The sequence below is a fragment of the Podarcis erhardii genome, assembly GCF_964252035.2.
Source record: "Podarcis erhardii genome assembly, chromosome: 3".
Taxonomy (NCBI): Eukaryota; Metazoa; Chordata; class Lepidosauria; order Squamata; family Lacertidae; genus Podarcis; species Podarcis erhardii.
The window spans coordinates 926,829-1,062,730 of NC_138507.1; the positions used below are offsets into that span (position 1 = coordinate 926,829).

General features: G+C 45.5%; 2 protein-coding genes and 1 long non-coding RNA gene across 5 annotated transcripts; all 3 read left to right on the plus strand.

Moving 5' to 3' along the window:
• The first annotated feature begins 7,819 nt into the window (after nt 1-7,819).
• On the plus strand, nt 7,820-32,571 carry EVA1A (eva-1 homolog A, regulator of programmed cell death). The gene is made up of 3 exons (XM_081855772.1): nt 7,820-7,912; nt 26,413-26,577; nt 31,253-32,571. The coding sequence occupies exons 2-3, from the start codon at nt 26,511-26,513 to the stop codon at nt 31,615-31,617; spliced, it is 432 nt and encodes a 143-aa protein (XP_081711898.1). The 5' UTR covers nt 7,820-7,912; nt 26,413-26,510; the 3' UTR covers nt 31,618-32,571.
• Nucleotides 32,572-58,646: 26,075 nt separating this feature from the next.
• SPATS1 (spermatogenesis associated serine rich 1) lies at nt 58,647-74,649 on the plus strand. 3 transcript variants are annotated; one of them, XM_081855725.1, is made up of 7 exons: nt 58,647-58,803; nt 61,201-61,333; nt 61,426-61,550; nt 65,021-65,182; nt 67,004-67,130; nt 68,724-68,786; nt 73,970-74,154. In XM_081855725.1, exons 1-7 carry the CDS (start codon nt 58,788-58,790, stop codon nt 74,097-74,099), a joined length of 756 nt encoding a protein of 251 aa, XP_081711851.1. In that variant the 5' UTR covers nt 58,647-58,787; the 3' UTR covers nt 74,100-74,154. The 3 variants fall into 3 exon arrangements, with proteins under 3 accessions (XP_081711851.1, XP_081711850.1, XP_081711849.1); XM_081855724.1 differs by having other exon boundaries at nt 58,675-58,708; nt 73,970-74,649; XM_081855723.1 differs by having other exon boundaries at nt 58,685-58,708; nt 61,149-61,333; nt 73,970-74,649.
• Nucleotides 74,650-118,584: 43,935 nt separating this feature from the next.
• Nucleotides 118,585-125,917, plus strand: LOC309338667. Its single transcript, XR_014155002.1, has 2 exons — nt 118,585-118,866; nt 125,720-125,917. It is a non-coding gene; the product is annotated as an uncharacterized lncRNA (long non-coding RNA).
• Nucleotides 125,918-135,902: the final 9,985 nt, after the last annotated feature.

Here is a 135,902-nt window from a genome sequence, read left to right on the forward strand (position 1 = left end):
GGGTCCACCCGACTGGGGACAAGGTACGGGCCATTTGTGATGCCCCAGCGCCCCAGAGCAAGACTGAACTTCAGGCCTTCTTGGGACTATTGAACTTTTACCATTCCTTCCTTCCCCACAAGGCGGCAGTAGCGGAGCCCCTACACAGACTCCTGGACAAGCGGGCCCCTTGGGTGTGGGGCCAGCGCCAGGAGGCTGCATTCCAGGCAGTCAAGGACTTGCTTGTCTCAAACTCGGTCTTGGCACACTTCGACGAGAGGCTGCCGGTGGTGCTAGCATGCGACACCTCCCCCTATGGCATTGGCGCTGTCCTGGGACACTAACTCCCGGATGGAAGAGAGGTACCGGTGGCATACTTTTCCCAGACACTCAACGCAACTGAGCGGAACTACTCGCAAATAGACAAGGAGGGGCTGGCAATCGTGAAGGGAGTAAAAAAATTCCATGATTTCTTGTATGGGCGTCCCTTCACCGTGGCGACTGACCACAAGCCGTTGCTTGGCTTGTTTGCCCCTGAAAAGCAGACACCCCAAGTGCTGTCTCCTCGCGTCCTCAGGTGGTCAATTTTCCTTGCCAGCTACCAGTATGCACTGATTCACCGCCCTGGGAAGGCGATGGGCCATGCGGACACCCTCAGCAGGCTACCACTACCGGAAACAGGCCCCGACCCAGCACCTGCACAAGAGGTTATGAGCCTGGAGCTGCTTCCCGACCGCCCCATTCAGGCACAAGAAGTTGCACACCATTCCAAGAAAGAAAGGGTCATCTCCCGGGTCCTGGACTGGGTGTGGAGGGGATGGCCCAGCAGCAGCCCTGGGCCAGAATTCGCCGGCTACACAACCCGCAAACATGAACTGTCGGCCCACAAGGAGTGCCTGTTATGGGGAAGCAGGGTCGTTGTTCCCCAGCCCCTCCGCAAAAGGGTCCTCACAGCCCTACACGAGACATACTCAGGGGTAGTAAGAATGAAGGCCCTGGCCAGGAGTTATGTGTGGTGCCCGGGGATCGACGGAGAGATAGAGGCCTGGGTCAAACACTGCCAGGCCTGCCAAGAATCCCGCCCAGATCCCCCAAGGGCCCCAGTCCAGTCCTGGGAGTCCGCCCGAGCACCATGGTCACGCCTGCATGTGGACTTGGCTGGCCCCTTTCAGGGGAAAACATTCTTCATAGTGGTGGACTCCTACAGCAAATGGCTGGAAGTCGCACTGGTACTGTCCACTTCTACATCCGCAGCCATCCGGGTACTACGCAGGCTGTTTGCAACCCACGGGCTCCCTGACACTCTCGTCTCAGACAAAGGGACTGCATTTACGTCAGGAGAATTCCAAACCTTCACAGCGCAGAACGCCATCCGCCACATCCGTTCGGCGCCATTCCACCCTGCCACCAATGGCCAAGCAGAACGCATGGTGCAGACCACCAAGGACACCCTTCGCCGCATGACGCAAGGGGATTGGGAGTACCGCCTTGCCACATTCCTCCTAGCACAGCACCCCCAGCTCAACGACTGGCCGGAGCCCCACTGAACTACTAATGGGTCTGCGCCTTGCAATAAGATTGGACCGCCTTCACCCCGATAGGGCTCAGGATGAGGTAGTGGTGGGGGAAGGCAGGAACCTCCAGACCTTCGAGGCCCAGGACCCAGTGTACGCAAAGAATTTTGGGCAGGCCCAGCATGGGTACCCGCCACAGTCACCAGGGTTACTGGCCCCATGTCGTACGAGGTGCTAACGGATGGGGGGCAATGCTGGCGCCGCCACTGCAACCAGATACGGTGACGATTCCCGGGAGAAAACCAGGAGGAGGAAAGGTCAGAGGAGTCCCAAGGGAACAGAGGGGCAGTGAGGCCCATAGAGCAGGAGGGGCCAGCAGGAGAGGCAGAATCAGTAAATACAGAGAGGACCCGCGAGGCCGAAAGGACACCAGAACCACGACTGAGGGAGCCGGTTGCGCCAGACCAAACAGCCCCATCACAGCCAGCATCCTTGGAACACAAGCCAGAACCTGAACCCCGGACCAGGGAACACCCCAGGCTGCAACGCACACGTAGGCCGCCGGCGTACCTCGAGGACTATGAATGCGACCTCACAGGCAGGACTGGAACTTAGAGGGGAGGGGTGTTATGTACTGAGTTGAATAGGATCCAAACTGCAGCAGTCTGATTGGTCCTAGAACAATAGGATCCAAATTGCAGCAGTCTGATTGGTCCTAGAACAATAGGATTCAGAATGCAGCAGTCTGATTGGTCCTAGAACAATGCAGCAGTATGATTGGTTGGCAGGAACCACCCAATCATGTTCCAGATATAAGTGAATCCACAACCTGATTGGCTTACAGTAGAAGTCCAGAATTAGCCAATCATGTGCAGCCCATTGTGTAAATAATGTATATAAAGCAGATACTTTGAGGGGACTTTCATTCATTCTTCCTCACCATTATGAGCTGAATAAAGAGCATGAAATCACTTTGCGACTCTGAGTATATTTCACTGGTGCTGGTCTCATTGCACTCCGAGGAGCTCAGAGCATCTCCCCAGGCTAGATGGTTTGCAGAGGAGGCGGCAGCAGCAGGGAAATGCTGGGTGGGCGATGATGGCGAGTCCTCTTCTGTGGCCTCCCGAGGCTGCTCTGTGGCTCTGCTGGCCTCACCTTCCGGAGACGTATAGAGCTACGGTGTAAGTCTCTCTGCTTTCCATATCTCACCCACAACTCTGCCCCATTTCGCCTGCTTTGCAGAGGGCGCTTTGTTGGCGTAGAAGATGCAGGGCCAGAGTGCTCTGACAGCACAGCCAAAGGTTGCTTTTGCATATTTTCCATGGCAGTGGCAGATTATTATCATTATCATTATCATTATCATTATCATTATCATTATCATTATCATTATCATTATCATTATCATTATTACGCATGCACGCGCACAAACTTAGAATTCTGCCCTAAATTTGTTTGAACTGGAAAGTTTTAAGGGATAGCAAGGGTCATCTAGTCCAACCCCCAGCCATGCAGGGATCTTTTGCCCAGTGTGGGGCTCAAGGGACTAAAATTTGCATCAAAACGCAGCAGTGTTTAGATAGGGCACGCAGTACGTATTTAGGGTTGGAAGGAGTGTGAGCATATTCAATTTTCTGTAGCAGCTTTGAAATGGTGCCACCATTAGCTTAGACGAGGCTGGCGAAGTTTTCCATGTCATTTCCTGTTGCTGCCCAAACCAAAATCGAAGGAGATCTTGAGAGAAATTAAATTTTATCAAGCACAGTATGCGAAATTGATAAATCAAGAAGTTGAGTGGAAAATTAAACAAATGAAACAAAGATCATTCGAATCAGCTAATAAGTGTGGGAAACTTTTAGCATGGCAACTGAAAAAGAGACAAAAATTGAACACAGTCACCAATCTAGAGATTGAAGGGAGAAATATCCAGAAACCAGAAGAAATTAGGAAGTGCTTCCAGAGATACTTTAAAAAGCTTTACACTCAAGGGCCACAAGAGGAGAAGGAGATAGACCAATTTTTGAAAACAAATGGTCTACCAAAACTTGCTCAGGAAAAGAGAACAATCCTGAATCACAAAATAACACAACAAGAAATAGAGAGTGCCATTCAGAATATGCAACTAGGCAAATCTCCAGGTCCGGATGGGCTTACCTCCAAGTATTATAAGACATTGAAAGACTATTGATGGGCTTACCTCCAAGTATTATAAGACATTGAAAGACTATTTGATACAACCACTAATGGAGGTATGCAACCAGATTTTGGAGGGGAAGAAGGCACCGGAATCGTGGAAAGAAGCTTTCATCACATTGATTCCTAAAGTGGAAACTGAAAAGACTCAACTAAAGAACTACCGTCCCATCTCACTCCTAAATGTGGATTACAAAATCTTTGCAGATATTTTGGCGAGTAGACTTAAAAAAGTATTAAATGAAGTAATTCATAAAGACCAGGCAGGCTTTCTCCCAGGAAGACATTTGTCTGATAATACTAGGAATATTGTTGACATTTTGGAACTTTTGCAAACCAATATTAATACAAAATCAGTGTTAATTTTTGTCGATGCAGAGAAGGCCTTTGACAACATTTCTTGGAGATTTATGAAGAAAAATTTGGAAGGGATGGGAGTGGGACGGGGGTTTGAAAATGGAATAGAAGCAATTTATTCAGAGCAGAAAGCGAAACTGATTGTAAACAATGTGGTGACAGAAGAATTTAAAATTGAAAAAGGAACACGACAAGGGTGCCCCCTATCCCCTCTGTTATTTATTTCTGTTCTGGAGGTGCTCTTGAACATGATTAGGGAAGACCGGCTGGTACAAGGAATACAGGTCGGAGTGAAACAATTTAAACTGAAAGCTTTTGCAGATGATTTGGTTTTAACATTACAGGAGCTAGAATCTAGTACGAAGAGAGTGTTAGAATTAATTCATGAATTTGGTCGGGTAGCAGGGTTTAAATTGAACAAGCAAAAAACTAAGGTTTTGGAGAAAAACTTGACACCTTTGGAAATAGATGGGTTTCAGAAAGAGACAGAATTAAATGTTGTTAAAAAGGTAAAATACCTAGGGGTAAATTTGTCTGCCAAAAATTTGAATTTGTTTAAAGATAATTATGAAAAATGTTGGTCAGAAATTAAGAAAGATTTAGAGATTTGGTCAAGATTGAAACTTTCCTTGATGGGCCGAATTGCAGCTATAAAGATGAATGTATTGCCAAAGATGTTATTTTTGTTTCAGACCCTACAGATCGTGGACAGAGTGGAGTGTTTTGGGAAGTGGCAGAAAGATATTTCTAGGTTTGTCTGGCAGGGCAAAAAGCCCCGAATAAAATTTAAAATACTAACTGATGCCAAAGAGAGAGGGGGGTTTGCCCTGCCAGACTTAAGGTTATATTATGAAGCTGCGGCTTTCTGCTGGATGAAAGATTGGTTACTTCTTGAAGGCCTTCTGGGAAATGATATATAATGAGCTGAAAAAGGTATTTAAGTATACCTTCACTAAGAAACCAGAGGCCTTCCTTCTGGGTATTGTCGGCCAGAAGGTGTTAAAGAAGGACCGAACATTCTTTATGTATGCAACAACGGCAGCAAGGATACTCATCGCAAAAAACTGGAAAACTCAAGATCTACCCACACTGGAAGAGTGGCAGATGCAGCTGATGGACTATATGCAACTGGCCGAGATGACTGGCAGAATCCGAGACCTGGGAGAAGAGAAAATGGAGGAAGACTGGAAGAAATTTAAGATGTATCTACAAAAACATTGTAATTTGGTTGAATGTTAAGAAGGATGCTAGATTATAAAAAATTGGCCACCACTAAATTAGATTTAAATTTGATGATAAGTGAGACTAAAGAAAATATAAATTTTTTTTGGAAGAATTGCTAGATTATATTTGAATGAGTGGATATGAGATTGTAAACAAGTTGATAATTTGTTTGGAAAAAAAACTTTTAATGATGTAAATGGGAGCGGGAGACGTGAGGGAGTCCAAAGAAGTGATGAAACTATGTTTGTGACAGAAGTAAGATTGTTTATTATTTGTGCATTTATATTTAAAAACTTTAATAAATATTTATATATATATATATATATATATAAAAGATTGGTTACTTCTTGAGAACACTGATGTTCTAGATCTGGAAGGGTACTACAATGCTTTTGGATGGCATGCATATTTGTGGTATGACAAGGTAAAGGTTCATAAAATGTTCAAAAACCATATTGTCAGGAAAGCTATATTCATGGTCTGGACAAAATACAAAGATTTATTAGAGGGTTATCACCAGTGGAGGCCAAGGCCAGAAAAAGACTCAATATGGAGGTCGGATGGCCAAAATATTGGGAAATGATAGAAAAAACAGGAGACAATTGGAGACTGCTGAGCTTTGAAAAATTAAAGAATAGGGTGCAAGATTGGTTTCACTATGCTCAAATTCAAGAAGTTTTTAAGTCGGACAAAAAAATAGGATTCCAGGTGGAAAAATCGAAACTAGAGACAGAACTGTTAGAACCTAAGACCAAGGTACTTTCGAGAATGTATAACTTGCTGCTTAAATGGAATACTCAGGATGAGATAGTCAAATCAGCCATGATAAAATGGGCTCAGGATATTGGGTACAACATTATGTTTGAAGACTGGGAAAGGTTATGGACCACTGGAATGAGATTTACGGCATGCAATGCCTTGAAAGAGAATATTATGAAAATGATATATAGGTGGTACATGACCCCAGTCAAACTTGCAAAAATTTACCATCGATCTGATAATAAATGTTGGAAATGTAAGGAGGCTGAAGGGACATTTTTTCACCTTTGGTGGACTTGTCCAAAAGTGAAGGCCTTCTGGGAAATGATCTATAATGAATTAAAAAAGGTGTTTAGGTACACCTTTCCCAAGAAACCAGAGGCCTTCCTCCTGGGCATTGTGGACCAAAGGGTGATAAAGAAGGATAAGACATTTTTTATGTATGCATCTACAGCAGCAAGAATACTTATAGCAAAATATTGGAAGACACAAGATCTTCCCACGCTGGAAGAGTGGCAGACGCAGTTGATGGACTATATGGAATTGGCCGAAATGACTGGCAGAATCCGGGATTTGGATGAAGAGACAACGGAAGAAGATTGGAAAAAAATTAAGGACTATTTGCAAAAACAATACAAGCTATATGAATGTTAAGAATCTGCATGTTTTGGAATTTAGCTCCTGCAACTAGATCGAGAAAATAGGAAGATAAGTTACACTTAAGAAAAAGTTGAAATTTAAGGTTATTATATTTTTTATTTTAAGGCATAAATATTAGATAGAAGGCACCTTAAAATTAGAAGTAAAATATTTTGAAAGATATAAATAAGATACGAAACAAGGTAATAATTTGCTGATATGTTTTATTGTAAAGAATGCAGGGTGAGGGAGGTGTGGGGAAGTCCAGCTAACAATTTAAAAATGTATTTTGAAAGTTGGAGTATTATTTATTTTTCTTCTTTTTTCTTCTGTAAACTGAAAATGCAATAAAAACGTTTAAAAAAAAAAGTTTTAAGGGATAGCAAGGGTCATCTAGTCCAACCCCCAGCCATGCAGGGATCTTTTGCCCAGTGTGGGGCTCAAGGGACTAAAATATGCATCAAAACGCAGCAGTGTTTAGATAGGGCACGCAGTACGTATTTAGGGTTGGAAGGAGTGTGAGCACATTCAATTTTCTGTAGCAGCTTTGAAATGGTGCCACCATTATCTCTGATCCGTTCATGGCGCGCCAGAGAGAGTTTCTCAGTTTCCTGCAAACTTTCACATGTCAATTCTTTGTCACAAGTAGAATTTTAAAAACACAGCTTGCTATTTTTTGTTTGTTTTAGATTACAAAAGCGTCGGAGATGAAAGTCCGGTGTCTGGGGCACCCAAGCCCAAGGCAGCGCGCCTGGCAAGCGAGGGAGCGAGGGCGCGTGTCTCCGGGGAAGCGCTCCGGGGATGTCACGGGGTGGGCTGGGGGTGCGAGTGGGGTGAGTGGCGGGGCGGCGATGGCAAACTTTTCTTTTGCTGAGCGGGAAAGGGGGGTGTCCCTTGGCGCTGGGCTGGGCCGGGGTCGCGCGGAGTCTCCTCTTTTCTCCCTCGGCTCATTCATTCCTCTCTCAACGCGGCTGGCTGGGCTCCTTTCAGATCTTTTTTTTTTGACCTGGTTAACATGTCGGGCCAAGTTTAGCTTAGACGAGGCTGGCGAAGTTTTCCATGTCATTTCCTGTTGCTGCCCTCCCGAGCCGAGCACCCACCCACCTCGCAGCCCCTCCTCGGCCGCGCTCCCGCTTTCTCTCTCTCTCTGCGATGCGCGCCGAGGACCCACTTGGCGCTCGCCGTCCGGCCGGGGGCTCCGGCGAGGCTTCCTGGGCTGCGCGCAGCTCCGCCGAGAGGAATCGTGAAAGGTAAAAAGGGAAAAAGGGAGCCCCGTCTTCTCTCCGGGGAGAACAAAGCCGGTTGGGGGGCTGATTTTCCGCGGAGCCACCGGGACCTTTGACAGCTCCAGGTGCGCCCTCTTAGAGGAGGAGAACAAGGGCCGGTTCCTCCGCGAGAGCCGTCCAAGGAAAGGCCGGGGAGCCGAGCCCCGGGGGGCCCGAGGTCCCTTTGGAGAGGTGCTGCCGAGCACCCGGAGTTTGCTTCCAGAACCAGGGAATTTCCGTCTGGTCAGAAGCAGGTTCCGGACTATCTTTCCATTCCTATTAGGAGGAGGAAAAGCTGGCGGGCGGCAGCAGTTCAGAATGAAAGACCCCAAGGGGAGGTTTGTTTGGCAAGCAGTGGCTCATTCGCCGTGGAATAATTCGAGAAAAGAGTAATTCAGGAGAAAAGCAACTCAGAGCTGGAAAGGAGCTGTGAATATGAGCAAGCATGGCGCTCGAAATGTGTGCTCTTTAGTTTCTGTGTAGGGTTGTTTCCAGCAGAATACTGTATATGGACCTACTTTAGTTTTCGCAGAAGTAACAAAGAAGTTGTACGTTCATAGACGTGAAGTTCTCTCTCTTAAAAACCGATACTGTTTTTAATTTTAATAATTACACTGTTTCATTACATACTGCTAAAACTAGAAATACACTCATATCCTGCTGCCTACAACATACCGGTAAACGTAAAGCGCAGCACTAACACAGGGACATTGCTAGGCAGCTAAAACACTCAGGGCTCATGCCCAGGACAGAAATTTGCATAAGATAGGCATATGCTAATTTAGATATAAAGATGCAGATTTGGGGTGCTTTTATAGGGGAAAACAAACAAACAAACGGTGGCTTTTGCTGTCAGCTGTATTCCGGGCAGTGTGCCCGGCTCCCCTGCTAAACAAAGTAAGGCCGGGGTCAGGAGGTCCGGGGACAGCACAAAAAGCTTGTGGCCTCTGGTCCCCGTCCTCCGTCTGAAACATCGCTGCACTAGAGCTGTTTTTCACAAGTGTATGTCAATTTCTGTAATGATTCCTTCTCTTCCTTCCCAGCATTTTGTCAAGCATCAGTTTCACCATAAGACATTCCTCTTAATTTAAAGGAAACAGAGTCTCTTGACTCCATCTCTCTTACTTGAAAATGTATCTACAGTTACCTCCCCTATTTTCCTGATCTTGACTGCTGCGCTCCCTTTCTGAAACACTTTGGGGGGTTACTTTAAGTGCTAAACCAGTTTATCTGCTAATATTAATGTTATTTCTAGAGGTGCCGGACAGCCAGCAGTTTCTATTACTTGGGTTAGACTTTTGAGTTTTTAATTAAGTTAAAATGCCTTGTAGAAATATAAACTGTAAAAAAGAGGAAAATGCAGAATTTCTCTTTCTTATTCCTGTTGTTTTGTAGACAAACAGAACATTAAAAGAGAGCAATGGTAGAAACATACAGAAGCGGCTCACAATGTTGAGATGCCTTCTGAGCAGGGCCGACCCACCCAGGAGACAAGGGGAGGCAACTGCCTGAGGGGGCAGGATCCACAGGAGCAGCAGATATCTGGCCACCAAGTGAAGCATCAGCTGCTCCTGCTGCTGCTGCTGCTGCAGTGGCAGCAATGACTGCAGCCCCTCCTCCTCCTCCTCCTCAGCTGCCCCCCCCCATACCACCTATACCATGGCCTCTTGGTGAATCAGGGGCGCTGAGCTCCTTCCGCCACCAGGCAGGAGAAGGCAGGGGCTGCCCTCTGGGGTCTCCTGGGCTCTGCACCTGCCCAGCATGATTCAGAGAGGGCCCCTTTGGATTCTCAGTTCAATCGTCAAGTCAGGTTGATTTGATTCCTACCCTGTTCTCAACGTAGATTTTTCTTCCTCCCTTGTTCCTGATGTAGATCTTCACTCACCCCTTATTCCCTGGCTGGGGGGATGGGGTGGGCACCATTTGGTGGTTCACCTCAGGTGCCAAAATTTCTTGGGCCAGCTGTGTTTCAGAAGCAACTGGTAATTAATTCAAGCATGCCAGAAAGAAGTTTGTGACTTGCTATCCTGGTTTTCTATATGAACACAAACCATAGGAAGGAGGAAGTGCTATAAGTTGAGCAGGCCCTGTTTGTAACCCAGGAGTAGGGTCCTTCTTAGCCTGCATCTACTCATGAGTAGTCAAACAGAGGCATTCATGAAAATCTCTAGTACTTGCTACAGGATGGGCATAGTCAGCATTTATTTTGGGGGGGGCAGGCTTTTTGTTAGGGGGAGGCAGAACTGAGTTATCTGCAATGCAAATGGTCAATTAATTAAGTATTTCTATTTATTTACTTTATTGGGGAGGCAGCTGCCTCCCCTGCTCCCCCCCCCACCGTGCCCATGTGCTACACCCCTACAGTCCCACTTCTGCAGCTCCCACTTCCCCCAGAGACTGGCAACTGATGGACCAGAGCTCTCCCACCCTATTAGGGAAGCAAATGTGGGTCAGGGGCTGCCAGCTGTGGACTCTTACTCAGTTGGCATGTTGTCTTTTTAGGCATTGGGTTAAATAGATGTTGTGGCCAGGTATTCAGGCCAGTGCAGCCTTTTGGCATGGCTTCAGAGCCTGTGCTGAATGGCTTTTGGCATGGCTTCAGAGCCTGTGCTGAATGCATACCCTCTAGCATTCCTCAGATGAAAATAGGGACATTTCTCACTCCCTGCCAGCTGACCCTCCTTGACGCACCATTTTTTTGTTCATCCCCCTGCTGCAGAGCATTTCCACCACCCCCACCCCGATGGGACAGAGCACACAGCTTCCACTGTCCTGAGAAAGTCCCTGAATCCTGATTTCATTTTATTCTTTGGTAGATTTACAAAAAGCACTGGCAGGGGATATAGGGACATTCTGGGATCAAATAATTGCATTTTCACTTTTAATTTGTATACTACCTTTCTATATTAGTATTCTCAAGGTGGTTTACAAGCTGAAGAAACAAGAAAATAGAGAGCAAAGATCACACACATAATAACATTCTGATCCAACACAAAAAGTCACAGTAACTTTAAAATAAACAGCTTAAATCAAATAAAGCAATATTGCCAGCTCAAGGAGTCTGAAACTGGTATCACGATCTGAACTTCATACTAGTTTCAGACAAACAATTGGAATATTGCTCAGCTTTAGACTGAAGAACCCTTTGTGATCGAGGTAAGAAATGAAGAGGCATTCCCAGAGCAACTTGAAAATACCCAAACATAGGGGAAAGAAGCCGGAGGCATTCATGCTCCCTATTAAGGGGATCAGAGGCTCCTAAACCCCTTCTGCAAATTCAGCCACGCCCGTCTGAGTCTCCTGCACTGGTCTGACGGCTTTGCTGAGCCCTGACTTAGGAGCATGGAGGCTTTCCTGAGGCACCAGCTGATGTGCTGCCTGGATCTCAGTCTGTGGGTGCCTGTTATTTGCCCAAGAAAGGGACCTTTCTCCTGCAAATGTGGACTGACCTTTGCAGCTGTTTAAGTTTTTGTTTTTTTTGTTGTTGATTAGCCAGTCACAGTATTAATTATTAACTGTACAGTATTTTTATTCTTAATGGTGTTTAATATTTTGATGCTGTGCACTACCCTGATAACTTCATAATATGGCAGTAATAGAAATACTTTGATAAATAAACAAATGTGTTAAAAAATGCTTTTGTTCTGTTCTGCCTCTTAAGTAGTTTTTGCTAGTTCATCTATTACAGCTAAGAGATGGTTACTGTTCTCCGGATTGTTAGAACATAAATTCATTCGTTCGTTCGTTCGTTCATTCATTCATTCATTATATCACCCTCCATCTGAAGATCTCAGGGTGGTTCATTCATTATATCACCCTCCATCTGAAGATCTCAGGGTGGTTCACAAGATAAAAGTACAGGATGAAAGCACAAAATAAATCGTTAAAACAAAAACAACACCCACCTCGTGCCACAAAAACATTTAAATGGCTGTCGAATATTTATCAGCCTGGCTGCAGAGAAACTTTTTTGCCTGGCACCTAAAGATGTATCATGAAGGCACCAGCTGAACATCCCAAGGCCGAGCAGTTCCTAGGATTTACGTTACTACCAAGCCTGAAGTTCATGCTCTGCTCTTTGGCCTTGTAATTGTGTAGTGTTTGGGTGCATCTTACTTACAGGGTCTGTATCTGAGACTCTGCTTCAGTTGCCTGTTTTTTTTTTTAAAAATAATATTTATTAAAATTTTTAAGTGTTATAAAAAGCATATTAAACAAAAACAAAACAACACATCACAATAAGAAAAAAAAGAAGAAAAGAAAAAACAAAACAAAAACACACACACAACTAATCTTCCCATAACTTATCTTTCATTTGCTTGTTTCCTTGACCTCCTCACACCTCCCTTTTTTGTATTCTAATTCGGTTAACTATTTCAGCAAATCCTTTCCATCTTTTCCAATTTTTGTTCTGTAATTTATCTCAATATGATGTAACTTTACTTTTCCTCCTTTCACCAATTAACAGTCTATTTTTTCCTAGACCCTTATAACATTTCTGCTAAAACCACATAACTTCATTCCAACATCCTTCTAACATTCATTAATTTTACAATGTTTCTGTAAATAGTCTTTAAATTTCTTCCAATCTTCCTCCACCGACTCTTCTCCCTGGTCTCGGATTCTGCCAGTCATTTCCGCCAATTCCATGTAGTCCATCACCTCCATCTGCCATTCTTCCCGTGTAGGTAGATCTTGTGTCTTCCAGTACTTTGCAATAAGTATTCTTGCTGCTGTTGTAGCATACATAAAGAAAGTTCTATCCTTCTTTGACACCAATTGGTTCAGTTGCCTGTTGTTGCACCTAAAGAGCAAGTTTTGATTTCAGGTCTCCCTGTAAGCCAGGGCAAGCATATGACCGAGGGCCTAGGTAGACCCTCCAAGTGCCCCAGGGACACCACTGATTTACAGAAGCCCTCCTGTTTTTCCTTAGGTCGTCCCTATTTTCATTGGAGAAACGTTGGAGGGTATGGATTTATCCAACCCCCGGTCCCTCTGAAGGCAATCCTGTAAAGGGATTTTTTAAAAATGTTTAATGTTTTATTATGTTTTTATGTATGTTGGAAGCTGCCCAGAGTAGCTGGGGTAACCCAGTAAGATGTGTGGGGTATAAATAGTAAAATCATCATTATGGAATTGGATGTTTCTATTTTCATCAGAGAAATGTTGGAGGCTCTGCCTATGTGAAATAAATGTTGTCACACTGAATGGGGTGCATGTCACTGATTATATGGTGTTGTCACAGGCAGGGGTGAATCTAGGATTCATTTCACCTGAGTCAAAGACGCAGTTTAGCAACCCCTATGTGCATGTGTGTACACACACAGGCTGGGAGCCTCAGTGGAGCCCCTTCTAGAGGCGTTAGGTAAAGGTAAAGGGACCCCTGACCATTAGGTCCAGTCGCGGACGACTCTAGGCTTGTGGCGCTTTACAGGCTGAGGGAGCTGGCCTTTGTCCGCAGACAGTTTTTCTGGGTCATGTGGCCAGCATAACTAAGCCGCTTCTGGCAAACCAGAGCAGCGCACGGAAACGCCATTTACCTTCCTGCCAGAGCGGTACCTATTTATCTACTTGCACTTTGACGTGCTTTCGAACTGCTAGGTTGGCAGGAGCTGGGATCGAGCAACGGGAGCTAACCCTATCGTGGGGATTCAAATGATCAACCTTCTGATCGGCAAGCTCTAGGCGGGCTCCCATGGCTTGCGGAGATCTGCGCGAAGCCTGGAGAGCCAGAGGGGTCGGTGCGCACCGACCCCTCTCGCTCTCCAGACTTTAGCGAAAGCCTGCATTTGCCCCATAGGACGCACACACATTTCCCCTTCATTTTTGGAGGGGAAAAAGTGCGTCCTATGGTGCGAAAAATACGGTAACTAAAACTGCAGACTAAAAATTTTAAGTGAGTGATTCATCTTTATTCAGCCATTTTAGAAATTGGATTAAGAGTCTGTCAGCATGAACAGAACGTATCTAGCTGAGAAACATTAAGGATGTCTTGAAGACAGACCCACAGGCAAGGGAGACTTCCCGCCAGGATTTCAGCTACTTTTACTTTACCATCAAGCATCACCATCAGATATGTGGGCTTCCCCATCCTTACAGACTCTTAATCCAGTTTCTAAAATGGCTGCATAAAGATGAATCATAATTACTATTAATTTTATGTCTTTCTGCCTGGCTGACTCTCTCTCCACAGCTCTCCCTGGAGGAGAGAAGCACAAGCAAACATTGGCTAGGCAACTTACAATTTTGAGAATAGATCTTAAGCTGTAAACTCTGCTTTGCTTTCTGGGTCATGATTAGAGTGCCAGGGGTTGGGGAAAGCACTAAGATATAAAACTGACCAGGTATCTATGATATGTAAAGTGGCAGAAAGGAGATTTCTAAAATTAACAGTAGTAGCAACAGCAGCAGCAGCAGCAGCAGCAGCCCCTTAGTTTAAAAGACACATAAACACACCCATCTAGTGCGGCAGAACCAGCTGAGCTACCCTAAAGCCTCCTCAGCATGAGACCCCAAAGAAGAGGCCAAGTTGTGGTTCTCCCCCTGCCTTCCGCCCTTGCAAACATATTGTGGATACTTAAGCACTTTAGTTTTACAAATAGCAGCTAACTAAACTGAAAACTAAACTGGAGAATCTTTTCTGATTCTTTCTCTATCCTCGCCATTTGCAAAGAAACAGAAGACACTTATTAATACTTAGCAGCTAATTGAGATTTGCTTGCTTGTTTGTTTATTGCATTCATATTTCAATTTTTCTCCAAGAAATTTAATCAAAATAGAGGCTCAGGAGGGTCCCCTGCCCTTCCTAAGCCACTCCTAATGAAATATGCTAGAATGTTGTTTTCAACCCTGGAAACAGGGATGGGACATAGACATGGTTGTGGTTGCGTTTGCTGTCCAGAGACGAGTGGCCAGCCCAGGAGACAGTCAGAAACAAGTCCAGAGCATCTCTTAATGTAAGATATTGGATATGCATGTAAGGAACAGAGAAAGAAATGGGCTCTAGCTTAGGTGGATTGGGGGGTTTAGGGTGGGCAGTGCCCTACCTGCCCTAATGGACCAGTCTCTATGGACTTGGCATCATAATGACATCTGGTGTTTGGGTGCTTTGAAGTCCCAAAGTTGGGACTTCACAGCATCATGTAGGACTTGCAAACAGCCCTTTAAAGCATTTGAGGTACTGCCCATCAGCTGGTAAGTGGTAAAGCCAAAGCCTGCTTTCCATCTGCATCAGTTGCCCAAGTTAGCTCTTCACGGATGACTCCAGCTGTGTAGCTCCTGCTGCACCTTGCCAATGCACAACCGAGAGCACGCTTGAACGCTCTCAATTCTTGTCTCTACCCCCACCACATCTGATGGGCAGGTAGGCATGGCTTGGGGGAAATGGCCTTGCAGGTCAAATGTGCAAGGCCCTGGCATGTGTCCTGTGGTGCAGTGGCTTCCCACCCCTGCCTTACCAGGTGGGGACAACACTGACCCAAGAGTCAGTAGTATATCACACTTTAATACATGTTGCAGCTTATATCTTCACACATTAAGAGCTCAGGCTAAGGGAGGCTTGTAGTGCTTTCCAGGCCTCTTGGGGGAGTTTCAGGGAGAGAAAAGAAGAAAATGGCAGCTCCCCCTCCCTCCCTGGGCTCCCTTACGTGGCAGCAGAGCCTTCTGGCTGCAGGTGCCATTCCCTCTGTGCAAAGCTGTCGGGGATGCATTCCAGGAGTGGGTTGAGCCACACACCCTTAACACCGACACACACTCCCTGAGCACACATGGCTCTCACATACAACCCCCTGCTTGTTCCCCCCTCCTCTGATCCACTCAGATAAGCTGAGGAAGGGAGAGTCCCTTCCCCTGAACTCCTCCTCTTACTCTCCTTGAGTGTTCAGGGATTGGGGGCAGAGGGTACAAGTGTATTTGTGTGTATGGGGTGTGTGTGTGTCTAGCCAGTTCTGAAGGCATAGCGATCCTGGCTGCTTCGTTCAGGCTGTGGACAGGTTCCCCCAAGAAACACAGGAAGCATCTCCTGCTGCCTCTGAAAAGAGACTTGTGTGCCCTCAGCTGCCATTGCTGCAGAACCTCTGGGCTTTCTAGCAGCTGAAGAACTGACCTTTACAGGAGTTTTAAAAGGGGGATAATAATGGGGGGAGGCTTGTGCATCACCTCACATTATTGTAAGCAAAGTTGTACCCCCCCACTCAAAAGCCCACCCCCATCTGGGGGAACCTAGCTCCCTTTGCTATTTTGGAATGGATTTTGCTTCCCACCGAAAAATGACAAACATTCCACTGTGAGGACTTTCAGATCAGCCCTGCCTACTTTCTCTCGCAGATGTGCGTCACCCCAATGTCCTTCTGTCCCTCTCTGCGTCCTCCAGCAAGCAGGGATTGTGTGAGCTTTGGAGTTCCCTTGAGCTGTAGAGGGAGCAGTTGGGGCTGAAAGGTTGAAGGCTAAGTTCCAAGGAGGTGGACTTTAGACTAAGGGACAGGCCAATAGAATCTGACTGTTCTCATTCTGGAAGGGGATGGCAAAAAGAAATTGCCTTGAAAAGTGGGGAAGAAATTCAGTGACATTTGTTGTGAGGTAGGAAGTGTGAAGGGTCTTTCTGCTGAGCGGTCCAGGGTGGTGAAAGTTTTACACTGGTCTCCGGAACAAGACCAAACTCCACATTGTTAAATGCACAGCACACAGTTGCACCTTCAATTCTTATAAAATTCCTTGCCGATGAGGGGCTCCCTTTTGATCTAAGTTTGTGGAGAGGGGAGATTTCTCTCTTTCCCCCTCTAAGAAAAAACCCTCTCTTTCTCCTCTCCCATCCTCATTGGGTATTAGAGGCATCCAGGCAAGGGGTGGGTGTGTTTTCATCCCAACTTCATCAATGGGCAAGAAGAAATAAACCTCCCCTCCTTGCATGCTTTGAGCAAGACCAATTGGGAACCCCATATCTATAGTAAATTTTTGAAAGGCACCTAAAAGAGGACAGCACAATTTATTCCATCTCCTCCTCCTCTATAGCACAAGGAGTAACAATCTTCTTGACTTTAGACAGCCTCATTTTTTGGACCAGATCGTGATGAATGTTGTGTCTTTCTCCTCAGTCAGCCGAAATCTGGTTAGAATCATAGAATCATAGAATCATAGAGTTGGAAGAGACCACAAGGGCCATCGAGTCCAACCCCCTGCCAAGCAGGAAACGCCATCAGAGTACTCCTGACATATGGTTGTCAAGCCTCTGCTTAAAGACCTCCAAAGAAGGAGACTCCACCACACTCCTTGGCAGCAAATTCCACTGTCGAACAGCTCTTACTGTCAGGAAGTTCCTTCTAATGTTTAGGTGGAATCTTTTTTCTTGTAGTTTGGAACCATTGCTCCGTGTCCGCTTCTCTGGAGCAGCAGAAAACAACCTTTCTCCCTCCTCTATGTGACATCCTTTTATATATTTGAACATGGCTATCATATCACCCCTTAACCTCCTCTTCTCCAGGCTAAACATGCCCAGCTCCTTTAGCCATTCCTCATAAGGCATCGTTTCCAGGCCTTTGACCATTTTGGTTGCCCTCCTCTGGACCCGTTCCAGTTTGTCAGTGTCCTTCTTGAACTGTGGTGCCCAGAACTGGACACAGTACTCCAGGTGAGGTCTGACCAGAGCAGAATACAGTGGCACTATTACTTCCCTTGATCTAGATGCTATACTCCTATTGATGCAGCCCAGAATTGCATTGGCTTTTTTAGCTGCCGCGTCACACTGTTGGCTCATGTCAAGTTTGTGGTCAACCAAGACTCCTAGATCCTTTTCACATGTACTGCTCTCAAGCCAGGTGTCACCCATCTTGTATTTGTGCCTCTCATTTTTTTTGCCCAAGTGCAATACTTTACATTTCTCCCTATTAAAATTCATCTTGTTTGTTTTGGCCCAGTTCTCTAATCTGTCAAGGTAGTTTTGAAGTGTGATCCTGTCCTCTGGGGTGTTAGCCACCCCTCCCAGTTTGGTGTCATCTGCAAATTTGATCAGGATGCCCTTGAGTCCATCATCCAAGTCGTTGATAAAGATGTTGAATAAGACCGGGCCCAAGACAGAACCCTGTGGCACCCCACTAGTCACTCTTCTCCAGGATGAAGAGGAACCATTGATGAGCACCCTTTGGGTTCGGTCAGTCAGCCAGTTACAAATCCACTGAGTGGTAGCATAGTCAAGACTGCATTTTACCAGCTTCTTTACAAGAATATCATGGGGCACCTTGTCAAATGCCTTGCTGAAATCAAGGTAGGCTACATCCACTGCGTTCCCTTCATCTACCAGGCTTGTAATTCTGTCAAAAAACGAGATCAGGTTAATCTGACATGACTTATTTTTCAGAAATCCATGCTGACTATTGGTGATCACAATATTCCTTTCTAGGTGCTCACAGACTGTTTGCTTAATGATCTGCTCCAGAATCTTCCCTGGTATTGATGTCAGACTGACTGGGCGGTAATTATTTGGGTCCTCTCTTTTCCCCTTTTTGAAAATAGTCTGCTGGGACTTCGCCTGTTCTCCAGGAATTCTCAAAGATGACTGCCAGTGGTTCTGAGATCACATCTGCCAGTTCTTTTAATACTCTTGGATGCAGTTCATCTGGCCCTGGAGACTTGAATACATCTAAACTAGCCAAGTATTCTTGTACTATCTCCTTAGTTATTCTGGGCTGTGTTTCCTCTGCTGAATCATTTGCTCCAAATTCTTCAGGTCCGGCATTGTTTTCTTTATCGGAGAAGACTGAGGCAAAGAAGGCATTGAGGAGTTCAGCCCTTTCTGTGTCCCCTGTTTGCATTTCACCATCTTCTCCTCTGAGCAACCCCACTGTTTCTTTGTTCTTCCTTTTGCTACGAACATACCCATAAAAGCCTTTTTTGTTGCTTTTAACCTCTCTAGCAAGCCTGAGTTCATTCTGTGCTTTAGCTTTTCTGACTTTGTGTCTACACGTGCTGGCTATTTGTTTGAATTCCTCTTTGGTGGTTTCCCCCCTTTTGCATTTTTGGTACACATCCTTTTTAAATCTTAACTCAGTTAAAAGTTCTTTAGATAGCCACCCTGGCTTCTTTAGGCACCTTCCATGTTTCCGTCTCATTGGTATTGCCTGAAGTTGTGCTTTTACTATGTCCCTCTTAACAAACTCCCAGCCATCATGAACTCCCTTTCCTTTTAGTATTACTGTCCATGGGATCTCACCCAGCACTTCCCTAAGTTTTATGAAGTCGGCTTTCTTAAAGTCAAGAAATTGAGTCCTAGTATGCTTGGCTGCTCCTTTCCGCTGTATAGTAAACTTCAGAAGAGCATGATCACTCGCGCCTAATGATCCTTCCACTTCTACCCCACTAACCAGGTCATCAACATTAGTTAGGACCAGATCTAAAATGGCTGTTCCTCTTGTTGCTTCTCCCACTTTCTGGACAATGAAGTTGTCTGCAAGGCCAGTGAGGAATCTGTTTGACCTTATGCTCTTGGCTGAGTTTGACATCCAGCAAATATCCGGATAATTGAAATCCCCCATTACTACTATCTCCCTTCCTTTTGCATGCTTGGCCATCTGTTCCAGGAAGGCATCATCTATGTCCTCCGTTTGGCTTGGGGATCTATAGTAAACTCCCACAATGTGGTCCCTATTATTCTTCTCTCCCTTAATTTTGACCCAAATGCTCTCACTTTGGCTTTGAGGTTCTAAATCTTGGATCTCTTCACAGATATACACATCCCTGACATATAACGCCACTCCTCCTCCTTTCTTGTCTGGTCTGTTTCTCTGAAATAGATTGTATCCCTCCATTATTACATTCCAGTCGTGGGACTTATCCCACCAGGTTTCAGTGATGCCTATTATGTCATATTTAGTTTGCTGTACCAAGAGCTCAAGCTCATCTTGTTTATTACCCATGCTTTGCGCATTAGTGTACAGACACTGAAGTCCATTAATCATTCCCCCGTGTCTCTTATTTAAGGATTTTTTCCTCCCATCACTAGGTCTGCGTGCTGTTTGCTCCATTCGGTCTATGACATTTGGACTCCTACCTTCAGGAGCACTGTCTCCCTCCCCCACATTAGTCAGTTTAAAGCCCTCCTGATGAGGTTTCTGAGATTTTTGGCCAAAACATTCCTCCCAACCGTTGTGAGGTGCAGCCCATCACTTGCCAGAAGTCCATCTTCAAGAAACTGCAGTCCGTGATCTAAGAATCCAAACCGTTCCTGTTTACACCATTTGCGAAGCCAGCTGTTCACTTCCACTATTTTTCTCTCTCTCCCTGGGCCACGTCGTTCAACTGGGAGGACAGATGAGATGACAATTTGTGCATTTAATTGCTTCAATTTCCTGCCCAGAGCCTCATAGTCTCTTTTGATCTTCTGGAGACTATTGCTTGCAGTGTCATTGGTTCCCACATGAACCAAGAGGAAGGGGCATTTGTCAGTGGGTTTTATGATTCCTTGCAGTCGTTCAGTTACATCTTGGATCTTAGCCCCGGGGAGACAGCACACTTCCCGAGACATCTTGTCAGGCCCACAGATCACTGCTTCTGTTCCCCTCATTAGGGAATCCCCTATCACCACTACACGCCTTCTCTTAGGTGTGGTCGGGGTTCTTCCGTGAGCTGTCCGTTCCAAGGTCGCCTGCACATTCCCTGAGGACTGACTTTGCTGCTCATCTTCATATACCTGATCGACTGTAATGAGGGAGAGATCCTCAAATGGAGTCTGCTCTTCGTCTTCCATGCTAGGGGACAGGACCTCAAAGCGATTGTGTATTTCTAAACAATCAGAGCGAACCCTGGGCCTCCTACTTCTTTGAGTCACGTTTCTCCATATATCTGGCTCCTGTGTCGGTGAACTAGCCTCCTTCTCAGGGGAGTCCCCTGTCTCCTCCTTGGTGGAGACGGTGTGCTCTGTTGCTTCCAAGAAGAGCTCCAGCTCTCTAATTCTTTGGAGCGTAGCTACATGTTCCTCCAGTTGCTGGACTTTGTCTTTTAAGAGGGCAATCAACATGCAATTGCTGCAGGTAAAGCTGCCTGCAACCTTTGGCAAGATGGCAAACATTGTGCAGGAACCGCAGGCGACTGCAGCTGTTCCCTCACTCTCCATCTTGAGAATGTGTCGTTGGGGGTGGCTACAGCCGTCCTCCATCATAAGAAGCGTGCAGACAGGACAAATAACTCCCTCCCCAAAAAAACCCTAGGTCTCCCCCGACAAACGTTTGAGACTAGCTCCCCTAAATCTAAAAGATGGATCAAACTGCGCGCCCTGCAATGATGTCCCTCTTATTGCTTCATCAGCCCTGCAATGATGTCCCTCTTATTGCTTCATCAGCCCAATGCAATCTGAGAAGGGCTCAGTGAAGAAAACCTGCTTCGATGGTCTAATATGACTATACCCTGCTTATTCTGTAACAGCCCACACCCTGCTTACCTAAGAGTAAGTGCCATCAAATTCAATAGGGCTTACTTCAGAGTAGACATAGGGCTGCTCTGCTGGATGCTCTCCCCAGGGAGGCTCGCCTGGCGCCTTCCTTACAAATATTTAGGTGCCAGGCAAAATCATTCCTCTTCTCCCTGGCCTTTGACTATGGCTTTTGAAACGGGGTGGGGGGGTTGGTAATTAGTATAGAAATGCATGTTCGACTGTCTCTCTGCTCCTGTTGACAGAAGATAACTACATGGTGACTGATAATCATCTGACTGCTAATCACTTTATCTCCAAAGGGTGATCTGGAAGTTATCCTCAAATGCTTTGAGCAAGGCTGTTTTTCTGCTGTCTGCACCTGGAGGCTTGGAAAGGAGTTAGAAGGAGCTGGCAAGCTGAAGAGTTGTCATGATGCCCAAGAGAAAGTCAGCCTGTATGGGTGGAGAGGTAGAGGCTCTAGCTGCCAGCCACCATCCTGCCCACCAGGGATCAGGTCCTCACTAGGCCATGCTTATCTAGTAAAAATATTTATTGGCATTTATTAGCATAAACCCAGAAACAGGAAGTAAACTGAAAGGGCACCTATAGGGAAGACTAAAAAAATGGGTCAGTGTGGCAACAGGCACATCCACTGTGGTTCATTTTGGGGGGAAAGGCATTATAGAAAAGTATGTGATCATTGTGTACATGCCTCCCATGTGGGGTGGGAATGGAAAATAAGCAAAGGTGCGAGCTAGGAGTTTTAGCTCAAAGTGTGATACAATCTGGCATTGTTGGCAGACGGAAGGCAGGATTCAACATGTTAAGAGACTGCAGTGAATGAGGAGTGTTTAGGGCATGCTGGGTTCTGAAAGGAAAGAACAGTGAACAAGTTTCTTAAACTTACAGTTTGTTCTGAGAACTTGTCAGTTAAGCGTTTTGTTTTGGCAAGTAACAACCTTGCTGGTAGGATGTAGGAGCTGTTGAATATGTCTGTTTTTAAATTACTAGGCTTAACAGGTTTATGGGGCTATTGTTTCACCTATTCTCTTCGGTCTCAGCCAGGCTTCCTGCCGAGTAGGCATAGCCTGGGTGCCAGAGGGATCAGTAGCTGTCTAGCTGCTTGTGTCTTTGGGTCTCTGGGCCTTGTGGAGGGCTTTTCTGAAAAAGCCCATGCCTCTGTGGGCAAAGTCAGAGTTTCTCAAACTTCTGAACTCCTTCTGAACTCACCTCCCTTCTGTACCTCAATTTATAGAGACACCAGTCTGTTGGGCAAACAAGTACACAGCAGTCCACTTCAGCCAGCCAATCTGACCCCCCAACGGATTGCTCATCACTCCCCCCACTCCCTCCACCAGCACTGGCAAAATCTCACCAGAAGCCACAGCTGGCATAGATGAGAAATGCCTGCAAGCTGGGCAGCATCACCAAAGCATGCCAGCGGGAAAAGAGAGGGTGCTGGCCTTGCCTTTCCTCTCTCGATGCTGGCTGCTCAGAAGGAGGAGACCTTTTGTCTGGCCAGCAGAACTGGGACCCCTTGCATGGCCAGACAAGTGTTCATTCCCCTCCAGGCGTTTTGATGTCTAAGGCAGCCCTAATTCTTTTCCAGCTCCAGCAGCCTCTGGCTCAGCCATCCTTAATTATTTTCAGTTGAATGACCCCAACCTACAAAGAGGCTAAATAAGGGAAAACACATCATGATTTATTGCTGAATGCAAAGTACACTTGCAGCAAAGTCTACAATCCCAAAGCAACCCTCTGTGGGCTTACTTCTGAGTAGACATGTATAGGATTGGACTGCTGCTCTACTGTATTGGAACATATATTTTAACTGTTCAAGAAACTACAGTGTTCCAGTTAGATCTGTCACAAAGTGTTTCTGTCCTTGTCGTCGTGCTCAGGAATTGTTTGCCAATGCCAGCAGCAGTTACGCACGCATGAATGCACCACTGGAAGAATCCTACCAAGCGCACAGAAACAATCCGCTTGTCTCTAACTGCACAGATTTGCTTCTCTGCCCAGCAGGATTTATATGCAGGTGCCTTTCCTTTGAGAAGAGGAAGAGTTGTTTTCCTCACATGGTTCTGTGTGGTTGTGGTTGTTGTCTTAAAATTCAATTGCTAACATTTCCTTTTCTTAGGATAACCCGCTACTTAATGATTTAAAAATACCTCCATCAATGCTAGTTGTCCAGAGGATTTTACTGTGAAAGTTGCCCAGCCCTTGCCAGGACTGGCTCCCAGGCTGGCAGCTGTAAGGGCTTTCCTTAGAGAGGATTCCATAACTTAGACACTGAAAGAAAAATCTCTGGACCCGTCTGTTTTGAGCACCCAGTATCCTTTCTAGGATGTGTGCTAGCGAGGTTGTGGCACAGTTCGAAGAGGTTTTGGGTGGAATGGATGATCAATATTGCTTCCAGTCTAGCCTTCAGCCTCACTGTGGCACGGAAACCACCTTGGCCGCCCTACTGGGAGATCTGGGCCAAGAGAGTGTGAAGCAAGGAGGGCTCAGAAGCGCACCTTGGCAAATGGCACTGAAAGGGAAAGGAAGCAGGCAGGGAAACCACCGCAGTTCAGATTATGCGCTCGTGGTCAGAACTGGATTTACCCTCTGGAAATGCAAGTGGCATTTGTTGACACTAGAGCTAGGTGATACATTGTCAAAAACCGGCTTAAATTTTACTTCATGATAACTGTTTCATAATATCTGACCTGGCAATATATCATGAATCACAATGTGTGTGAGGATTGGGTGATATCTGGTTTTCAACACTGCAATATATCACCAGCAAAACATTGCAATATATCATGATGTCTGAAATAAGGATGGAATTATGCAGAGGCAAACAGGGTAACATCCTGGCAACTGCTACTACTTAAGGGTAAATAACGATAAATGACAATATATCAATCACCGCACAGGCCCCTTCATCAGCATGCAGGCCAAAATGTATCCACATAGGGCTTTGGGTCGAGAGGAATGAGTCTTTCCCTCCAAATGTGTGCAAGTGGCTGAGACCAACCTTGAAGGACTGTTGTCAAAACATAAGACTGCAGCGCTGGGAGGGGGGGATAAATAACCATAGCAGAGGAGAGGAGGGAAAAGCAAGGCAAGGGGGAGAGAATTCTTTGCCTCTCTGACCCAGACTAGCCTTGCAGGGCTGTAAGCAGCTCTCCTTCCAGAAACAGAGAGCGGGGAGAGAATCCCAAAACAGAGAGGCTTCCTTTACTCTGTGTCCAAGAGCTACAGCCCAGGGACGAGGAGAATGGAGAATGCATGTAGTTCTGAGAAATGTGGCACAGAATTACTGAAAGCTCCTCCATGAGGTTCAGCTTTGGCTCCAAGCACCGTCTACAGCGCTGTTAGCAGGCCTTGGACATATTGTGCCATGGAGGTGCAGCTTCAGTCAGAGACCTTCAAACTCTTTCTGAAAGAAAATGCCAGACAGGGAGAAGGGCAGGAGGGCAATGTGATCTTGTGGCTGACAGCCCTGGCTTCCAATCAGGGAAGGACTTTGCCAAGGCTTTCTCTGACAACATGTTTGGGGGAGGGCTCTCCCAGAGCTGTGCCTTGGCTTTCCTCTGTGATGACAAAATAAATTTGTCAGTCACAATGGATCTTTCCCCACCCTGGTGTTTTCTTTCTATGGTAAGGTTACAGACATTGGTGTCGCTTTCAGCAGATACTTGCCTGTAAGTTTTTATTTTTAATGTCCAAATCTCTGAGGCATCATGAAGTGCTTTGGGGTTCCCATTCTGGTTTGGGGTGCTTCATATGGATCGTGCTTTGCCTGAGACTAGCCCAGAATCCCTTTAAGTCAGGGGTTGGCAAGGCTTACTGGGCATGGGCCAGAGATCCTGCGTGGGCTGGGCCGGTGCAGTGTGATGCCGGAAATTGCTTCTGTGCATGCCCAGATGCCGAAAATCATGTCTGTGCAGAAGCAATTTCCAGTGTCTGGGCATGTGCAGAAGCGATTTCCGGAGCCACGGAAGAGAGTCCTGGTGCTGTGCTGTGCCAGTTTAGCGCAGCGCGTGGCGACTCGCCGAGTGGGCGGCTCTGTTTGGGGGTGGCTCATGGGCCGGTTAAGCAACTCTCGTGGGCCGCTTCTGGCCCATGGGCCTTAGGTTGCCGACCTCTGCTTTAAATCAACCAGTTTGGGATTCACAATCTTCTGCATCCCCTGCACACCTCTAGCGTCAGTTGTTTGCAATCAATTATTTGTCATCTTTCTGTGAGAAATTGGACCAAAGGACAACACATGGTTGGTTCCTTGAGTGCACGTATGTAGCTATTGAAACAAGGGCCTTTTGACAAATCACCTTATGAGGCTCTCTGTCCTACATATTTTGACCTTGTCCGCCCCTCTTTTGGGGGATAGGTGACCAGCCTGGTTGTCTAATGTGTGTTATGATGATTGCAGTTTCCCCAGGTGGCTGGGCTGTCAGCAAACCAATCAAGATGCAGTAGGTTATCAGCAGTGATCTGAGTAGATCAGAAAGGTTGGCTTTCAGGATCAAAGGTGGCTAAACCTTCAAACAAAACAAAACAAAATGTATGTCCACTGCTCTCTTCTTCTGTGCTCAAGGGGAGGCATTAAGAATACCGGCTCCCCCAGGAAGCCATGCTGGGTGTTACAGATTCTCCCTCGGATTAATATGGGCTGGAGGGAAAGGGAACTGCCAGGTGTATCTCAAACTATAGAATTGCCATTGCAATTTCAAGAAGAGTGCCACTTGCCCTCTCTGATATTTCTAAAGCAGCACTGAATTATTACCCATTTGAGGGAACTCAGCTCTCATGACCATATTTTTTGATCTGAAAAGAGGAAGGAAAGAAAAAAAGGGCCTCTGTTTATTTTCGTGCTGTAAATCATTCAGGTGTGTTTCATGAGGGATTGAAATTGAACGAAGCAGCTACAAACACAACCACTGAGCAGAGGATTAAAGGTAAACAGCAGACTTCACCCCAAAGCATTTCACAGCACGGATTTAGTTCCTAAATGTGGGTGTCTAAAGGCAGAAGGAAGACTTTGCTTTGCCTAGGAGCAGGCGTGATTCACCCCCATTTGCTTTGTATTCCAAAACAGAAAAGAAGAAAGGGAGGCATGCTGCCTTTTGCCCACTAAACACCCAGACCGTCCTCCTTCCTGTCAATGAAGCACCCAGGAAAGTATTCAGCCGGACAATGGAGCCTACGGGGTCCAAGATGGCCTTGCTCAGCAACGTCCTGGCCGCCTATTCCTTTGTCACAGGTAGGCCCCCCTCTGGCCACCACTTCTGTTTGCTCAGGGGGTCAGCTATCTTTTTCATCAGGGGGCTGGTCCACTGTCCCGCAGACCTTGTGGGGGGCCGGTCTATATTTTGAAAAATATACGGTAAATACCCTGCAAGCCAGTCCCGCAGCTGCCTCCGGACCTGGAGGAGGAACGCACTCTGCACGTGCTCAGGAGCGCGTCTCGGCACTGCCCGCTCACCGGGGTTGTTGATGAGCCGCAGCCGCTCCATCAGCCCATCCCCGTGGAGCTCCCAGGCGGTGTGCACCAAGCTCCAGCAGCAGCGCCGAGCCGGGCGCCAGGCGCAGGGCCAGCAGGCACACCAAGCTCCGGCTGAAGCCCCACTACACACCCGTCACGATGCCCGGGGCATGACCCAGACCCGCCGGCCTCTCCGTCCGTGCCCATGCCGGGTTTACCACAGCGCGCGGGCGGCAAGGCTTCGGACTGGCTGCAGGAACTCCAAAGCTGGGCCAGCGTTGCCCCCTGCCCAGAGCCGTCCGTGGCTTCGGATTGGCTGCAGGAGCTGCGCCAGCGTTGCCGCCCGCCCAGAAGCCATGCCAGCATCGCGGAAGTCAGTCCCCGCATGGCAAGGCGTCCTCAGCATGTGGGGACTGACCCAGCAGGCAGCAGGGTCCGCGGGCCGGATTTAGGAGCCTGGGGGGGCCACATCCGGTCCCCAGACTTTAGTTTGCTGACCCCTGTGTTTACTGGATGTTTCGTGAGGTGGTACCAGGGTATCTGAAGATAACATTTCAAGGCTGCATGAATTATTATTATTATTATTATTATTATTATTATTATTATTATTAACTTTTTGATTTGTTTTTGTCAACCGGAGAACCAAAGGAGTCCAGAAAAGGGAGCGTTGTGTGTATTTTCTGTGGTTTCTGATGCCCTGCTAGCTCATTGTGTTTTGTACACACTTATGCTTCACCAAAAGAGAGGACAGAAGAGGACTCACACTTGCATAGAACTTGCATGGTGCTAATTGATATGTATATATGCAAATTTTAAAGTAATCATGATTTAAATTTCACATAAAACAAGTCAGCCAGTTTCCCACCACATCACCCCAATCTTGTCTATTAAATCGGACCCCACCTTATATCATCCCCAGCAGTTCTTCCATTAGTTTATCACCCAGAGTCCAAAATAAATTCCCCTTCAATTAATTATCCCCATTCATCATCAGCCACATATCATTAACATCGTCTCACATGAAAGGAATGAGAAGTAAAAAGGGTGGTGGAGATTCTCCCTATTAGACAAAGGAGTCAGTAGGTAATCTGTTATACCTTTACTGATTTTTTTCAAAAATATTTAAGCAGAAACTGCAAGCCAGTAGTTGAGCTTCAACCTCAGATGTACCAGGGCGGCGGGGTGTGTGTGTGTGTGTGTGGCAACACCACGACATCTCTGTGCCATAGCAATATTTCTGAATTAGGATTGGCTGAGTGTTGGCCAGAGAAGGATTTTTAACAGCTTGGGCTGGTTCACCAGTTGGAAGAAGAGAGCCCAGCTGCTGTGATGCCTCCTCTCTTCAGTTCCTGCGACTGACTTGAAGCGGGTTTACCCTGGAAGCTGCTGCAGGATATGGTCACAAAGATGCTCCCTGGCCCACCTGGGGGGAACCATGTTGCTGCTCCTTGGTTCCTGGGTCCCGTTAAGGGTGTTGATGCTGATATAGGAAACTTTAGATGGCTTGGGGCCCATGTTTCCAATAGAGGGCCTCTTCCAGTATCAGCCAACTGGGCTCTGAGAGGGGCAGAGGGACCCCCTTTGCTGTCCTGCTGGAAGATGGCCCTTTCTTACGACCAGGGAGCTACCTTACTGGGCTTACGATGCCAGGCCAAACCCAGGCCCTGGGTGGCAGTGACAGAGAAAGTGCCTGGAGGCTGGGGGTGACCACGCTACTCTATTTTGCCGTGTTATTTCAGTAGTAGCAGCGATTTATTAATGTGCTCTTATTTGAAGTTCGTCCCTTTATGAACTTCACAGTGGCAAATACCTCTTTTTTATTCTTAAGATTAAAGACCTCCTCACTGAGGAGCCAACTCTCTGTCCTGTAATTTAGAGAATTAATGATACAGGTATATTTACTCAGCTCAAGAAAACTTGGCTTCTCTTCAACTGAAGTGTGAAAATGAAATAATTGATGGAATGTCAACATTTTGAATAAAAGTTTCCTCGGGTTACAACATTTATCTTTCATCTACCCTTGTGTTGTACTCCTTGCATGATATCTTTCAGTTCCTTTCCCCATATAATTATTCCTTTGCAACATGGGTTTCATACCTATGTTTAAATTTGCTAGGACTGGAATTTGCTAGGGATGAGTAGATTGCCCCATTTTATTCCATTATTCTGTTGCTTTTCTGTTCTTTCTTGGGTTCTACCCCACTGCCAAGGAGAAAACAAAGTCTTGTTTCTATGAAAGGAGGAAATGCCTATTCCTTCGGCTTTTAAAAAACAGAGTCTCTCTGCTGAATTGCACCAGTGCCACAGCAAGGAGCCTTTTAACTTCTAGGCTTCAAGTTAGTACAGTATATTCTTATTCTTTTAGTATATAAAGAGGTTGCACAGTGTGTGAGGATTCTATCTTTTAAAACTAAGGCTGGCCCTATCGTTTCACTCTTTTTTAAACAAAAACAATAACTTTTTTTCAAGGTGTGGGTAAAAATAGAAAGCAGCCTGCCACCCCCGTCGCCATGAGTGGTACAAGATTCCAGGGGTTCCAGGCGCTTTTCCAGAGTTCATGTTTCCTTTGGGAATGAGGCACAGCAGAAACTGTGGTGTCTTTAGGATATATGTACACAACATTAGCCTTTTTTGGAGGGGTTTCCAGCATTAGCACCCCAAAAGGGTCTTGTTTCTCCCATAGCCCCAACTTTGGATTCATACAGACCTCAAGCATTGCTCTCCAACATTGCTCTGACTCTCCTGCTTACTACTGTGTTTGCCCATCATATTATTACTCCTCTTCCTTACACCAAGCTTCTAGATCACATTTCTTCTCACTTTCTACTCTGGCTTTATCTTTGGAGGAAGGAGCCTCACCCTTTTGCCATCTCAAACAGAGTCCTTTTGATCCATTGTTCTCTTAATGGCCATCATCCCTGACCACTGGTCCTGTTAGCTAGGGATGATGGGAGTTGTAGTCCCGAAACATCAGGAGGGCTGAGTTTGCCTATGCCTGAGGTAGAATAGAGATACCTTGCCTAGTAACCTTTGACAGCCTTGCCCTTGATGAATCTTGTCTAATCTTCTTTTAAGCCAAACGAGTTGCAGGCATCACTGCCCCAGAGCCAGTTCCATCGTGGAACCATGCGCTTTCCTGAATCTGCCAACATTCCACTTTATTGGATGCCCACAAATTCCAGGAGGAAAACTTCTCTACCCACCTTCTCCACAATAGACATTATTTTATGAACTTCTTTCAAGTCACTTCATACTCACTTTCCCCCTAAATTAAAAGACCCAGCCTGGGGTTGGTGGAAGAACTGTGCCTGGATTGACAGGTGACAGTTTTGAGGCAGCTCAGGATCTAGTGGATCCTAGGTTAGCTTGGTCCCTCCCCCATGTGGGTGCTTCTGCAGTGCTTAGCTCATGGGGCTCCCTTAGTCAACCTTCCTGCAGCTGCGATGGGGACCTGTGCTCTTGGATGCTGGCCCTGCATGGTGGGCAGGGGGCAGCTTTTGGCTGCATGATTGGGGGGGTGTGTGTCTCAGGTCGCAGCCTCACTTTGTCCCTCAAGTAATCTGGTGCAGAGGGAAGCCGATAGTATGGGTTTGGTACCTCTGTCCTGTGTCCTGCCCACAGCAGTAGGTCTGCCATAGCGGCCGGGGTTGTTTGAAGCTCAGCACACATTCAGTATAACCTCTGTGGATGGTGCCATTTTATGACCTCGCCTCCATTATCATTCATATTTAAATCATTATTTTAATTATTGCTAAAATGCTTTTCTGATATGTTCACCGCTCTTTCTTTCAATGGAAGAATTATAGCATTATAACACCACGGCGTACTGCTATAATTCATTATATGAGCATTGCTATGACACTCTAGTCCAGTCACAATATAACAATGACTGAATGACAGCATCACGTGGAGTCCCATAAAAAGGGGGTGAATGCAGTGTAGCAAATCCAAAATTGTATTCCTAGGGTTGGAGGCCCCCAAATGAGATGCATTCGTGTACAACTTTGGCCTGGAAGCACTCCTTAAGGAATTACTTTCCCCAAACACATTAGATATTTTAGTTGCATGTCTCGCTTTAATTTCTCACCTCAGTGTGTCACCATCTAACTAGATTACTGCCTTCTCTAATGACTTACTCCTTGGACTTTCTCCTCGTTCTCTTTATCCTGCATCTCGAAGGTCCAGGCGTGTGTTCAGTCCCCCACCGCATCTCCCACAACAGATTGTGTCTCAACTAGATCTCCTCATCTACATTTTCTTAATATGAGCCTCTCATCCCTTTCCTCCCCCCACCCCACTCCACCCTACTCTGAGGCTCAAATTTATCTCTGTCCCCTTGTTTGGTGGAAAGCCAAAGGATTACAAAGCTGTTTAGAATTCACGTTTTCTTTGTTGGGCATTTCATTTTATCCCTCTGCACCCTTTAAAAAACATTTCCTCTTCTACATTTCAGAAAATCCTGAGCGAGCTGCTTTGTATTTTGTGTCTGGCATTTGTGCAGGCCTTCTCCTGACCTTGCTGGTTTTAGTACTCCGAATCTCCTGTCAAACTGATTGCAAACCATTGCAAACCAAAAAGCCATCGCGGGACAGTGACACCGATGGCAGTGACGGTGACGATGACTCAGACACTGCGTCCGACCTGTCTGCTCGACGGCACCGCAGGTTTGAAAGAACGCTGAATATGAACGTTTTCACCTCGGCTGAGGAGCTAGAGCGAGCTCAAAGGCTGGAAGAAAGGGAACGCATCATACGAGAGATTTGGATGAATGGGCAGCCAGATATCCCAGGGACCAGGAGCCTAAACCGTTACTACTAACAGCTGGCCACTGCTACCACCTGGTCCAGCAGTCACAGCATCCTCTAAACCTGTTGCTACTCAGGGAAGAGGGGAAACTCAAGAGTTCCCAAGGCAAGCTAACCCTAAGCTTTGCCTCCATTTTCCCCAGGCAAATTGCCATCAGGGTTTTGCTCACAGACATCTATTGCTGTTGCTGGTTTTTTGGGAGCAGAGGGGACATACCAGACAAAAAACTCACTTTATATTGATTTGAAAGCATCTATATCATGGATTTTTTTTACCACATACCTGGCAAGGATGAGATTTGCTTGTATATTGTTTTAACAATAAGGATCCTACTAGAGGCAGGGCTGGAGCTAGGGGGTGGTGAGGTGGGCCTCCGCCAGAGGCACAGGCAATTGGGGGGCACAAAATCGTCTGAAAAATATGTCCATAAATATAAATATCAATTATTGCCTCATAAGAAATGGTTTTAAATAGAGGGTGAATTGAATGGGGGGGGGTCGGGTTGGAAGAAAGGAGGGAAGAAGAGCTCATTTGTCCATGGCTGGGGATACAATTTGGATGGTTCTTCCAGGGGCGCAAGACCACCTTGCTATGACTCTGCCTAGAGGTGATTAAAATACAGTGTTGGTGAAGATGGAACCGAAGCAATAAGTCATGATAAGGTTTGCAGCATTGGGAAATTGTGGAATTAACCCATGTACAAAAAAACCCAAACCTTCAGAACTGAGTATTCTCACACTATGAAACTATCTTGGTGCTTGGATGCTCAATATTCAGTCTTGTTATTTAAGGCTGTTTCAAATCTTGCTTTAGTGGCAGCATTTTTTTAAAAAAACTGTTATCTCAGGGATAAAATCCTTCCCCCAATACAAGTTCCCCCATCCTTTCCCCCCATCCAATATTTTTCCCATGGGGGCTTGTTATTGCAGAAGTTGTCAGTGGTGAGTAAACTGTTAAAACCTCAAAGGTTGAAAGAATTTGTGAGTGTTTGTGAGAGTGCGCGCGCGCACACACACACACACACACACACTGCTGTGCAGTGCCTTACTGATACTAAACTGTAGTTTTCTTATTAGCAGTTATGCATAAATATTTCATATACAGTATTATATTCCCCCTTTCCCACCGAAAATAGTTTTTTTCACAGTTGCATTGCAGGAATACAATGGGAGCAAGAGTGGCTTAAAAAAACCACACAAGGATGAATTTACTTGCTTCATTTTTTTAAAAAAATATATCAATCTTCTGTTTCAGGTAAATGCAGTAGAACATAAATGATTTTTGTACAGATTCCCCAAAACTGCAGACCTTCCAACATTCCTTAGATGAAAATAGGGACATTTCTCTCTCCCTCCCATTTTTGCTCCCCTACAGAGCATTTCCTGTCCGAAGTAAGGCGAGTGCTGTCACCCCTAAGCCAACAGGGCACAGCGCACCTCCAGCGCCTTGAGAAAACCCCTTAATCTTGATTTTGTTTTGTTTTATTCTTTGCTAGATTTACAACAAGAAAAGCACACACAAAACCTAAATTTTACAAGGGAGCAAGGCTAGACATGGATGAACTAAACATTTTTTAAAAATAATAATCAAGATGCTTTGCCACCCAGGGTGGCCCTGCCCTCTGCCTGCCCCTCAGAGCCAGGGCATTGTGTGGGGCTGGGCCCCTCTGCTGGTAGCAGCATCCTCTCCTCCTCTTCCTCACCTGCTCTCCAGCAGCCGCTACAAACTGCCCAAGGGTGGAGAGGCCATGGGGTGCTCCCTTGCAGCCCCCCCCCGTCACTCAGGACAAGCGCCGGCTCCTCCTCCTCCCCCAGCTCAGCAGCAGCAGCAGCACTGGAGGGGGGGAAAATAGGGACATTCTGGGATCAAATCAGGAGCCGGGTTTTGTAATTCCAGGATGGTCCCTGGAAAATCGAGGCCCTTGGAGGGTATGAAGTTGCTGCAACTGAGAAAACAGCTGTTTCATCCTGTTCATTTGGCCTTAGGGCCTGAACACAACCAAAATCTTCCTCGGTGGCCCAAGCATTCCCAGAAGGAACAGCCCAAGCTTTCAGCAGGATCGGAGTGGGCCTGATCCTGTAAACATGAACTAGGCTCCTTGCTTTTATAACCGGTTCAAGTCATTTCTGCTGGAAGTTGTTGGCTGGTTTGCACACATGGATCCCTGATGTGAAACTGCTTAGTGGCCTTAGATATATTAAAGGTGATAAAATGTTTTCTGCGTTTCTTATGTCTACCAGGCATTGGTAGCCTGACAAGAATTCCAAGGAGTTAATAAGGTTTTTCTTTTCCTTCTTCCCGAACCTACAGTGCTGCTAGTTAACTCTTCTGCTGCACACAAATAAAATTGTACAAAACAAAAACACAGCCATTTAACACTGGGTCCTTGGCATGTGAAGTGTGTGTCAAGGGGCTGACATTTCCCCTCAGTCCTTCAGATAGATGCTCAGCCCTTTCTAAACTTTAAGTTAACTATTTCTATAAGTCTGTTCTGCTAGTACTCTTCCTGTAGGTCTAGATAGCTATGTCTCTCTATCTTTGTGCCCTTAGATCACGAACTACCCATGCATTTTTGTCTCTGCTCCTGCTGACGCTTTTTCGTATGCAGCCTCCACAGCATCTGGTGACTGCAGAGTCAAACAGGCCTTTGGCCATCTTACTTTTGTAGTTAAAAGCCTATGCAACTAAAATGTCACTCAGCAGTGATGACTGGTGTCCATCTGGACGGGAAGAACTGAGGGCAGAGAGCAGGACAGCCAGTGGTAGGTGGAGCTGGCCATCTTTTGGTACTCCTCTTCCTCCCTTCCAAGGACATGAAGAAAACGTAAGCATCTCAGTCCAAGACCTTAACAACTACCGGAACAGTATTATCTTAAAGTAGACTGGTTCATGTAAACGGCTGTCTTTGCTTGCTGCCTCTGCCGATTTCTAAACTGGAGATAAAAATCTGACTGACCTGCCTCTCAGCTCCAGTGTGGCAGGGAGAAGAACCCAGGGACCAACCAGGAGATGAGTTGCCATGGAACGATGACCATGAGGGGAAAATGGAAATTAAATTGTAGAAGATGATGCTAAAAGATATTTAGGATTATGGTATTTGTTTCTTCGTGTCTACGGGGCATCCAGATTTTGTGAAATTTCCTGGAATCAAATGGCAGCCGCATTAGAGCACATTTCACAAGCCATATTTTGAACTTAGTTAGCACTGTCCGGGCGCTCTTCCAGAGTAGAGAGTCCAGGCCTGGGTGATGGATTTTTCCCTCCTGGAAACCTGCTAATGTTCTTTTGCTAAGAATGGTCTCTTAGGTTCTCTTTCTAGGTTCCCTGCTGACAAGTAGGGCTGCTAGCATTCCTGTTTTCTTACTTCAATTAAATATATTTCAGCGAATTCTTATCCCATATTCCCATGACTCATGAAATACAGCTTTAAAAAACAAAAACTTGCTTTGCTATACATTTACCTCCCCACAAAGGGCTCACCCAGACTCCACTTGTGGCACTGCTTCCCCCTGGGAGAACCTGAAATTTCCTGCTGAATTGGAGCAAACAACAACCAGATTTTCTGCGCATTGTCGTTTGCTCCAATTCCAGGCTAAAGAGCGGGTTTTCCTGGGGAAAGCAGTGTGGCAAATGGGAAACCACTGGGACCTGTTCTTTCTAGGCTCTGGTCAAGTGGAAATGTGGAGGAGCCCAAAGTCTTTTTCTTCTCCCTTTAAGTGCTAAACAATGTTTTTATTCTCATGTATTAAAAAAGTGGTTTTCTCTTTCTCTCCCCAGTGTTTTAAATGTTTTTCTTCTCTCTCAGAAAGTGGGAAATTGCTCCTAAAAAAAAAGTTTTTAAAATTAAGTGTGACATTTTAATCAACATAATCTATCAACATAAATCACACAAAGCAATAAACACACATCCCCTTTCCCCCCCCCCACCCAGGGACTTCCCTCAACCTCCCCTTTTGGATTGTTTAAAAATATTTTCTCATTCTGCATGTTTTAAAATATCTTAATATCATTCTCCTTTGCCTAAATGCTCTATTTTTTCCAAATTTTATACCAAACCATTAAAATCCCATATTCTACCTATTTGTTTTCAAATCATTCTTCTACATCTTTCACATTCTATTTTACTCAAACCCTGCTAATGAGCCTTTTTTTTTTACAATATTTTTGCATATACAGTGGTACCTTGGATTACATACGCTTCAGGTTACAAACACTTCAGGTTACAGACTCCGCTAACCCAGAAATAGTACCTCGGGTTAAGAACTTTGCTTCAGGATGAGAACAGAAATCGTGCTCTGGCGGCGCAGCGGCGGCAGGAGATCCCATTAGCTAAAGTGGTGCTTCAGGTTAAGAAGTTTCAGGTTAAGAACGGACCTCTGGAACGAATTAAGTTCTTAACCTGAGGTACCACTGTATAATATAAACGCATTCCAGTCTTTGTAAAATTCTCTATTATCTTTATCTCTTAATTTAGCTGTAATTTCCACCATTTCTGTGTATTCCATCAATCTAAGTTGCCAGTTCTTTCGTTGGCATCTTGTTGTCCTTCCATCTTTGGGCTAAAAGGATCCTGGCAGCTGTTGTGGCATACATAAATAAGTCCTTGAATTCTTTTGGTATTTCTTGTTCTGTAATGCCTAATAAGAAAGCTTCTGTTTTTTTAATTAAATGTTATTTTAAACATCTTTTTCTTTTCATTATAAATCTCTTCCCAATAAGTTTTAATTATTTTACAATTCCACCACATGTGGTAAAACATCCCTTCTTTCTCTTTTGGACTTCCTGCATATACTGGAAATTGTTTTGTACATTTTGGTTAATTTAACTGGAGTCATGTACCATCGATACATCATTTTCATATAATTCTCTTTCAAAATTACACAATCTGTAAATTTTAAATCAATTTTCCTTAATTTCCCCCACTTTTTCATTTGTATATTATGTCCCATATCTTGTGCCCACTTAATCATTACAGATTTAACTTCTTCATCTTTAGTTTCCCACTCTAACAGCAGACTATACATCTTCGTCATCGTTTTAGTATTATCATCTACAATTTCTCTTTGAAATCTAGACAGAGTATAACTAAATCCTTTCTTTTCGTCTTCTTTAAATGCCTCATTTACCCTGAGAACAATATTTTCTCCACTGGTGCTACCTTATTCATGTACCCCTATGATGTTTTAGTTCATAATTCTGTATTGTGTTTTATTTCTGTTTTTATTTCTGACTATCGGTCGAATAAAGGAGATTGATTGATTGCCTCATTTACCTGAAAATATTGTTCTCAGGGAACTGCCATCAGGGCCGGAGGGAGAGAGCGGGCTCCGGAGGGGTCCCAGAGAGCGTCCCGGGATGGGGAGAGGCAGCCCATCTTCTGGGGAAGAGAATCAGCGTAGCACCAGTGGAGAAGGGGGGCAGATGGGGGAATCGGCGAGGCGGTCCCATGACTCCTTGCCAGGGACCAGCGGAGAGAGTAAGGGTCCTCCGCTGCCTACACCCTCCTTGCGCAGAAGGCTTCTGCGCAGGGAGAGTAGGCGGAGACTAGGCGTCAAAGAGCTTCTTTGCTGGAAGAAGTTCAAGAAACGCCCGCTGACAGATTCTGCCAGCAATTGAGACAGCCACGGGTGAGTGGCTGTCCGGACAGAAAAGGTTCACTCAAGCAACCCAGCCAGGTGTTGCACTGATTTACGCACGAGCAACCCCTAGAACCATTACAACAATCCATCAGTCCCTGACGTTGCTTGTGCGCAGCCCCGGAGAGGCAGCACGATGAGCCAAACAGCGCTGGCTGGAGGGACAGAGCAAGAAGCCAGGGTGCGAGGTCTGGTCTAGAGGAACCGAGACCTGGAGGCGCATGTCGCTACCCTGTCCGCGCGGCTGGAGGAGAGACGGGCTCAGGATGCACAGGTCAGAGCCACCCCGATAGGGAGGAAGGTCCCAGGGCTGGTACATAAGTTTGGTGGAAAGCCCCAGGACTACAATGCCTTCCGAACAGAAATTCAATACGCTTTGGATTTGCAGAAAAATGACTTTGCGGATGACGGGGAGAGGGTGGCTTACATTGTTGGACATCTGCAGGATAGGGCGTGCGAATGGATCAGGCCCCTAATGGCGAGGCAGAATGATGCATTGAAAGATCTTAAGAAATTCTACCAGGCGATGGACGCGATGTTCTCCAGCGAGGTGGAGCAATGCGTGACACGGAGGGAGCTGATGGGGTGCAAGCAGGGGGGCCTGTCCGTCAGAGACTACTGGTCGCGTTTTGCGATGTTAGTCCACAAGCTCGGGTGGGATCTGGACTCTGAACCAATACAAATGTTGTTTGAGGCGGGTTTGGACCCTGGAGTGAAAGACGAGCTGTCCCGAGTGCCCTGCCCACGGTCGATGGATGAACTCACAAAGGCTGTGCTAGCGATCAGAGTACACCAGGAAGCGTGGTCTCAGGAGAAGCGGGAGATAAAGGGAGAACATTTCCATGGCAACCGCATTCCGGAGATGCCGAGGGAGCCTTCCCAGGCGGCGGAGCCGATGGAAATTGATGGCGCGTGCGAAGTTTCAAATGCCGGCGAAGGCCGGAAGAGGGAGGGGAAGGAGGGGAAAACTACCAAGAAGTGTTTCCTCTGTCAGCAACCGGGACATTTTGCAAGGATCTGCCCTCAACGGAAACCCTGGCAAGGCATGATGGGGACTACAGGCCACGACGAGAAGGGGGAGGAGGGGCCGGTGCAGGGAAACGACAAAGCCTGGCTGCCAAGCAGCGGGGGCAGCAGCCAGGCCAGCAACCAATAGAAGTGCCCCAGCCTGACCCACCCAGGGCAGCTATAGCCATAGAGGTGGTGCTAGAACTCCCAAATGGGCACCCCGTCAAAGTGGAGGGGCTGCTAGATTCTGGCAGCTCGTGTAATTTCTTCAGCAGAGACTTCGCTCTGGAGCATCAGCTCCACCTGTTGCCACTAGATTTTCCCTTGCAGGTGAACACCATCGATGGCAGGGAACTCCTGGGAGGGGAAGTGACGCACCAGACACCGCCAATGCGAATGAGTGTCTCCAGGCACACGGAAACCATAGCCTTTCATGTGGCCCCGCTGGAAGGACCCCCAGTAATACTAGGAATGAGCTGGCTGGCAATACATGACCCAGTAGTGTCATGGCATCAGCGGTCGGTCACCTTTGGGTCAGCTTACTGCTTAGAACACTGTCTGGGAAGAAGGAACCAAGGATGACTGTGGCCAAGGTGGCTGGGGCGGCCCTGGAGCAAAAAAGGGAGGTGCCACCGCAATATGCGGATTTGAAGGAGGTCTTCAGCGAGAGGGAGGCAGACAGACTGCCCCCCCCACAGACCATTTGACTGCCAAATCAACCTGCTTCCAGGGGCTCAGTTACCGGTGGGTAAGCTGTATGCCATGTCCGACTGGGAGATGCAGGAGTTGCGGCAGTTTATTGACAAGAACCTGAAGAGGGGTTTCATAAGGGAATCCAAGGCGGTGGGGGGCAGTCCCATGTTCTTTGTGGACAAAAAAGAGACTAATCAGCCCAGATTAGTTGTGGATTACAGGGCCGTAAACCTGGTGTCAGAACCCGTGACTTTCCCAATGCCCAGGATCGACGATATTTTGACACGTGTGAGGCTGACGGATTCTGCCATGATGGACCTCAGGGGGGCATATAATCTGATTAGGATAAGGGAGGAGGACGAATGGAAAACGACCATGTTCACCCCCCTGGGGGCTTTTGAGTACTTAGTCATGCCATTTGGATTACAATCGGGGTCCGCCTGCTTTCAAGCCTTCATGCACCATGTGTTGGGGCCCCTGCTGTACAAGAATTGCGTAGCCTTTTTGGGTGACGTCTTGATCTATTCGGACAATGAAACGCAACACATCAGAGACGTCAGGGAGGTGCTACAGAGATTGAAGAAGCATCAGTTGTGGGTCAAGCTGGAAAAATGCCAATTCCACGCCAGGGAGGTCGAGTTCCTGGGGTACAGGTTGTCTGACAAAGGACTAGCCATGGATCCAGGCAAGGTGAAGGCAGTGCTGGAATGGAAAGCCCCCCAAAACAGAAAGGATGTGCAGAGGTTCCTAGGCTTCAGCAACTTCTACAGGAAGTTCATAAAGAACTTTGCTCACTTGACAGCGCCCATAACGGATTGTCTTAGTAGCAAAAAGAAGTTTGCATGGACAGAGGATGCGCAGCAATCATTTGAAAGGCTGAATAAGGCGTTCGCCTCGGAGGAGCAGCTCCTGCACGTGGATCCGGAGAAGCACATGAGACTGGAGACGGACGCGTCCGACCGCGCAGTTGGGGCAGTACTGTTGCAGCCCGGGGCCAAGCAGAACTGGAGGCCGTGTGCCTTTTTCTCTAGGAAGCTGAGCAAAACTACACTGTGTATGACCGAGAATTGCTTGCGATCTATACGGCATTTTGGCAATGGAGACATCTGTTGATAGGGGCGCGGCACAAAATCCAGGTCCGAACAGACCACAAGAACTTGGAATACTGGCGGACCGTATGAGTGCTCAACCAGAGACAGATCAGATGGTCCCAGGAGTTCACCAAGTTCTTCTTCGAGATTCGATACGTGCCGGGAGAGGAAAACGTAAGGGCAGATGCTCTCTCCAGGAAACCGGAGTACATGGAAGGGGAGGGACCACCAGAGACCAGGCACATGTTCCCCGAGGACCAGTGGGTGTGTGGGGGAACGTTGGTTGGGAAACGAGAACTGGCAGGACTCACCAGAGACGATGAGTTTGCTCAGGCAAGATCAGGGAACTCAGGGACGGAAAGGAAGACAATGGAGGGTTTGAGGAAAAGGAAGGGCTACTGTACTATAAGGGAGCGCTGTATGTACCAGGGGAGACTTTGAGGGGGAAGGTACTTAGGCAACTCCACGACAACCCAACAGCTGGGCACTTTGGACAGCACAAGACCATGCTACTTGTCACCAGGCAGTTCTGGTGGCCAAAGGTGAGGGAAGACGTACGAGAATATGTACGAGGGTGCGACCGATGCCAGAGGGCTAAGGGGGAAAGGGCGGCCCCCACAGGGTTACTGGAACCCCTACCTACACCGGGAAAGCCCTGGGAGGTGGTGTCCATTGATTTTATGACAGATCTGCCCAAGTCTAGGGGGAAGACAGCGGTCATGGTAGTAGTCGATCTACTGACAAAAATGTGCCATTTTGTAGCATGCTCACATGCAGCAACGGCAGAGGAGACAGCCAGGCTGTTTGTGGATCACATTTTTAGACTACATGGGGATCCCTTGAGGGTTATCTCGGATCGCGGGAAACAATTTACCTCCCGGTTCTGGAGGAAGCTCATGAGCTTGCTACAGGTTGAGGTGAGCTTCTCAACAGCGAGGCACCCAGAGACCAACGAACAAGCAGAAAGAGGGAACGGTATACTCCAGCAATACCTACGCTGCTATGTCAGCGAGAGACAGAACGACTGGGTAGAGAAATTAGCTTTGGCTGAATTTGCGTACAATAATGCTGAACACGTGTCCACGGGAATGAGCCCTTTCATGGCCAATTACGGGTGTCACCCCAGGGCCTTCCCGGGGCGGGGGGAGGAAGGATGGAGTGTACCCACGGCTGAGCAATTTGTGGAGGAAATGGAGGCCTTGCACCAGCAACTCAGGTTGAACTTGGAGCGGGCCAAGGAAGTTTACAAGAGGCAGGCGGACAGGCACTGTCGGGAGGGGGAGCCCATACGGGTAGGAGACCGGGTGTGGTTGTCATCCCAAGGGTTACCCCTAAAGGGAGGGTGCAAGAAGTTGCAGCCGAGGCGGCTGGGACCTTTTGAGGTAATACAGCAGGTAAACCCAGTGGCATTTAAACTCAAGTTGCCTGACAGCATGAAGATACATCCGGTGTTCCATAGGTCCCTACTTTCACCTTACAGGGAGGGGCGGGAATTCCCGGGACGGGAGGGAGGGGTTACCACCCACCCGCGGGTAGAGAAGAGGGAACACTGTAACCAGGCCACGGAAATACTCGATTCAAGGTGGCGAGGTCGCCAGGTAGAGTACTTGGTAGCCTGGGAGGGAGAACCTAGGTCGGAAAACAAGTGGGTCCCCGCTGAATCAATCAGTGACGGGTATATGGTGGAAGAATTCCACAGTTTGTTCCCAAATAAGCCAAAACCACTAGCTAGATTCTGGGAGGAAGAATTTGGACCCACAGACGATGAAGGGGACTTTGTGGGTTTTCCTGCCTCCGAAGAGGAGGGAGTGGAGGTGTCCGAGGGAGAGGAATCAGATTGGGAGGTTCAAACAACGGGAAGAGATCTGAGCGGATGGGAGGCTGGTTTTGAATCCTCAGGAAATGGTGACAGCTCCTTCAGGGGATTCCCCGCATCGTCGGCCGAGGAGAGAGAGGAGGTGGTATCAGAAAATCGTCCCGGGGGTGGGGGGGGGGTCCTGGGGAGGAGGTGGATGTCAGGGTACTGCCATCAGGGCCGGAGGGAGAGAGCGGGCTCCGGAGGGGTCCCAGAGAGCGTCCCGGGATGGGGAGAGGCAGCCCATCTTCTGGGGAAGAGAATCAGCGTAGCACCAGTGGAGAAGGGGGGCAGATGGGGGAATCGGTGAGGCGGTCCCATGACTCCTTGCCAGGGACCAGCGGAGAGAGTAAGGGTCCTCCGCTGCCCACACCCTCCTTGCGCAGAAGGCTTCCGTGCAGGGAGAGTAGGAGACTAGGCGTCAAAGAGCTTCTTTGCTGGAAGAAGTTCAAGAAACGCCCGCTGACAGATTCTGCCAGCAATTGAGACAGCCACGGGTGAGTGGCTGTCCGGACAGAAAAGGTTCACTCAGGCAACCCAGCCAGGTGTTGCACCGATTTACGCACGAGCAACCCCTAGAACCATTACAATTGTAACCAATCATTTATATGCTCTCTAATATCCTTAAAATCTTTCAACTTTCATTTCCCTTCCGTTTCCGTTAAGAGATCCCTATATGTAAGGCATTTTTCCTTCTTATCTATTTTCCTATAGATGTTGTTTCTATTGGTGACAGCCACCAATCTTTATACCTCTCCCATATTTTTGAAAGTGATCTTCTGATTATATGGTTATAGAATCCTTTATGTATTTTCCCTTTATTGTACCATTCATACGCATGCCATCTGAACCTGTTGTCATGTCCCTCCAATTCTAATACATCTGTATTATCCAATTTGACCCAGTCCTGGATCCAGGCAACACAAGCTCCTTGAGCCATTCCTCCCCGCCCCCTTGAAGCAAGGGGGGCCCTGCCCTGCCAGGGCTGCTTTTCCATGGGTAGCAGAGGTGGCAGGGTGGGTGGGGGCCCTTCCGCACCAAAACAGGATTGTCTGCTGAAAGACCGGATCCTCATGAGCCAGCCACAAACAATACAAGGAAACAAAGACAGCTGCAAAAGCAGCAGCCCAGTTTGCCTAAGGCACAGCTTGCCCTTTCACCAGCATGCTAGCCCAGTGGCCTCTGTTGCCCTTTGGATGGACTCCCTGATTGGTCAATGGGCTCTGTAAAATACATTTCCTATGTCTATTAGTCTTTTCTCCCCTCCCCGGGAACTTCTCCTCACCCGGCACCTCACCGGGGGGGGGGGGGGCTCCGGGAGGAGGCATCTCCCGTGCATGCAGAAGGTCCCGGGCTCATCTTCACATCTGCAGAACAGGCTAGAAAGGTCTGTGTCTGAAGCCCTGGAGATCCCCTGCCAATCAGGGAAAACCAGGCTGAGCTGCGTGGACCAATGACCTGACTTGGCAGAAGGCAGCTTCCTGTGTTCCTGCGTGTTTCACTGCTCCCGATAATCTTTGGTACCAATTGCGGCAGAAGTCCAGGACTCTACCTGTTTCCACCCCACCCCCATACTGTGCTGTCTTTAATTGTTGTATTTGTTCTGTGAGCTTCCCAGAGACTTTATGTTATGGAGCAGCAGTAGACATTCGGTACATGAGTGTCCCATTGAGTGTGATGGGACTTACGAATCAGCAAGCGGAGACAAGGTTGGGGCTGCCTCGAAATGGCCACGATCACCAGAGATTGTTTTGGTTTGCCAATTTGTTGATGAAATGGCCGTGGGATCCCAGTGAAGGGTTCCTCTTGGTCTCCTGGACTTGGCAGAACTGAATAAAGGCTTGGCTACAATGATATCCTTCACTGAATCTCTGCCTTTAGTGACAATTTCCCTCAATTTCTCCCTCCCTTCATGGGAAGCCTCCAGTTGTTAGCCACTCAGCCACTATTTTGCAAGACTTTCTCAATAAAAACTCAAGTTTCCAGAAAAGTTCTGATCTCAGCTTTGTTGACTACACAATCCCTTGATTCTTCTGTTTTAGATAAAAAAAATATGCTGGTTGTGATTAAGCTCTAACCAACAGACAGCAGCTTGTTCTCTGGAAAAGAGGCAGAGCTGCAGAGTGAAATGGACATCTGAGCTAAATTCTCCCAGTTGCTCATGTTCTTGAAGGGTTTATCTCCTGAACACAGAAAAGTAGTTTGGAAATGAGTTTGGAAAGTAATAGTGGTAAGAGCAGATGCTAACTAGAAATCTACTGCATACACATGCACACTTTTACAGAGAAAGTAATTGCTCCAGAAGTACATTTTCCTTGAGAGAGGCCAGGTTGCAGAGCCCTTCCAAGCAGTGATTAAGAAAGCGAAACTTGCATCCCTCCACCAACACAGACCTCTCTGCCTTCTGCCTCCCAAACATGCGCACAGGCAGAAAGCTGTTGGTATTCCTGCCATTGGAGCCCAGTGGAAGGTGCTGAAGTGCAACTCTCTGAGGACAGGTCTGAGTTAGCTGGGGATCTACTAGATGCTGAGCTGCTCTCCCAGCTGGCACTGGCCAATGCAAAGCCAGATGCAAGGCCTATCCCTCTGCTAGGGTTCTCAAGTTGGCACAGGAATTGGGTTCATCCTGCCTGCTCTCCTTCCTTCCATTGCCACCGCCGTGAGAGTCCAGGTGGCAGATGTGGTGGAAGTTCTGCCTCTTCTGACTTCCAGTTCCTGTCTGCCTTATGGATGCTGCTCCCACGATAGCAGAGACCGTCGGCGAAGATAAACAAGGGTGATTTTAGGGTAACTGTCCTTGCAAGCTCCCCCTAGGGCCCAGGGGGAGTGAGCTTCACTTGCAGATTGTCTCGGTACCTGGCTCTCGCATGGAATCTGGGAGGCAGGGAGACGCCAAGTACAAAAGCATTTCTCCTCTCAGTAACCCCCCTATGCAGCCATTAATGAAGCAGAGGCACTTCTGTGTATTAGAGTGAAATTAGAACTAATATATAGACGCTTGCTGGAATAGATAGGACAAGATCATAAATTGCCAAACTGAAACAGCTACAAAGCCGCTATGACTCAAACTGAAAAGAAGGGTTCCTTCAATACGGTATATGTGTGTGGGGGGAGCGTATACCCTTTGCTACATAAATGATTCAGCAACACTCCCCCCCCCCCGAGTAAACTGATAAAAGGCAAGAAGAGATAAAAGAGAATGGGATTATATTTATGGGTTACAATGAAAATTAGAACTGTGTGAGAAAATTGAAATGGATTTAAAGCATCAAACTTTCGCTGTACTGCTATGGGAGGACCTGGACTTTGGGCTTTGAAGATCTGCCAAGGCTTTGGCGGGACACCAGATCGTTATTGAGAGAGTTGACCAAGGAGGAGATACTGGAGTCTTGTTAAAGCATTGGTGGGATGCCAGTTCACTCTTAATTTAGACTCAAACAATAACAAACAAACAAAAAAAGATGGCATGTGATGCAGTCGAAAATACAGCCTCATTTTCTGGGAACAAAGGAAAAGAAAGAGTGAAAAAGTGGAAGTAGCGATGCTGTGCAAAAAAGATGGAGAACAGGAAAAAAGATCTTGAAATTTGGTCAAACTTAAAGCTTTCCTTACTTGGACGAATTGCTGTCATCAAGATGAATGTATTGCCGAGAATGTTGTTTTTGTTCCAATCATTGCAAATTATAGACAAGATGGACTGTTTCAAGAAGTGGCAAAGAGACATTTCTAGATTTGTCTGGCAGGGCAAAAAGCCCAGAATTAAATTTAAGATACTTACGGATGTGAAAGATAGAGGGGGATTTGCCCTGCCGGACCTTAAATTATATTATGAAGCGGCAATGTTTTTGTAGGTAGTTTTTAAACTTCTTCCAATCTTCTTCCACCTGCTCTTCTCCTTGATCTCGTATTCTGCCAGTCATTTCTGCCATTTCCATATAGTCCATTACTTGCATGTGCCATTCTTCCAAGGTGGGTAGATCTTGTGTCTTCCAGTGCTTTGCGATGAGAATTCTTGCTGCTGCTGTAGCATACAAAAAGAAAGTTCTATCCTTCTTTAGCACCAATTGGCCGACCATGCCCAGGAGAAAGGCCTCTGGTTTTTTCAAGAAAGTATATTTAAATACCTTTTTCATTTCGTTATAAATCATCTCCCAGAAAGCCTTAATCCTTGGGCACGTCCACCAAAGGTGAAAGAATGTACCTTCAGTTTCTTTACATTTCCAGCATTTGTTATCGGGCAAATGGTAAATTTTAGCAAGCTTGACTGGGGTCATGTACCACCTGTACATCATTTTCATAATATTCTCTCTTAAGGCATTACATGCCGTAAATTTGATTCCAGTGGTCCATAACTGCTCCCAGTCAGCAAACATAATGTTATGTCCAACATCTTGTGCCCATTTGATCATAGTAGATTTTACTGTTTCATCCACAGTATTCCATTTCAACAGCAAGTTATACATTCTTGATAATATCTTAGCATTGGGTTCTAGCAATTCAGTTTCTAATTTTGATTTTTACAACTGGAAGCCAATCTTTTTATCTAAATTATAGGCCTCTCTTACTTGAAAATAATGTAACCAATCTCGCACCTTATCTTTAAGTTTCTCATAACTCTGCAATTTCAGTTTATCACCCTCCTGTTCCAAAATTTCCCAATACTTTGGCCAATTGGTCTTTTCATGGCCTTTGCCTCCATTGGCGATAACCACCTTGGGGTTTTATTCTCCAATACATCTTTATATTTAAACCAGACATTAAATAATGCTTTTCTGACAATATGGTTTTTGAATGCCTTGTGTGCCTTAACCTTACTATACCACAAATACGCATGCCACCCAAATGCATTATCATACCCTTCCAAATCAAGAATATCCGTGTTTTCAAGAAGTAGCTGCCATTTCTTTTTTTATGTTAAATTTTTCTTAAGTTCTTTTAGGGTTGTAATACTCCCCCCCCCTGTTTTTTTGGCTGTGTTTTGAATGTTTGTTTTTGTTGCTTGAATGTTGGTGTTTGTTGATGTTTTGATGTTTATTGTTTTATTGTAATTCTTCTTTTTTGTAAAATTAATAAACTATTATTTAAAAAAAGAAAAAAGAAAAAAGATGGAGAACAGGAAGAATGAAGACAGCATGGATGAGATAAACGTCACACGCAGGAAACATTTGGGATACAGAACTCTTCTAACCTGAAACTGTTCTTATATTTTTATTAAGAATAATTTTTATTAACCGACCAATCACATCAAATCAAACCAAATTACATAAATTCCAAATTACACAGCCGAATTTTAAATTTTTGTTGGGGGTACCCATATTTCAAGTTCCGAAGGGATCCAATCAACTTCTTACTTCTTACTGCTGTTTTAATGTGCACAAATCTAACCTTATGATGTTCACAGTATGATGTTCACAATAATAAGTCCTTTCTTATTATTTTTCCACATCTCTTGTTGCTATTTTCATATATTTTTCCTTTCTCTTTGTGACCTCTGATAGTCTCCGCAAGCTGGTTAGAACAGTTTGTAATCCTGCGTGGATATTATTTTTTTAATCCAGTAGCCATATCCAGACGTTTTCCATATAACATCAGTTCCATACATCAAAACAGTCTTAGCGTCATTAATCTTCACCAATCTGCCTTCTTTCTCAAAACCTCTGAGGAGATTCACTAGGAATGCAGTCTGAAAACAAATCCGTTCTTCTTCCCGGCTATAAATCCTTTGGCAAGATGGCGACTCCGAATTAATTGCTGCACCATTCCCAAAAGCTCTTATTGCTTCTCGGTCTCCATAAAGCATACTTTTGGTTAAAGTTTATCTCCACACAGACCTTAATCATCCTGCTTGGGTCAGTTCAACCGATGGTTCTAATGAGGAGGGGTTCTTGTAAATCACATAGAAGGAAAGTAAAAAAGGTCCCCCCCCCCGTTCAGCCCCATTGTCAACATACCCCGCCTTTGGTGTATCTTCATCGTAAAATATTCCTGTTTCTCCAGCCCGTCGTCTTCTTTCGCAGAGGTCACTTAAATTAGCAGACTTCACTCCCCTTCTTCACTTGAAATATGTGCATTTGCTTCTTTTGTAATTAATTATTCCAAATTGCTGCAACTAGTGCGCGATCAGAGACAGCATCCAGGAGAGCCGATGTCCACACGGGGGCATTCTGCCTAGGGCCCTCACCCCCTTCTTTTGAATTAGGGGGTGATTTATGGGCACAGCAGGCAAGGGCAGTGTTCCCCATTTCCTTGGGGCAACAAGGGAGGCTGTCTACTCCCATAACAGCCTCTTAATTACCCCGTGTGGGTCGGAGAGATGGTATTGTCGGCCATCTTCCAATGCGCCCCCTGGTGGCCCCCCCGAAACTGTTCTTAACCTGAAGCACCACTTTAGCTAATGGGGCCTCCTGCTGCTGCCGTGCCGCCACAGCACAATTTCTGTTCTCATCCTGAAGCAAAGTTCTTAACCTGAAGCACTATTTCTGGGTTAGCGGAGTCTGTAACCTGAAGTGTATGTAACCTGAGGTACCACTGAATATTTGAATATGAATTGTAATTTTACATTGATAAAATGCGGTTTATATTGGACTTTAATAATTGAAAATTAATAAACAGTATTAAACAGAAGCTCTGCCTCTTCTCAGAGTCTTGCCAGTGGCAGCAGGTGGCTTGGAAAGCTCTGCCCAAGAATGTCTTTTCCCCTCTGGGGAATGAAAGAAATCAGGTAATGATAGTGTTTATTTTGACTCAGAATGGTCCACTGAGTTCCGGCAGACTTACTCCTCAGTCAATGCCCTGATGAATACAATGGATTGTGAAAATGGCAGTGGCAGGAAGATTGGCGGAGGAGTCACAAAGCCATTTCTCATTTAATTTCTGGGACAGTTACATAATTTTTTAGTCAGGTCACTGTTGCTCACCACCCCCACATTTGGTGTATTGTGATTAACATTTATTCTAAGAGAAAAGACATGAATGGGATTCGTCACATTTAGATGAATCCTACTATTAGCGGAACTGTAATATGCCTGGTATGGCTTATCTGTAGTCATGATTATGAAAATACCACATTTTATGAAGAGAGCTTTACAAGTAAGCCAAGGTACTAAGACTTAAACTTACTCCATGTTTGTTCACTACATAGTTATGCTGAGGGTGTGTGGGTGGGTGTGAGTAGCACTTGGTACATTTTTGTTGTTTTAGCCATCAGTTGTAAAATGCCGAAAATTGTATTGGCTTAAATAAATAAATCGACCTACTTAAGGCTGACAGCTCTTGTTACTTGCAGCCTGAACCACAGTCAAATTAAACTGAAATAATTCAGTTGCATAATCTTAAAAGCTTTGCACCTCAGTTGAACTGGCTGACGTACTGTAGATGCAGATGGAGCAGGAAAGGGAGATGCATTAGAGCCCTGAACATCCAGGCCTTGCTTTGCGCACGGCACTTGGAGAACTCCCCCAAGATTAATCAATGGTTACCCTAGACTACCACCCATTTGCAAATGAGGCTGGGTTGCAGTAAGAAGGGGGAAATGGCTCAGTACCTTTTGAGAAAAGCAAGCAAAAGAACATCCTCTGAAGATGGTTGGAAAACTCTCAACGCGACTGAAATACTTGATGGGTGCAAAGGAACCCCCAGTGTGGTGGCCAAGACTCTCAATGTGCAACAAGGGAAATGGGGTGGGGGTAGGGGAGTTGCAACTGCAAAAATATATCCAAGAGGAATGGCAAAGAACAAATTGCTAGAATTGAAAATTAAGGGTGGAATTCAACATGGCACTATGTTTTTCTGCTTGCCAGATGGAAGAATGGCAAAGTAGGTGCTGAGCAATTCTGCCTTCTCTCTCAATAGCATTTCTCCTGCATAGTTCTCCTGATTCTGCAGAGTGTTTTATGGGGGGAGGACAGAAGTGGGGGGGCCCTGAGGGGAAAGCTCCATTGCATTGGTGTGAATTCTCTCACTGGCTTTTGCTAGTAGGCCAACTGAGAATCACAGACTCAGAGAATGCTAGCGGTACCCTGAGGGTCATCTAGTCCAACCCCTGTCATGCAGGAATCACAGCTAAACAATTCCTTTTGAATCTATTCTCTTTTTATTTTTTCTGGCCTGATCATCATAATTTAAAATTCGGAGAGGGGACAAAAATTCCACAAACTCTGGGCTGAATCACTGTTTTAGCACCTCCCTATACAGTATGCACTTACTTGCCTAGTGGCGGATTGCTGTGATGGAGACCTGCAAGTTATATCACTGACTGGATGCTAGCAGGTCAGGGATCTATGACGTCCTGAGGCTTCTCTCTCAATCTGGAGAGCATTCAACAAACCTCCACGAAGCTCTCATACACAGATGTATTGAAGAGAATCAAGGCACATAGAGAAACTATTCACTGACATTCCACGAGGCTGCTCTTGGGCTCTGAGCAAAAGTGGTTGGCAGCGTTGGATGCCGCTCCTTGTGGAGCTGGGCGAGAGGGAGTTCGCTCGCCCCTCTCCCTGCTTGGGCAAGCAGGAGACTGAAACCAGGCAGGAAGGGAGGCTTCTCCCGTGTGGCTGTGCCTACATTTCCCAACCTGCCTTGGGGTAGGAAAAAAGGGGGAGGGGGAAGGCCAAACCTTTTCTTAAGGGGGCAGCATCATCATTCCTTCTACCTAATACTAATACACAGATTTCCTATTTCTAAATAACTGGTCCTTGTGGGGGCAGAAGATTCCATGAATTCCATCCTCTCAATATACTGTTGGGAAACTGATGCACAATCTAGCACGCTACGTTATTCACACTAACGATGCTAGCTGCAACATTATGCATGCACATCTGGAGCTGGATCGCTGGAGCAGACAGGATCTCTGGAGTACAGGTTCACTGGAGCTCTGGATCACTGGAACAGAGCAGAGACCTCCGGCCGAACCTCAGCATCCTGGTCTGGGGATAAGAGCCTCCTCAGTCTCTGCTGCGCGGTCCGAATCTAGGAGGCCAAGTTTTATTTGTTTGTTTGTTTAAGATTTCTTGGTTTACAAAAGTATGCACAATCTCCCTCTTGCGTTTTCTGCGGATCCGTTTCATTTGTTGCGAGAGGTTAGTGTTAAATTAGGAAGCAAAGGGGAAAGATGGGGAGGGGCCTCTAGCCAAGTTGACCCGGCAAGCGGAGATGCTGGCATGGGCCGCGGTGCTTGGTCTGTTGGATGCTGGTCAGCTGTTACGGAAGGGGGGGGGCATGTCTTCTTCACCTTCTTCTTCGCTACAGTATATCAATTTATTTCCAATCGTCAATGTCAAAAGGGACTAAAATCTATAAAATTCATAGAAAATCAGTGTGCCAGTTTGCTCAATTACTCTAGGACTCCATCACACCTCCCCTGTCCAGCATAATCCCTCAAGCAAGGTTTTCAAGGTGATCAGCCTTTCCTCCAGACAATGTCAGGTGGCAGACTATGCATATTTGGGACCATTGTTTTCTCATCCCCAGGAAGTGTTTATCTGTGCATATCTCCAGCTCCGCATATTCCCCCCTCCCTCCTCCATATGTTAATCTGTGTAACCCCTCCACCTTCCTGAAGTGCTGACCTGTGTAACCCCTCCACCTTCCTGAAGTGCTGATCTGTGTAACCCCACCTTTCTGTGATGTATTCATGACGTGTTTTGCACTGTATTCTGGGACATGGAGGGAGTTTCAAAAACTCATGTCACCCCTTTCTCACTGTTCAATCTCGCCTTGAACCTGTTGCGCAATAAACTTGGACCTTCTGCAGTTTGCTCCTGTCTCCGGCTGAGCTCATTTTCCTCCGCAGGGACCCACGGACTTAGTCCGATGAGCTGGGTGGCAGAGCAGCCTCGCACCCAGATTTTTGCCGTAACAGTTGGCGCCCACAACGTGGGGCATGCGGTTCTCCCGCGTTGCTGACCGGGGGCCCCGAAATCTTCAGCCGGCACCAGGCCATTTTGCCTGGGAAGATCCTTTGGACCCCCGGCCATCTTCCGGGCGGTAATCGAAAGCCCCAGGAGTTCAGCCGGGAAGCAAAGAGGGATCCAGCCGGCTTATTCATCAATCCCGGGATCATCATAGAAGACGCGTGAGTATAAGGAAAAGGAAAAATCCAGTGCACTGGTGGGAAAGGGGTGGAAATCTCCTGGCAACTGAATTCTCTGCCCTCCTCCCTATCGCTCCTTCTCGCCTGTCTCTTGGTCCAATTGGTGAGAGAGACCGTGGACTGCTGCTCGACCCAAAAGGGGGGTTCTGAGCTCTATCTCTTTCTCCTCTCAAACCCTCCAGTCAGCCGCACCAACTGAGAGTCCGAAAGTAAGACTGAGAGACCCGACTTGAAAAACAGCCGACTCTCCGCAACGGACGTCCCAGTTGAAAGCAAGGGGTTGGAGTTCTTCTTCCGAACTTCCTGAGCGTCCTCACCGAGGGGGCAGGAAGGGGTCTGGCTTTCTATCCAATCCCAGCCGCACTGGTCGGTGCCACGTAACACGTGTATCGTGCGTGAGCCCGCTTCCAAAAGCAAGGGGGATTTTCGGTTCGAAACTCTATCCAGGGATCACCCGATCTGGCACCGCACGGCGCGGGCGTTCAGTAGGGCCCCTTTTCCTGAGATTGACGATAGGTAGGAGGTTGCCAGGAGGGATAGCCCATGAGGAATTGGGCGGGATCGGCAGAGTGGAAAAGGACCCCAGGTTATTGACTAAGGAAATAGGAAGGAATACCGGATAGCTAGAGCTCTTAAAAAACCCTCTAAGGAAGTTGCCAAGCGACTAAAGACCCCTCTTTACTATAAATCCCGTATTAAGTATATCAATCTCCTAGATATACCAATCCTTACCGCCCTTTCTCTTCCCTCTTTCTGTCTAGACACGCGTAAAACATAAAATGGGTACCCAGGCTTCCAAACGCGAGCGGGCTCACTCTGGGAAGAAGGCTTCTAGAAAGCCATCTCAGTCTCAGAAGGACCCTGACTCTCCTCTCCAATTTGTCATCACGTATTGGAAGACGATTCCTGGCCACAAATTATTATCGAAGCAAAATTAGAGAACCTCTGTTCTGAAATCTGGCCCGCCAGCACCGCCTCCGCCAAGCCCGAATTGCGTTGGCCGGCTGGTTAACTGGTGGTGTTTGAAGAGGCAAGGAGGCTCTTAAAACCATGTGGGACCTTCCTACTAATTTCACTTAATGAAGCTAAAGGAAGCAGCCCAACTCCTTGCAATAACCAACTAAAGGATGAGAGTATATATGTTTACATGTTGTCTGTTATGTGTGTTGTGTGTTAATACATATATGAGAATATGTGTGTTTACATGTTGTCTGTTATGTGTGTTTGTTCCTTCTGTCTCTGACAGACTGCCTTTCTTAAGCGCGCATAGTTTAAACTGCAAGCTTGCTTCAAAATTTTAAATTTAAGGAAGCTATGCTGGACCTTATCAGTCCTAAATAAGACAAAATGAGAATGAAGGGTGCAAATGTTTACCCCACCTCTTGCTTTGCCGCAACTTTTCAGATCGTGAGTCTACAGTCTATTTTGGAATGTGAATGTTTCTAATTTGAATTAGATGTTTCTGCTGCAAAAGTGTGGGTGAGCACAACTGCTCTCTCAAGCTAAAATGCAGTGTATTTATTTCATGAAGCACATGCCTATGAAAGTATGGTCTTCCTTCTAAGAAAATATCTGAGTCCAGTTTTAACTTTGATTTGGTTGGACAGAAGAGTTATTGTAAGGCTCCTGATATCAGGCCTCTTTTCTTAGAAAATGCCCCCCCCCCCCGTTTCATTCTGTCTCTTTCAGGGTTTTGTTTTGTTTTTCCTTTCTCTTCTTCTGTGCCAGGTAAATTTACTTCCGAGTAAGCTTCCTTTAAAGGAAACTGCAAAAGGGGGGGGGCATAGATTAGGCTTACTATTCCTCTGCAAATTCAGGAAAAATTGTCACTTTTGTATTCCCTTTTAAATCAAATCTATGGCTGTTTTAACTATGCTTTATAAGAGATCCTCTCCCTATCTTAAGAAAATGTTCACTTCAATCTTTCTTTAAAGATCATTTGTCTTTAAAGATCATTTGTCTAGGAACTTGCACTCTAAGGAACTTGCACGTCTAAGGAAGTAAACTCAAACTAATCTCAAGATCTGCTAAAGGGTTCTGTATAAAGTTGGGAATTTTTATTTTCCTCTTCCTTAGTACATGATAGGAGCACTGATTGTGCTCTCTTCCCCAGTAGTGCCTGTGTACATAAGTATGTGTGTGTAGTACAAATCTTGCTGTGAAATCTTGCTGTGAGCCCTTTATTTTGGAGGGTTGGACTAGATGACCCCAGGGTCCCTTTCAACTCTCCCAATTTGTGGCTGTGTGGAAGGACATGTGTCCGCAAGCATTGCAGGGTAATTCTTAAATTCTGGTGTGGTGATGGAGTTGAAATTCAGCCTAGCTTTGCTCTTTAGTTTTAAAAAAGGTGAGAGGTGAAGCTGTGATGTTTTGAAGCACAACTGGTAATATCAAGCATTTGAGTGATTACAGTGTTTATCATTTTGTCTACTATTTAAAAATCAGACAAATACATATGGGCCTTGACCAATCCTGTAAATAAAGGGGCAGGAAAATTTTTGTCTGCAAATGGTAAGGCCGAAAAACTTAGAATGTTAAAAAAAATAATAATTAAAAAATCCTATGAATTCTGACTCTCTGGCCATTTTTTCCCATTGTTCCACGAATGACCAGAGGGATATTAGCCCTTTCCTGTACATAAAGGAAGCAGTCGCTTTGCTTGGGCTGAAATTGCTAGCTTTTGTTGGTGAATACTTCAATTGCTGAGTTTCTCTTTTTTGTTTTAAATCTAACCCTCTTTTAAAATCTACTCCTTACCCTTCCCTTATTCAAATTCTAATTTTGCCAAAAGATGCAACATTTCAATAGTATAAAAGGTTTGCTGAGACATGAACTCCACACATGCACAGAGACTAGATCAGCAAAAAAAAAAAAAAAAAGAGGATAGGAAAGGAAAGGAAATGAGAGAGAGAGAGAGGAAGGAGGGGGAACTGTGGGGGGGGGGAGGAGGTTTATGTAAAACTTGGAACCATTGAGAGAAATCACCCTTAATGTGTCCCAAGTTTGAAATCTTAACATGCCAAATTCTTTTCACAGGTAAATATCAAAGAATTCCACCCCTCAATGGGATTTAAATCACAGACTTTGTTTGTGTGCATTTTAGGAACAGCATTTCCTGACAGGCTTCTCACATGAAATAATTTTCCCTTTTAACAGGATATGTGAACCCCGATAACAAAGTGTTTGTCCCTTTTTTCTCCCACAACAACTTTCTTTCTGTTCTGTGAAACCCCTACTGTATTAACTTTCTTTCTGTTCTGTGAAATCCCTGCTGTATTAGTGACTTCCATCTCTTCGTGGCTTTGACACTTTTAAAGTTACAAATAATCTGTTTCCATTTATTTAATCCGTTTCTCCATGATGTCTATGAAATTAATCGAAGCATAACCAAACATGGTTTGTGGAATGGTATTTGTTTACCTCTTGCCTGAGCATTTCTTATTAATTATGTCATTTTGGCTAGTTCAAGGTACTTGCACAACTTTAAATTGCCATTAAGTCATTTTCCAGTATTTTGCTATTAACATTCTAGCCGATGTTGTCACATCAAGAAACACTCTTTTATTTTCATTGTTACTTCAGATTTCTTAAAATTCTGTGTCTTAGCATTTATTTATTTTGGTTCCTCATAGGTCAGTGTGTGTGTGTGTGTGTGTGTGTGTGTGTGTGTGTGTGTGTTTTATTATTATTTTAACTGTGTCTTTTAAGTCCACCCTGCCCTTACAGGATATCACTTCTACAAGTGTGTTATTACAGATCCAATGAAAAGCTTCGCCACCACAACAGAAGACACCAAAGTTTCAAAGTGGCCACAGCTATCTCTTTCAAAGGATATAGACTGCCGGGGGAGTGGGGCTGACAAAGGGGGGTGGAGTTGAATTACAAGGACATTTTCTGACTTTTGAACCTCAAGATACATATATAAAATATCCCAATTGTCTCAAGATATGCAACTGATATTTAATTAGTTTGTTTTGTATTATGTGTTATTACGTAGGAATGTTGAAATGTGTCTGACAGTGTGTCATTTCCACAAATGGGGGGGCTATTTTGTGGCTATTTTTGTGTGTAAGTGTTTTATGTCTAATGTCTTATTCCTTACACCACAGTGGAGGATCCTCATACATTTTATACCTTTTAACAGATCAGGCTATTATGTAGTCCAATGTTTAGACTTAGATAAATTTATAACCATATTTCGTTGTCTCACCTGGCACTCTGCCAACTTCCCTACCCATTTTAAAAAATGTGCTAAAACCCACTTTACCAAGGAGAAGCTTCTAAGATACATGAAGGTGGATATGCTTTGGTTTAGCAGGAATGATCCCTTATACAGTTAAATTGACTTATTTCGACAAGTGCCCTTTTAAGAATGGTTTTCTTTTAACAGATTGGTTTGAAGAGTTGAGAACCATGGGGAAAGATAAATTCAAATTGGACTCAGTTTGAATTGGGCAAGTGTATCCAGGCTGCAATTAGCTTTTGGTCCTTAAAGTGCAAGTGAGCAACTTCCCATGACTGCAAGACCAATAATAAAACCCCATAGGAAGCCAAGGCAAGGACATTTCCCTCAGGACGTGTCCAAACCTGTGGCAGCTGTGGTGAGTGCCAGGCAACATGGTTGATATGAAAGCCCTAAGTGGATTCACCAGGGATTGCCACTACTGTGAGACCACAGAAAAGCTACCTTGACACCTGAGAACACAAAAATGGCGGGGGACAAAGCAAACTGCATTTTTTCCCCCAGTCAGTAGTGGACCTTCCTGCTAAATGTAAAGCATAGACCACTATTGAACAAAATACAACAGGTGTCCTTTTATGCGATATCCTATATCCAGCTATCTGCACTACTATACTTGCAAATGGCCTTAAGAGGCATGATTTGCAAGTCCCCTTCAGGTTTACACAAACCCACACATCTAGTACGATAGATACAAAGTTATTATTTAGTGCATATCTATATAACATAAACATACATTGTATTGGTCCGTGTTGCTCCCTCCTTTGTTGCCCTGCTCAACCCACCTCCTTTTCCATTAGGGCCTATTCCCACTCACACGGCACCCCTACCTTCACCGAGATTTAGGGTGCGGAGAAAAGATTTGCAAGTTCTTACAGAACTTTAATGCAAATCTATCTCCGAATGGGGGACTGTTACGGAAGGGGGGGGGGGCATGTCTTCTTCACCTTCTTCTTCGCTACAATATATCAATTTATTTCCAATCGTCAATGTCAAAAGGGACTAAAATCTATAAAATTCATAGAAAATCAGTGTGCCAGTTTGCTCAATTACTCTAGGACTCCATCACACCTCCCCTGTCCAGCATAATCCCTCAAGCAAGGTGTCAAGGTGATCAGCCTTTCCTCCAGACAATGTCAGGTGGCAGACTATGCATATTTGGGACCATTGTTTTCTCATCCCCAGGAAGTGTTTATCTGTGCATATCTCCAGCTCCGCATATTCCCCCCTCCCTCCTCCATATGTTAATCTGTGTAACCCCTCCACCTTCCTGAAGTGCTGACCTGTGTAACCCCTCCACCTTCCTGAAGTGCTGATCTGTGTAACCCCACCTTTCTGTGATGTATTCATGACGTGTTTTGCACTGTATTCTGGGACATGGAGGGAGTTTCAAAAACTCATGTCACCCCTTTCTCACTGTTCAATCTCGCCTTGAACCTGTTGCGCAATAAACTTGGACCTTCTGCAGTTTGCTCCTGTCTCCGGCTGAGCTCATTTTCCTCCGCAGGGACCCATGGACTTAGTCCGATGAGCTGGGTGGCAGAGCAGCCTCGCACCCAGATTTTTGCCGTAACACAGCGGAACCTCTGGCCCCTGTTCCGGCCGCGCTGGCCTGCTGAGGCGCTGTACCCTCTTGCTCCCAGATGCGCAGAGCAACTCTGCCAGTTCTGCTGCCATCCCGGTGCCTTGGCTTTTCCCAGGGCGAACCCCGCGTGCCCTTGCCCTTAGAAACGCCACGGCTGCTATTGCTTTAGTCGATGCAGCTGAAAACACGTGTAGTTCTTTGCGGGAAGCGGCGGCAGGAGACGTGGGCCCATCGGAACGGGGAATGTGCACCGTCGACAGGCTCTCAAGGGCGCTTCGCTCCCATTCCTGCCTCTGGTCAGGAGGAAGAGGCTCATCTCTAGTTCCCAAGGAAAGCCTTCTCGAGAGGTGCCTCCCCTGAAGACCCCGAGGGGCCGACCGAGCCGCCGACCGTGGACAGGACACCTGGCTGGGTGAAGGGCTTCTCCTGGACAGGTCCTTTGCGAGGTCCCAGCTCAGCCCAGGCTACGTTGCTGGGTCAAAGGCTGCCATAACCTCTCTGCCCTTAGACACGTTTCCCCACTTCAGCTTCTGGGCTTGGAGGCACCGGGAGGGCCACGGATTTGTTCGCTGCACAAAAGCAGGTCCGAGCAGCCAACGCCTAGTAGCAGTGACTCCTCAGGACTGTGGTGGCCAAAGGTTTGTGTATGGATTTACCTTATGCTAAAATCCTAAGTTTGGATTTGTTTATATATTTTGATGAATGTTTTTTGTAAATTTTGCATCTAGTTACAGGATGTCTATTTTTCAGGCTGTTTGAAAGAACATGAACCTGACCTTGTTGAATGACAACAGTCCTTGAGAAATCTAAGTAGGGAGCAGACAATCTCACTGGAATTCCCTTCTTTTGTTTGCTTCTGTTTCCTTGGCACCCAGGCGACAGCAGGATGGCGGGCGCAGATGGGGGTTTGTACTGAAACTCCCTGGTGCAAAGCCCCCTGGGCCCTTGCAGCTTAGAGTCAAATGAGTGCAGAGCATAGCAAGCATGGGGAGGGCTGCTGGTAATGCATTGTTTCTCAGTCTAAAGCTAAATTTTGAATCAGAATGATTTTGTTGCCTGCCATTAGGACTTGGGAGGAGCCATAACTCAGCAGCAGAGCTCATGCTTTGTATAGAAAGTCCCAGGTTTGAACCCAGCATTGCCAGGAAAGGCTGGGAATTACTCCTGTGCCTTCCTGTAGCTTAATGTTTAATTTCTGCACTGCTGCATTTAACAAGTGAATTAAAGTGAGAAATGCTCTGACTTGGTATGAGATATATTCCTATGTGCTTCTGCCATCTGCAGGGAAGGGATTCACTGCCTTGTAGCTGTTCATTTTGTGATCATGTTATCAAAAACTCAAACTCTGTCGGCTGTGATTCGCATTTCATTACAACCTGGCTAATAAGTTAGGGATGCAGGTGGTGCTGTGGTTTAAATCGCTGAGCCCCTTGGGCTTGCTGATCAGGTGGTCAGCAATTTGAGTCCCTGCGACGGGGTCGGCTCCTGTTGTTCTGTCCCAGCTCCTGCCAACCTAGCAGTTTGAAAGTGCGCCAGTGCAAGTAGATAAAAAGGTATCACTGCAGTGGGAAGATAAATGGTGTTTCTGTCTTGGTGTCCTGTTGTGCCAGAAGCGGTTTAGTCATGCTGGCCACAAGACCCGGAAAGTTGTCTGTGGACAAACGCCAGCTCCCTTGGCCTGAAGCAAGATGAGCACCGCAACCCCATAGTCACCTTTGACTGGACTTAACTGTCCAAGGGTCCTTTAACTTTACCTACCTTTTTTTACACCTTATGTTGCCAGGTGAAAATGTTCCTCTTTAACCAGGCCTTTCACAGATTGTCATCCAATGCCCTTTTAAAATGTGTTTATGGGAGGGGGATGTTGGCTTTTGTGTGTATGTGTGCTTGTGCTTTTTATTATGTATTTTGTGTTTTTATGTTGTTAACTATCCCGAGATCTATGAATGAAGGACAGTATACAAATTTAATAAATAAATAAATAGCAAGGAAAAGAGGCTAGCTAAAGCTGGAAAACAGGTATTTGGGCAGAATCTGGAGTTATCCAATCCCCAAGCTGTCTGAAGGCAATCCAGTTTAGGGAAGGTTTTTTTAAATGTTTTATTATGTTTTTATATATGTTGGAAGCTGCCCAGAGTCGCTGGAGCAACCCAGTAAGATGTGTGGGGTATAATTAGTAAAATTATGATTATGGAAAGAGACATCCCTATTTTCATCGCAGAAATGTTGGAGGGTATGTCACACAGGGCAAAGAAAATTTGCTGGATGCTAAGGGACACAAGTCTCTTGTGCAATTAAAAGAAAGCAGAGCGTGTCATGAACCAATCAAAACAAATTCCAGAGGTACCTCATGCAGAGGCACAGAGGGGGAGGGCTTCACCTGAGGGTCTTTTTGGTAGCAGTTCCCAGACTTGGGAGGCCAGGCCAGCTCCTTCCTCACGGTCCTTCCACCTGCAGGGGAAGACAGTATCATTCTGGCAGGCTTTGGGGAACCAACTGATTTGAAGGAAAGGGCTTTGAATTGTGCTGTGCAGTTGTTACTCTCTGTATTTTATTGTTTGTTTTGATATCATTTTAATTTTATTATAGTTTAATTACTTTTAAACTAATATAATGTATATGTTTTTAGCTGCCAGTAAGTAAGTAAGTGGGATGCGGGTGGCACTGTGGGTTAAATCACAGAGCCTAGGACTTGCTGATCAGAAGGTTGGCGGTTGGTTCAAATCCCCGTGACGGGGTGAGCTCCCGTTGCTCGGTCCCAGCTCCTGCCAACCTAGCAGTTTGAAAGCATGTCAAAGTGCAAGTAGATAAATAGGTACTGCTCTGGCAGGAAGGTAAATGGCGTTTCCGTGTGTTGCTCTGGTTCGCCAGAAGCGGCTTAGTCATGCTGGCCACATGACCCAGAAGCTGTACGACGGCACCCTCGGTCAGTAAAGCGAGATGAGTGGCGCAACCCCAGAGTTGGCCACGACTGGACCTAATGGTCAGGGGTCCCTTTACCTTTACCTTTACCTTTACCTTTACCTTTACCTTTACCTTAAGTAAGTAAGTAAATCCCATCTAGATTCCTTGAGGCTGATTTTATTATGTTAGCCCACAAAGTCATGCCCATCTGGATGTGTGTAAACAGGTGTAAATAATTAGCCATTAGTAGCTGCCTCCATGTAAAGGGAAACATGTAGCCTTTTAATGTGAAGTACAACTCTGGTTCTGCAATTGGTCAAGGCAGGGCTAAAGAGTTGTAGTCTTGTATGTTTCCACAAAAGGGTGTTTTCTTCCTGCAAGTATAATACCAGGATCCTGCAAAGTCAGAAGTGTTTTTTTGTTTATTTGCCATGTGTCTAGGCATCTTCAGCTGACTTCAGAGGAAGTTTATTTATTGCTGCTTGCCTTCCAGAACTAAGCAACACAACAAGAAAATCCACTGAGCCCCAGAAACAAGACACAATATTAACATCCCTCCAGCACGATGGCAGGCAAGAAAATCCAGATGCACCCTGTAAGGCCCCCCAAGAAGCAGATCCCTCTGGGTAGGTTCCAGATGCATAAAGATCCAGCCAGTATTGGTTTATTCTGACAACTAATAAGTAAGTGATCCTTCCTTCCATTTTGTTTTTGTCAGGCATGATCCTTCTCAAAATTCCTCTTCTGGCTCTCCTAAGCATTCCAGTGAACCTCCACCTAAAGCAAATCTGGTAAAAGAAAGCGACCGATTTGCGGAGGTCCAACTGCAGAAGAAGTCCTCTCGTGAGTAACGCTGAAGAAATAGTGCCATGAAATGCTGGCAGTTTGCATGGAGGTTTCTGCCAAGGTCTCCAGACATAAAGCCACCCCAATGTGCACAAAGGTCCAAGCAGCTCACACGCAAATGACTCCCCGATGGCACTGCGACACCCCTCTTCGCTGCTGCTCCACTGAGGCATTGCAGGGCCCCTGACTGCAGTCCGAGCAGGCTGGAATGGCAAATACATTTGTCACCGGCTTCCTCCAGCATCTTGTGGAAGCCAAAACACAGGAGGCGACATGACCGTTGGGGGCAGCATTACAGTGGTGGCCTGTGTGGGAAATTGCTGGTGATTCGGGGTCCTTGATTCCATGTCTCCCCCTCTCAGAGAATTAATTCCTAGTCTACATCTTATTTGTTTCAGGAAATGTATACACCACTAGATTGTAAGATACCTCAAAGTGTTTCTTTGTTCAGACAATAAAATCAAGAAAAAATCACAACCATACTTAGGGCCAAATCCAAATAACTTTCTTGTACTAGCCACTGGCTATGACAAATTGGATTTGGGCTTAAAGCAGGGGTCCGCAACCTTGTTCAGCTGTGGGCCGGTCCACCATCCCTCAGACCATGTGATGGGCCAGACTCTATTTTGAAAATAAATGAATGAATGAATTCCTACGCCCCACAAATAACCCAGAGATGCATTTTAAATAAAAACACACATTCTACTCATGTAAAAACACGCTGATTCCCGGACTGTCCACGGGCCGGATTGAGAAGGCGATTGGGCCGCATCCGGCCCCCGGGCCTTAGGTTGCCTACCCCTGGCTTAATACACAAGTTAATGTTATGTATTGAAGTTGAAAGCTACCTCAACTTTCTAAGCATCTGGGTCAGCTTGTCTAAACAATGATGTTTTTAGCAGGAGCCAAAACGAGTAACTGTACAGCAAACTCCCTCAACAGGCAGGGAGTTCCAGAGTGCAGCTGCTGCCATATGAAATGACTGAGTTCTTACAAATGCAGAACAGGTGTGTGTCATCTGGCACCTGTTTTAGTGCCAATTCTGCCAATCAAAGTGGCACATGTAGAGTGAGGGGATCTCAAAGCTACACTGGTCCCAAGCTGTTAAGGACTTTACCTTGAATTTGGCCCAGTAGCAAATCAGCAGCCAGGGCAGCTCTGTGAGCACAGGTGACATACGTAGAGAAGGCATCACTCCTATCAGCAATTGTGCTTCTGGATCAGGTGCAAGGGCAGCCCAACATGCAGCGCACTGCAGTAATCCAGTCTTGAAATAACCAATGCATGAAGTACTGTTGTAAGACTTTCCGGGTCCAGGAATGGCCACAGCTGCCCAACCAGTTGCAGCTGATAAAAGGCTCTTCTAGCCAATGAAGCTGCCTGAGTCTTCAGGGACAGAAATGGTGCCAGAAGCACCCCCAAACTGCAAACCTGCCCAGGGCAGGCAACTGACCAGTTTCTCAGACATGGGAGCTACTCAACCATTGTGTCTCTGTCTTGCCAGGATTCAAGCTCAGCTGGTTTTACCTCATCTATTTCACCCCTGTGTCCAGGGAGTGCATGATCTCTCCTGATTCATGTGTGGGTCATCAGGAAACTGATGGCACCTTGCCCCCAAACTGCTGATGAAGCTCCCAGCAGCTTCATAAAGGTATTAAATAGCTGAGAGGCCCTCTCCCAATGCCCCTCTCTGGACTTGGTCCTATAAGACCGTGGCCCCAATTCCCATGCCCTGGAGCAAGTCCAGGAGGAAACCATGGTCTTAGTATGGTTTGCCCACCTTCCTGAAAATTATATACAGGTGGTACCTAACACCATATTAATTGGCAAAGATGTCTAAATCAGCATCAGATGTCTGTTGGAAGTGTAAAGAAGGTTTATTTTCCCACATGTGGTGGACATGTAAAGTGGCTAAAGACGTTTGGGAGCTGATCTATAATGAGATAAAAAAGATACTTAAACTAACTGTCCCAAAAAGACCAGAGGCCTTTTTATTAGGGATAACTGAAACAGATGTTGCTCCAAAACAGGTGAATCTATTTCTTTATGCAGTAATGGAAGCGCAAATATTGTAAGCTCAAAAATGACGTGAAGAGGTGCTACCTACTAGAAAAGAATGGCAGCTGAAATTGACAGAATATGTAGAACTGGCAAGTTTGGCTTGTTAAATTGGAGATAAAAAAGAGACAGACTTTAAGGAGGACTGAAAAATGTTTGTGGATTATTTAAAAGCTCATTCAATCAATTTTATTGTTTATAGCCAAAGGCCTTTACAATAGATGACAAAGGAAACTTTCATCTAAAATCGTACAACGCAACCTGTAACAATTTACAACATAAAAATAAATTCACAAATTTGGCCACATGGTGCGTCTCCATCTCCGTCGTTTTACCCAGACACTGAGGTCCAGAGCCGAGGGCCTTCTGGCAGTTTCCTCCCTGCGAGAAGCCAAGTTACAGGGAACCAGGCAGAGGGCCTTCTCGGTAGTGGCACCCACCCTGTGGAACGCCCTCCCACCAGATGTCAAAGAGAACAACAACTACCAAACTTTTAGAAGACATCTGAAGGCAGCCCTGTTTAGGGAACCTTTTAATGTTTGATGCATTACTGTATTTTAATATTTTGTTGGAAGCCACCCAGAGTGGCTGGGGAAGCCCAGCCAGATGGGCGGGGTATAAATAAATTATTATTATTATTATTATTATTATTATTATTAATAATAATAATAATAATAATAATAATAATAATAATAATGTTTATCTGCTAGGAGTTCAACGGGCACTTCCTGTGTGGATCAACCTGGAAGCCAATTAAGAATCAGAAATATAAATTTCCCTCTAGGCGTTGTGTACGGGGGCAAATCAGCAGAAGTCTATGTGATGTCATCTACCTCATGGCAACCATGTATACATTTGCAATAGATTACTGAAAAACTCCATGGAAACCTGATAAAACGCAAGTAGGATTTGAGAAAAGACAGCAGTGCAAAGTACAGCCATACCTTGGTTCTCGAACAGAATGCGTTCTGGGAGTCCGTTCGACTCCTGGAACTGTTGAAAAACCAAGGCGCAGCTTCTGATTGGCTGCAGGAGCATCTTGCAGCCAATCGGAAGCCACAGAAGCCACGCTGGATATTCGGCTTCCAAAAATCGTTCGAAAAACCAGAACACTCACTTCCGGGTTTTGACTGTTTGGGAGCCGATTTATTCGGGAGCTAAGGCATTTGAGATCCAAGGTATGGTGGAGGGATTTTTTAGGAAGAAGTGAAGACTTAGAATAATTATAATACGCAACAGGAGTTGGAATTTTGGGGGAACCATGGAGGGATGGAGGGGAAGTCCTAGGCTGAATGACTAAATGTTGAATTTGAAATGTTGTTGAAATATTCTTTATTTTTCAAATTACTATAAATAGATAAAAAGAAAAGAAAGCTCAGCCATTCTTACAATTTCTCTCTCTTCTATAGGAGATAATGAGAATTCAGACACAGAATGGACATTTTATCCAAGTTCCTTTGGTCACACTTATCACACGGGGAAAAAGTGTTTCTTTGAGGGTGTACACCTCAGAAACAAAACCACAACATCTGAAAGGACAGTGGAAATGTGCTTTGGAAAGAAGAAATATGGTAACACCACAGAAACCTCTTTTAATTCTTTATCTTAATATCTTAAAGTTTTGGGCTACCAAAACTATGAGGTTCAGTTCTCATGTTTTCATACACATTTTCCAAGGTGGAATCAGCCACATGTGAGTTTTGTCTCCTTTTGATTTTTCAATGTATAGGTCACTCAACTTTTTTCAGGCCAAAAATTGCACTGAGGTCAAATCTCTGTGAGTTACAGCTGAAAGTGGGGATGTCAAAGTGTGTGTGCCCCAAATTTGCCATTTTAAAAAAGGAGGAATGAGGGGAGGGGTGTCACAAAACATTTTGGCATCACCAAATTGCATCAGGGCCCACAAGAGTGGTCTGTAAATATAGACAGATAATTTAAAACATTTCAAACGGTACCACTTTGGGGCTCCTTGGGAAGCCACAAAGCTGACTGGCATTACAGCGTGCGTGTGTGTGTGCGTGGGGTGGGTGCCATGATACACACACACACACACACACACACACACACACACACACACGTATATAACCTCTGGAATCACAGTATCACAATGGGAGACGTGGGAACAATGAGCTTTTTTTAAAAAGCATTTTATAAAAAAAATAGTTTAAAACTTTTTAGTGATTTTTAAACGGGGTTGGAAGTGAACACCCACCCACATCCATTTGACAGCATATTGTCACCGCTGTGGATCCACCGGAGCACTCAACACTTGTTAGAATAAAGCCATCTTGTTCAAGGGCCACAACATCTCTTAGGGGACTGGGTGACACCTTCAAGTCCTTGGTTAGTCACCCCTGGTATAGATGATTATCATTTTTTCCCATATCTATAGCCTTGCCCCCTGCCTCCAAGGCTCTGAAAATCTGTTGCTCTTTTAACATTGCTTTTTGTTTATTCACGTTATTTTAAATTTATACTCCGTGAAAATGGGGGTATAGATATGTTAATAAAATACAGCAAATGCTTTGGCTTGAATATTTTTGTGATCAAGAAGGTGGGCCTGGAATGTTTACTGAAAGGTTTCCGAAAACCTGCCACTTTTTTCTCTAGTTCCATGTTATTCCTTGCCCTGATTGGTTGCAGATCCAATGCCACCAAGGTATCAAAGGCCACTAAGAGATCACACAAGAGCAACTGCCTTGCCCCCCCCGACCCTCTCATAAAGAAGGACATCATGTATCTACACAGCTGCAAATAAAACATTTTAAATGTGTTGTAAAGTGCAATATACAAATGTGACACTAGATAGCGACAGTGACCTATGCCAAAATCAATGTATTTTTCAAAACTTTTTTTAAAAAAACATTTTCACAGCATTTTTATATGTGTGTAGATTTCACCATAATCCGGTACTGCAGATGCTTCTATTTAAAATTTAAGAAAGTGGTTTTAGATTTATAGTGGCATTTGTTGTTTAGTCGTCTTAGTCATGCTTGACGCTACGTGACCCCATGAACCACAGCATGCCTTGGAAACTCACTTTCTTCTCAAAGCGTCTCCTTTTTTATGTCCATGGAGTTTTCTTGGCAAAATACTGGAGTGGTTTGCCAGTTCCTTCTCCAGGTGGATCACATTTAGTCTAAACTCTCGGCTATGACCTGTCCGTCTTGGGTGGTCCTGCACGGCATAGCTCATAGCTTCTTGGGGTTATTCAAGCCCCTTCGCTACAACAAGGCAGGGATCCATGAAGGGGTTATAGTGGCATACATAGCTTTAAATTAATGTTATCTATGTGCATGACTCAAATAGATCTTTTTCTATGGTTCAAATGGTAGAAACTAAACTTTTGTCCCCAGTATCCTATCTAGGTGTGTTTTTGTTTGTCATCACAGTGACTGAAGATGCCTCCAGAAATGGTATTCCGTTGGTGACACTGGGAGACCACCCTTATGCCTATCCAGAACAAAGCAAAGACTTCCACAAACTGGGACCAACCCTGCCTCCAGTGAACTTTGGGAGGCAAGTTCCACACTCAGCCCTGTGATGGCTGATGATAACAGTGATCATCACATTCCACATTTAAAGTGACACAATTAAGCAATAAATCTCTCTAAACAATATACAGTCGTACCTTGGTTCTCAAACGCCTTGTGACTCAAACATTGTGACTCAACAGAAGTGAGTGTTCCAGTTTGCTAACGTTCTTTGGAAGCCGAACATCCAACGCAGCTTCCGACTGAGTGCAGGAAGCTCCTGCAGCTAATCAGCAGCTGAGCTTTGGTTTTTGAACGTTTTTAGAAGTCAAACGGACTTCCGGAACGGATTCCATTCGACAACCAAGGTATGACTGTACACACATTAATAAAAAGTGAATCATATACAAAACTACAAATGCAATAAGATACAGCACCTGAGTCCAACATGACTAAAATATTGATCTCAATAAAATGACATAATTCTAAGACTCCTAATTGTTCCTTGGCTGCTGAATCCCTTCCTGTCCAGCACATGGTGACACACAGTGTCAGGTGTGCATTTGCAACCCAAATTGGGACCCATGCCAGCTGTAACTATGGCTGCAGGATGGAGGTTCCTCACCTTGATCTAGACTTTCTTCAAGTCTCTCCCCTTTGTTACTACTGCTTCACCATCCTTTTTGTTTAGACAAATATCTGTATCTTCCACCTTGGAAAACACAGTGCTTGTTTTTCATGCCAACCTTTTATACTCGGCCTATGCCTCTAAGTGGGCCTCAACCACAGAGCAGGCAAGAGGTCACTGGAGTGCAACCCCACCACACATCATACTTTATGACCTACATCCCTATTAAGGCCCAAGCTATTGTTTTGAATCCTTTATTTTAGACCCTGTTCAGCATAGCAAAGGTTTCATTTTAAAAATGCATAGCTTAATGTTAGATGCTAATACACAAGTCTTTCATAAACTTAAGGTTACAGTGGGAAGAGGATCTTGGAGAGGAAATTACAGCTTGATAATGGAATAAAATATTGCCAGACTGGTCCTGTAAATCTTTGTCTTCCCAAAGGAGACACACAGATCTGTCTTTACATTGTTTAACGCAGATTTTCTGCAATCAGCATGACAGTTGTCTTATGGGCATTAACTTGTGCCTTTTGTGCCACTGTTGGCCATCAAAACCCTTTAAGAAGCTAGAGATTTTGCGATAATGACGTTTGATGTGGCTGCTCGGATTTATGCTATTGTTTTGCTATTTTCAAGAGAGATTTCTAAAAAACAAGCTGCAGTCTTTCTAAGTACATATGTTGTGAGAAATATTTGATGTCTATGGTGACCTGTATGTGACTTTCTGGAACCAAAGCAAAAAGCCATAGATTTATATAGAGAAATTTCCAAACTTGTAGAAGCTCAGAGGCAATTTTTACAAGTGAACTCATTTTATTGTCAAGAAAAAACAAATCCATATATCTTCTATAGTCTTGAACAAGAAATGTGGGTTCTATTATTGAAAGAACTTGCACCTCATAGCAACAGCATTAGGATTTTGCACATGTAATGCCAAACCAAATCAAATCAAAATCAATGATGTGTCTGTTCCCTAAGTCCAAATGGCTTTTGTTTTCTTTTTAATAGTTCCAAGTATATAAAGCAGTCAGATACGTTTATTCCTCTCCAGCACCTGCCAGGAGTTCCTTGGTATGTATCTAGTATTTCATTTAATACTCTGCCATTGTATGCTTTTATTGTTTTATGCTTTAAGACAAACAAAGTAATCCTACCCCTGGAGAATAGGGAAGGATATGCCAATTTCAGTTCTCTCTGCTTCTCATTTTTCATTCAGCACTTTATGTTAATTTATCCTAATAAACACAGTTTCATATGCAGTTTCAACTAATATACACATTTTCACAAGTAATTTCTCCTAATATAATGCATGGGTTGGTTGGAGAATTGCAAAATTTGGGTAAGTACTAAATTTGCATAATGACTGAGTTTTGGTTATCATTGGAAAGTGTGAATTCAGTAGATTCACCTTTAAATGCAAACTTTAGCCTCCGCCCCTAGCTAGAGAGCAGCAAGGGAAATTGATATGCCACTGTCCTGGTTCAGACGTTTATATGTAGAACTAAGTCACAGAGCATCCAGGTTATGCTTTCAGGGGCTTTTGGTGAAGCACTTAAGAGTCACTTGCAACTCTAGTAAATAGATCTAGTAAATAGCATCTAGATCAAGGGAAGTAATAGTGCCACTGTATTCTGCGCTGGTCAGACCTCACCTGGAGTACTGTGTCCAGTTCTGGGCACCACAGTTCAAGAAGGACACTGACAAACTGGAATGTGTCCAGAGGAGGGCAACCAAAATGGTCAAAGGCCTGGAAACGATGCCTTATGAGGAACGGCTAAGGGAGCTGGGCATGTTTAGCCTGGAGAAGAGGAGGTTAAGGGGTGATATGATAGCCATGTTCAAATATATAAAAGGATGTCACATAGAGGAGGGAGAAAGGTTGTTTTCTGCTGCTCCAGAGAAGCAGACACGGAGCAATGGTTCCAAACTACAAGAAAGAAGATTCCACCTAAACATTAGGAAGAACTTCCTGACAGTAAGAGCTGTTTGACAGTGGAATTTGCTGCCAAGGAGTGTGGTGGAGTCTCCTTCTTTGGAGGTCTTTAAGCAGAGGCTTGACAACCATATGTCAGGAGTGCTCTGATGGTGTTTCCTGCTTGGCAGGGGATTGGACTCGATGGCCCTTGTGGTCTCTTCCAACTCTATGATTCTAGATTTTTTAAGAGCTTATTTTAAGCATGACATGAAGAGGTCAAGCCAGCTGTTAATCTTGCAACGAAAAACTAAGAAAGTAACTATTTACTTTTTGTGTACTGTATGTGATTCAGTTGGTGATTTATTTATATCTTGAAGTCCAACTAACAAAGGAAATTAGCAAAAGTATTAAAATCAAGTATTCAGTATCCTAAAACCAAAAACTAGTGTATTAAAACCTAGTATTCAACAGCCAGATAGAAGGACCAGCAATTGCAGTCCCAGTCGCAGTGCCTCCCTGCTCTCATTCCAAGGCAATGTCTGAGAGTACAGACTCAGGCAGACAACGATCTGGAATTCAAATGGCCACAACTTTATTGATTACATGTGTTGGTGGAACTTAGGCTCAGGCATGGGGTATCTTTCAGCAGACGGGGTGGTGGGGGTGGTGGCAGCAGTTGGAGATGGGTGTCCCAGAGTGACTTTGGGTGGTGTGTGGCCCCTCATCTGATACACCAGCCATGCAATGAGCTCAGTACCACTTTGCTTCACAACGCCTCAGGCAGGATGCCAGGACCCTCTAGGATTCTTCATGCAAGATGAAGGCCTTTTTTGTAGGAAATGATGCATGATGAATTAATGTGTCTGTTTTGCCACAGAAAACAACAACAATAGAAAGCCACACTTGGTAGAGGCACTCTGCGGGATTGTTGTAAAATACTTGTGTTAATCACATACACCTGACAAACTAACAAAACTAACTTTTTGTTAGGCTATTTTGTTTCATGTGAAATGGCCCTAGGAAATACTTCTCCAATCCTGAAACAGCTGGAATAGAATAGAATAGAATAGAATAGAATAGAATAGAATAGAATAGAATAGAAGAGAATAGAATCTTGGAGTTATGAGGTTTTATAAATTTTAGAGTGTAAAAGAGATGAGGGTATACTTCATGGTTCTACTTCCTTCATTTTAGTTTCCAATTCTTTTAGTTTCCATTGTGCAAGCTAGAAAACTGTAGCTTTACCTCCCTCCTGTGGTGGCTAAAGCCCTTTGCAGCTTATAGCGAGAATATAAAGGGGAGAGCACCCACAAACAATTCAGGCTTGTATAAAGAGGCTTTTAAAATATATAATCCTTCTTTGCCTAAAACTCCCTTGATTGACTTGAATATACAGTGGATTTCTCCTTTGACTGACAAATCATGTTGGAGATAAGCACAAAAATGTTAGTGTAAGGTCATTTGCATTTTTGAAACCTTTAACTCTGCTGTGCTGCACAAATGCCTCTTGCACAGGCCTCATGAAATCCTCTCTACATTCACTTAGGGTTATATGGATGTGCCTCAAGTGGTTCCAAAATTCATTCCCACTTCCATCTGGTATTTTCCAGTCTGCTGCAGTTTTATTTTTTACAAGTCTGTCTTCTGTTTTTTTGTCTGATATATGGAGTTTTAAAAAAATGTATACCATAAACTACAATACATGCATATTGCTCAGTCATCAAGAGATACTGCAAATCAATCAGTTTTCCTGTGTGCTCCCTTGCAAAGAGGTAGCCCTGAGAGTCTTTTGCAGCAAAAACAACAGTTCCCCAGTCCTTTGAGGTCTGATTGCTCAGCCTGGGGTGCTTTGGGAGGAAGTGTGGGATGTAAATGGATAATAATAATAATAATAATAATAATGACCACCACCCTCCTCTTCCTTCTCCTCTTCCTATGCTCTTCCTCCGAAAAGACCTTCTCCATACTAATTAAGGCACCCAAAAGCAGAATCCTAACTTGCTCAGAAGCAAATCCTGCTGAATTCAAGATGAGTCTGGTTAAGTCATCAGTTCAGACACTAAAATATACCATTGATACAACCTGTGGACTTGGATACTCATTTCGCAGATTTAGTAAATGTGGAACTCTGAGGTAGAATAGATGCTGAATAAGTGGCAAGGGTTGTATTTTCACCAGGAGAGACCAATAGGGCCGAGAGCTTCTAGAGGAGTTATTGTGTCTTAGGATGTTGTGGCTCTCAAAGGACCTGCCGCTTCTTGGTCTGCCACTCTTTATGGGAGTTACTTGGTATACTAATGATAGTAAATCATTATATGATAGTAATGATAGTAAACAGTAAATCGTAGATTAACTACAGTTTCTGTGAGCATCCAGGTTTCGTGCATAGCAACTGCAGGACCTGCAGAAATTCTGTTTGTATTACTTTGCACTTGTGAAGCAGCAACTTCAGGCTTGTTCTGACTCACAACACTGCATCCTTCCTTCATTTTCCTGAATTCCTGTATTCTTGTTTCTATAAGCTTTTGTTCTACTGTTTCACTAGCTTTGTGTTGTATTTTTGACTTTTGACCTTTTACTTTGTATCTTTGCTCAGTCTCTTTATGATATCATCGTGCATTGTGGCCAAAGTCATTTTGAAGGAACTGAACAGTTCTTCCTCAGCCTCATTAGGGAATGGCTGTAGCTCAGAAGGAGCCAAGGTTTTCTCTTTCTGCAGTCTGACTGCTAATGGATCTATTGCCATACTGGATTCCAAGAAAACTGGTGGAACACTAGGACCTAGAGCAGGCTTCTTTTGGGGCATCTGAGCAAGTTCAATAGCTCCTAGTGATTCTGTTACCATCTCAGCCAAGGGATTGGATCTGCAAATATCAGGTTACTCCCTTTGCTCAGGCTTTGTCAGGATTGAGCACTGCTGACTTTCCAGCTGAGAGGAACTGATGATGTAAACATTAAGCAGTGAAGGTTGATCAGTTGTACTGGCAACATTGCCTTTTTTATCAGGGTGGGAGGACTGCAAATATTCCAGTCATTCTGCTTCTGCCCCCACATAATCCAAATCTGTGGGAAAATCTAATGATGGATAGAAGTTATTTTCAAGCAACATTTGCCACTCTTTGGCATTGACCTTCTCTTTCTTTAGTCCTCCTCGCTTTTCACCTATGGAGAATTGGTCAGTTCTGGGCTATCTCCATAGAGTCAGGGCAGCAGCTTCTTTCAAAGATCCAGAAGAGAAGAAGAGTTTGGATTTGATATCCCGCCTTTCACTCCCTTTAAGGAGTCTCAAAGCGGCTCACAATCTCCTTTCCCTTCCTCCCCCACAACAAACACTCTGTGAGGTGAGTGGGGCTGAGAGACTTCAGAGAAGTGTGACTGGCCCAGGGTCACCCAGCAGCTGCACGTGGAGGAGCGGAGACGCGAACCTGGTTCACGAGATTACGAGACTACTGCTCTTAACCACTACACCACACTGGCTCCACAGACCAGATGGTCTGACATCATTTTTCCAGGTGGAAAAAAATTAAGTACCTTCCCTGTTTGGTGGAATACCCTGGGCTCTTGCTCCCCTTGCAGAGATCTGAAGCTTCGAACCACATGCAAAAAGCAACAGGTCTGTAGCTCTTGCCCTTCAGGTTGCACCAAAGGCCCCTGCCTTTGACATGAGGGAAGGGAGGGGACAAACAGCCTCAAGGAGCTTAGGCAGCAGTCCCAAGTGAAAAACATGTCTAAAGTAGAACCAGAGATGACATTTCTCTAATACTGCTATCCCGAGTAGACAAAGCACAAATTTCTGAGCTTGTAATGCCTGTCTGCTTTTTGAGGTGAGTTTTATGAGTTTTATGTGCATTTCGGGACGCGGGTGGTGCTGTGGGTTAAACCACAGAGCCTAGGACTTGCCGATCAGAAGGTCGGTGGTTCGAATCCCCGCGACGGGGTGAGCTCCCGTTGTTCGGTCCCTGCTCCTGCCAACCTAGCAGTTCGAAAGCACATCAAAGTGCAAGTAGATAAATAGGCAGCGCTTTGGCGGGAAGGTAAACGGTGTTTCCGTGGCTGCTCTGGTTCGCCAGAAGCGGCTTAGTCATGCTGGCCACATGACCCGGAAGCTGTACCAGTAAAGTGGCTCCCTTGGCCAGTAAAGTGAGATGAGTGCCGCAACCCCAGAGTCAGTCACGACTGTACTTAATGGTCAGGGGTCCCTTGACCTTTACATGTGTATTTACATGCCAAGGAGCATGACCTTTGGGTGCACAGCTTTGAATTTACTCTGTTGTGACAGTGAAACTCTACGATTAATTGGTGTGTTTTTTATCTCCCCCATCGTGGCCTCCCGCTCTAGCATTCCTTTCCACATAAAGGAGAAGCAGCAAGAATTAGAAAGGGAAAAAATGGAAGTGAAACGCCTGGACATTTGGAAGCCCGCTCCATCTCTGCTGCAGTCTTTGTTTACAACTGGACTGACGAAATGATCAACTTTTCTGGTTGCATGTCATAAGGTCCCTGGGAATATACCTGCTAACAATTTATTGTCCTAGAACAATTGTCATTATTTGTAGAAGGTGCTTATGTCCAGGTACAGGTTTCTTTAAAAATGAAATCAGACGTTAGCCATTTTAGTATAAATCACGTTACTTTCTTGAAACTATTAGTCTGCATTCACAAATGGAAATAATACATTTTACACTTGCTCAGTGGTACTTTAATCTAGTCAAAGTTAATATGTTCTAAGGCTGAACCTAGACTTTAAATTAGATGCCAGGAGTTTAGATGCCAACAGTTTGCATAGCAGATTTGCATACAACTCTTGTATGGAAAGTGGACATGGAACAGAGACTTTAGAGTTGGAAGGAATTCATTCTCTTCTGATAATTTCGGCCAAGGATTTTCAGCCACTTGTGATGTGATATCCTGGTCATTCTAGGTAGTGGTTGCTGGGCTGAGAAGCTGCAGAGATCCAAGCACCATGAGACTTTTTTTTAAAAAAAGAAACCTTCAATAAACGCATACAATTAAAAATCAGAGCCTTCGTCATTTCCTACAGTTATTAAGGAAAGTAATTGACAACTCCATCCGACACCCACCCTTCCCAGAATACCTGAGAGGTGGTCCCTGCTGCGTTGAAAGAGCCAGTGATGCAGCAGCTGGCTCTGGACCCGTTTGGACCGAAGCAGCTATTGAGCAGCTAGAAATACCCACTTTGGGGGAAACTGGTGGAGAGGGCTGTGGTAGGACAGCTACAAACATTATTGGAGGCAGAGGCGCCAACGGGAGGGAGATTGGGGCTGACATTGCCAACGTCACATCAGGAACACGGCAGTGGGCGGCTCCTCCTCCTGCTGCTGCTGCCCCCCTGCTTCCGGGGTCTGCTTCCCCCCTCTGTCCCCTCCGCAGCAGCAGCAGGAGAAGGAGCCAGCCACTGAGGCCACGCTGCCACAGCATTCCTAGGATTTCCACAACTTTCCACAGATAGTTTAAAAAGTAAAAAAGTAATTTATATGTAGTATATAATCACAAAGCTAAGCTAGTAGGTAAATAATAATAATAATAATAATAATAATAATAATAATAATAATAATAATTTTTATTTATATCCCACTCTCCCCAGCCGAAGCCGGGCTCAGGGCGGCTAACAACAATCAAAATAATCCAACATTCTAAAAACATTTCATTATAAAAATTAATTAAAATCAAATTGAGGGCAACCATCAAGCTAAAGTTCTGTCAAAGGAGGGAGTCAGGCTGCGCCCTGACCAAAGGCCTGGTGGAACAGCTCTGTCTTGCAGTCCTATAGGGCCCTAGTCTCTTGTGACAGAGCTTTCCACCAGATTGGAGCCGCAGCCAAAAAAGCCCTGGCTCTAGTTGAGGCCAGCCTAGCCTCTCTGTGGCCTGGGACCTTCAGGATGTTTTTATTTGAAGACCATAAGTTCCTCTGTGGGACATACCAGGAGAGGCGGTCCCGTAGGTACGAGGGTCCTAGGCCGTATAGGGCTTTAAAGGTTAAAACCAGCACCTTAAACCTGATCCTGTACTCCACCGGGAGCCAGTGCAGCTGATATAGTACCGGGTGAATGTGATCTTGCAGTGAAAGCCCCGTAAGGAGTCTCGCCACGGCATTCTGCACCCGCTGGAGTTTCTGGGTCAGTCTCAAGGGCAGCCCCACGTAGAGCAAGTTACAATAATCCAGTCTGGAGGTGACCGTCGCGTGGATCACAGTGGCTAGGTCGGGGCGAGAGAGGTAAGGAGCCAACTGCTTAGCTTGGCGGAGATGAAAAAATGCCGCCTTTGTTATAGCTGTAATCTGCGCCTCCATGGAGAGGGAGGTATCGAAGATTACACCCAAACTCTTAATGGACGATGCTGGCACTAATTGCACCCCCGCAAGAGATGGGAGTTGCCCCCTCAATCTCATATCGTCCCGTCCCAGCCAGAGGACCTCTGTCTTCGAAGGATTTAACTTCAACCAGCTCCCACATAACCATCCAGCCACAGCTTCCAGACATCTGGTCAGTGTGTCTGGGGCCGAGTCAGGATGGCCATCCATTAACATAGACTGGAAAGAGAAGCTGCTGAATTGCAACTTATTACCAAACTTAAAACCATGGAGAGACCTGGTCTGAACAAAGACATTGGATTCTTATCTCATTATACATGACAAAGCCATTTTTCACCTTCTCACCCCTTGCTTTTTCCTGCAAGACCTATTGCAGTCGTTAAGAGTCGTCAACAGGCTCATCACAGCTATCTGCCAATCACCCAATCCCACCACCCTTCTGAGTAATACCCCTCCCCACCTTCTCACTATATAGAAGGGTCTGGTGACTTCTGTTTCAGTGTATCTGAAGAAGTGTGCATGCACACGAAAGCTCATACCAAGAACTAACTTAGTTGGTATTTAAGGTGCTACTGGAAGGAATTTTTTTATTTTGTTTCATCCATCAACAGATAGAGTTGGGTGTCATCAGCATACTGATGGCAACCCAGCCCAAAACTCCGGACAAGCTGGGCGAGGGGGCGCATAAAGATGTTAAAAAGCATCAGGGAGAGAATCGCACCCTGAGGCACTCCACACACCAAGGAGTGGCGCGATGACAATTCCCCCCCAAGCGCCACCCTCTGTCCCCGACCAGAGAGAAACGAGCGCAGCCATTGAAGGACTGTGCCCTGGATCCCCACGTCGGCAAGGCGGTGGTCCAGGAGTTCGTGATCGACCATGTCGAAGGCTGCTGACAGGTCTAGAAGAATCAGCAGCCCCGACCCGCCTCGATCCAGCTGCCTGCGGAGATCATCTGTTAGGGCGACCAGAGCCGTCTCGGTCCCATGACCAGTGCGGAAGCCGGACTGGAATGGATCCAGAGCCGATGTTTCATCCAGAAACCTACCAAGCTGTTCAGCAACCACTCTCTCAATCACCTTACCCAGGAATGGAAAATTCGAAACCGGGTGGTAATTGGTTAGATCTAAGGGATCTCATGATGTTTTCTTTAAGAGCAGGTGCACCACTGCCTCCTTCAGTTCCCCTGGGAATATCCCGGTGCCAAGGGACAAATTGATGATATCCCTCAGCTCTTACTGTCAGGAAGTTCTTCCTAATGCTCCAGAGAAGCGGACACGGAGCAATGGATCCAAACTACAAGAAAGAAGATTCCACCTAAACATTAGGAAGAACTTCCTGACAGTAAGAGCTGTTCGACAGTGGAATTTGCTGCCAAGGAGTGTGGTGGAGTCTCCTTCTTTGGAGGTCTTTAAGCAGAGGCTTGACAACCATATGTCAGGAGTGCTCTGATGGTGTTTCCTGCTTGGCAGGGGGTTGGACTCGATGGCCCTTGTGGTCTCTTCCAACTCTATGATTCATTGATTCTATGATTCTTCCTTGTAGTTTGGATCCATTGCTCCGTGTCTGCTTCTCTGGAGCAGCAGAAAACAACCTTTCTCCCTCCTCTATGTGACATCCTTTTATATATTTGAACATGGCTATCATATCACCCCTTAACCTCCTCTTCTCCAGGCTAAACATGCCCAGCTCCCTTAGCCGTTCCTCATAAGGCATCGTTTCCAGGCCTTTGACCATTTTGGTTGCCCTCCTCTGGACACGTTCCAGTTTGTCAGTGTCCTTCTTGAACTGTGGTGCCCAGAACTGGACACAGTACTCCAGGTGAGGTCTGACCAGAGCAGAATACAGTGGCACTATTACTTCCCTTGATCTAGATGCTATACTCCTATTGATGCAGCCCAGAATTGCATTGGCTTTAGCAACAGGACCTTCTCCGCAAAAAAGCTCGCAAATGCCTCACAGCTGTGTGTCAAATTGTTATTTAAATTTGGCTGTCCTTCAAGGGACGTTGAAGACCTAATTATACTAAATAATTGCGCCGGGCGAGAGCTAGTGGAGGCAATGGAGGCCGAGAAGTAGGACTTCTTAGCGGCCTTCACTGCCATCTCGTAGGTTTTCATAAAAACCCTATAAGATGTTCTTGAGGCTCCGTCACGGGCACCCCGCCATACTCGCTCTAGCTGTCTGAGGTCCCGCTTCATTTTCCGAAGCTCCTCGGTAAGCCAGGGAGCCCGGGGTCACAGAGGATGCTTAGGTGCGATCTCATCAATGGCTGCCAGGAGCTGGATATTCCAGCCCTCATCAAGCTCAGTCAGTGAGTCGCCAGGGGGAGCAAGGTCCCGCAAGGCTTGGCGGAATCTATCACGGTCCATCAGCCTCTGCGGGCGAGCCCAAATTGGCTTGCCACCTAAGCAGGGTGGGGGTGGAAAATCAATCCTGGCTTTCAGAGCGTAGTGATCAGACCATGGCACCTTCATCGAGGGAGACATGATCACATCTATACCGACGCCAAAGATCAAATCCAGCATGTGGCCTGCTTGATGTGTGGGGCCCGAAACAAACTGGGAGAGCCCTAGTGTCGCCATGGAAGACACCAGGTCCAGAGCCTGTGAGGAGGGAGTGGCATCAGCATGGATGTTGAAGTCCCCCAATACCAATAGGTTAGGGAACTCCAAGGCCCAGCCGGCCACCGCCTCCAGCAGGCCTGACAGGGTGGCTGCTGGTGTGCTAGGTGGCCGGTACACCAGCCAGACAGCCAAGCTCACCTCGGAGCCCCACACTAGGCCAACACATTCAATGCCAGGGATCGATGGCGATGGTAGAGCCCTGAAAGAACAATCTTCCCGGATTAATAATGCCACCCCTCCCCCCCGGCCCACAGTCCGCGACTGGTGGAGGACGGAGAAACCCGGGGGCGCCATCTCTCATAAGCTAAAAGTTTCGCCTTCGCGCACCCAGGTCTCCGTCACACAAGTCAGGTCGACCCCCTGCGAGGTGAAGAAATCTTGCAGGGTGGCGGTTTTGTTGCCTATGGACCTGGCATTGCACAACATCAGTGACGGAGGTGAGTAATCCTTGCTCACCCTACCCTCGTCCCTTGGGATGGGGCGCAGATTGGAAGGGGTACGAGCATATCTGTATCTCGATCCCCTTCGCCTATAACACCTGCCCCCACCGCCATACCTCCCTCGCCCCTCCACAGTAGGAATCCCAAGCCTCATACTAGCCTCCATTTACAAAATATAAAAGCAAACAGACCAAAAACAATCACACCAAAACAAAACCAATCCCCACCCCACTTAATATCCAACCCCACCAAAATAAAATGGAACAAAATAAAAATACATAAATAAAAAACACTGTTCACGGTGGTACAACAAAGTAAAAAGTAAAAACCCCTTTAAAACACTTTAAAATATATAAAAACATTTTAAACATTTGCTGCAGCAGCACCAGTGTCCTTAAAGCTGTGGCGGAGGTGAGTGTGGGCCTACGGGAGGGAGCGGCCTTCCCCAACACCCACGGTGCAGCAGCCGTGTCCCAGTGCCTCAACGAGGCCTCCCAAAGCCGTGGCGGAGGTGAGTCTGGGCCAGGTGGAATCAGCCTGAGGAGGGAGCGGCCTTCCCCAGGGAGCGGCCGCCACAGCTTTAAGAGGCCTCATTGAGGCACTGGGACACCGCTGCTGCTGCTGGTGGTGCACCGTGAGTTGGGGAAGGCTGCTCCCTCCTCAGGCTGATTCCACCTGGCCCAGACTCACCTCCGCCACGGCTTTGGGAGGCCTCATTGAGATCACAGAATCTCTCAATTAGATCACAGAAAAGAAATATGAATGAGCAAAGGAATGACAACTGTTACCAAAAATGCACAGTACACAAAAATGATTTGGAAACTTACAGACTATGAAAAAACTATATTGGCTTTGGAAATGAAAGATAGGCAGCATAACTCACTGAGCAGTAAATCCTGCTGGGTTGAGTGAGGCTTACTCCCAGGTAACTGGGCTACAGCTGTGGGGCTAATGTGGGTTGTGCAAGTGATACGGCCCAAGGAGCAATGCTTCAAAGTGATTCCAATTTTGTTGCAGCTTTTGCATTTGTTCTGAAATTACTGAAGGTGTATAATGGGACTCTCCCCTGCACATATTCCCTTCCAGGCTCTCTGTCCCATACAAACGTTCCATTTCAGAAGTTCGATTTGTGCTTTTGAAAAATTGTTATTTATGAAACCTGTCAAATGAGTCTGACGAGAAATCTGTTTGACAAATGTCTTCCAGCTAAACAGGGATTAAAAAATGAAAAACTTTCTTCATTGAGGGAAATAGAATAGGTGTTCAAAGATTGGTGGCTGTTTATATGTTTGCTTGCATGGAGATCAGAAATAGGAAAGAAACCTCTTTACTTGGACATTATTACTTTAACTCTTATGCAACTTCTTGTTCTATGTGCCTATTTTATAGTTTTGTTTTCCATCTTTTAATTTTTTTCTGTTGTTCTAATTGTTCTCTTTGTTTTATATGTATTATAAAATGAATTAATAATGATAATAAACTTTACCAAAAAAGAAAAGATTCCACCTAAACATTAGGAAGAACTTCCTGACAGTAAGAGCTGTTCGACAGTGGAATTTGCTGCCAAGGAGTGTGGTGGAGTCTCCTTCTTTGGAGGTCTTTAAGCAGAGGCTTGACAACCATATGTCAGGAGTGCTCTGATGGTGTTTCCTGCTTGGCAGGGGGTTGGACTCAATGGCCCTTGTGGTCTCTTCCAACTCTATGATTCTATGATTCTATGAAAAGAAAAGAGCTGATGAATGTCTATATGTATTTGGTGTTTCACACTCAGTACAATTTCTGGTTGAAGTCTATACTGATTGTCTTTAATCATTTAAATAGAATCATAGAATCATTGAATCATAGAGTTGGAAGAGACCACAAGGGCCATCGAGTCCAACCCCCTGCCAAGCAGGAAACAAAATAATTTCCTTAAGTGTTTGCAGAGTGGTGCAGAACACAGATTTCATGGCTTTGTATTTATCCCCCAGTGAATTGGTCAATGCTCATATTAAAGAAGAAGAATATTACAGTTTTGTTTTAAGAAAAATATGGAGGCAGCAACACAGAGGAGCGAAGTTCTTTTCTGTCTCCAGTTCTACAGAACATTTATATAAAATCATGTGGTATAATCATCAGATGGAGGCACTTTTGGCGGGAGCTTCTCATGTCTGGGAACCGGGGGTTCCTGGTAATGTTGCGCTCCTCCTGCACAAATAGGATCTTAATCTGGGGTGACTCCTGGGTAGAGTTTTGCCATTTGAGGTCTGGGTGGCTTTGACCTCTAGGAGGGCCTATTTTCAGCACCATCTGCAAGATAGCTTTGCCAGTGTGTTGCAGGCCCTTGTCAACTCCCATGTAGATTCTGCTGGTCTACCTTTGAAGAAGGTCTGGAAACTGCAAGTACAGTAATGCATCATGCACATTTCAGAACTGGTGGAATTGCAGGGCAGAAAATGGACAACATTTTTACAGAGCCATGGCCAGCGCCGCCATGCCAAGGAGAAGGAGGAGAGGGATGCCTGGCCATTTGGAGGCCCGGGGGCCGGGGGAACTCAGAAGCAGGCGCGGAGGGGGAGAGGAGAAGCCCTGACCTTGCTGCCGTCGCCATTGCGCCCCAGCCGCTGAGGGAAAGGAGAGTCTTCAGTCCCTCTACTAAATTTCTATTACTACCTTTTTAAAAAATACATCCGTATATTACTTAAAACACACTCTCCACCCCCCCAAAAAGGGGGGGGGACCTTTTTGTTGTAGTTGTCCTCTTCCAATCTTCTTTTATTTTTGCAGAGCCACAAGACTGTTGTAGGCTCACTTTTTTTTCTATGTTGTTGTATTTGTGTAACTGTCATAATTGTTTATGAGATCATTGTTATGTTATACTGAAAACAATGAAGTGCTTATGTATCAGTAAATGGTTAAGAATCTAAAAATCAGCAAGAGATATTTAAAGCAGCTAGCTGACGTAACTGTCATTCATAGTTTCCCTTACAATGAGGTCAAGCTACAGTGCAGACCTAGTTCAGGATTTATTTATTGCTTGTGTGTCTCATCTCTATTATACTTGTGTGTGCTGATGTATAACAGAAGCTGACTTGATCTTATTAATTGGTATGACCTTTCATTTCCTGAATGAGAAGGACATTTAGGAAGTGACTAATGAATCATGAGGCTTTGAAAAACTAGGGTGCTATGGGAGGCATGGATTCTGCATGAAAGGTCAGTTCAAAAGCTCTCCACTCAACTGAAACAATCCCTCACATTGGTCATTCTAGCCCCCTGCCCAAGCTTTGGAAACAGGCTCAGCTTGTCTTGGAGCTCATGTTATAAGACACCGCAGAGAGTGAAGGGGCCTTCCATGTCCCTTGTGCCCAAGAATATTGTGGCAATGGAAGGATGGTGCCATCTCTGACCCATAAATGTGCTCTCAAAACTGGTTCACTCTTCAAAACTTTAAACACTGCTTAATGTTTTGTCTAAACTGGCACTGGAACAAGAGAGTTAAAAATTATTGATGAAGCTTATCAAGCACTGCATCAAAACTTCGCAGGCTTGACTCCCTGCTGTTTCCATGTGTGAAGTAGGCGGCTCGGTCCCAGCTCCTGTCAACCTAGCAGTTTGAAAGCACGCCAAAAAGTGCAAGTAGATTAATAGGTACCACTCCGGGGGGAAGGTAAATGGCGTTTCCATGCGCTGCTCTGGTTTCGGTGTTCTGTTGTGCCAGAAGTGGCTTAGTCATGCTGGCCACATGATCCGGAAAAACTGTCTATGGACAAACACCAGCTCCCTCGGCCTGTAAAGCGAGATGAGTGCCGCAACCCCAGAATTGTCTGTGACTGGACTTAACTGTCAGGGGTCCTTTACCTTTACCTTTTTTTACCATAATGATATTATAATGTTTTGTGATGATGCAGCAGAACCAATTCGTTTGGTAAACCTCTTGCCCCATGCTTGTTCTGGGTTTTCCAGTTTCTAGTCATCCCATTCCTCAGTTGTAGTTGGTCTCTGCTTCCAGTTATGATCGATTACCATGGTAGTTGCTGTAGTAAATCTCTTTCTTCCTCCTCCTCCTCCTCCAAAAAGGCGGGTTTTTGATTCTCTGCAGGGGTCATTCTGTAGATCTCTGAATTGAAGCTTTGTCAATGCAGCAGAGGTCAGGGAGTGAGGGAAGGTGTGCCATATTCTGTTAAGAGGAACCTATAGCTGCTGTTGCTCTAAGAGTGATTGCTCTAAGAGTAGTGTAGTTTTTGTATTGATTTTGGCATTAATGCATTTTGTTGGAGTTCTGTGTCTGCTACTAATCAGTTTTCATGTAAGTTTATTTTGCCCTATTGAGTGCATGTTGTGGGAGACTTGCTGTCAATATGTTTTCACCTTTCTCTGCTCCATGGATTTCAGTTACCTTGTTTCCAAGGTCATGCCTTTATTAGAAGCTTCCATTTGCACATGTAGTAAATTGCTGCCCTGCTTTGATATTATCTGCTAAACTTGCTTACAGTAATTGCTTGTAAAGGTGACCCAGAGACATCTTTCACACTAATGGGGGAAGAACTAAAGTCTCAAATCAAAGTAAATCAACAGTGCAAGAACTTTTAAAATGTAATCCTTTGGGCTACATGTATTTATTGCACCTGTTATCCCTAAAAAAGACTTTCATATAATTCTCAACTATGTCCTTCCTTTGTGCCATCACCTTCTTTAAATATGGACAATATTCAGTTGTAGCTTACAGTAAATGATTATTATAATATCATGTTTGTTTATATCCTGCCTTTTCCCCCTCAAGGTAGCTTACACCTTAAAAGAGGAACAGCTAAAACTTGTGTGTGTGTGTGTGTGTGTGTGTGTGTGTGTGTGTGTGCATGCAGTCATTAAAACAATTAAACATTAGTTGAATATAATGCAAACATATCTTTACAGTGAAAACATCAGAGCACCAGTCCATCCCTTAAAGCAGTCAATTCTCGAAACCTTCTTGGAACAAGAAGGTCTTCACTTGCTGGCAGAAGGACAGCAAGGAGGGAGCCAATCTGGCTTTTCTGGGGAGGAAGTTCCAGAGTTTAGGAGCAACCACCACCGAGAAAGCCCTTTCCACACTCCTTTGCACATTTCAGCAATAAAAAGGCTTAGGCATTATTACTGCTGCTACTACTACTACTACTATTTATTAAATTCGTGTACTGCTGTTCATCTGCAGATCTCAGGGCAGTTCACAACATAGCTAAGGAAACGTAATTTGATCAATATCTCAGATGTAATAGTGGAACAAGGCTGGATACCTGTGTATTGCAGGATGAAGCCTGGGACAATAATAGCAAATAACTGGGTGAAAGATTGTCACCAGGAAACTGATGGCAGGTTTGAGAATAATTGGAAAGAGACAGCCCCAAGTTGGATGGAGACAGGAAAGGGGGACAAGGGCTATGTTTGGGAAGATGCAAGTGGCAGAGAGACGGGCAAGGTTTGGGATGGAGGAAGGAAGTAAGAGCAGGAGACAAGGAAGAAATACCTAGTCTTAGACACATGAGAAACTTTGGATATGTTGAAACAAAATAAAAAAATTCCTTCCAGTAGCTCCTTAGAGACCAACTAAGTTTGTTATTGGTATGAGCTTTCGTGTGCATGCACACTTCTTCAGATATGTTGTTCATTTTTTTGTAATTTCTCCCTTATTCTAAACTTTGTTATTGTTACAGATTAAGTAATATTTCAAATCATTTGTGCGCGCGCACACACACTCCTCCAGGCTTGCTGTGCTTTTCCTAGGACTGGGCTGCAAGTCTGCCTTCTCTGTCCTCCTCTGTCCTTGTGCAGCTAATGATGTGTCTCAGCTGCCAGGAAAGAAGGATAGAGGTGCCTTCTGCCTGTGCAGCACAACATTTTGGTGCAGTCACTACTGCTTTTGTCAACCGTGGAAAATATCTCCAATATCATCTGCTTCATTGGAGGGAAGATGAATTATAACACTGCTTGCTCCCTCAGCACCGTTTTTGTTCCCAGTTTTCCTCAAAGTTACTTCATCATTCATACACAGTGAATTAGCCCTCAATTGATTTCTGTCATCTATTGCAAACTAGACAGTGATGCAGGATTGATTCCCTGCCTTTCCCTCTGTGTATGTATATGAGTGATCTTTAGATTACTGTGATATTACCTTTGCAGGTAAAAGGTAAAGGTAAAGGTACCCCTGCCCGTACGGGCCAGTCTTGACAGACTCTAGGGTTGTGCGCTCATCTCACTCTAGAGGCCGGGAGCCAGCGCTGTCTGCAGACACTTCCGGGTCATGTGGCCAGCGTGACGAAGCTGCTCTGGCGAACCGGCACCAGAGCAGCACACGGAAACACCGTTTACCTTCCCGCTATAAAGCGGTACCTATTTATCTACTTGCACCCAGGGGTGCTTTCGAACTGCTAGGTTGGCAGGCGCTGGGACCGAGCGACGGAAGCGCACCCCGCCGCGGGGATTCGAACCGCCAACCTTTCGATCGGCAAGTCCTAGGTGCTGAGGCTTTTACTCACAGCGCCACCCACGTCCCCCTACCCCTTTGCAGGTACTGTTTGCCAACTCATGGTGTGCCTACAGATCTCCAGTGCATTCCAGAAACCGGCTTACTAAGCGTCAAACCTCCTTGCACCAGTGGAAAAATGGGTTTGAACTGCACATACCTGTTGCCCTGACAAGGCAATCTGGCTTTGTAATTCTTAGACATAACTGTCTACCAGAGTTATACAAAGGAATCCTGAGCAAAAAGGGGGAAGTGTACAATGCAGTCTTACTGTTTGCAGGTCTAGGCCCCAGAGCAGTCAAAGACAGGTTGATGGCACCAGGGGCCCAATCCAGCTGGTGCTGTGCCAGACAAGGCCAAACAGACAAGGAATGCAATCTGTTTTGTTTTGTTTCGCATCCCAAGTAAATAAGGCTTTTAAATCCATCTTTTAGATTTAGGGGAGCTATAAGAGGGACATCATTGCAGGGCTGATGAAGCAATTTGATCCATCTTTTAGATTTAGGGGAGCTAGTCTCAAACATTTGTCGGGGGAGACCTAGGGTTTTTTTGGGGAGGGAGTTATTTGTCCTGTCTGCACGCTTCTTATGATGGAGGACGGCTGTAGCCACCCCCAATGACACATTCTCAAGATGGAGAGTGAGGGAACAGCTGCAGTCGCCTGCGGTTCCTGCGCAATGTTTGCCATCTTGCCAAAGGTTGCAGGCAGCTTTACCTGCAGCAATTGCATGTTGATTGCCCTCTTAAAAGACAAAGTCCAGCAACTGGAGGAATGTGTAGCTACACTCCAAAGAATTAGAGAGCTGGAGCTCTTCTTGGAAGCAACAGAGCACACCGTCTCCACCAAGGAGGAGACAGGGGACTCCCCTGAGAAGGAGGCTAGTTCACCAACACAGGAGCCAGATATATGGAGAAACGTGACTCAAAGAAGTAGGAAGCCCGGGGTTCGCTCTGATTGTTTAGAAATACACAATTGCTTTGAGGTCCTCTCACCTAGCATGGAAGACGAGGAGCAGACTCCATTTGATGATCTCTCCCTCATTACAGTTGATCAGGTATATGAAGATGAGCAGCAAAGTCAGTCCTCAGGGAATGTGTAGGCGACCTTGGAACGGACAGATCACGGAAGAACCCCGACCAAACCTAAGAGGAGGCGTGTAGTGGTGATAGGGGATTCCCTAATGAGGGGAACAGAAGCAGTGATCTGTGGGCCTGACAAGATGTCTCGGGAAGTGTGCTGTCTCCCCGGGGCTAAGATCCAAGATGTAACTGAACAATTGCAAGGAATCATAAAACCCACTGACAAATACCCCTTCCTCTTGGTTCATGTGGGAACCAATGACACTGCAAGCAATAGCCTCCAGAAGATCAAAAGAGACTATGAGGCTCTGGGCAGGAAATTGAAGCAATTAAATGCACAAATTGTCATCTCATCTGTCCTCCCAGTTGAACGACATAGCCCAGGGAGAGAGGGAAAAATAGTGGAAGTGAACAGCTGGCTTCGCAAATGGTGTAAACAGGAACGGTTTGGATTCTTAGATCACGGACTGCAGTTTCTTGAAGATGGACTTCTAGCAAGCGATGGGCTGCACCTCACAACGGTTGGGAGGAATGTTTTTGCCAAAAATCTCAGAAACCTCATCAGGAGGGCTTTAAATTGACTAATGTTGGGGAGGGAGACAGTGCTCCTGAAGGTAGGAGTCTATCAATTGATGAAGATGATCATCCAAAAGTTATAGACCAAATGGAGCAAACAGCACGCAGACCTAGTGGTGGGAGGAAAAAATCCTTAAATAAGAGACACGGGGGAATGATTAATGGACTTCAATGTCTGTACACTAATCCACAAAGCATGGGTAATAAACAAGATGAGCTTGAGCTCTTGGTACAGCAAACTAAATATGACATAATAGGTGTTGTGACGTGGGGTTTGTGATTTCAGCTCTCTTGACACAATATGCTGGAGGCAGTTCTCTAGTAACACTTCTTTATTAAAGCAACAAGACTGAGACCTGAGGAGGGGAGAGCTACATTTATAGGGACAGGGAACTAGCTAGAAAGGATACATTTTGGAGGGAACAATATCAGGCAATCACAGTCCTGCCTTTTGGAGGCAACCAATAAGACAGAGGATCCAAATACAGCAGCTTAAATGAACCAATAGTAGCTGTACCCTCTGGAACCAAATGGCAGTTACTTTAACCTAATGCAAATACAGACAATAATAATACAGATATAAAATCCTTTGCCTCAATACACAACACCCCTCCCCCCCTAGTGAGCACAGCAGACGTAATCTTTCAGGTACTGTGGGGTCCTACAACTTCTACTTGATCTCCTGACAACAGGTGTTGCCGGTTCTGGATTGGGTGTCACCAGTGGTAGGGGGGGCTGCTATAGGGGTTTCGTCAGGAACAGATGGAGTCCCAGACATCTCGGGGTCCCCTACCTGTACCTCGTCATCCTGAGGACTAGCAGACCCTGATTCATTTGCTGAAGCCCCTGGTGATTGCACCTCTGAGCCATGCAGCTCTGCAGCCACCCACCGTGAACCTCGTGAATAGTTCCTCACCAAGACCAGATCTTCAGGGGCGAAATACCTTGTTGTGTCAGTCTCAGCCTGGAGGTTTGCTCTTGAATTACGGTTTGGCATTTTATCCGGGTGGACATAATCCAGCACCATTACCAATCTTCTACCCAAGAGCAGCTCAGCTGGCGACTTGCCCGTCGCAGTACACGGCGTCGCATGCTGCAAAAATAACATTCGCGCGATGCAAGCTGACCAGTTACCCTCCATTAAGCGTGCAATGGATTCTTTGGCTGTTCTTACCATGCGCTCCGCCTGCCCATTGGAGGATGGGTGAAAGGGCGCGGATGTGACCCCTCTTATGAAGTTATCAGCCAAGAATGCCCTGAATTCTTGGGATACAAAAGCTGCCCCATTATCTGATACAATGGTCTCAGGTAACCCGTGGGTTGCAAACAGCTGCCTCAACACCTTGATTACGGCAGCTGATGCCATGCTAGGGACCATCGCCACTTCTAACCATTTGGAATATGCATCGACGATAACCAAAAAGACCTTCCCCTGGAATGGCCCAGCAAAATCTGGACTGCTCCCACCAGTGAACTGGTGCTCTGGCCACTTCTGGCCGCACCTCTTGGCATGCCTTGCATGTTCGTACCCATTGTTCTATGTTCTGGTCCATTCCAGGCCACCACACATAACATCGGGCTAGCGACTTCATCCTGTCCATTCCCGGGTGTCCCATGTGAAGCGTCTCAAGAACCCTGTTTCTCAGTGGTGCTGGGATGATCACCCTATCTCCCCATAGGAGACAACCCTTATGCATGGATAACTCGTGCTGCCTTGTCGCATAAGGCCTGAATTTGTCTTCATGCGGACCACCTGGCCACCCCCTCCATACCCAAGTGAGCACACGGGAGAGAACAGCATCTTTCCTCGTTTTCTCAGCAATATCAGTAGCCGTTACAGGAGACCCCGGAAGTGTTTCCAGCATCATTATGTGCTCCGCTGGAGCAGGATCCTCATTGCTCCCGCCAGGAAGGGGCAATCGACTCAGCGCATCAGCGTGGCACAGCCGTTTCCCCGGCACATGGGTCAAGGTGTACTGGAACCCGTTCAGGAATATAGACCAACGCAACATTCTGGGGGAGAGAATTTGTGGCGTTTGTTTGTTCGGGTTGAACAACCCCAACAGTGGTTTGTGGTCCGTTTCAATGGAGAAATGACGACCGTACACATAATCATGGAACTTTTTGATTCCTGCCACAATTGCAAGCGCCTCTTTGTCAATTTGAGCATAGTTGCGCTCCGTGGGCGACAACGTACGGGAATAGAAAGAGATGGGCTTTTCCGACCCATCCGGTTCCCTATGACTCAGCACCGCCCCCAGGCCGTATTGAGAGGCATCACATGCCAGGACCAGCGGCTTCGATTCATCATAATGAGCAAGGACGCTCTTGCTACTCAGCATTCCTCGCAAGGAGTCAAAAGCCTTCTGCTGCTCCTGCCCCCATCGCCACACATTCTTTTTCTGCAACAGTCTATGTAATGGTTCAGCTACCGAAGCTTTCTGGGGTAAGAACGAATGATAAAAGTTAATAAGTCCCAGGAATGACTGCAACTCCGTCTTGTTCTGTGGTCGTGGTGCCTCGATGATGGCCTTAACCTTAGCATCTGTGGGGTGGATGCCTGATGCATCAATTTTAAACCCCAAGAATTCCACAGTTGGCACCCCAAAACTGCATTTTTCCTTTTTTAGTTGCAACCCCACCTCTTTGAACTTGAGCAACACCGCACGGACACGCGCAACCAGTTCCTGTGGGTCTTTTCCAGCAATCAAAACGTCATCAAAAAATGGCAAGACCCCTGGCAGACCTCTTAACAGGCGTTCCATGAGCCCTTGAAAAATCCCTGGGGCCACACAAACTCCAAATTGTAATCTGTTAACTCTGAACGCCCCTTTATGTGTGACAATAGTCTGTGTTTCCGCTGATTGTGGGGTTACTGGCAGCTGTTGGTAAGCTTGCGCCAGGTCAATTTTGGCGAACACCTTGCCCCCAGCCAGTTTAGCCAACAGATGTGATACGACTGGAATGGGGTATGAGTTTCCCCTGAGTGCCTTATTGATAGTACATTTGTAATCAGCACAGATCCTGACTTCCCCATTTGCTTTCAGGGGCGTGACGATTGGAGTCTCCCACTTAGCGGAGTCCACGGGTGAGAGAACTCCCTGCTTGACCAATTTCTCCAGCTCTGCTTCGATCTTGGGTTGCAGTGCAAATGGCACTCGCCTTGGTTTGAGTCGGATTGGGGCCACCCCAGGGCCCAATTCGAAGTCAACTGGGGGCCCTTTATAACAACCCAGTTTTCCATTAAAGAGACCAGCAAATTCTTTGCATAATGCCTCGCTCATCTCAGGGCAGGTTTGGATTGAATTAAGCCCTGATATACTCAGTCCCAGGGCGGGGAACCAGTCAGTGCCCAGGAGACTGGGGCGACTGCCCTTCGCAACCACCAGTTTGAGTACTGCCTGTTTGTCCCGGAACTGTACTCTCACGGCACACATTCCCATGACATGGATGCGGCCCGCTGAGTATGACTGCAAAGTTGCCGGGAAGGGCTCCAGAGGGGGCAACTTACCCCTGGGGAAGAATGTCCTCGCGGTCTGGTCCGACACGATAGTGAATCCAGATCCGGAGTCCACCTCCATGTCGCACAGCTGACCCTCAATCTTCACCTTGACGTGTGCCTTGCCTTGCGCTGGAAACTGCACGACCCTCCCGTTGATCTCCGTTACATAGTGGCAGCCCTTTAGAACATGGTTTGCTGTGGGCGATCTGCGATGCTCCAGTCTAGGTGCTCCTGTCGCTCCCAACGCCGCCGATCTACAGACCCTGGCGATGTGACCTGTCTTTCCGCACGTCCGGCACATAGCATCCCGGAAACGACAACTCTTCCGCTCATGGTTTCCGCCACAACCAGGGCACCTGCCTCGGTGATCTTTGTGCACTGTGCAGGCCTGACGCACTGACTCGACCCCACGGACTGGGCTCTGGCTCGGAGTAGCCTCTAGCTCGTCCATGGCATGCACAACTTCTATCTGTGGCTTAGGGGCCCTGCGACTGGCATCAAGCTCCTCTCTTTCATAATTCTCTGTGGCGGTGGCCTCCTTCAAGGCTGAAGCAAGGGTAACCTCTTCTTTAGCCACGATGCGTCTTCTGGCTTTCTTGCTGCTCAGACCACCGATAAACCGATCCAGGAGAGTCCCTTCCAGATCTTGGAAGTCGCAGTGCTGAGCGAGCTTCCGCAGTTCAGCTAGAAATGCAGATACAGACTCCCCAGCACGCTGCTGCCTCTTATGAAACTCCATCCGCCGGGCCATCTTGGTCTCAGTAGGTGCTAAATGGCTTGTCAGGCAGGCAAGAATATCTTTGAGAGATGTCTCACTTAGCTTCGCTGGGGCAAGCAATGCCTTGGCCAGCTTGAAGATCTCAGGCCCACAGTAGCTCAGGAATGTGGCCCTTCTTTTGCTGGCATCGGTAATCCCTTGAGCCACTGCGAAGAACTCGAAGCGTTCGACGTAGTCTTCCCACGTGTGGGGCTCTGATGGCTGGAAGGGCTCCAATACCCTTGGACTCTCCATTGTCCTGTGGGCAGGGTCGTCTTCTCAGCTGGCCAGTGAGTCTTGTTCTTAGCTACAATCCGGACTCTGAGGCAGGGCTGCGTTTAACCGCTCCTCAGCATTCTGGATCCCATCCTCGTCGCCAGTTGTTGTGACGTGGGGTTTGTGATTTCAGCTCTCTTGACATAATATGCTGGAGACAGTTCTCTAGTAACACTTCTTTATTAAAGCAACAAGACTGAGTCCTGAGGAGGGGAGAGCTACATTTATAGGGACAGGGAACTAGCTAGAAAGGATACATTTTGGAGGGAACAATATCAGGCAATCACAGTCCTGCCTTTTGGAGGAAACCAATAAGACAGAGGATCCAAATACAGCCGCTTAAATGAACCAATAGTAGCTGTACCCTCTGGAACCAAAAGGCAGTTACTTTACCCTAATGCAAATACAGACAATAATAATACAGATATAAAATCCTTTGACTCAATACACAACAATAGGCATCTCTGAAACCTGGTGGGATAAGTCCCACGACTGGAATGTAATAATGGAGGGATACAATCTATTTCAGAGAAACAGACCAGACAAGAAAGGAGGAGGAGTGGCGTTATATGTCAGAGATGTGTACACCTGTGAAGAGATCCAAGATTTAGAACCTCAAAGCCAAAGTGAGAGCATTTGGGTCAAAATTAAGGGAGAGAAGAATAACAGGGACCTCATTGTGGGAGTTTACTATAGATCCCCAAGCCAAAGGGCGGACATAGATGATGCCTTCCTGGAACAGATGGCCAAGCATGCAAAAGGAAGGGAGATAGTAGTAATGGGGGACTTCAATTACCCGGATATTTGCTGGATGTCAAACTCAGCCAAGAGCATAAGGTCAAACAGATTCCTCACTGGCCTTGCAGACAACTTCATTGTCCAGAAAGTGAGAGAAGCAACAAGAGGAGCAGCCATTTTAGATCTAGTCCTAACCAATGTTGATGACCTGGTTAGTGGGGTAGAAGTGGAAGGATCATTAGGCGCGAGTGATCATGCTCTTCTGAAGTTTACTATACAGCGGAAAGGAGCAGCCAAGCATACTAGGACTCAATTTCTTGACTTTAAGAAAGCCGACTTCATAAAACTTAGGGAAGTGCTGGGTGAGATCCCATGGACAGTAATACTAAAAGGAAAGGGAGTTCATGATGGCTGGGAGTTTGTTAAGAGGGAGATAGTAAAAGCACAACTTCAGGCAATACCAATGAGATGGAAACATGGAAGGTGCCTAAAGAAGCCAGGGTGGCTATCTAAAGAACTTTTAACTGAGTTAAGATTAAAAAAGGATGTGTACAAAAAATGGAAAAGGGGGGAAACCACCAAAGAGGAATTCAAACAAATAGCCAGCACGTGTAGACACAAAGTCAGAAAAGCTAAAGCACAGAATGAACTCAGGCTTGCTAGAGAGGTTAAAAGCAACAAAAAACGCTTTTATGGGTATGTTCGTAGCAAAAGGAAGAACAAAGAAACAGTGGGGTCACTCAGAGGAGAAGATGGTGAAATGCAAACAGGGGACACAGAAAGGGCTGAACTCCTCAATGCCTTCTTTGCCTCAGTCTTCTCCGATAAAGAAAACAATGCCTGACCTGAAGAATTTGGAGCAAATGATTCAGCAGAGGAAACACAGCCCAGAATAACTAAGGAGATAGTACAAGAATACTTGGCTAGTTTAGATGTATTCAAGTCTCCAGGGCCAGATGAACTGTATCCAAGAGTATTAAAAGAACTGGCAGATGTGATCTCAGAACCACTGGCAGTCATCTTTGAGAATTCCTGGAGAACAGGCGAAGTCCCGGCAGACTGGAGGAGGGCAAATGTTGTCCCTATTTTCAAAAAGGGGGAAAGAGAGGACCCAAATAATTACCACCCAGTCAGTCTGACATCAATACCAGGGAAGATTCTGGAGCAGATCATTAAGCAAACAGTCTGTGAGCACCTAGAAAGGAATACTGTGATCACCAATAGTCAGCATGGATTTCTGAAAAATAAGTCATGTCAGCCTGGTAGATGAAGGGAACGCAGTGGATGTAGCCTACCTTCATTTCAGCAAGGCATTTGACAAGGTGCCCCATGATATTCTTGTAAAGAAGCTGGTAAAATGCGGTCTTGACTATGCTACCACTCAGTGGATTTGTAACTGGCTGACTGACCGAACCCAAAGGGTGCTCATCAATGGTTCCTCTTCATCCTGGAGAAGAGTGACTAGTGGGGTGCCACAGGGTTCTGTCTTGGGCCCGGTCTTATTCAACATCTTTATCAATGACTTGGATGATGGACTCAAGGGCATCCTGATCAAATTTGCAGATGACACCAAACTGGGAGGGGTGGCTAACACCCCAGAGGACAGGATCACACTTGAAAACGACCTTGACAGATTAGAGAACTGGGCCAAAACAAACAAGATGAATTTTAACAGGGAGAAATGTAAAGTATTGCACTTGGGGAAAAAAATTGAGAGGCACAAATACAAGATGGGTGACACCTGGCTTGAGAGCAGTACATGTGAAAAGGATCTAGGAGTCTTGGTTGACCACAAACTTGACATGAGCCAACAGTGTGACGCGGCAGCTAAAAAAGCCAATGCAATTCTGGGCTGCATCAATAGGAGTATAGCATCTAGATCAAGGGAAGTAATAGTGCCACTGTATTCTGCTCTGGTCAGACCTCACCTGGAGTACTGTGTCCAGTTCTGGGCACCACAGTTCAAGAAGGACACTGACAAACTGGAACGTGTCCAGAGGAGGGCAACCAAAATGGTCAAAGGCCTGGAAACGATGCCTTATGAGGAACGGCTAAGGGAGCTGGGCATGTTTAGCCTGGAGAAGAGGAGGTTAAGGGGTGATATGATAGCCATGTTCAAATATATAAAAGGATGTCACATAGAGGAGGGAGAAAGGTTGTTTTCTGCTACTCCAGAGAAGCGGACACGGAGCAATGGATCCAAACTACAAGAAAGAAGATTCCACCTAAACATTAGGAAGAACTTCCTGACAGTAAGAGCTGTTCGACAGTGGAATTTGCTGCCAAGGAGTGTGGTGGAGTCTCCTTCTTTGGAGGTCTTTAAGCAGAGGCTTGACAACCATATGTCAGGAGTGCTCTGATGGTGTTTCCTGCTTGGCAGGGGGTTGGACTCGATGGCCCTTGTGGTTTCTTCCAACTCTATGATTCTATGATTCTATGATTCTATGAATTGCACTGGCTCGTGGAGCAAGGAGTGCTGGAGCCGGTGCCTAATGCCCCCTGGGAAACCCCGATCGTCACACCTGTCAAACCTAATGGTTCGGTCCGCATCTGCGCAGACTACAAATGCACCATAAACAAGCCCCTCACGGCCCACGCATACCCAGTGCCAGTGGTCAGCCATGTCCTCACCACCCTGGCTGAGTGAAAATTTTTTGGCAAGCTGGACTTGGCCCAAGCCTATCAGCAGTTGCTGGGGGACGGGGCCACAGCAGAGGCACAGATGATTGTGACGCACAGAGGAGCATTCAGGGTAAAGCGGCTGCTATTCGGCATCAGCATGGTGCCAGGCATATTCCAGAATCCAATGGGCTCTCTCCTCAAAGGGATTCCTGGAGTCACCCCCTTCTTCACTTATGTGTTGATCGCTGGGCCCACACCAGAGGAGTTCATGGACTGCCTCTGCACCGTTTCCAGATGGCGAGCCTCAAGGTGAAGTGGGAAAAGTGCCCCAGGTGGACTTTCTGAGATTTATGGTGGATGCAGAAGGGGTCCACCCGACCGGTGACAAGGTAGGGGCCATTTGTGATGCCCCAGTGCTCAAGGATAAGACTGAACTTCAGGCCTTCTTGGGACTATTGAACTTTTACCACGCCTTCCTTCCCCATAAGGTGGCAGTAGCGGAGCCCCTACACAGACTCCTAGACAAGCGGGCCCCTTGGATGTGCGGCCAGCTCCAGAAGGCCGCATTCCAGGCAGTCAAGGACTTCCTTGTCTTGAACTCGGTCTTGGCACACTTCGACAAGAGGCTGCCGCTGGTGCTAGCATGTGACGCCTCGCCCTATGGCATTGGCGCTGTCCTGGGACACCAACTCCCAGACGGAAGAGAGGTGCTGGTGGCATACTTTTCCCAGACACTCACTGCAGCCAAGCAAAACTACTCACAAATCGACAAGGAGGGTCTGGTAATTGTGAAGGGAGTAAAAAAATTCCACGATTTCTTGTATAGGCAGCCCTTTACCATGGTGACTGACCACAAGCTGTTGCTTTGGCCTGTTTGCCCCCGAGAAGCAGACCCCCCAAGTGCTGTCTCCCCGCGTCCTCAGGTGGTCAATTTTCCTCGCTGGCTACCAGTATGCACTGATCCACCGCCCTGGGAAGGCGATGGGCCACGCGGACGCCCTCAGCAGGCTACCACTACCAGAAACAGGCCCCGACCCAGCGCCCGTGCCTGGAGCTGCTTGAGCTGCTTCCAACCACCCCATGAGCCTGGAGCTGCTTCCAACCACCCCATTCAGGCACAAGAAGTTGCGCACCATTCCACGAAAGATAGGCCCAGCTGAACTACTGATGGGCTGGTGCATCGCAACTAGACTGAAAAGGAATAGGAGCACATTTTTGAAAATTACAGTGAAGGATGGTTCCACTCTGGAACAGAATTCAGGGATCCAGAATACATAATTTGGTACTGAACTTCGCAAAATTCTTATGCATCTTTAATTGTGACCCAACTATTTTATGAATCTGAGAATTTACCACCATTTCCTAGAGGTGCTACAGAGCAATGACATTACTTAATGGCAGATATGCAATTTTTTCCTCATACAAATGCTGTACTCACATTTGTCCCTTAGAAAACTCATTTCATGGTGTGACATGCTTTTATAGCATTCCTTTGAAGTTTGATTGACAAGTCTTCAAGTCCTGTCAATCCTAAGGGACATTCCCACATTATTTTCAGTAGTCCCCCATGCTAGCTAACCAATGCTCTAGATAGGTGAAAGTGCCTCTTTAAAGCAGCAGACAGCAGCCCCTTGATAAACGACCCTGTTCTGCTGAAGAATTATTTTGGTAGAACTGGATTCTTCAGTCCAAATTTGTTGTTAATTCCTGGCTGAATATGGGATGTTTGGGTTCCAAAATTACAATTCCAGGAGCTGAACTAGACCCCATGTGCTTGTGTCATGAAGTATTGTGTGCACCAATAAACTACTGGAAGTCACCAGACCCACTGACACATTTCAGTAATCCAATTCCATCTGAACTAGATTGCCCCTTCCTCCAAAATCCAATCTAACCTTGTTGCAGGAGAATTTAGCAACATCCCTAGAAAATTATCAGTGGAAAAAAGCCCCAAAGTAAAGCAAGAATGGGGACGCGGGTGGCACTGTGGTTTAAACCACTGCGCTGCTTGGACTTGCCGATCAGAAGGTTGGCGGTTCGAGGCCCCGCAACGGGGTGAGCTCCCATCGTTCGGTCCCAGCTCCTGCCAACCTAGCAGTTTGAAAGCATGCAGTTCAAGTAGATAAATAGGTACCACTCCGGCGAGAAGGTAAAAGGCGTTTCCGTGCACTGCTCTGGCTCGGCCTGTAAAGCGAGATGAGTGCTGCAACGTGAGTCGTTTGCGACTGGACTTAACTGTCAGGGGTACCTTTAAAGCAAAAATGGCTGGATATTTCAATAATTGTTCTTCTATTATGTGTATAGCTCAGTCAGATAAATGGACATGTTGAAATTTTCATCCCTCTAGCACTGCAAAGTTTGTTTCTTTCAGAGCAAAATTCGTGCAACAAAGGAGACAGTTCTACCAAAGGATTCTTTTTTAAAAAGTGTGCCCATTGTTGAGAGCTAAGGGGAGCTATAGGAGAGTGCCACATCTGAAGGTCAAAAACAAAAGGCTACAATCCTTATCTGTTTGATCTGAGTAAACACCAGATGTTTACGAAATTTGAGTGGAAGAAATGACAAGAACATCACTAGCAGTAACAATAAAAGAGCATTAGCTAGGTATAAAAATGCAAATGCGTTTTAGCAAGGCATGGAGGCATCTGGTATATTAACAGCAGCATAATGATATGCATAATAACATTCCACAGAACTGGATTAATGAATATGTTATTAGAAATTGTATTATCTAGACAATAAACATGAAAAGTAAAAAAAATATTAACTTATCCCCAAGACTGTAAATGCTGAAGGACAGCAAGAACATTTAAGGGACTGAAGGCTTTCCTTTTGGACTTTAACTGCATCACATTCCTGGTTTCATAATATAGTTCACATACTTAACTGCTTTCATATGAAGTTTGCTAGACACAGTTTAAAGCAGGGGTAGCAACCTAAGGCCCATGGGCCACAAGTGGCCCATGGGGGTCGTTGAACTGGCCCCCGAGCCGCCCCTGAACTGAGCCGCCCACCTGCTGAGTCCCCGCGTGCTGCGCTAAACTGGCGCAGTACGGTTGGGGACTCCCTTCCACGGCACCGGAAATCATGTCTGCGCAGACGCCGGAATTTGCAGGTGTGCATATAATCTGGCCCACAGAGGGATCTCCGCTGGAGTGAACCAGCCCAGGCGAGGTAAACCTTGTCGACCCCTGGTTTAAGGGAAATCCCAGGTTTGGAGTACCCTTTTCTGATTTTGGAGGCAGTCTGTTAACCAAAGCCCCATTCTAGCAGGGGCAGCTGTTCACCTTGTTTCTTTGGAGCTACCCAAAGTGATGACTCTGCAGCAGAATGTATTGACCTGTCTTCTTTGAAGGATTTCGCACTGGGCAGCCAATCAGTACAGTGAAATCTTCTGCAGCTTTGCAAAGGCAACAATGCCAATTTGCCTGCCCAGTGAGTTGTGAAAGGCTCTCCAATGTTTGGTGTGCTTGTATCTTTCCAAGTCTGCAGTGAACCAAGAAATAGTGTACTGAGGTGGAACCATTGGAGAAGAAAAATAATAATAATTAGATTCTCTAAAACAGTACTCTGGACTGCAGCTCTTGCCCACTGTTTGGGGGGGGGGGTTGTCAGGGTTTCTGGTAGGGTAAAGGGCCCAGACTGGAAAGAATGGCTGGTTTCAAACAATAACATTTCTTAGTTTAATTTGTTATGTAGCTGCTCATAATTTAAAATTCTCAAAATATTTAGATTTCCTTCTGTGAGGCTGTACTCATAACTTGGATCCTACTCTGGCTTTTGGCAACTGACTTTCAATAATTTAGCATCCAAACTGTTCCTCTTTGGCAGCAACATTACTGGAGAAGGTGCATATAAGTCTCTTGAAGAAATAATCTGAGAAAATAGAGGCTCTGCTTCCATGTCGTCCTTAAAGCCAAAGAGCAGCTTCATGTCACTGAGAACATCCTTCCTTGCCCAACACAAGTGTACTTAGTGTGGGCAGAAAAAGAAGTATGTGTTATAACCAGAGACCATATACTGCAGATCAGTGGTTGTCAATCAATTTTTGGTGAAACCAATCTTCTAGTTCGTTTCATTTGTGCTTTAGGCCTGTTGTGGCACTGGATCTACCTTAGTCACCCTGTGTGAACTGCCTGAATTGCTTGCAGAGCCTTTGCTCTTCATATCTGCTGACTATAGAATCCTAGAATCATCAAATTGTATAATGGGAAGGGACCCTGAGGGTGATCCAGTCCAACCGCCAGCAGTGAAGGAATCTCAACAAAAACTTTTGTTCTAATACTGAGCTGTCTCGCCTTTGAGTTCATTTTCACAACCCCTCTTTGCAGTTTTTAAAATCCTATAATCAGAGTTCAGTTCTAAAGACGTCTATCAATTTGACATTTACAAATTAAGCATCACCTGGCCCAGAATTAGAGGTCAGGCAATGGACTGGAGCTAGGCATTCAGAGCATGTACCAGCACTTCTGACTAATTGGCTGCCAATTAGTGCCGGTTTTGACCTATAAAGCCTAACCCTAACCTAGTCGCCCAAAAACTTACTTTCTCCATGTTTAATGAATACCAGAGTCTTCAGAAACTCTTTTATTGTTATAAAAGTTGTATACAACAGCCTCAACAATCTCAATAACACAGATGTTACTTGTGCAACATTTTCACTTCCCATGCTGTATCATATAAACATTGTCTGTCTTTTCAGGATCACTTTTCACCACACCCTATATAGAACCATAGAATTGCAGAGCTGGATTGTACCCAAGGGTCATCTAATCCAACCCCTGCAATGCAGGAATCTGAACTGAAGCTCCCACAATAGATGGCGATCCAACCTCTACTTAAAAACCTTCATGAAAGGAGAGTCCACCACCTCCCAAGGGAGTTCATTCAACTGTTGAACAGCTTTTACCATCAGAGCAGAAGAAAACAAGCTTGCTCCATCTTTCATGTGGCAGCGCTTAAGATATTTCTTCTTAGTCTCCTCTTTTGCAAGCTTCAACATACCCAGCTCCTTCAACCATTCCTCATAAGGCTTGGTTTCCAGATGTGAACTTAGGAGCTCAAAGCAGTGAATGTTGCGTCTTCTACAAAGCGGAAGTCGTATATTTGGGTTTCCCCCCTGTTGTTGTTGTTGTTGTTGTTGTTGTTGTTGTTGTTGTTGTTTTTTGTTTGTTGAGTGTGTTAAGTAGTTTTCTTTTTCTTTTCTTACTGTTAGTACTGATATTATATTACTAATTGTTGGCTATTGGTATATATTTGAGCCTACCCATTCAGAATCCTTTTTACTGTTGATAGAACTACTTTATACCTTTCTCCCCTTCTCTTTACTTCCTTCTTTGAATATTTTCAAATAATAATTATTTGACTGGGAACACTTAAAGTTAACTTTAGTGTGTATATAGACATAACGAGTAGACTCTGCCTTATATATACCTGGATATGTAAGAATGTTAATTATTCATATATTTTGCAATCCATATGTTAAACATAAGCATGGTTAATATATGACTCAGGATGGAGTGATAATAATTTTTAGTACATTTGGTTTCTATTAGGCCTTCCAAAGAATTTTGTTAAAGATAAAATAGAGAGGAAAGCTTACAGATTAAAGCCATAATGAGAATTATAAGTATGAATGTCAAGGGGCTAAAGGAAAAGAAAAAACAAATCCTAACACTCAAATACGTCGTCGTTTAAAGGCTGATATAGGTCTATTACAGGAAACACACTTGACAGCACAAGGGGCTCAAACTTTGAAATGTCAATGGGTAAAAGAAGTTTTTTCAACAAACTTAGACGAAAATGCTAGGGGAGTTACAATTTTATTTAGGAAAGGCTGGCCTTATGAAATACAAGATATAATAAGAGACGAAGATGGTTGATGTTTAATAATTGTAATCAAAACAGAAGGGACAGAAATAACAATAGTAAATGTCTATGCCCCAAACACTGATGATCATAAGTTTATTCACACCTGCTTTAAGAGATTAAGCCTTCTATCGTATCAGCACTTGATAATGGGTGGAGATTTTAATGAAATTTTAGATCCACAGATGGATACCACCTCAGTAGCCAGGAAAAAAAGGACAAAGGTTAGAGAGACAATTTATAACCATATGATACAGTGGAATTTAGTGGATTCATGGAGATCGCACCACCCTAAGGAAAAATCATATACATATTATGCAGAAATTGATAATACCCAGCATAGAATTGACTTTTTCCTAACATCAGCATCATTACATACCTTTACTAGCCAATGTGACATTGATATTCCCATTATAGCTGATCATTCAGCATTAATACTGGAATATAATTTATCTAAAACCCAGGAAGGCATGAGGAGATGTATCTTAATGTATCATTATCAGAGCTTGCAGGGCAGCAGCTGAAGAAGGAGCAAAAAGGGTTTCCTCCTGTGTGTGTTTCTTTGTGGCTGATTAGCTGCTCTCCCAGTGCAAAGGTCAGAGGGGGCAGGGTTTCTGTTGAGGTAGGTGATTAGCTGTGGGAGGAGCTTATCAGAGCTTGCAGGGCAGCGGCGCGCGCCTAGCGGCATGCACAGTTTGATCCATCTTTTAGATTTAGGGGAGCTAGTCTCAAACATTTGTTGGGGGAGACCTAGGGTTTTTTTGGGGGGGGAGTTATTTGTCCTGTCTTCACGCTTTTTATGATGGAGGACCGCTGTAGCCACCCCCAACGACATATTCTCAAGATGGAGGGTGAGGGAACAGCTGCAGTTGCCTGCGGTTCCTGCGCAATGTTTGCCATATTGCCAAAGGTTGCAGGCAGCTTTACCTGCAGCGATTGCATGTTGATTGCCCTCTTAGAAGACAAAGTCCAGCAACTGGAGGAACGTGTAGCTACGCTCCAAAGAATTAGAGAGCTGGAGCTCTTCTTGGAAGCAACAGAGCACACCGTCTCCACCAAGGAGGAGACAGGGGACTCCCCTGAGAAGGAGGCTAGTTCACCAACACAGGAGCCAGATAATAATAATAATAATAATAATAATAATAATAATAATAATAATAATTTATTATTTATACCCCAAGCCCATCTGGCTGGGCCTCCCCAGCCACTCTGGGCGGCTTCCATAGAAACCAAAAATACAGTAAAATATCACACGTTAAAAACTTCCCTGAACAGGGCTGCCTTAAGATGTCTTCTGAATGTCAGGTAGTTGTTTATCGCTTTGACATCTGCTGGAAGGGCGTTCCACAGGGCGGGTTCACTAAATTGTCAACCACCTGAAAAAGTCTCCTGCTGCTGTTTTCTGCAGATGCAATAGAGGCAGTGAAGAAATTCTTCTTCGCCGTCGCTATCGCCACTTGGTAGGCTCGACGTTGAGCTCTAACCTGTGTCCGGTCAGATTCGGAATGAGTTATCAGCCACCGGTGCTCTAGCCGTCTCAACGATTGTTTCATTGACCTCAGATCCGTGGAAAACCACGGGGCTGTCCGGGCTCCATGCAATCGGAGAGGGCGCTTCGGAGCCAAACAGTCAATAGCCCTGGTTAACTCCACATTTCAGTGGGCCACCAGGGAATCGGCTGAAAGGCCATCAACATGGGATAAAGCATCCCCTACCACTCTCTGGAAACCATTTGGATCCATTAAGTGGCGGGGGCGGATCATCCAAATTGGTCCCACCTCCCTGCAGAGGGGATGGGTCGCAGAGAAGTCCAGTTGCACCAGGAAGTGATCTGACCATGGCACTTCTTTCGTTTCGCTTTTACTTAGTGTCAGATCACCAACATCCATAGAGGTAAACTCCAGGTCCAAGGCATGTCCGCGGCTATGGGTTGGGCCAGACTTATTCAGGGACAGCCCCATGGAGGCCATGCTTTCCACGAAGTCACGAGCGGCCCCTTGTAAGGTCGTGTCGGCATGGATGTTAAAATCCCCTAGGACGACCAAGCTAGGTGTCTCCAGGAGACCATCCACCACAACCTGAAGCAGCTCGGGCAGGGAATCCTTGGTGCAGCGGGGAGGTCGGTACACCAAAAGGAATCCTGTACTGCCCCTATTGCCCAACTTCCAGAACATGCACTCGGAAAACTGGGTCTTCCCAATAGGACGCCTGGTGCAAACTAATGACTTCCTAAAAATCACTGCAACCCCCCCTCCCCGCCCACATGACCTGGGTTGCTGTGCGTAAGAGAAACCTGGTGGACAAGCAGCGGCAAGGACAGGCCCATCTGCTTCATCCAACCAAGTCTCTGTTACACATGCCAGGTCAAGTCCTCCATCCATGATCAAGTCATGGATGGCAGTGGTCTTATGAATCATTGACCTGGCATTGCACAGCAGCACCTTCAGGTCATGTGGGTATCCCTTGCTGATTCTAGATACATGGAGAAACGTGACTCAAAGAAGTAGGAGGCCCAGGGTTCACTCTGATTGTTTAGAAATACACAATTGCTTTGAGGTCCTCTCCCCTAGCATGGAAGACGAAGAGCAGACTCCATTTGAGGATCTCTCCCTCATTACAGTCGATCAGGTATATGAAGACGAGCAGCAAAGTCAGTCCTCAGGGAATGTGCAGGCGACCCTGGAAGTACAGCTCACGGAAGAACCCCGACCAAACCTAAGAGAAGGCGTGTAGTGGTGATAGGGGATTCCCTAATGAGGGGAACAGAAGCAGTGATCTGTGGGCCTGACAAGATGTCTCGGGATGTGTGCTGTCTCCCTGGGGCTAAGATCCAAGATGTAACTGAACGACTGCAAGGAATCATAAAACCCACTGACAAATACCCCTTCCTCTTGGTTCATGTGGGAACCAATGACACTGCAAGCAATAGCCTCCAGAAGATCAAAAGAGACTACGAGGCTCTGGACAGGAAATTGAAGCAATTAAATGCACAAATTGTCATCTCATCTGTCCTCCCAGGTGAACGACGTGGCCCAGGGAGAGAGGGAAAAATAGTGGAAGTGAACAGCTGACTTCGCAAATGGTGTAAACAGGAACGGTTTGGATTCTTAGATCACGGACTGCAGTTTCTTGAAGATGGACTTCTAGCAAGCGATGGGCAGCACCTCACAACGGTTGGGAGGAATGTTTTTGCCAAAAATCTCAGAAAACTCATCAGGAGGGCTTTAAACTGACTAATGTGGGGGAGGGAGACAGTGCTCCTGAAGGTAGGAGTCTATCAATTGATGAAGATCATCATCCAGAAGTTATAGACCAAATGGAGCAAACAGCACGCAGACCTAGTGGTGGGAGGAAAAAATCCTTAAATAAGAGACACGGGGGAATGATTAATGGACTTCAATGTCTGTACACTAATCCACAAAGCATGGGAAATAAACAAGATGAGCTTGAGTTCTTGGTACAGCAAACTAAATATGACATAATAGGCATCACTGAAACCTGGTGGGATAATTCCCACGACTGGAATGTAATAATGGAGGGATACCATCTATTTCAGAGAAACAGACCAGACAAGAAAGGAGGAGGAGTGGCGTTATATGTCAGGGATGTGTATACCTGTGAAGAGATCCAAGATGAGAGGCACAAATACAAGATGGGTGACACCTGGCTTGAGAGCAGTACATGTGAAAAGGATCTAGGAGTCTTGGTTGACCACAAACTTGACATGAGCCAACAGTGTGACGTGGCAGCTAAAAAAGCCAATGCAATTCTGGGCTGCATCAATAGGAGTATAGCATCTAGATCAAGGGAAGTAATAGTGCCACTGTATTCTGCTCTGGTCAGACCTCACCTGGAGTACTGTGTCCAGTTCTGGGCACCACAGTTCAAGAAGGACACTGACAAACTGGAACGTGTCCAGAGGAGGGCAACCAAAATGGTCAAAGGCCTGGAAACGATGCCTTATGAGGAACGGCTAAGGGAGCTGGGCATGTTTAGCCTGGAGAAGAGGAGGTTAAGGGGTGATATGATAGCCATGTTCAAATATATAAAAGGATGTCACATAGAGGAGGGAGAAAGGTTGTTTTCTGCTGCTCCAGAGAAGCGGACACGGAGCAATGGTTCCAAACTACAAGAAAAAAGATTCCACCTAAACATTAGGAAGAACTTCCTGACAGTAAGAGCTGTTTGACAGTGGAATTTGCTGCCAATGAGTGTGGTGGAGTCTCCTTCTTGGAGATCTTTAAGCAGAGGCTTGACAACCATATGTCAGGAATGCTCTGATGGTGTTTCCTGCTTGGCAGGGGGTTGGACTCGATGGCCCTTGTGGTTTCTTCCAATTCTATGATTCTATGATTCTAAGATTTAGAACCTCAAAGCCAAAGTGAGAGCATTTGGGTCAAAATTAAGGGAGAGAAGAATAACAGGGACCTCATTGTGGGAGTTTACTATAGATCCCCAAGCCAAATGGAGGACATAGATGATGCCTTCCTGAAACAGATGGCCAAGCATGCAAAAGGAAGGGAGATAGTAGTAATGCGGGATTTCAATTACCCGGATATTTGTTGGATGTCAAACTTAGCCAAGAGCATAAGGTCAAACAGATTCCTCACTGGCCTTGCAGACAACTTCATTGTCCAGAAAGTGGGAGAAGCAACAAGAGGAACAGCCATTTTAGATCTGGTCCCAACCAATGTTGATGACCTGGTTAGTGGGGTAGAAGTGGAAGGATCATTAGGCGCGAGTGATCATGCGCTTCTGAAGTTTACTATACAGCGGAAAGGAGCAGCCAAGCATACTTTGAGAATTCCTGGAGAACAGGCGAAGTCCCGGCAGACTGGAGGAGGGCAAATGTTGTCCCTATTTTCAAAAAGGGGGAAAGAGAGGACCCAAATAATTACCGCCCAGTCAGTCTGACATCAATACCAGGGAAGATTCTGGAGCAGATCATTAAGCAAACAGTCTGTGAGCACCTAGAAAGGAATACTGTGATCACCAATAGTCAGCATGGATTTCTGAAAAATAAGTCATGTCAGACGAACCTGATCTCGTTTTTTGACAGAATTACAAGCCTGGTAGATGAAGGGAACGCAGTGGATGTAGCCTACCTAGATTTCAGCAAGGCATTCGACAAGGTGCCCCATGATATTCTTGTAAAGAAGCTGGTAAAATGCGGTCTTGACTATGCTACCACTCAGTGGATTTGTAACTGGCTGTCTGACCGAACCCAAAGGGTGCTCATCAATAGTTCCTCTTCATCCTGGAGAAGAGTGACTAGTGGGGTGCCACAGGGTTCTGTCTTGGGCCCGGTCTTATTCAACGTCTTTATCAACGACTTGGATGATGGACTCAAGGGCATCCTGATCAAATTTGCAGATGACACCAAACTGGGAGGGGTGGCTAACACCCCAGAGGACAGGATCACACTTCAAAATGACCTTGACAGATTAGAGAACTGGGCCAAAACAAACAAGATGAATTTTAACAGGGAGAAATGTAAAGTATTGCACTTGGGCAAAAAAAATGAGAGGCACAAATACAAGATGGGTGACACCTGGCTTGAGAGCAGTACATGTGAAAAGGATCTAGGAGTCTTGGTTGACCACAAACTTGACATGAGCCAACAGTGTGACACGGCAGCTAAAAAAGCCAATGCAATTCTGGGCTGCATCAATAGGAGTATAGCATCTAGATCAAGGGAAGTAATAGTGCCACTGTATTCTGCTCTGGTCAGACCTCACCTGGAGTACTGTGTACTGGAGTCAGACCTCACCTGGAGTACTGGAGTACTGGAGTACTGTGTCCAGTTCTGGGCACCACAGTTCAAGAACTGACAAACTGGAACGTGTCCAGAGGAGGGCAACCAAAATGGTCAAAGGCCTGGAAACGATGCCTTATGAGGAACGGCTAAGGGAGCTGGGCATGTTTAGCCTGGAGAAGAGGAGGTTAAGGGGTGATATGATAGCCATGTTCAAATATATAAAAGGATGTCACATAGAGGAGGGAGAAAGGTTGTTTTCTGCTGCTCCAGAGAAGCGGACACGGAGCAATGGATCCAAACTACAAGAAAGAAGATTCCACCTAAACATTAGGAAGAACTTCCTGACAGTAAGAGCTGTTTGACAGTGGGATTTGCTGCCAAGGAGTGTGGTGGAGTCTCCTTCTTTGGAGGTCTTTAAGCAGAGGCTTGACAACCATATGTCAGGAGTGCTCTGATGGTGTTTCCTGCTTGGCAGGGGGTTGGACCTGATGGCCCTTGCGGTCTCTTCCAACTCTATGATTCTATGATTCCATGATTATTCAATGAAAAAAACTTTATTCAATATATAACCCAAGAAACACAAATGTATTTTAAAAATAACTCCAAATCTTCAAAGTCAAGACTGATGAAATGGGAAGGATATAAAGCTTACATCAGAGGGAAGATAATATCTTTCTCTGCCCATAAAGCCAAGCTGCAAAGATTAAAAGAAAATAATCTAAAAACTTCTTTAAAAACACTGTGGGGCGATATGGCAAATAACCCATCTAAGATTACATATGAAAGAATACAACAACTAACATTAGAACTGAACTAGCTGAAAAAACTATACTAGCTCAAAATACTGAGTTCAGCCTACTAAGTCTAAGACAAATATATTGGGAACAGGGAGAAAGACTGACAAAAATTCTAGCTAATTGTCTAAAACAAAAGAAAGCGAACCAAATAATACTCTTAATAAATAATGAAAATAACACTGCAGCGACCTCATCAGTAGATATCAATAATGATTTTTTAAAATTCTACAAAAAATTATATGAAGGGCCAGAAAATATATCAGAGGATGAGGTGGAAAACTTCTTTCAATATATTAAAATACCAACTATTGAAGAATATCAAAAATATGCTATTAGCACCCCTAAATAGATTAGATATTGAGAATGTAATAGATACAATGGGTAATGGGAAATCACCTGGACCAGACGGTCTTCCTATAGAATGGTATAAAATATTCAAAAATCTACTAGTCCCCAGACTTCCAGAAGTCTATGAGGAAATAGCTCATAAAGGTATATCTGCTACAGCATTCAATGAAGCTTTAATAATAATTATACCTAAACCTAACAAAGACCCTACTAAATGTGCAAATTATAGACCAATATCATTAATGAATGTTGATGCAAAGATTTTGAATGTAATATTGGCGGCAAAATTACAAAAAGTTATTCAAGACTTGATACCTAATAATCAAACAGGTTTTATAAAAACAAGACAAGCTACAGATAATATCAGATTAACAATAGATTTGATAAATTTAAATAAAGATGAAGAGGAGTTTATGATATTGTCATTAGATGCAGAAAAGGCTTTTGACAGAATATATAAAGAATTCATAGAGTCATAGAGTCATAGAGTTGGAAGAGACCACAAGGGCCATCGAGTCCAACCCCCTGCCAAGCAGGAAACACCATCAGAGCACTCCTGACATATGGTTGTCAAGCCTCTGCTTAAAGACCTCCAAAGAAGGAGACTCCACCACACTCCTTGGCAGCAAATTCCACTGTCGAACAGCTCTTACTGTCAGGAAGTTCTTCCTAATGTTTAGGTGGAATATTTTTTCTTGTAGTTTGGAACCATTGCTCCGTGTCCGCTTCTCTGGAGCAGCAGAAAACAACCTTTCTCCCTCCTCTATGTGACATCCTTTTATATATTTGAACATGGCTATCATATCACCCCTTAACCTCCTCTTCTCCAGGCTAAACATGCCCAGCTCCCTTAGCTGTTCTTCATAAGGCATCGTTTCCAGGCCTTTGACCATTTTGGTTGCCCTTCTCTGGACACATTCCAGTTTGTCAGTGTCCTTCTTGAGCTGTGGTGCCCAGAACTGGACACAGTACTCTAGGTGAGGTCTGACCAGAGCAGAATACAGTGGCACTATTACTTCCCTTGATCTAGATGCAATACTCCTATTGATGCAGCCCAGAATTGCATTGGCAGCCCAGAATTGCATTGGCGAGCCCAGAATTGCATTGGCAGCCCAGAATTGCAATTCATAGGGTTTGGTTTCCCTATAGAATACCAGATTACCAGGGGTCAAAAAAAAAAAATGGATGTATCGTGTCATATTAGAAGCAAAAAAACTTGTCTTGATGAATTGGAAGAGCTGCAAAAAGATTTAATTGAGCACATGGATTGACAATATGGACAGACTAGCGACATACGAACAAATTGCATATTGACACAAATTAAGAATGGATAAATATGAAGTAATCTGGAAGGAATACTTAAGCGGTAAGGCGGACAGTGGTGGGAAGTAGGGGGAGGAGAGGTGGGGAAATATTGTTAAAAAGGTGTAGTCATAGGTATATCAGTACTCAAAAAATCTGAATTGTTAAATTGTGTTATTAGTGTTATTGTGGTTTTTGTTGTATATATTTTTTTGGTTGTTGTTTGTATTGAAAAAAATGATTAAAAAAAAAAAGGCTTGGTTTCCAGACCCTTGATCATCTTGGTTGCCCTTGTCTGCTCATGTTCCAGCTTGTCAACATCCTTCCTAAATTGTGGCGCCCAGAACTGGACACAACTTGGACCCTACAATATTCACCTGGGGCTAGTTTCTGCATGCCACCTTTAAAAGAAGTTTGGAAGGTAACAGTGTGAGAACAGCCTTTTCAGTATTCATTTTCTGTTGGGGTGGGGTGGTTTTTTAAAATTCTATCTTTATTCTTTATAAATGAATATTTATATTTAAACCATTTGTATTTTAATGGATATATTGTTAATGGATATATTGATATATTGTTTAATGGATATATTGCATTTTATTTGGCTGTAAATTGCTTGGAGACTCCTTTGTGAGAAGAAACTCATAAATTAATGAAATTAACAATAGTTGTTGTTGTCATCATTATTGTTCTATCAGGTCGCAGTAAAAAAGAGGGATAGCCAATGTTTCTGCATCATAACCATGATTCTACAGATCACCAATGTTTCTTTGCAGTCTGAACATGTCTGCTTGCTCATTACTTTGCTAATTAAAGAGGGCACAAGCTGAAACAGTTGTCAGTGGCAGCAGCTGGCAAACCATTTTTAGATCTGCAATTAAATCTACTCATGCTATTGTTCTGTTCTGTAGGACTAGGCCAAAGAGGTACATTTATTCTTCTTTGGGAAGGCAAGGCAAATGGCATGCTTGCAGTCCTGGTCCTTGTAAAACTGATTGAAAAATTGGGTGTCTTTTTCTTTAAAAAAATAGGAAATTTATGCTACTAAACCAGACTAAATGGCCTTTGAATAGAAACACTAGTTAATCTTCATTATCCCTCCTCTGTTTCAGTATGAAACAGTAATAAATTGCTTTGAAACTAAAGCTCAGCAAAATTCATCACAAAAGCTACATATGTATAAATAGAATGAGAATTAGATAAATCCCTTTTATGAACCTGTCAGTGACCTGTGAAAAGAACCCCCTTTGGTGATCATTTAATGCAAAAAGCCCTCCACTGCCGCCCCCCCCCCAATATCCAGACTGTGCTGTACAGAAGTGAAAGAGATGTGACAGTCCAGGGAAGAGTCAGGGAGCCTTCTGGGTGCTAGTCTTGAAGGAGGTCCCAGCCATCACAAGATGGTGGGCAGTGAAATTTTGTGAGCGCTGGGATTTTGGCTCTATTATGAGATTTTGCAATGAAGCTTGGGGTGAGACTACAAAGCTCCATCCTCCTGGCCTCTGGTCAGTCATTCGCCATGAGACTGGGTCACAGGCCAAGGAGTGGGATGTAAGATAAACTCCACAGGGGCGGCTTCTCACTTGTGGGCCTTATGGCTGTGCGTAATGTGGGAAACCTTGCCAGGTATGGGCACGGAAAGGTACTATGACAGATGGGTCACTGTTTCAATTCAGTGGGGGGTGGCACATGGCCCTTCTTAGCTGGTGGAGCAATTTGTCTGGTCAGTTCCCAAAGTTAATGAGACAGGCATGGTAACAGGCTTTTATTGGTTGATTTCAATTGTTTACTGTCTGTGGTATTCCACTGTTTTGATCATGCAATAATCTATCATGGGACCTTTGTTACGGGGTAAATAATAAATATGCTAAGTAAAAACAAATAACCAAATACTGGGGATCTGTGGCCTGGGAATGGGTGGGGAAGAGGGAGTGGGAAGATTGCCCATGGCACCTCTCCTCCGGGCCTTGGGGCTCCCCTTTGCGGCAGGACTTGGGCCCTGTGGAAGGGCTGCCATCTGGCTTCTGCTCCAAAGCAGGCAATGAATCCCACCACAGACCTCCTGGGCTCGACAGGTAGCATTTTGCTGCCAAAGCAGGAACCATGGCATGCTTTAGGTGCTGCAGACTTTGGCTGATCAGCCCCCCCCCCCCCAGATCAGGTGGGTATGGAGCTGTGTGGTTCTGTGGTTGGCAAAACAAGAGGCTCAGGAAGGCTCAGGAAGGTACCGCCCCTTCTACTCTCTTTAGAAACCATTTGCAGCTACAGCAACTTATCATCTACTTGGCTAACTTGGCAGGGGGACACTTCACATATTTTGCTATTTATTTCACAAAGAATGACTATTTTATCTCTTCTCCAATCTTTTGTGTACATTGCATTGTGCATACAGTACATGTATGCAATATGCAACTGCACCATAAGCATTCATTAAAGAGGTGTGTTTTAGTGGAGCTGGGAAGGGAGGAACTTGTGGCCATTCAGGATCAAGCACTGGAGCAAGAATGCCTTGGGCTAGAGCAGGGGGAGGCAACCTAAGGCCCGGGGGCCAGATCCGGCCCAGTCGCCTTCTCAATCCAGCCCACGGATAGTCCAGAAATCAGCGTGTTTTTACATGAGTAGAATGTGTGCTTTTATTTAAAATGCATCTCTGGGTTATTTGTGGGGCATAGGAATTCTTTCTTTCTTTCTTTCTTTCTTTCTTTCTCTCTCTCTCTCTCTCTCTCTCTCTCTCTCTCTCTCTCTCTCTCTCTTTCCAAAGTATAGTCCAGCCCCCACAAGTTCTGAGGGACAGTGCTGAAAAGGTTTGCTGACCCCTGGGCTAGAGGCTCCAGGATGCAGCTTTTCCTCACTGCTTTATGCTCACTCTGTGGGCCCATTAGCAGGTGAGGGGGATCCTCCTGGGATCCTTGGCTTTAATGGAGCTCTGAATGGGATGGCAAGTCTGCATCACTTGTGACCATCCAAGCTGCCAGAGGTTCCCTGGATGGGCTATTTTGGTTACATGTCTGGGGTGACCAAAGTATAGAGGGTCCCTTCTCAAGCACAGTCCAAGCTGACGGGCTGAATCAGCTTGATGGACCAGAAGTTTGGTGAGGCCTATGTCAGGCACAAGAACTGTATTTGGGAAGGGTGCTTTCAGTTGTAGCTCTTTGGGGTAAACCACAGTTCCTGGGTTTCTTTGTGGGAAACCATGGGCTTAAAAGTTGGGTGTGGCTGTGAACTACAGTGGGGTTGCTTCCAAAATCTATTTTTTAACAAATAACAAAGAGATAAAAGAACATTTCCCTGCATCTCAAATGCTCTTTTCTACTACATTTTCTTTTCTTTTCTTTTTAAATGCTGGCAAGTAACCATTAAGAAGAAGAGCTTGTAATGTATAATTGATGTTTTGCAAGTATCTGAGAACTTAGAGCAATTAGGCCCAAGGTACAACATGACTTATTCATCACCATCTGGGAACTTACAACTTGGGGAGCCCTGCACTGTTTATGTTTCTCTGGCAGAATTTTTTTAGCCCTGAACGGCTGCATTCTGCTGCAGAAAGTAAATATTTAATGGGATCTGTGCTTAATTCAGCTGAGTCATGAAATGCCCATGCTATGTGGTCAGGGCAGACTAGGATGCCGATCAAGCAAGGTGGAAAAGAGGCCACAGTGTAGTCCTTTGAAAGAAATGGCACTCCCTTTTGTAACTCTCTTGTGCGGATTAATTGCCTTGGTCAGAGAATGTGTCATGTATAAAACAACTTGCAGAAAGTGTGCACAGCAAATACGCAACACCATCTTCAGTTCCAATTAAATGCACAGAGCTGCAATTTGTAGTGCTGTATTTCTTCAACATAGCATTCCTTTAACAAATAGCAATGAAGCAGATGCATTGGAATACTTCTCCATTTAGGGTTTGGATGAGTTCATATCTGTACTGCACCCCATACATGCAATCCACATGCGCCATCAACCCATTCCTGTCCCGTGTGGAGTCGGCCTGGCCAAGTTGCGCTTTTGGCACAAGCTGCTTTGCTGAAAAATAGAACTACTTTTCTAGCCGTTTGGGTAAAACAATGTTAGTCCAAAACTGGCACCACATGTAGCTGCCACATGGGAATGCCTAATATTTGACTTCCATACACACATTTCTGTATTTACCTTTCCAAAACATCCATAATTTTTAAGTCCAAATTACTTACCGGACCAGTTCAGAAGTGACATTGTGTGCTACCAGGGACCAGTTCTCCACATCTGACACATTTTTTTAATAAAAAGGAAGAACAACATCTGAGGGCACAGGAGTACATTGTATTCCAGAAGAGTATTTTTGCATTTGTGCTGAAGGAGGCACAATTTTTGCATGCTTCCATTTCTCTGAACTGCTTGCAATTCCCAGGAGACATCTTATCAGGTGAGCATTGTTCTGCCCTCCCAGAACATGACAGACTACTATTAGATAAAGAAGAAGGTTAATAAAATAGAAATTTCAGGTTACAAGCAGTGTTTTAGCCTGAGGCATTCTACAAGTTGCTGGAATGGAAATAACAGAGAATCAGCTGCAGGTAGTCACCAACAGCGGCACCATTTCTTGATGTCTATATTTTGAGGTTGTCCTACAGGCACGTGTGAGGAGAATTGTGCTGCTGGTGCCCCCCCCCCCCCGCTCTCCAGGACCCAGGAGGGGAAGCAGCAGCTTTGCACACCGTCCGCTGGGAAGGATGAGACAAGTGTGAGGGCTTCACATGACTGCTGCGTTACAGCAAGTGAAGTGGTTTTTTTTGTACTCTGCCTCCCGCCCCTGAAAAAAGACACAACCCAAAGTGTCGCGTCTGCGCACGCACACAACGCAATTTAGCGTTTATGCATGAATGGCGTGAAGCCGGAAGTAACCCATTCTGGTATTTATGGGTTTGCGCCGGTCGCAAGCCGAGGGTGACATAAGCCGGAGGCAACGTAACCCGAGGCTCCACTGTATCCTGTTTTGTAAAGGCCTCAAAATGCAATATGGAGTCAGGCCTTAAGTGCCCCACAGCTCAAACAACTATCCAGAGTCATCTGAGCCAGAACTCCAGAGATCGGCTGGCCCTGAAAGTGACCACAGAGACAGTGATCCTAACTGGATCTGCTCATCTGCAGTAGCTATTTAAAAGAGAAGGCAGGTGTCAGGGAACTGCCATCGGAGCCAAGAGTGGAGGTAAGGCTCCCCAATGACGCTGGAGAGGGAACCAGCAAGGAGAGAGGGAGAGCTTCTGCTGGGGAAGGAAATCAGCGTGACGCCAGGAAGAAAGGGGAGGCTGAGAGGGCTTCGGAGGGAGGGCTCCGAGACTCTTCCAGCGAGACCAGCGGGGAGAGCACAGGACCTAAAAGTTCTTTGAACCAAGTCTCCGCCTCGCCTCTCTGCCCACTCTGCGCAGAAAGCTTCCGCGCAGGGAGGCGAGGCGGAGACTTGGTGTCAAAGAACTTTTATGTTGGAAGAAGTTCAGGAAACGCCCACTGACGGATTCTGCCAGTGATTGAGACAGCCACGGTGTAAGGGCTGTCCAGCTAGGGAAAGGTTTTAGCCAGACAACCCAGCTTGGAGCAGTTGGCGGCTTACGCACAAGCAACCCCAATTCCCATTACAGCAGGGATTTGCTAATGCGCTAATTTGCATGCATTGATGCAAATTTAGAAATAATTAGTATATTTTTAATAGAAACACACTGCATCTTGCCTTGGCAGGGACAGAGCAAGGCGGGTGTGGCGGGTGTTGCGCGCTCCAGGTGCCATCCTGATGGGGGTGACATTCTGCCCCCTGCACAAAGGTGGACAGGACAGACCCTCCTGCCAGTACAATTCCACTTGTTTTAGTATGGGCATAAAATTCCTGCAACAACCCTTGGTTTGCGTTCCAGCCCTTTTCTTGCTAATGTCCCAGATTACTGGAAGCCAAACGTCTATACGGTTCTTGAGTATGGAATAAACTAGTAATCCCTGATCGGGTGTCTGTTTACTTTTTTTCTGCACCTCATTTTTCTGCACCTGAGTTCCAGCTTCCCGGCCAAGAACGGAGTCAGTACCCTAATCTCTGCTGAGAGATTTCCCACAACACTCACAACACCCCTGTGAGGTAGATTATGCTGAGCTTCATGGCTGAGTGGGGGGTTTGAACCCTGGACTTTCAGGACTTACTACATCACACGGACTGTCCACAAAAGAGGAATGCCGTCTGACAGCCCTTTAAAAGACAGTTTGCTGTTTGCTACTCTAGGCTTTTCCCTGCTCCTTACCAGTTTTGCGTATCTTTGGGTGAAGCCGGATGATCAAATAATAAGAAAAATTACAATAATTTTACCTTCTAGCTCTGAAACAGAGAAGAGACATACATAACAGCAACTCCAGTGCTGGGTCAACTATAGCTTCATTAACTATGAACCCCAAATTTGGGATCCCCTTGAAACTGGTGCCAAAGTTTTGCAGCATTTTGCAGCAAACCCCCACGTTTTGCAGCACCTCACAAACTGAGTAATTGATACTCAAAACTGGGGTCATAGGTATCACCCAAAAGCTCAACATTGTCCAATTCACTCCAAACAGGTCTCTTAATGTGATCCATACTGTTATTTTTCTTTCAGAGATCTTAACGTGAGATTAAGCTCACTCACCTAGAAGCATACTTTTTTCTGGTGGCCCCTCTGTGTACTGTCTAATAAGGCAGGGAATCTGCCTAGGCTGTTGTGGAGGGAATGCAAGGGCAGTAGAGCATCTGGACAGAGGCACAAGCGTGTCCCTCGAGTCCAGAGCTACTCCCCATCGAGCCTTGAAACCCCTTAGACCCAAGGGAAACTAATGCAACAACACTAGTAAATGTTATGATGCCACCAGCACCTCCCACAACGGCAAAATGGGGCAGAACAGATACCTGTAAAATAGGGACTGTCCTTGGTTAACATGGGGCAGGTGGAGGTTATGGTTCTTCAAGCCAAAAGTAGGAAACTTGGACTGTAAACAGATACAAAATCAGCATACATGAGCAAGATAAATATTTGCTAAGAACAATGTGGATCTTGGCATATTTAGCAGTATTTTTAATGCCTTTTTTTTTAATCCATTAATAAAAATAACAAGGCTGGGGACTTCCGGGTTGGCGCCTCCGGCAATGGCTGAGCTCCTCTGATCGGGAGGAACTTACTCCGTGAAAAACAGGGTCTGACCGCCACGGCGAAGGTGGAGACCCATTGAAATCACAAGCGGGAGAAGCTTGTGAACCTGGGATTCAGCTGGCACCTTTTGCACCTCCCCTACTCGTGGGGAAACCCTGTTTTGGGAATCCGGAGCGACGTGGGGTGAGTGGCGCGGTGCTTTGAATCAACTGCTTCTTTCACGGAGTGAAGCCGCATTGCTGTTGCTGGAGAGCGCTGACTTTTTCCTGTGGACAATTGGATTTTAAACAACTACCCGTGAGTAGAACGGAAAATTGGATCTTTAAATACCTTAATTTGGCGCCGAAGCGGGAAGGTAATAAACAGGAAGTCCGCCTTCTGCTTTTGTAAATAGACTGAAGCAAAGAAGTTACAAGCTAAAGTCTTTGAAAGCTTTTGACAAAGGATTAAATCTCCATCGGTTAAAAATACAAAACCCCCCTTGGAGGCAGGTGAAGAGGGGGGAAATTTTGAACTTAGTAAGCCTGCAGGAGTGAGGGGAAAATCAAATTACCACAGCTCCGAACCTGGGAACGGGCTGCCAGATGACGTTTGGGGAAAGTTTATTGACAGAACGGATTTGACAGCTAGCTAAAATAAGAGTAAGATACTGTTTCCATTGTCCATTGTCCATGGAGGGAAAAGTAACTGAACATCGAAACTATGTTTATTGCTTGAGTTGTGCTTGAAAGAACTGATACAAGTGGAGACTGTTTCCCTCTAGAGGGAGCCTTTGAAATTGTTATAGGAGTGTAACTGGGAGGTTTCCAGCTGCAAGATAAGGATTCTGAGAACCAGAGATTGACCTTGGACCATTCAAAATGTTGATAGGAGAAGTTATTGTGACTGCATTATGTAAGATAAACTATTTGCTGGAAGAGCTTCATAAAAAGACGGATGACATGACTTTTAAAATTGATAATTTGGAACAGAAAGTGACTAATTTGAGACAAAAAGCGAGCACCAACACAGAAATAATTCAGGACCTGGCACAGGAACCTACTTTGGCAGAACAAATGGTGGAGGAAAAGGAGAAAGTCGTTGTTTTTGAACCTAAAATAACACAAGCGGGATCCTTAGTTTTACAGAAGCAAATTGAGGACTATAAATTGAGGCCTTTTATGATTGAATCTAGAAAAAGCCAGATTTTGAGGATTGGATCCCGGCTTGGACTGAAGAAGGAAAGTTGGAAAGATCCCTCTATCCAGGGATTAATTGACTTTTGGGACATGGACTTGGATTTGGAGGAGATTGAAGTTTTGGGGGCCTTTGGATTTGGAGGAATCTTGAAATACGTCCTGAAACACTGTATAAACCCTAGCTTCAACTATGGAAATTTGGCTGAACTGTCCAGAAGGAATAAAAGTATTGTTAGGATGGAGTTCTCTCGAGATTTGCTCTCTAGCATTAAAGAATATGAAGAAGATCTGCAGAAGGGACCTGGAAAAGAGTTAAGAGCCTCGGACATAAGATCTCCAGGTTGATGGACTATATGGAATTGACGGAAAGGACTGGCAGAATCCGAAACCAGGGAGAGGAGTTGATGGAAGAAGATTGGAAAATTTAAAGTTTATATATAGAAATACAGTGGTGCCCCGCAAGACGAATGCCTCGCAAGACGAAAAACTCGCTAGATGCAAGAGTTTTCCGTTTTTTGAGGTACTTCGCAAGACGAATTTCCCTATGGGCTTGCTTTGCAAGACAAAAACGTCTAGCAAGTTTGTTTCCTTTTTCTTAAAACCGTTAATACCCAGGGTGCATTGCTTGAAGAGGTGCAGTTGCGACTTGACTTCGAGGAGCAACTCATAGCACGCGGTTTGGTAGCCTTTTTTCAGGTTTTTGAGGACTTTGGTGATTTTTGAAGCTTTTCCAAAACTTCTTTTGCATCCATTTGGTAAGTTAAACTTTTAAAACTTTTTGGGGGGGTTTTGGATATTGGGTTGGGGTATTTGGAATTCAAGGACTTGGTGTTGGGGGGCGGGGTTTGCAAGAATCTGGGAGCTTGTGTGGGTTTTTTTTATTTTTTATTTATTTATTGTGACCATTGGGCCATGTTTTTTTTTTTAAAAAAAAAATCTGGGTTTGAATTTCTGTGTGGTGGGTGGCTGGGGGAACAGTTGGGGAGGGGTTTGCAAGAATCTGGGAGCTTGTGTGGGGTTTTTTTTGGAATTTTTATGACCATTGGGCCATGTTGTTTTTTTTAAAAAAAATATTCTGGGTTTGAATTTCTGTGTGGTGGGTGGCTGGGGGAACAGTTGGGGAGGGGTTTGCAAGAATCTGGGAGCTTGTGTGGGGTTTTTTTTGGAATTTTTATGACCATTGGGCCATGTTGTTTTTTTTAAAAAAAATATTCTGGGTTTGAATTTCTGTGTGGTGGGTGGCTGGGGGAACAGTTGGGGAGGGGTTTGCAAGAATCTGGGAGCTTGTGTGGGTTTTTTTTTTTTTTAATTTTTATAATTTTTTGTGACCATTGGGCCATGTTGTTGTTTTTTTAAAAAAAATTTCTGGGTTTGAATTTCTGTGTCGTGGGTGGCTGGGGGAACAGTTGGGGAGGGGTTTGCAACAGTTGGGGAGGGGCTGGGGGAACAGTTGGGGAGGGGTTTGCAATTTCTGTGTGGTGGGTGGGTGGCTGGGGTTTGAGGTTTTTGAAGACATTGGTGATTTTTGAAGCTTTTCCAAAACTTCTTTTGCAGCCATTTGAGGTTTTTGAAGACTTTGGTGATTTTTGAAGCTTTTCCAAAACTTCTTTTGCATCCATTTGGTAAGTTAAACTTTTAAAACTTTTTTGGGGGGGTTTGGATTTTGGGTTGGGGTGTTTGGAATTCAAGGACTTGGTTCTGGGTTTGAATTTCTGTGTGGTGGGTGGCTGGGTGCTTTTGAATTTTTTGGATGTGAAGCACTGATTTTTTGTGTGTGTGTGTGAGTTTACAAAGGTAGGAGCTGTGCTGCCATGGGACCCAAGAAGATTGCTGCTGCAGAGGCCAGCGAGAGGAAGAAGGAGAAGGTGACGCTGGAAATGAAGAAGGAGATCATCCGGAAGCACGACGGTGGATTACATGTGACAGACCTCGCCAGGGAGTACGGAAGGAATCCATCGACCATCGGGACCATCCTGAAGATGAGGGAGAAGATCCTTGCGACTGATGCAGCCAAGGGAGTCGCCAGGATCGTGAAGAACCGCCCAGCTGTTCTGGGGGAGGTGGAGAAGTTGCTGCTCATCTGGTTAGAAGAGAAGCAGCGTGCAGGGGACACAGTGACTGAGGCCGTCATTTGTGAGAAGGCCAAGGCCTTGCACGCAGACCTCGTCCGGGAACAGCCAGGAACCTCAGGCGAGCCAGAAGTCTTCAAGGCAAGCAGAGGTTGGTTTGACCGGTTCAAGGCAAAATCTGGAATCCACAGCGTGGTCAGGCATGGAGAGGCTGCCAGTTCTGATGTTCCTGCGGCTGAAGACTTTGCAGCGGAGTTCCTGGAGGTTGTGAAGACGGAGGGCTACGTTCCACAGCAGGTCTTCAACTGTGACGAGACCGGGCTGTTTTGGAAGAGGATGCCCAAAAGGACTTTCATCACACAGGAGGAGGCCAAGTTGCCTGGCCACAAGCCCATGAAGGACCGTCTGACCCTGCTCTTCTGTGCCAATGCAAGCGGCGACCTGAAGATCAAGCCCCTGCTGGTGTACCACTCGGAGAACCCACGGGCCTTCAAGAAACACAAGGTCAACAAGGAGCAGCTGAGTGTCATGTGGCGATCCAACAGTAAGGCTTGGGTCACACGTGTGCTGTTTGTGGACTGGGTCAATCTTGCTTTTGGCCCTGCTGTCAAACAGTACCTGCTGGACAACGACCTGCCGCTGAAGGCTTTGCTTCTGATGGACAATGCCCCTGCTCATCCTAAAGGCCTTGAGTTGGACTTGTTGGAGGAGTTCAGCTTCATCAACATCATGTTCCTGCCGCCTAACACCACGCCACTGCTCCAGCCGATGGATCAGCAGGTCATCGCTGTTGTGTATTGAGTCAAAGGATTTTATATCTGTATTATTATTGTCTGTATTTGCATTAGGGTAAAGTAACTGCCTTTTGGTTCCAGAGGGTACAGCTACTATTGGTTCATTTAAGCTGCTGTATTTGGATCCTCTGTCTTATTGGTTGCCTCCAAAATATATCCCTTCTAGCTTGTTCCCTGTCCCTATAAATGTAGCTCTCCCCTCCTCAGGTTTTAGTCTTGTTGCTTTTAATAAAGAAGTGTTACTAGAGAACTGTCTCCAGCATATTATGTCACAACAACTGGCGACGAAGGTGGGATCCAGAATGCTGAGGAGCGGTTAAACGCAGCCCTGCCTCAGAGTCCGGATTGTAGCTAAGAACAAGACTCACTGGCCGGCTGAGAAGACGACCCTGCCCACAGGACAATGGAGAGTCCAAGGGTATTGGAGCCCTTCCAGCCATCAGAGCCCCACACGTGGGAAGACTACGTCGAACGCTTCGAGTTCTTCACAGTGGCTCAAGGGATCAACAATGCCAGCAAAAGAAGGGCCACATTCCTGAGCTACTGTGGGCCTGAGACCTTCAAGCTGGCCAAGGCATTGCTTGCCCCAGCGAAGCTAAGTGAGACATCTCTCAAAGATATTCTTGCCTGCCTAACAAGCCATTTAGCGCCTACTGAGACCAAGATGGCCCGGCAGATGGAGTTTCATAAGAGGCAGCAGCGTGCTGGGGAGTCTGTATCTGCATTTCTAGCTGAACTGCGGAAGCTCGCTCAGCACTGCGACTTCCAAGATCTGGAAGAGACTCTCCTGGATCGGTTTATCGGTGGTCTGAGCAGCAAGAAAGCCAGAAGACGCATCGTGGCTAAAGAAGAGGTTACCCTTGCTTCAGCCTTGAAGGAGGCCACCGCCACAGAGAATTATGAAAGAGAGGAGCTTGATGCCAGTCGCAGGGCCCCTAAGCCACAGATAGAAGTTGCGCATGCCATGGACGAGCTAGAGGCTACTCCGAGCCAGAGCCCAGTCCGTGGGGTCGAGTCAGTGCGTCAGGCCTGCACAGTGCACAAAGATCACCGAGGCAGGTGCCATGGTTGTGGCAGAAACCATGAGCGGAAGAGTTGTCGTTTCCGGGATGCTATGTGCCGGACGTGCGGAAAGACAGGTCACATCGCCAGGGTCTGTAGATCGGCGGCGTTGGGAGCGACAGGAGCACCTAGACTGGAGCATCGCAGATCGGCCACAGCAAATCATGTTCTAAAGGACTGCAACTACATAACGGAGATCAACGGGAGGGTCGTGCAGTTTCCAGCGCAAGGCAAGGCACACGTCAAGGTGAAGATTGAGGGTCAGCTGTGCGACATGGAGGTGGACTCCGGATCTGGATTCACTATCGTGTCGGACCAGACCGCGAGGACATTCTTCCCCAGGGGTAAGTTGCCCCCTCTGGAGCCCTTCCCGGCAACTTTGCAGTCATACTCAGCGGGCCGCATCCATGTCATGGGAATGTGTGCCGTGAGAGTACAGTTCCGGGACAAACAGGCAGTACTCAAACTGGTGGTTGCGAAGGGCAGTCGCCCCAGTCTCCTGGGCACTGACTGGTTCCCCGCCCTGGGACTGAGTATATCAGGGCTTAATTCAATCCAAACCTGCCCCGAGATGAGCGAGGCATTATGCAAAGAATTTGCTGGTCTCTTTAATGGAAAACTGGGTTGTTATAAAGGGCCCCCAGTTGACTTCGAATTGGACCCTGGGGTGGCCCCAATCCGACTCAAACCAAGGCGAGTGCCATTTGCACTGCAACCCAAGATCGAAGCAGAGCTGGAGAAATTGGTCAAGCAGGGAGTTCTCTCACCCGTGGACTCCGCTAAGTGGGAGACTCCAATCGTCACGCCCCTGAAAGCAAATGGGGAAGTCAGGATCTGTGCTGATTACAAATGTACTATCAATAAGGCAGTCAGGGGAAACTCATACCCCATTCCAGTCGTATCACATCTGTTGGCTAAACTGGCTGGGGGCAAGGTGTTCGCCAAAATTGACCTGGCGCGAGCTTACCAACAGCTGCCAGTAACCCCACAATCAGCGGAAGCACAGACTATTGTCACACATAAAGGGGCGTTCAGAGTTAACAGATTACAATTTGGAGTTTGTGTGGCCCCAGGGATTTTTCAAGGGCTCATGGAACGCCTGTTAAGAGGTCTACCGGGGGTCTTGCCATTTTTTGATGACGTTTTGATTGCTGGAAAAGACCCACAGGAACTGGTTGCGCGTGTCCGTGCAGTGTTGCTCAAGTTCAAGGAGGTGGGGTTGCAACTAAAAAAAGAAAAATGCAGTTTTGGGGTGCCAACTGTGGAATTCTTGGGGTTTAAAATTGATGCATCAGGCATCCACCCCACAGATGCTAAGGTTAAGGCCATCATCGAGGCACCATGACCACAGAACAAGACGGAGTTGCAGTCATTCCTGGGACTTATTAACTTTTATCATTCGTTCTTACCCCAGAAAGCTTCGGTAGCTGAACCATTACATAGACTGTTGCAGAAAAAGAATGTGTGGCGATGGGGGCAGGAGCAGCAGAAGGCTTTTGACTCCTTGCAAGGAATGCTGAGTAGCAAGAGCGTCCTTGCTCATTATGATGAATCGAAGCCGCTGGTCCTGGCATGTGATGCCTCTCAATACGGCCTGGGGGCGGTGCTGAGTCATAGGGAACCGGATGGGTCGGAAAAGCCCATCTCTTTCTATTCCCATACGTTGTCGCCCACGGAGCGCAACTATGCTCAAATTGACAAAGAGGCGCTTGCAATTGTGGCAGGAATCAAAAAGTTCCATAATTATGTGTACGGTCGTCATTTCTCCATTGAAACAGACCACAAACCACTGTTGGGGTTGTTCAACCCGAACAAACAAACGCCACAAATTCTCTCCCCCAGAATGTTGCGTTGGTCTATATTCCTGAACGGGTTCCAGTACACCTTGACCCATGTGCCGGGGAAACCGTTGTGCCACGCTGATGCGCTGAGTCAATTGCCCCTTCCTGGCGGGAGCAATGAGGATCCTGCTCCAGCGGAGCACATAATGATGCTGGAAACACTTCCGGGGGCTCCTGTAACGGCTACTGATATTGCTGAGAAAACGAGGAAAGATGCTGTTCTCTCCCGTGTGCTCACTTGGGTATGGAGGGGGTGGCCAGGTGGTCCGCATGAAGACAAATTCAGGCCTTATGCGACAAGGCAGCACGAGTTATCCATGCATAAGGGTTGTCTCCTATGGGGAGATAGGGTGATCATCCCAGCACCACTGAGAAACAGGGTTCTTGAGACGCTTCACATGGGACACCCGGGAATGGTCAGGATGAAGTCGCTAGCCCGATGTTATGTGTGGTGGCCTGGAATGGACCAGAACATAGAGCAATGGGTACGAACATGCAAGGCATGCCAAGAGGTGCGGCCAGAAGTGGCCAGAGCACCAGTTCACTGGTGGGAGCAGTCCAGATTTTGCTGGGCCATTCCAGGGGAAGGTCTTTTTGGTTATCGTCGATGCATATTCCAAATGGTTAGAAGTGGCGATGGTCCCTAGCATGGCATCAGCTGCCGTAATCAAGGTGTTGAGGCAGCTGTTTGCAACCCACGGGTTACCTGAGACCATTGTATCAGATAATGGGGCAGCTTTTGTATCCCAAGAATTCAGGGCATTCTTGGCTGATAACTTCATAAGAGGGGTCACATCCGCGCCCTTTCACCCATCCTCCAATGGGCAGGCGGAGCGCATGGTAAGAACAGCCAAAGAATCCATTGCGCGCTTAATGGAGGGTAACTGGTCAGCTCGCATCGCGCGAATGTTATTTTTGCAGCATGCGACGCCGTGTACTGCGACGGGCAAGTCGCCAGCTGAGCTGCTCTTGGGTAGAAGATTGGTAACGGTGCTGGATTATGTCCACCCGGATAAAATGCCAAACCGTAATTCAAGAGCAAACCTCCAGGCTGAGACTGACACAACAAGGTATTTCGCCCCTGAAGATCTGGTCTGGGTGAGGAACTATTCACAAGGTTTGTGGTGGGTGGCTGGTGTGGTCACCCGGGCTAGTGGACCTGTGTCCTATTATGTGACCTTGGAAAATGAGCAAGTTTGGAAGAGACATATAGATCAGCTGAGGCACCGGGCGCTCAGCAGGGAGGAGTCTGATAATTCATCCCTGGCTAACGACGCAGAGCTGCAAGACCAGAGTGAAAATGGCCCAGAGGTGCAATCACCAGGGGCTTCAGCAAATGAACCAGGGTCTGCTAGTCCTCAGGATGACGAGGTACAGGTAGGGGACCCTGAGATGTCTGGAACTCCATCTGTTCCTGACGAAACCCCTATAGCAGCCCCCCTACAGGTGACACCCAATCCAGAACCGGCAACACCAGTTGTCAGGAGATCAAGTAGAAGTCGTAGGACCCCACAGTACCTGAGAGATTACGTCTGCTGTGCTCACTAGGGGGGGAGGGGTGTTGTGTATTGAGTCAAAGGATTTTATATCTGTATTATTATTGTTTGTATTTGCATTAGGGTAAAGTAACTGCCTTTTGGTTCCAGAGGGTACAGCTACCATTGGTTCATTTAAGCTGCTGTATTTGGATCCTCTGTCTTATTGGTTGCCTCCAAAAGGCAGGACTGTGATTGCCTGATATTGTTCCCTCCAAAATGTATCCTTTCTAGCTAGTTCCCTGTCCCTATAAATGTAGCTCTCCCCTCCTCAAGTCTCAGTCTTGTTGCTTTAATAAAGAAGTGTTACTACAGAACTGTCTCCAGCATAATATGTCAAGAGAGCTGAAATCACAAACCCCACGTCACAACAATCGCCAATTTCAAAAAACTCTACACCAAGGATCTTTTCAGGAGATGCTTCGAGGTGACTGATTGCACCACCATCACCCTGCGGGAATTCTGGAAGGACCACTTTGACATCGTCACCTGCTTGAAGATGATCACCACGGCCTGGAACAGGATGAGCCAGAGAAATTTGAATTGCGCTTGGCGCAGCCTGTGGCCGGACTGTGTGGCACCAAGTGACTCTGATGCACCAGAGTCAACAGTGGTGCAGGACATTGTTTCCTTGGGGAGGACCATGGGCCTGGAGGTCACAGAGGAGGACATCAGCGAGCTGGTGGAGGAGCACGACCACGAGCTGACCACCCAGGAGCTGGTCAAACTGCAGGCAAAGGCTACGTAGGAGTGGGCCTCGCTGGAAGAGGAGGAAGCAACTAAGGAACGGCTGTCCTCCAAAGAACTGAGGGACATTTGCCTGAAGTGGAAGGATGTGCAGGCTTTTGCACAGCGGCACCACCCTGACAAGCACGTGGCACATGACCTTGGGAACACTTTTGATACAAGGGTCCTGTCGCCTTTCAGGGAGGTGCTGAAAAGGCGGATGAAGCAGCAGACCATGGACAGGTTCTTCAGCAAGAAGCAAAGAGTGGAAGAGGAACCTTCTTCGAGTGGTCCCCCAGAGTCTTAGAAAATGTACTGTACACTTTGTTGATTTTTAAATGTTTTTCTGTCATGTTTAGAAACTTAATTTATTGTTCCTTCAATTTTTGAAATGCTCTTTACAGTATGTGTGACTTTAAAGAGCAGTTAATAAACTCTTTTTGTACCAAATTTGGCTTTGTTTGGACTTTTTTTGACCATAGGAACGCATTAATTGATTTTAAATGCATTCCTATGGGATTTCGTGCTTCGCAAGACAAAAAAATCGCTAGACGAAAAAACTCGCAGAACGAATTAATTTCGTTCTGTATGGTGGATTGATATTTTATGGATTTAGCAGAAATGTTATAAGGAGTTAAGCATATATAAGTATTTTAGTTTTAATGTTAAAATAAGGTTTTAAAAAAATGTTATTTATAATATGATAGAGAATAGAGAAAGATGGAAAGGATGGAAAGTCTGACATCAATACCAGGGAAGATTCTGGAGCAGATCATTAAGCAAACAGTCTGTGAGCACCTAGAAAGGAATGCTGTGATCACCAATAGTCAGCATGGATTTCTGAAAAATAAGTCATGTCAGACGAACCTGATCTCGTTTTTTGACAGAATTACAAGCCTTGTAGATGAAGGGAACGCAGTGGATGTAGCCTACCTTGATTTCAGCAAGGCATTCGACAAGGTGCCCCATGATATTCTTGTAAAGAAGCTGGTAAAATGCGGTCTTGACTATGCTACCACTATGCTATCAACGACTTGGATGATGGACTCAAGGGCATCCTGATCAAATTTGCAGATGACACCAAACTGGGAGGGGTGGCTAACACCCCAGAGGACAGGATCACACTTCAAAATGACCTTGACAGATTAGAGAACTGGGCCAAAACAAACAAGATGAATTTTAATAGGGAGAAATGTAAAGTATTGCACTTGGGCAAAAAAAATGAGAGGCACAAATACAAGATGGGTGACACCTGGCTTGAGAGCAGTACATGTGAAAAGGATCTAGGAGTCTTGGTTGACCACAAACTTGACATGAGCCAACAGTGTGACGCGGCAGCTAAAAAAGCCAATGCAATTCTGGGCTGCATCAATAGGAGTATAGCATCTAGATCAAGGGAAGTAATAGTGCCACTGTATTCTGCTCTGGTCAGACCTCACCTCACCTGGAGTACTGTGTCCAGTTCTGGGCACCACAGTTCAAGAAGGACACTGACAAACTGGAACGTGTCCAGAGGAGGTTAACCAAAATGGTCAAAGGCCTGGAAATGATGCCTTATGAGGAACGGCTAAGGGAGCTGGGCATGTTTAGCCTGGAGAAGAGGAGGTTAAGGGGTTAAGCAGAGGCTTGACAACCATATGTCAGGAGTGCTCTGATGGTGTTTCCTGCTTGGCAGGAGTTGGACTCGATGGCCCTTGTGGTCTCTTCCAACTCTATGATTCTATGATTCTATGATTTGCTGAAATAACTAGTAGAAGTGGAATACAAAAAGGGAGTTACAGATAGGTAGCCGTGTTGGTCTGCCATGGTCAAAACAAAATAAAAAAATTCCTTCCAGTAGCACCTTAAAGACCAACTGAGTTAGTTCTAGGTATGAGCTTTCGTGTGCATGCACACTTCTTCAGATACACAGGGAGGTGAGAGGAGGTCGAGGAAACAAGGGAATGAAAGAAAGAGTATCGAAAAGGGAGGATGTATTATTATTTTTTATTTTTTATTTTTTAATTTTTTAAATAGTCTTTGTTTTATTTAGGGTTAGGGTTAGGGAGTGGGTTTGGTTTAGTTTAGTTTAATGTGTTTAGTTTAATGGGTTTAGGTTGTGTTTTGTATTGTTTATATATTGTATTGTATTGTCTTTTTTTCCCTCTTTTGTTTTTTCTCTTCTGTCTTTTTTCCTTTTAAAAGTAATAAATATTATTTTGAAAAAATAAAAAAAATAACAAGGCTGGCACCACTGTGTCATGCACATGAGTGCTCTGATAATAGAATCTCAAAGGCAGCTCATGACTTACAGCAGTTGAAAGTGTCTGCAAGCAAATATTGGCTGAAGTTTCAGTTCTTTGACTTTTGTCTTCTGGGTTTCTGGGGGTTTTCCTGTTGTTATTCTGTCTCTCACAGCTACAATAAACCTGCCATTAAAATTATGGACTAGTCATTTCTTCATCAGGGGCAAATGGGGAAATTTAGCAGGGATCAAATACTTTCCCCCCTCACTGTATGCATGTCTGAACACTGGCAGATGTTTATACCTTCCTCTATAAAGATGGTAATATTTTGCAATTTGTGCATCTTTTTGCAATTTGTGCATTCTTTTTCTCCCCTCTTTCTGTCATTATATATATATATATATATATATATATATATATATATATATATGCAGGTTTTGGTGTCCTCGGGTGTCTTCCCGTGTAAAAGTTGGGGTGTCTAGGCGACGTTTCGACGAGGTCTCACTCGTCATCTTCAAGATGACGAGTGAGACCTTGTCGAAACGTCGCCTAGACACCCCAACTTTTACACGGGAAGACACCCGAGGACACCAAAACCTGCATTCCTGTACCCGTGAAAATCTACGAAAGCATATATATATATATATATATATATATATTTTTCAAATACAAAATAAAATTATAACACTCCATACATCCTAGTTGCATCTTATTTCTCTTTTTTCGACTTCCCTCAACTTGTCTGCGAATCCTTCATTTGTTAACTTTAAACACATTTCTATTTTATTATTTATATTATTACTGTGAACTTCATCCCATTTTAACTTATTTCCCATCACAGTGCTTCATTCTTTCTGTCATTTTCAAATGCCATAAATAAACCATTTAAGAACCACTTGACTCTCACGAGCTTCTTGCACACTTCTTTTTTGTTTGTTTGTTTCTTAAAGCAGATAGACAAACTTCTTTCTTCCTCTTGAGAGTCGTCACCTGAGCTAAGGGGCATTCTGCCAGTGGAACATGAATGCCAAGGGAACTTTGCATGCCAGGGATGAATGGAGTCAGAGACTAAAAGGGTTCTGATTGACAGTCCAGAATAAAGGCTATCACATATTAGGGTTTCCAATGTTTTTCAGGTTGCCTCGGAAGGAAGTCCTATTAAGTTTTTGGGTTTCTGATATGTATGTATGTATGTATGTATGTATTTTATTTTATTTAATATATAACACAGCATAAGTATGCATAGCTAAACTATGTAAACCAAACTGCAGAAAAACAATTCTTTCAGCTATAAACCAACATATGTCTGTCAAACTGATTACCTTAAACTAGCAAAAATAACAAATATAGCCTGACATCTCCAAATTTTTCACTACAAAAGATGGTAAAAATTGCATATTTCTCAATAAATTTATTTTCAATTCTTATGCTTTCTCTTGCTCAATTGTAGTATGTAATTCTATACATAGCTGCTGAAACCCATACCCTAGAATACCAGTCGGATGGGGTATTTAGAAACGGACAATTTAGCTGGTCAGCAGTACTGCAATCATTTCAGCATCTCCTTCCCCCATGTAGTCTTCTAAATAATTTAAAAGTATAATTATGGCATGATCTGGTAAGTTATAACCCACCATTTCTTTGAAATTGCTCAGAACTAAGAACTGGTGTTATTTTATTTTATGGCAATTCCAGAAAATGTGGATATAATCCACATCAGACTTTTCATGTTGCCAGCCTTTGTATTATGATACCTTATAAATATATTTCAGTTTATGAGGAGCCCTATTGCATTATAACAGGGGAAACTGCTTGCAAAAAAATTGTTTAAAATCTGATAGCACTAATGTTTTGCTGGAATCCATGGCACCCCAATTGTTACTTCTCTCCAGGTTGACAGGAAGCCATTGTTGTACCCTCTGGGCACAACAAATCAAGCAGCTACAAATGCAACCCACAATAGCATGGTCTAGCCTAAATTTTACAAGCTTGCCAACATGGTTTTATATTGGATCAAACAAGGCCACAACTTTATTGATTTCAGATGTAAAAGGTTTGGCACAGGCATTGGGTACAACCTATATGACTCACATCAAATAGGAATGTTCTCACCAGGAAGACCACTTTCAGGAGTGCTGTGGCCGTAGATGACCCCCCCCCCCCCCGTGCATCTGGACAGAAGCACTTCCTCCAGGATTCCTTTAATGGGATGCCCTTTGTCTTGGACAGTCAGAGGCTTACCAGGTAAAAAGTAAATGTAAAGGTGAAGGACCCCTGGGTGGTTAAGTCCAGTCAAAGGTGATTACGGGGTTGCAACGCTCATCTCACTTTTCAGGCCAATGGCGCCAGTATTTGTCCACAGAAAGCTTTCTGGGTCATGCGGCCAGCAGGACTTAAACCAGAGCACACGGAAACGCCGTTTACCTTCCCACTGCAAGGGTACCTATTTATCTACTTGCACTGACATGCTTTCAAACTGCTAGGTTGGCAGAAGCCGGGACAGAGCAACTGGAGCTCACCCCGTAATGGGGATTCAAACCGCTGACCTTCTGATCGGCAAGCCCAAGAGGCTCAGTTGTTTAGATCACAACACCACCTCCGTCCCTTTAGAGGCTTACAACCCACCCTCCAACCATGGCAAAGGCTTACCCAATGCTTAAAACTGCCACCTGAGCTGAGCCAATCTCCAGGCTTGCTGCCAAACCACTCACATCTGCAGACAGCCCTTAAACCTTTGACAATAGCCTTCAGCCACACATAACAGCAGACAGGTGGACACCATTGGATCTAAACAAAGTCTCTTTGTCAAAGGGGATGTCAGGATGATAACTCACCAAGCCACCCAATAGCTACACTTTGCTCCTCACCTTCTTCCTTGAGCAGTTTATACTCACCGGGTCTGAAATAGCATGCCATTGCCTCCTTTCCAATAAGTCTGACCAACCAATGACCTTCCACGGGTGCATTTCTCACAGTGATTCAAAGTTCGCAATTACAGCCCAAGTTAAGTCCATGTCCTTTTGCAGGCCCAGGTCATTCTCACCCAGCTGAATGAGCATGGCATCAGTTGGTTCATCAGTTGAAATTCTCGCAAACAGAAAGAGCTCATTGTTATGTACTGAAGTTCTCACCCTGGGCCAGCAGGGGGATACTGTAGATAGTTTTTACTCAGGTCCATATATGCAAATAAGGGATTGAAAGTGACGTTCAGTGATTGGATAGTTACAGAAACAAGGAGATTTATAAAATTACTGTCAAAAACGTACAGATTGCTTTTGGAATGGCATGCAAAGGATGAACAGGTTAAATCTATAATGATACACTGGGCAAGAGATCTGGTGCATAATATCCAATTTTCAGATTGGGAAAGGTTATGAAATTCTCGGCATGTTGTACGCTGAAAGAAAATTACATGAAAATTATGTACTGGTGGAATTTGACCCCTAGTAAGTTAGAAAAAATGTATAAGACAATTACAAATAACTGCTGGAAATGTAAAGAAAAAGAAGGCACCTTTTACCATATGTGGTGGATGTGCAAGGTAATAAAAGCATTCTGGGAAATGATATATAATGAATTGGAAAAAAATGTTTAAAATAACATTTCTTTAAAAAAAGAAAGCTTTTTTATTAGGAATTGTAGGTACCAGATCCCAAAGGAGCAGGAAAGACGTTTTATGTATGCGACGACAGCCGCATGGATGTTACTAGCCCAGAGATGGAAAGGATGACGGCTCCCCACATCAAATGGGGGGCGCCTTTTGTGTGGTCACGCACAGCCCCCTGGATCCCAGCAAGGCTCCCAGCAGTACGGGCTGGCTTCACCCTCCCCAGGCTGGATACCTGGAGGTCTCCGCCTACCTCAGCCAATCACCCAATGCCGCCTGGGGAGGCATTGCCAGGGGATTGGCCAGGTAAGGGGAGGGACCACCCTGCCCACACAATGGTAGGTGAATCTTACCTGTGAAGCGTCACTTGGCTCCAGAGATATAAAATAGGGATTACTGAATGAGATGCAGTTGAAAAGGTTGACAATGGGACCCATGGAGGGGAAGGTGGGAAGTCCAGAGATTCAGAGAAATCTCTAAATATGGATATGTATTTTGTATTGTTATAATTCTATACATGTAAAATCAAATAAAAATTATTTATTAAAAAAAGAATTCTCAAGAGTTATTGACAGGGGCTCTGAGATGACACCTGCAAATTCCTTTAATATTGTGGAATGCAACACATCTGACCTACAAGACTTGAATTTATGTGGCCTAGCTAGGCATTTGTGTACAGATATCTTTCTTGGGCTGTAATTCCTTCCGTTAGCCATTGATCTTGTAGGCATACACACTGCATGGGCAGTGCTCAAAATTCTTTGAATGGAGAAACTTGTTTGAAAGGTCTAGTGTGTTACGCAATCTTAACCATTCGATCTGTTTTCTGCTAGGACAAGCAGTTTCCCTTGTGATAGAAAACAGAGGCAAAGGAGAGGCAGAATGGTTCTGTCACCTGCTTACGTTTCTCCATCTTCTCCAAGTGTCCAAGAAAGAGCTTACTGACAATAATGGAGTAATCCATTCACCTCCTGTCATTCACTCCCAGTTCCTGTCAATCTAAGGTTTAGCGATATTCAAAGCATGAGAATACATGACACTGAAGATCTTATCTTTTCAGAGTCAGATAGACTTTTCTGTATTCATAAATTGTTTCCAATTTATCCATAAAAGAGTTTCCAAGGGGCTTAGAACTCTCTAATAAAAACACAGCCATGGCAAAGTTTTAATTACTGACAAAGTCTAGGCATAACCCAGCCAAGGTAAAATATTCTTTAGTCCTCTTGAGTTCAGCTGGAAATATGTTACCTTGAGTCTTGATTTAAAAAATAATAATTTTATTTTCCATTTTACAACATTCAACATTGCATATAAATCTACACAAATCAAATAATATTTTCTGCAACTTCCCTCCCTCCTCTTCTTCGGTTTCTTATTTTTCCATTATTTTCTTACTGCATATCCAAATTTATCCTTTTTACAAATTGATCCTTTATAATTCTTTTAAAAAATTTACTGCTCATGTTTATATCAGTCCTGTTAACTATTTACAATTTGTTTTCATATGTTCGATAAATTTTCCCCATTCTGTCACAAAAGTCTGTCCTCTTGATCTCTTATTCTTTTGGTAAGTTTTGCCATCTCTGCGTATTCCATCAGTTTTAACTGCCAGTTGCCTCTTTTTGGAGCCAGTTCCTCTTTCCAGTTTTGGACATATATCATTCAGGCAGCTGTGGTTGCATACATAAATAGTATTTTCTTTTTTTAAAAAAAATATATTTATTACTTTTAAAACTTACAAAAAGGAAAGAGAAGAAAAAAAACAACAAGAAAAAACAACAACAAGAAAAGGAAAAAACAATACAATACAATATATAAACAATACAAAACACAACATTAACCTAAACAAAACAAAACAAAAACAATTTAAAACCATACATTGTACCATTTCAGTAGTCTATCTTTCATACCCTTGTTTCATCGACCTCCTCTCACCTCCCTTTTTGTATTCCACTTCTATTAATTGTTTCAGCAATTCCTTTCCATCTTTCTCTATTTTCTGTCATATAAATATCTTAACTTATTTTTACCCTTATTTTCCATTAATACTATAATGCTTATTTATGCTTAACTCCTTATAACATTTCAACTAAAGCCATAAGATTTCATTCCAACATTTTTCTAACACTCAGTAATTTTACAATATTTCTATTTCTAAAAATAAGCTTTAAACTTTTTCCAATCTTCTTCCACCATCTCTTCTCCCTGGTCTCGGATACTGCCAGTCATTCGTCAATTCCATATAGTCCATCAACCTGGTGATCTTCTGTCCGAGGCTCTTAACTCTTTTCCAAGTCCCTTCTGCAAGTCTTCTTCATATTTATACATACACTTTACTTTGTCTTCTACTGATCTTGTTCTTATTTTCCTTCCTTTGATACTGGAAAGCAGATCTCGGGGAAGCTCCAACCTAGCAATGCTTTTATTCCTTCTCAACAGGTCAACCAAATCTCCATGGTTAAATCTAAAATCCATAAGGTATTTCAGGACATGTTTCAAAATTCCTCCAAATCCAAAGGCCCCCACAGCTCCAATCTCCTCATGACCCAAGTCCAAATCCCAAAAGTCAGTAAATCCCTGCATGAAGGGATCTGTCCAACTTTCCTTCTCCAGTCCAGGCAGGGCTCCGATCCTCAAAATCTGACTTTTTCTAAAATCAATCATAAAAGGCTTCAACTTATAGTCCTCAATTTGCCTCTGTAAGGCTGGGGCTCCCACTTGTATTACTTTAGGTTCAACAACAGCAACTTTCTCCTTTGCCTTCTCGACAATTTGCCCTGTCAAAGTAGATTCCTGTATCAGATCTTGAATAATTTCTGTATTGATAGTCACTTTTTGTCCCAAGTTAGTCACTTTTTGTCCCAAGTTATCAATTCATAAATAGTATTTTCTGGTCTTTCGGCACCTCTTCTCTGAGTATACCTAAAAGAAAAGCTTTTGATTTTTAAACAAAAGTTATTTTCAACACTTTTTTCAATTCATTATGAATCATTTCTGAGAAAGTTTTTGCAATCTCACACAGGCACCACATATGAAAAAGTTACCTTCTTTCTCTTTACATTTCCAACAAATATTGGATTCAGACTTCTACATTTTAGCTAGCTTACTAGGCGTCAAGTACCCTCTGTACATCATCTTTATATAATTTTCTTTTAATGCATAGCAAGCTGTGAATTTTAAATGTCCATTCCAGAGTCTTTCTCACGCTGTCATGCCAATATTATGACATATATCCATTGCCCAATGTATCATTTATGATTTAACCATGTTTTATTACTTCTGTTCTCAGTCAAATGGTTGTATTGGGCACACTTGCCTCTTGGCATCTCTGGTGGCAGTGAAAGCAAAGAGGGTTTAAAGCCCCGAGCAGAATGCCAGCTCAGAGCTGTGCCCGCCTCTTAACGTGGGAGAAGGCGGGTGTGAGGGTGGTCCCAGACAACAGAGCAAAACTGCTTCTCCCTCTTCAGCCACCACCTTCCCTCCCACAGGCAGGCGCTCATGTTCTTGGGTGTGTGTGTGTGTGTGTGTGTGTGTGTGTGTCAAGGTCCCAGTACTGATCCTTGGAAAACTCCACTTTCTGTGGCTCTGTCTGTCTGGAGACCTGTCCATTTCTTCACGCTCTTTGCTTCCTGCTATGGAATGGGTCCTGGCCCCGAGGACCATGCTCTGGCTGCAGGGTCAGAAGCAGCAGGATTCTGAAGGCCCCTTGGTGGGGAACTCAGGAGGGCCCTGCGCTCAGGTCTGGAGGGCTTCCCATAAGGAGCATCTGGAGGAGACTAGGAGGCCAGATCCAGCAGGCCCCCACCTCAGTTGGCCACCCCAGGATACCACAGTCAGCCAGGAAAGGGGGGGCGGCAACCGTCACATCTTCATATAAGTTCACCATGAGGAAACATTGGGCACATTGGCTCCAGGGTCATCCAGTGAAATTGACTAGCCGTGGATTCAGTCAAGCCAAGATGAAGTACTTCTTGACACACAGCATAATTGATTTATAGAATTCATCGCCACAAGGAAGAGTGGTGTCAGCAGACATAGATAGCTTTAAAAAGAATTAGATAAATTCAGGAAATTAGAGGGGGCTATAAGGGCACAGATTTCTGGCACTTTTTGCAGAGCTTGCGAAGAGTAACTGGGAGAAGTCAGTACTCCAAATTTTTGGCCTTTGCCATCTATACTGAGTACACGTGTCTGAGTACCGATTTGTGAATACTGCATGCGTTGTGTGCTTCTGCAAACATACCACATTGTTCATTCATTTTACTGAAACACATTTATTTGGGCTGAAATTGGGCTGGGGAAAGCGGAAACACTGAACAGTCCCCAACAGCGAGGAAAAAGCGAAGCCGCAGGGGAAGGGGCGGGAAGGGCCTCCGAGCCCGGCGGATCCTGGTGCGGGGGAGGCTTGGGCGGCGAGCGGCGGGGATCCAGCCCGCAGGCAGGCGGCGCTCCGGGGCAGCAGCCCGGCCGGAGCCAAGCCGCCCTGGCCGCCCGGGATGGGGCGCAGCAGGAAGGCCCCGCCCCCCCCCCCAAGTCCGGAGCGGCGCCCGGCCGAGTCCCTCGCCATGGCTCGGCAGGATCGCCTCGGGAGGGCCGGGGGGGG

What these genes read in the sequence shown, in the direction of transcription:
- SPATS1 (XM_081855723.1), top strand. An exon ending in CAAGAAGCAGATCCCTCTGG is followed by an intron (nt 61,334 to 61,425) that starts GTAGGTTCCAGA and finishes TGTTTTTGTCAG; the next exon opens with GCATGATCCTTCTCAAAATT. An exon ending in ACTGCAGAAGAAGTCCTCTC is followed by an intron (nt 61,551 to 65,020) that starts GTGAGTAACGCT and finishes TCTCTTCTATAG; the next exon opens with GAGATAATGAGAATTCAGAC.
- EVA1A (XM_081855772.1), top strand. Translation starts at nt 26,511, where the DNA reads ATGGAGCCTACGGGGTCCAAGATGGCCTTGCTCAGCAACGTCCTGGCC. An exon ending in CGCCTATTCCTTTGTCACAG is followed by an intron (nt 26,578 to 31,252) that starts GTAGGCCCCCCT and finishes TCTACATTTCAG; the next exon opens with AAAATCCTGAGCGAGCTGCT.